Below are 144,179 nucleotides of genomic sequence, written 5' to 3'. Positions count from 1 at the left end.
CGCAATTATTTTGGGAGTATCATAACTAAAACCTTAATATATGAAATAAAAAATAATATCTTTTTAACTTGTATTTAATGTTTAAAATGCAAATCCAATTAGATTCACTTTATTTAGTAAACAAAGCATGTCTCTCATATAATATCTCTACTAAAAGACAGAAAATATTACTGTACCAACTGCATTGTATATAAATCAAATGAACATTTCCATATTAGACAATAATATTACTGTAATTAATTTAAAAACAGAATAAATATAGATTTACACGCATTTACTCAAGTAAATAAACAGAATTAATGATGGGCTAAAAATCTGCGGAATTCTACACGTGCAGATTCAGTGTGGCCCTAATAATAACTTATATTCAATTGTGACTTTAACTTAACTTGATTGTGATACAATAATGTGCACCTTTCAAAAGCTGCTTTGAAACAATAATTACTGTAAATCTATTATGACTTAATAATCCAAAGGTTGCAGGTTCGATTCCCAGAACTGGTAGGAATAGAAAGTGGAGGGACTGAATGAACAGTGCTCTCTCTCCCACCTTCAATACCCAACTGAACCCCCTAATTGCTTCGTGTGTGTGCTCACAGATTGGTGTTTATGCGCTCTCACTTATAACAAGTCTGCACACCAAGCATGGGACGATAACTGGTTTCAGGATTTACTGCGATTTGGAAAAGTCAAGGTTTTAAAACCGGTATAATTCTGTTCTGCTGTTCCTATGATATATGAATATGACTATTTTATTTAGTTGTTTAGAGCTTTCTTTATATCCAAAGAAAAGATATCCAAAAAATCTGACACGAGTCAATGATTAATTTTAATTATTTAGCCTGACGAGTTTACTGTTCCAATGTACTTTAAAGGTTTCTTAAAATAAAACAAAATTGTTCCCCCATTGAACACAATATGTTGTTTTTTTACCCAGGTATTTAAGAACAAATTTTAGAACAAATTTTAGAGCAGTAATCACAATAGCATAATATTTTTATCCAAGGTTATCATACCGTCAGAATCTTATACTGGCCCATGCCTGTATAATAATCTGCCAATGGGCTAAGCAAAATAGTCAAGTTTTTCCTTTTGACATAAGATTACTTTGCTCACCCCATTGGCAGATTATTTTGCTTGTTTTAAGGAAAAACTAAATTTTGGCATATTATTTCTTAAAACAAGACAATATGTTTTGCTTGCCTTGAAAATTCTTTTTGATTTAACAATGTTTAGATATTTGGACTAGAAACAATGTAAAAAAATTCTTTAGTAAGAAAAGCATTTTTTGCAGTGTAGAAGAAAGCTAAAAACATGTAACCATTGACATCCCTAGCAAGAAAAACAAATACTTTGGCAATCAATGGTTACAGGTTTTCAACTTTCTTCAGTATATCTTCTTTTGTGTTCAACAGGAGAAAGAAAGTCAAAAAGGTTTGGAACAAGTAAAGAATGAGTAAACGATGACAGAACTTTCATTTTTGGGTGAACTATTCCTTTAAGAAATAGCAAAAAACAAATCTAAGTCGTCGCACTGGTGCCACTACCAACTTGCCAAACTAGACTAGGCTACTTTTTACTATGGGATGGTTGTTGTACTTGCAGTTATTTATGACCTAAGAGAAGGCAGTTTTCTACAGATGGTACCGTTTTTCTTAATGAAAATAAATTTACATCTGGATCCTAATTCAAGCTCCTGTTACTCTCACAAATTTCTAAAAACCAAAACTTGTAATAAAACATCTGCTGTGCTACGAATGCAGATGCTGGTGCCACCATCTGTAGAACCCGACATGTCGGGAAGACATGGTTTTCTGAAATCCAAAAGCAAATGCACTTTGTATGCATTTGAAGTATGAGAACTGAGACTCATATGTATCTATCTCAAACTTTACAATTGATGAGAAAGTCGTTGGAACTTAAATTCAGATTAAGTGCTTGGTTTCAGATATACATGTAAGTGGTTGACCAATCAAAACTGACATAGCGGTGTAGGCTTTTATAAGAAGTTTAGAGAAAGCAGATCCTCAAATGAACAATTTCAGACTCTGTTGAGTAAAGACAGGGTTTCTGCAGTTTTCTTCAAGACTTTGTATAAATATAAGACTTTGAAAGACCATTATGAAATACATTTTAGACTTATACATGGCTTAACACAAAGGATTTTTATAATAGTCTGGTTACTTGTGTTAATAGTTTTTGTATTAATAAAAGATCATGTAAAGGGATGTGTTGCTTTAATTTTTTTTCCGATTAAGCGATTTAATTTAGAGAATTTGCTGTGACAATGTCTAACAGCTGTTGCAAGTTGTATCTCTTTGCAATAAGGAACTTAAATTTTTGTGTTGTCACTTGTCACTTTATGTACACTGGAAGCTTCTGTAGCCAAAACAAATTCCTTGTGTGTGTGAAGCACACTTGGCAATAAAACCGATTCTGATTCTGATTGTAAATATTTAAAAAAGTTCTGAGATGGATTATTGGTGATTGAGTGTCGGGCCGATTTGATAGCTTTACTTGGAAATCGAAAAATGAAGACCTGTTTAAAATGATTTAAGACCAACAACACATTATGTCAGTGACTTTTTAAGGCTTAAAATTTAGTTTTTTGGTTTAAGACCTTTTAAAGACCACCCCGGACACATTGAAAGAGCTGATGCTGCAGTGTATATTATGAATTGGATTCCTGCAAACCTATTCAAGTATGCTTTTAATTATATATAATTAAGTGCCCACTGTCGTATTAGTGCATATATTTAGCATGAATCCTACACTCACCCTCGTCTACCACCCCTGGGTCCACCGTCTCGGCGTGCAGGTGGATAGTCATCTCGATCTCTGTAACCATGGCCAATATCGTCCAAGTTCTCCATGGATCGAGCGCGTCCTCGACTGTCAGCTCCCCGCCTGGGCTCGTCCCGTCGCATGTGCTGAGAGACACTGCTGATGGTGCTCATGTTTTCATCCACATCATCGTACACTGTTGTAAGCTGAGGAGGTCTGGCTCGACCACGATTTCGAGAGTCTAGACCATCATGAAGTGAGCTTACCTCACTCATACCATCCACTGAAAGATATATAAAGGCACACAGAATAAGACTGGACAGTAAAATAAATCTAAATCCTCCTCCAATCTTAAAAACCAAAAATCAACAGAGAATCTACAGGAAACACCATTGAGGCTAAGCTTGTTCCCTTTAGATTGCCTGTGGACTTTACACACCCAAGGAGGACACGATTGTGAATCTAAAACCTTGTCACTCACTACGTTTACATGGACACCAATACTTCGATTTTAATATGATTGAGACAATATTGTGATTAAGAGTCTACCATGTAAACCAGGGGTCTCAAACTTAAATTGGCAGGGGGCCATTTCAGTGACTGACAATTCATAGGTGGGCCGTTTTAAAAGTTTAGAACAAGAAAAAAAAGTGACATAATTGATGCATCTTAGACAACAGACCTGATGTTTACATTTCAAGCATTGCCTGTCACTAGTGAGAATGCGAATCAGCACGTTTATTGCTTCACACAACTGCTGAAATATATCTGTGGATGATCAAATTAGCATTTTTGCATTTAAATAGTCACAAAAATGATAATAATAATCATTATTATTCTGTCCCAACCAATTGTTGCTTAACAAAAATTTAACAGATACCGAAAGCAGAAACAATTTGGATAACTTTACTGAGTTTACTGGCAACTGTTCATCTTAGTATCTTTCTTTTAAGTAAAACTACAAAAAAGAGAGGAAAAGCAAGTATATATTCACATTTACTTTAACTTTTTCAGTTCAACCAGGAGTAAACTGTACATAGTGTTCATAGAAATCTCAATACGCATTTGAGGAAAATCTATTAAATGAGACCATTTTAATCGAATATTAGCAAATTGATCATATTTGTTACAAAACAAAAAAAATCACAAGTGGCTATATGCGACAGCACAATGACTAAGAGATTCAAAAACACATGTTTTGGGGGGGGTTGGGGGCGTTATATTTTTGACAGTTGCGGGCCGGAAAGAGGTAGAGAGCAGGCCGTAAATGGCCCACAGCCTGGGAGTTTGAGATCCGACTAAATCCGACTAAAGTCATAATCAAACTAAATAGAAATCTAATTAAGGCATGTTGGTGTATTTCCATTTAGGATACATTCTACCTGCGAGGCTTTGTGCTCAAATCAGATTTTTTCTCAGATCTGATCTTATCTTTTGCATAGCTGTTCACATTGTTGTTTTAAATGTTATCAATATCAGATTTGCAGTGTGAACAGATCATGGTCCTAAACTGATCCACAGGCGAAAAAGTACAGTTACAGACAGCACAAAATGTCTCACTATGCACACAATGTGTGTACTGTATGAAGTAAGAACGGTGTCAGATTATGCTTAAAATGATTATTGCGTTTTTCACAGACAACCATGTTGCATTTTATGAAGTGTAAAGGGTTGTTCTACTACTAGTTGTGCTACTACTAATATGTATTATGCCATTTGAAACCTAAAATAAGTCTCTTGTGATTGAAAACACTCATATGTGATTTATAACAACTGTGGTGTACATCTTTCTGACCAACCCTTTTTTCCTCTCTGAGAGAAAGTTCCCCCTTAAAACGAAAGTGCCCACTGATTTGCACACGAATCCCCTATTCGCCAAACCCCTAGACGCTCTTCAGCCTTCTTTGTGCCCCAATCGTTACCCAGTTTTACAATTACGCTTTACGTTAAACGATTTGTGCCGCAATCGTTAACGAGAACCAGTTTTTCCTTCACAGAATGACGACGCATGTTACTCAAAGATTATGTAAGGCTGCGTTCACACTGCCAGGCTTAGTGCTCAAATCTGATTTGTTCTCAGATCAGATTTTTTGCATGGCTGTTCACACTGCAAATCTGATATTGGCCACATTTATAATGGCAGTGTGAACAGCCATGCAAAAAATCTGTCAAAAATGGTCATGATAAACTGACCCGCATGCGCAAAAGTACAGTCACGGACAGCACAAAATGTCTAATTATGCACACGTGATACTGTATGAAGTAAACACGTTGTCAGATCATGTTTATATGATTATTGTCATTTTCACAGACAACCGAGGTGTATTTTAAGAACTGTAAATGATTGTTCTGCTACTACTACTACTGTGTATTACTGTGTATTTCGGCATTTGAAATCTAAAATAAGTCACTTGTGATTGAAAACACTGATTATTTGTGATTTATGACAACCGCAGTGCGCCGTTTGTTTGACCACCGGTGAACTTGAAGGGTTAATGGAGCAGGCGCAGACTGAACTGTGAAGGCGGAGTTGTTTTATCTCCGTTTGCATTTAATTTTACTTCGTTATAAACAACAGACACGTACAGAAGGGGGGTATAGGTGCTCGAGCACCTGCCCTTTTTTCTCTTTGAGAGCAAGTTCTCCCTCCTTTGCACACGGATCCCCTATCCGCAACATGCACGACGCTCTTCAGTTTCGTGATTAACCCGTGCCCCAATCGTTAACAAGCACCAGTTTTGCCTTCAAAATCTTTTTCAAAATGATTAACCAACTTTCTGTGGTAAAGTAATCACTATGTGTGCCATTCTACTGTGATGCTGAGGAGTAGATGATGTTTGCAGCACAGAATGATGACGCATGTTGCTCAAATATTATGTAAGTCACATGAAATCCAACATAACCGTTTACACTGCAGTTGCATTGCAAAACATCAGATCTGTGTCTGATTTAAGACTACATATGAAAGTGGCACAGATCTGACCTGAAAAGATCAGATTCCATGCGGTTTGGGCTGTTCACACTGTCATCACCTGAGTCACATGTGGGCAAAAAATCAGATTCGGGCCACATTTGGCTGCAGTGTGAACGTAGCCTAAGTCACATGAAATCCAACATAAATGTTCACACTGCGGTCGCACTGCAAAACATCAGATCTATGTCTGATTTAATACTACATATGAAAGTGGCACAAATCTGAATTAAAAATATCAGATTCCATGCGGTTTGGGCTGTTCACACTATCAAAACAAAAACAGATAAGAGTCACATGTGGGCAAAAAAAAAAATCAGATTCGGGCCACATTTGCCTGCAGTGTGAGCATAGCCTTAGTCGCATTATTGAAGTGCAGTACAGACAGGTAAACACTTTAATCCAGGGCTCATACACATTTTTACTACTAAAATACCATGATTTTTCCATGACTTTTACAGGACATTCACATAAATTTTCATGACCTAATGTTTAATGTAATGTCTATGTATAATAGCATATCATAAAACACACAACAATCCATTTAGTTTAAATGTATTTTTTAGATTATTTTATGTAAGATTTATTTAGATAATGCTTACACATAGCGGTTATTTCCTGCTGTGCCACCTCTGAAATTGAAACTAAGCCGAAGGAAAATGAATGAATGAATGCTTACACAGCATTTATAATGTAGGACCATGTTTTTGGCCCAAGACAGAAAAAAAGACAACTAACCTATATTCAAGTTTACAGATATTTGTTAAACTAATTTCCAAAACTTTGTAGGTTTTTCTGTTTGCCCAAATCTTTTCCAGGCCTGGAAAATGCCATGTCAAAATTCAATTACTTTTCCAGGTTTTCCATAACTGTATGAACCCTGTTAATCAAACTATTATCGTTTTGTAGTACTTTTCGCAACATTTTGTGACAGGACGCACACACTGTTAGCAGTTTTCAGGTATTTGACGACAAACAAATGAGAATGACTTCAAGCAAGAGAGCACATTTTTGGTGCGGGTGGGAAACAATGACTATGCTCTCATTCAGTACTTCCAAGTTTGTCGGGGGAATGAATGAAAAGTTAGAGAATGAAATGGCAGAGGTGGCCTGTTGCTTGAGAATTTGTATTCTGTTTGCATGCATCGTGTGAGAAATTAACTGCAGATGAACACGATGCAAAATTACAAACAAAACGCCCAAAATCACATCTGGTGAACACGAAATGCTGTTGCGTAAAACGCCAGAGGTAATTGCTGATTTAAGAATATTAATTGAACTATATAGTAGAACATGCAAAATGGGAACATGAAAAAACATTCAAAAAGCAACTCATGTTAACATCTTAATCATACTATTGTCTTATTCAGATTAAGGCAAATAATTCGATTACTGATGTTCATGTAAACGTAGCCACCATTGTTGATTTGAACATTAGCGTAGGATCTACTGAAGTCCCATTAAGCACCACTGTATTCAAAACCCAACCCTTAGAGTGAAAGACAGCGCCCGTCTCCAGAACTCACGACGACTGTATTTGCCTGGAGCGATCCCTGGGCGACTGGGGTCGAGATTGGCAACCTCTCGCTCCATGTAATAAAGCACACGTGTTGGGTTTCCATCTTGGTCAGCCTGGACACGGTATCCACTACGGTCTGAAGACAAAATACTAATGTTACACATGTAACCGGAATATCAGAATAATTTAAATTCAATTAAAAACACTATAAACTGATCAAGAAGACAAAAAAAAATGTAATATAATATAATATAATATAATGTATGAATGAAACACACTTCCTCCTGCATCATGTTCTTGCAACAACGGCACTTGAGATCCTTGGCCAACTGTAGTGGGAAGAACACATTAACAGCAAATACCATTTATTAGTGTAAACATTATGTTACGTAAACTGCAATATGTAAAGCAATGAGATGTTAAGTGTACTTGAGCTGGCTCCATCGTAGTCTCTGCCATAGCCATTCGATGGAGGACCACCAACGGCCATTTGCATAGGCATCATGGGAATGCCCGGCATGGCTGCACCAACTCCATAAGCAGGCTGGCCGTACATGCTTTGTGCATAGGCAGTGGCTGCATACTGACTGGGGATGCCAGATTTCACCATTTTACCAGCCTCATATACTGAGAGAAAAATCATTTATAGTGTCAATTTTAAGCAAGTCAAAAGTGCAATAATATTGTTATCATGCATATTATTCATGCACACATTTTTTATTTAACTTATTTAATTTACTCATTAGACAGCCCGAACAAAAACTAATGATACTTTTCATAGACTGTAATTATCTTTAAAAAAATGTAATTATTAAATAAAATAATATATATATATATATATATATATATATATATATATATATATATATATATATATATATATATATATATATATATATATATATAAAAATGAAATACACAAAGCACTTTCTGCTTTACTAACTTTGCAAATAAAGTTCAGTATGTTTCTAATGCACTGGTTGCGTTTGACATCTCTCTTTTTTTGCTAAACAGTTTACCACATCAATGATCAGTAATCAGTTTACAGTAATCGTTTTTGTTTTAAAACAGCATTTTAGAATGAAAACGATCCACGTCCACACTGGCATTTCATCTAGCGTTTCTGAAAAGCTTTCTCTTCACACTACACTGCTGAAAACGCACATCACATGGCCGCAGAGACACTCTGGCATTCTCTGCAGCTTATGAGCACATCTAAGCTCCAGCCAGTCAACCGGGGGCTTTGAACACACCTCCCCAGGTGAGAGCAGCGCATGTCGGACAGTTCATCAAGAATATACCGCTGGATTTCATCTCACAACAGTTGTTAAACATGATATTTACTTCATCTTGCCTATATCTAACGACTCTTCAGTCTTTTGAATCTATTACTTTTTCTGAGCGTAGTTAATATATTCATTTATGTAACCACGTAAACTGATTCTGTATATTTGACTGATTGCTTGCCTTCATTTCCTATATTGAATAAACTTATTTTATTATTGGTTGCCATTATTGATTATTAAAACTGATATTCAGCAGCCAGGGTGATGTAAATGACGTTATAAATTACACTGTTGTCTTTAAAGAGGACTCGGTGTCCTCGGGAGTTTGTTTTCCATATCAAACTTGTGAAGTCTGAACTTAGAAGGAAAGGACGCAAGACTGAACTTTGTGTTGGCCTACTTAATATTGGGAAAAAACCCAATTAGAAAAGCGAATGTCTACAGCCGTGCCTCCATTTTCAGATGTCTTCGCTTTCCCCCATCCACACTGACATGAAGCAGCAGCGCTTTAAAATGGAAACACTTCGTTTTCGGGGCTCAAAAACTCCGGGGTAGTGTGGACAAAAGGCGTAACCGTAGCAAGGGACTAAAAGCCTTTTTTTGTTAAAGCTAAAATATATCAATACTGTACAAATAAAAAAATATACAAATATAAATTAGTTGTTTAATTATTAAGTGGAATTTCTAAAAACTTATATAAAAAACACATAAATGAAATATTTAATATTAAATCAAATAATATCTAGATATTAAAAACCAAGAAATCAAATATATAAAGCTTATAAAAGTCCAACCAATTTATTAAATAAAGCAAATAATAATGAAACCTGTAAGTTAATAATCTTGCTTTTGCTATGTTGATTGTAAAAAATATTAAAGCTGAAATGAAATAAAACATTAGCTGGAATTAAAATTAGATGAAATAAGAATTCATTAATCCTAAATATTATTATATTTAAAAAAAAGACAAATTCACATAATAAAATGATTCAAAATGAAAACCCTAAAATGAGAACTGAAAAGATGAGTATTTGTGTATGTTTAAGTGGTGCTGGTGTGGACTGACGTGCGCGGGGACAGCAGCAGCGCTCCGGGCAGCAGGGGCATCTGACGTAACAGCAGCAGGTGTGAGGGCAACACTGGCACCAGCAGATCCCAATCAGTAGCAACAGCAAGAGGAAACCCAGGACCACCAACACCACTAACAACCAGTCTGGAGAAGAACAAACAACACTGAAACAATGAGGGAAACAGACAAACCTCTTGCATCAGATAATATACAGAAGACTCAGGGCAATAAACAGAAAAAACTGGGGGGGGAAAAACAGAATCTTGTACAAATGCAATGCTGATTTCATAGTATAACTGCACAAATGTCTTTACATAATTAGAATTGGACTTAAAGAGGACTTAATTATGCCCCTTTTTACAAGATGTAAAATAAGGCCCAATCCCAATTCTACCCCTCAGCACTTCCCCTGTACTTTAACTTAAAGGCATAAGACTAAGGGGAAGGGCAAGATAGCCCTTGAAATGGAGATTTTCCAAGACCCCACTCGAAACCAAGGGGTACAAAAATTTCACCAAATATATCAGCTACAATGGCAACAACCCTGCACAAATTAGTATTTTTTGGCATTATTAAGAATTTTCACAACAAAAAAGCATGCTTTATTACATTTATAATGTCATCATTATAACATTTATTACATTTATAATGGCGTCATTATAAATCATGCTTTTTAGAAAAATTAATTTAAAAACATCTTTAATCTATAACAATGGCTCCTGTACAATAGATGTGCAACATACTTTCACATCTGTCACTCGATGACACTCGAATGCCCTGTCAGAAAAGTCTAGGTTTAAGGTTTAAAAAGGTTTAAGGTTTAACAACTTTATTAATCCCACCAGGGGCAATTAGATAAGGGTAATAGCATTTCATGATACAACGAACACATAAAGAGACAAATCACTTACAAACAGTGTTAAAAAAACAATCCAGCATGCTTCATGTATAACTTCATAAATAGTAAAAAAAAAAAAAAACCTTGGAAAAACACATGTATTAGAAATGTAAATTTAAAACTTGCTAAACTGTAATGTTGTAAAGCCTTATTGCCTCTGGAACAAAGGTACATTTATATCTGTTGGAAGAGCATTTAATGCTTCTTAACCTTCTTCCAGAGGGCAACAGAACAAAAAAAGGCTTCAGAGGATGGGAGTCATCTCTTATCACACTTTGAGTTTTCCTTAATAGTGGCTAGGAATTACCTTTTTATAGTGTCTGGTATAGCGTCGCATTAATGTTGTTTTGTCCACGGTGTAAATGCACAGTACAGTTACGATCTTTTTGTCACATTATATCATTATGATAACATAATATTGTTGCCTTCAGTGATTTCCTGAAGATAAATACCAAAAACGAATGCGACTGGAATAACTACAGCAGTCGCCACCTTCGATCTTATATGAGGTAAGAGATCGCAACGCCATGACGTGTACTGGTGGTGTAGTGGTGTCCCACTTCTTATGGGTAAATTTTGATGCCCTACCCCTTTACACTTAGTTTCAAGGGCCAAGGGCTGGGGGTAAAGAAAATAGAATTGGGATTGGGCCTAAGTCTCTGATGCCCCTTGTCTGTGTACATAAAATTTTAGCTCAAAATATTTATTTTATAACTCTTTGAATCTACCCCTTTTAGGTTTTGATCCTAATTGTGCTGTTTTGGTGACTCACTTTAAATTCAAATGAGATTGTGCCCTTTTTCAGAGGAGGGTGAAGCTACAATTGCCTGTGTGTCAGCATAGTGGCAGATTCAGACTATTGTATTGTTTTTTACTAAGTGGCGGCTCAGAAAAAGGCAGTCTGAAGAGACTACGGTGTTCATATTTGCATCCTAATACTCCAAATTTATAATGCCTCTTAGTTGCTGACATTATTTTTTGCTTCTCACTCAGGGCTGTCTATGCTATTGAGGGAGAGATCTGCTGACATGTACAAAAGAAGAATGTCAACCAATGTGTTTCTGCAGACTGTTTTTATGAGGTGGGTTTATAAAAAAAAGAATTCAATTATTTTTACCATTAGATGCTGGCTATATTTATTTATATATTCACTTGTAAAAGGGATTTTTGAATAATATGTCTACTTTAATAGTTGAATGAAGATACTTTTCAAATGAAACAAAAAACTGAAGTAAACACTTGCTGTTAATGTTCTCTTTATACATAATAGCATTTTTGTAATATACTTAAATAATTAGATGCAGACACCAAATGGGACATGCTGTCTTTGGTTATACACATACAGTGCATAAGCATAAAATATTAGTATACATTCATGCAATGGATGCACTCCTCTTCATGTGTCCACACGTCTGTCAGTTGTTGTTGCTGCAGGCAAGAAAAAATTAGCCTCCCAACCCCCCCCTCCAAAAAAAAAAAAAAAAAAAAAAAAAAAAAAAACTGTATTTGACGCACATAAAGAGAAACCAGCCGGACAGGTTTGGCCTCACGATAGTCTGCCAAGGCTCAATTCCAGCATGCAGCATAACAACATCCTACATGCACAGACACAAATCATGAGTCATGTGCACATGCAGATATGAGACACTTCTCCACAATCAGCCAGTAAATGCAATCATTGTCTTAAGTAAGAATTTGTCCAGTAATAATACCCAATTTTGTTCATATTTATACAGCAAGTATATCTATAGCATCCCAACAGAATTACGCATTTATAAATAGGTCAAATTAAGCAGTCAGCTAAGAGTTTAGGGGATATTTCATCCAAAAATCTCCCTTATTTACTCTCGCTCAAGTGTTTTACACTCTAATGAGACTTCTGTCAAAAGAAGATATTTTGAAGAATGTTGGAAACCAGCATCCATAGTTGGAAAAAACAATTATGTAAGTGAATCGCGCCTTTCACACAGTAATACTGGCAAATATCCAGAAAATTTCCAGAAACATTTTACAAGTAGATTAAAAAAAAAAAGCGTTGTTCATACAGGCAACAACGTTCCGAAATGTTTCCAGAAAAGACGGCTCACACATCTGTTTCAAAGTTCTGGTAAATTCGGACATCATTAACCAGAAATGGCCTCTAAACAGCTGCGCTTGTATTTGTAAACATGACCAGGGTTTAGTTGATTGTTTTACTTTTATTTAATGCATTAGCATTCATGTAGCTGCTTTTGTCCCAGAGGCATTCAAAGGCAGAAGCGTGAACTGCAGTACTGCAGTTAGTAGTGCAATTATTTTTTTTTTGTTTTTGTGCTACCAAAATACAGCGTTGCGTGCAATAAATTCACATTCAGTTAATCGAAGTAAAGATCTCATTGCCTAGGACGTCAATCAAATTAATCAAGCTTTAGCCACAAATAAAATAAGGCTATTTTATTATTCTAAGATTTTAGACGATGGGTTAGTAATTATATTATAGATGGTTAATTGTATTCAATTCAATGAAATAATAACTTTAATAAATAAAATATGTTCGTAAGAATGTGGTGGGTTAGTGAAAATCAAAAAGGTGGCTAATTTGTCATTTGTTTTGATATTAATAGCAAAACATGCTTAGACTATTTAAGCTTAACGGCTATACGCTGCCAATAGGCCATTAATAAATATTATTATTTGTACTGGATTATAATGTATATGCTACAATAAAAACTAAATATAGCATGTCTCACAAAAAACATGTAATTCATAACACATCAGAACTGTAGACCTGCAGTGTGTAAACTGTTTACAGGGGGGGGTTGGTCAATAGATTTAAAAAATAAAAGACACTTTAAAAAAAGAACAACACGCAAATCGACAACAAATAAAACTGGTCGCGTGTTTCAGCACTTGCTGCTTGATACCAAGGAGTGGGGCTGTGTGTGTAGCGTCTTAAAGCAGCGTGTGTCAACTGCTGCTGGTGAGTATAGATAGAGTACAGCCGGTATAGATATAATCAAAAGCAAGTTCATATTATAAATAATTCTCTAATGATACTTATCGAAAATTCATTTAATTTTACCCCTCGAATAGAATTTTTAGTTGCACCATTAAAAAAAATCAAGGCACTCTAGAGCCCTTTTTGCAATAAAATAACGTTCTTAACTGTTTTTTGCCTTCTAGAAAACTGTTGTCGGAATATTTTGTTTAATAAGGAACGCAAAAACAGAAATTTTAAAATATCAATTCTGCTCGGAGTGAACAGATTGGATTTTTTTTTGTTTGTTTTTAATCCCTGTTTGTGATGCAGTCCAGAGTCCAAAGACGGTTGTGTACACTATGATTTTATATAAAATTCATTTTTTTAATGTGTGATATGATTAAAAAGTGGCTATAAATGAATATTGAATATAAATGAGCAGCAGCTTGGACCCGGAAACAGTATTCTTGAAATAAGTACATTTTGATTATTATTGTTTCTCTGTAAAATGTTAATTTTATAAAATACTCATAACGCATCTTTAAAATTTTTATAAGCATATTATCAGTTCAAGCATTAATATTATTTGTAGAAAAAAATAAGAGGTCAATTTAAAATATTAATTCTGAAGACACATTATCAGTTAAAACAGATGGGGAAAAATACAAATTAGCATTTTACTCAAATTACATGCCCTTTCTATACAAATCCAGAGAACCAATAATATTAAGCGGATACGTAAATGCACTCTTTTCGGCAATCTTCCTTTTGCTTTCACACAGAGCAATATTCTAGCAAATTACCGGTAATGTTACAACAACTCTTTCTAGAAAGAATTACTGGAACGAATTTACCTGTGATTTCAAAAAGGGCCCGTTCACACATGAAAAATGTCAGGTCTGTATGTGTGAAAGGGGCTAATGTCAGCTGGTTTACAATATTCTTCAAAATATCTTATCAACAGAACAAGAAAAAAAACAGACAAAAATCATCATTTTTGAGTGAATTCTCTCTCTAACTACCATAGGCTGTTTACCAAATAATGGACCTTTAATATTGTTTTGAGTTGATGGGTGCTGATTTATTACAAGGCTTAAAATTGGTGCATATTAATTAGCATCTAACCAACATACTTAATATTTCACACAAATAAAAACAAGTCTGCCAGACACTGATAGAGTTCATTCAATATGCCGTTCTCATTTCAGTGCTTTATCTGTTGGACATTTAACATTCAAGGACACAACATACAGTACTGGCATATTGAACACACAGTCCCTCAAAAGTGCATTTGCTTTTCTAGCCTAGTGCGCAAGTGAATAAGACCTGACTGTGGCTGGTGAAGGATTCAAGTACAACTCAGAGCTCTAGAGAGAAGCACTTATTCTACCTTCCATGATCAGTAAATCAATGCCAGGCAGCAGGTCTGTAGTATTTGACTTTCTCTCTGTGAAAGAAAGACAAAGCCATAATTACTGAAAAAGGCCTTATGGCATTGACCTTTTAATAAAAAAAATATATTAATACTATTGCTACTAATTACTACTGCTAATAAATAATATTAGGATTTGTCAATACATTGTTGTTTTCTATAGCATCTATAGGATGAGGGATAGTTCACCCCTGCAAAAAAAAATCTGCTTTAATTTCCTCACCATTTACTCATTCAAATCCTATTTGAGTTTCTTTCTTCTGCTGAACATATGTTGAAAAACGCTGGTAGCTGGCACCCATTGACTTTAATAGTTTTTTTTCTACTACAGAAGTGGATGGGTGCCAGCAAGCAGCATTTTTCAAAATATCTTCTTTTGTGTTTAACAGAAGAAACAATATAGAATAAATGAAGTAATTTTCATTTTTGGGTGAACTATCCCTTTAATTCATAAGTCTTGAATCCTTCACAAGCAAACATAAATCTTACTGGTGAAAAATAAATAAATATGAACACACGCACAGACACACAGATAAAGATTTAATAGTAATACTAATACAACAAATACTAATTATTAATAACTAAACTACTAACTACAAGGCCATTACTCCACACATCTGCAAAGATCTGTCATCACAACTCAATCTGACCAAGCGATTAAGGTGTGTGATCGCATCTGACATGATGACATGTTTAAGTGTCTATCGATTTGAGTTTGTTTATAATAAGATAAACACTTACCAAGCACAATGAGCTCTGTGTAACACTCTCCATTTCCCGAAAGGTCCTGAGCGGAGGCAGCAGAACAGACGTACACCCCGCTGTCACCCCATGCAGTTTGAACAATGCTAAGGTCTGCATCTTTATATGACAAAAAAAAATACATTAAAACGATATGAGGTTATGTAGATCAGAATCAGTTTTATTGCCAAGTGTGCTTCACACACACAAGGAATTTGTTTTGGCTACAGAAGCTTCCAGTGTACATAAAGTGACAAATGACAACACAAAACAAATATGAACAAAATAAATATGAATGCCAAGATACATAATAATAATAATAATAATAATAATAATATTACATTCATAACTAATCACAAAAATAATCTTATAATATATAATCTTATATAATATTGCAGATAGATTTAATGACAACCTGCCCATTTACAGTATTAAAAATACAAACAAATAATGAACAAACTAAATAATAATAAAAAAAACACACAACTTATAATCATTTCATTAAATCTAATAGTATGCCCTCCTTAATATTTCCTGTTAACTATAACTTTTTCACTTACAAAAATTATTGGGTGTACCAATGTTTGCATGGACATTATTTTGATAGAATTCTTCCAATTTTACCTTGATGAATCTCATTGTAGAGGATCCCACATATGCAGATCCAATACTCAGATAGGATATTAGCTTCAATATTGCATTTTTTGACTATGAACTGCTTGTCATGCAGACAGTAACTGAAATTAAAGAAAACTCTCAATGATCTGTTTGACAGATCTACAACATATTGAAATCTTCCTGTTTTTTAAGGTTTATAAAGCAGCAGCAGATACTGGAGAGCCTCACCATGACTCAAATGATGTTTCAAGTGCTTCAGTTATACACTGGTTTATACTTGTATATAATATTAATTTTTTTTTCAAATGTATATTTAATTATAACAATACAAAAGACGATGTCTAACATCTGACAAGATTTTGTAATACACTTAATCACTTAGTTTGTTCACCACTAAATACGTTTAGAATCACTTTTATTGAACACTCATAGCTTTTACTGCTGAAATATCCAATAACTTCATCTTTAATGGTATTTTTGACACATATGGATATATTTTTCATAGTAGTTGTTTTTCTTTATAATGTAATAGCCTGTATTATGAGGGCTGTATTGAATACAAGTGATATTATTTGGGTTTCTACTTCAGATTATCAGAATTATTGTAATCTTGTTTTTAAAAAAAACGCACTAGCAATTAAGTATCCAATTTAGGGCTGCACGACATTGGAAAAAGCTGACATGACAATATTTTGTTTCTTGCGATGTAAAAAAAAAAAAAAAGATGACTATTTGACTAGAATTCATAATTTGACATTAATTGGGATGATTTTTTAGGGGAGTGAGCATCTACATAAAATGTGCAACATTCGATTAAAAATGTATATTACATTGATTTTAATTAATAATATATACAAAATAAATGTAATTAAATCACAGATGAAAACAATAGAACAAAAATAAAACTATGTCTGTACAATATATCGTTTTAGCATCGATATCACAACGTGTTAATCAGCAATGTCAAGTTGGGATTATAGTTGATCAGCATCACAGTTGAATTGAATCACAGAACGTCATTTGTGGGGGTATCGCAGAAGTTTAACCTTACAAAAGAGTGGGTTATAAAGGAATGTAAACCAAAATTAATTGTATTTCATTATTTATACAACGAAAACTATACACTATACAGTGCTATTTTATTTAAATAATATTATTGAATTTCTGTACCTCAATACTGTTTAGATTCCACAGAAACCAATCAAATTAAATTATATTGTATTTTATGCAGATACTTGTCTACAAAATACTCCCAATCAATGTAAAATGATGAACTCATTCAAAATAGAGTTACAAGTCATCTTGTGAAACTATATTTATATTGCGATATATACTGCAGACAAGCTAAATATTACGATGCCAACTTTTGTCCAATATCGTGCAGCCCTAGATACAATAATAAATAAAAACAGCGTTTCATGTGTTTCAGTGGAGTCTAAATTTGCATTCACACCAGATGCGGAACGCGCATCAAGCGCAAGTGATTTACATGTTAAGTCAATGCAAACGCGCAAATAGACATCCTGTGGCGCAATACATGCGAATGGCGCGGTGCGAATGGCGTAGCGCAAATGGCGCGGCGCGAATTGAGCGTTTTGCATCGCGTTAACCAATCAGGAGCTTGCTCTTGTGGGGGTGTGATTGTGACTAATAGCCTGTTGTTGGTGTCCCGGGGGAAATCCTCTAGCCGACACAGACAACAGTTCATCAAACTGGGCTAGGCTCAGTCAGAAGCACCGCTGAAAGCCTCCGTCATCCAGGTTAAGTTTCTGGAGGAGTTTATGAGCTCACAGAACTGGATGCACCTCTGAAAGGAGTGGACTCAGACACGGCCCTAAACGCATCGCCGCTGTTTTTCAGCCTTCATAAAGCACATAAACACTGTTATTTTCTCAATAAAATCCATGTTAGCCATTTAGCAACGAAGCTACAGTCACCGGGCAGACAGAAGCCATGGCCATGACGCGAATCTGTGTCTGTTCTGAAGTGAATTTGACGTGCAAATAAATCGTATTTTCACGCGCGAATGAAGCAGATTTTCACGCGCGAATGAGGCGAGTAAACTCAAATGTTCCCGTTTCTATTTATGCACAATGAAGTGAATTTTCACGTGCGAATGAAGCGAGTAAACTCAAATGTTTACGTGTCTATTTATGCGTGAATAGCAAGATTTATACGTGCGTGCCGCGTCTGGTGTGAACACAGCATAACAGTACTAATGTGGAGAAATTCAATAATCAAATGTAAAACAGCACTTTCTACAGTCTTCACTGCATAAATGAACATAATTAATCTTTGTTAAAGTGGAAACTTTATAATTTTTTGTTTTCAAATGGTTTAAATTTACTTGACTTCCTGCAATGTGATTATTGCAGATCCGCACATTGCGATATAAATGCAGAAAATATATATTGTGAAGCCCTAATCGGATTGGTTAAAAAAATATATTTTGGTGCATCTTAATACAAAGAATTGCTTTAAAAGTGAAATGCATCTTTTTTACTTACTATTTGTGATGCTGATCTGACGACCCTGATACTCTTTCCCAAGTGTGACGGCTGTTTGTTTGGAAGCGACTATGCGAACGGTCCTGGCGCTGTCTGCACACTCTATGTTGGGATTGTAGTTTGGGTTGGACTGAGCGATGGCATTGTCAGCACTGCTGGGGTTTAACGCAGCCTGGATCGGGTCTCTACAGTAGGACTTGTATTTCCAGGTGATCAGTGGAGGGGTTGTAGACGTGGTGGTGAAATCACAACGCAGCGTCACTGGCTGGAACATTATGACCACATAACGTGGATAAGTACAGATCACATTGATGCCTGTGGTGACACCTGAGGGAGAGGAAACACATGTAAATATATCAACATCAATAAATTCATGAAACACAGGAAGATTTAGTACATTTGCTTCAACCTTTATAAGTACAAAGACATAAACTGAAGATCCAATAGCATCTGAAATGGCTTTCAGGAAACAACAAAGAGTCAATTCAAGCCACAAACAAGCACAATGCATTAGAGGGTATTTCCTATGAAAAGTCTTCACTGAGACTTTCTGTAAAGAAATATTTCTTTAGAAAAACCACACTTGTAAAAGACTATGTAAGCCAATTGAACCGTATGAAAACGTAACGTAATTTTGGTCTGGTCTCTTCAAATAATAAGAGGCTTCTCTAGGCTTACAGTAGGTCTATTTAACATGTCTTGAATGCACAGGAAGCAAGTACAGCAGTCTTCTTGAAAAGGACCTTTCAATGTCATAACTTGTAATAAATGTTTTACCTGTAAATCATGGCATTAGCTGTTTTGATCATTATTTTCAAGCAGATAGGTTGGTTTAACTAATGTTTCAGTATTTTTCAACTAAATACATGGGATAAAACTATGTAAACATTGTCTGACATCTTGAAAAAAGTACATTTTGATTATTATTGTTTCTCTGTAAAATGTTAATTTTATAAAATACTCATAACGCATCTTTAAAATTTTTATAAGCATATTATCAGTTCAAGCATTAATATTATTTGTAGAAAAAAATAAGAGGTCAATTTAAAATATTAATTCTGAAGACACATTATCAGTTAAAACAGATGGGGAAAAATACAAATTAGCATTTTACTCAAATTACATGCCCTTTCTATACAAATCCAGAGAACCAATAATATTATGCATTTATGTATGCACACGTATGTATACGTTTTGTGGTATATATTCATTTAAACCAGAGATGCCCAAACTAGGGCCCATGGGTCAAAGTTGGCCCATGGTAACCTTTGATTTGGCCCGCCAACCAATCAGATGAGGACAAATGATGGGAAAGGTTAGGGCGAATCCCTCAAACAGAGATCATCATTTTTATACAAACAAAAAATATTTGAATTATAAAAATACAGAACACTCAAACTAACATGGCTAAAACAGTCTAAGATCGTACTTTACTGTTGCATGTCACTGGCAATGCTTTCAGTTGACTTTTTAGCAAGACACTCATCACTCAATCATGCATTTGCTCTGGGTAGGAGAAATTAAATAATGCAATTATATTTCATATCGCAGCCCCTCACGATTAGCTAATCACAACATTTCAAATCACGATTCGATATCGATTAAATCGCACAGCCCGACCTCTGATTTAAACTTTTTAAATTATTTAGATACTTTAGCCACATTTTGGAAAGACAATTATTCCATCATTATGCTTGATGGGGGTTATGAGGGTTAAGGTAACTCAAAAAAATACATTTGCTGCTTGTTGTAACTACTTCTTTAAAATGAACTGAAACAACATAATTCTTGAGTTTGAGGAACAACTTAATTGTTTTATGCTCAATTCACTTAAATTTGTAAAAACTAATAAATTAACTTAAATTCTTCATGTTCCCAGCATTTTTAATTGAGGTAAAGTTGGTTTTATACTCGCACATTCATTCAGTGATAAATTGTGACATGCTCCCTATATGGTTTACCATGGTACTTTGAATATTGGGTCTGAAATCACATGTAAGAATGACTTAAAACAACATAACACTATTTATATGACTGTAAACGATGTTGTACTCTGATAGTCAATGGCTGCTAATATGATTTCACTATTTAGTATTTGCAAAAAATACGCTTCTGAAATTATATTAAGAAGAAAGTCTGAATGTATGAATATAAAAACCAACGTCACCTCAATCATTTTTACAGTGATGTAGGAAACAAACAGTACATTTGTATACACAACATAGGAAGCAAACATACAATGTCACATTTCATGCCTAAATAACCTGTATATTCCCTTTGTTAAGAAAACCACTCACAAACTGTTCAATGAACAATTGCCTTTCACAAAAGCTGTAATGCAAAACAGTTTAATGACACCTTGAAAACAAACACAGCGACCTTTCATCCCAGAAAGACCCCAACAGGCCATTTGAGCACTGACTGGGATTATTAAAAATGGGGTTTACAAACTTTTCCAACAATTGACAGAACATATTGAGATAAAGTTGGTTTTATATTCAGACATTCGATCAGTTACAACTTGTGACATGATCCCTATATTGTTTACAATGGTGCTTTCAATATTCAGTGTGAGATGAAAAGAAAGACTTGACTGTGAACAATGTTGTACTTTGATGGTCATTGGCTGTTAATATGATTTCCCTATTTAGAGTTTGTAAAGAATACTTTTTGAAACTATATTATTAAGGAGAAAGACTAACGTTAAATGTGTGAATATGAAACCAACTTTACCTCAATACAGAACATTATGGCATCAGTCTGTAGGACAGTGTCGTTTATGGTGGTTCATGATAGAGGATGTGAGTCATCTGTCCGACCGATACCATTTTGCGGTAAATGGGACATGACCACCTCCCACACAATCCACATTTACCCTCCACTGAACAACAAGCAAATCCAAATAAGACAAACTGAAACCATTGCACAATGTGTAAAATACCTGTGGTATATTTCAAAATGGAAGCCTACTTGTTCTCATATCTGCCATTTATGGTGATTTCCACTAGTAATGGTGGGATTAAAAGTTGTGTAAACGACCATTCGACCATGCTTAATGATTATTACGTTAGAACTATTGGACTGCTGCTGTTGTAAATTAATAAACACGCCATACATAAAGTTTGTACATGTATAACGTTAAATAAAGTAAAATGTGATTAGCGTAATCCTTTCGTATGCAAATGTGACTGATAAAGAAGGCATAACAGTAAAATCATGCTAACGTTAATCACGCCTTAGCTTAGAAAAAGAAGAAATGCTCATACCTGTGAACAAAAGGAGGGTAAATATTACACCCAGCGACATATTTTCTTGATATCTATTAAAACATAAGAGCTTTAAAAGCGTCCAGCGTACAATCCGTCAAAAGTACGTGGAGAAAGTTCGTGTAAATGTCGATAAAACAGTTGTGTTTTCTCAGGCAGGTGCGTCCTCCATTTCCTACCGCAGTGAAACCCGAAACTCAGGTGAGATCAACAGGCCGCTGCAAACACAATACGCGTAAAATTACAGGGGACTGAATGAGAACTATAGTTTGCAATTTAAAAATGCGGAGTGTTACAAATCTGTCTTGCTTTCTGAATAATAACATATTATTTAAAGGAGAGTTTTCCGCCACTGCGCATCCAGTTTGAAGAGAATAACGAAAAACTTTTAGCAATACAACGCCCTGTAATCCACCTTTTGTAGCAGAAATGGTTTAGTCCACTGCCAATCTAGGAAGGCCGAGTTTATGATTGACACGATTAGAGGTTTTGGTTTGGTTTTAACCTAGAACAACTCATATCTTCTCAAAGGAGGCATGTTAAATTCTCAAAGACCTACATTATTAATTGGTAAAACTAAAACAAAATATTATTTCTTATTTTGTTTGTGTGTGCGTGTGTGTGTATATATAATGACTAAATATGTACTCTCTAACTTTATTATATGGTCAAAAATACTATATGTATTTACAATAAATTAACATACTAGTATTTCTTCAAATATATACATATTTTTCTCTAATATATGCAACATTTGTTAAATGTATATTATTATGTATATTGTTTGTGTATTAAAATGAATCAATATACTAAAATAGTTTTTTTGCCATGTTTTAAAAACAACAACAAAAAACATAGTATGCTGTATGATATCCTCAAGCAAATGATATGTTGTTACTTTTTTATTAAGGTTGACTCTCTCTGCAGATCTTGAAACAGCGGAAATCATTTTGAGATGTTAACCACATGCCTACTTGAAAGCAGGACACTTTTTTATGTGCCAGAAGTTATTTACAAATAATTAATTTATAGTTTTAATTTGTATAAGAAATGGATCTATGCAATGTTTCTTCATACATTTTTATTGCAATAACAACAGGCACTTACAACAGATAGAAATACAAACAGATGGAAGTATAGTACAAATAATACAAAATATATTTTTTTCAACGAGAAAAGTGACAATTTTATAGAAATATAATTAAGGTACAGCAAAAGAAAGACAATGAGAAAGAAAAAGAAGAAACAAAGAAATAAAAAAGAGAGGGCACATGACAAAATAATACAAATTAATGCAGGATATTAAATAAAGCACTAAAGTGTTTTATAATGTTTTAACTGCTTTCTTGTTATAAGAGTCTGTAATGGTTTTCAAGTACAGTTCTGTTTATTTAAACATGTTCGACCAATTCTCTAATTCTTTATTTCCTGTCCCAGCATATGTGTGTGTGATCACATATGTGGCACAATCTATATGGGAAACTAACTAAAGGCAATTTTTTATTACTTATTTCTATTATTTTATGTTTCTCTATTGATTTAAATTGAAAGGTTTATTATTGAAGTACATTAACATACACCATTAGATTAAAAATATGGAAATGCTACAACTAACAACTAACTAGCAATTTTTATTTTTCTACTAGTCCCAACATATTTAATGAAACCATTATCAGTCATTATGCTTGTGAAAATAAATCACCAGATACAAATGTAATATTTCTGTTACAAATATTTCTGCTCAAATGGGAAAGTATTCTTAGTTGTAGTTGTTGATTTGGTGTGTTATTCCTTATACTTTTTTTACTTTCATTTGTAGAATATTTAATACTATCATTTAACAGTCGTTTCATAAGTGTACACCTAATAAGGAAAATAAAAGCCAAAGCAAAACACATGTACACGCCTTTGAGACTTGCCCTGCACTATCAAGCGAGGAGCGTGGCTTAGATATGGCCGTCTGACAAATCCCGCCTTTTTCAATATGATTGGCTTTAAACGTTGACGTACATAGCCATCGCCCAATCACACGACGACTACAGTATCGCATATTAAATTAGAAGGCGGGGCTTGTTGGAAAAATACAACACGCCACGATTGGGAGTAACGACATTGTAGCGACTGTATTATTATACGAACACAAGAGAGGAATTTTCAAAACAAGGTAAAACACATTTACTTAAATTCCATTCACCTTATTTTCACATTAATCCTAACAACCTTATAACAGCACTGTCGTATGGTACTTGACCAGTTTTTAGGCCTGTTACATCACAATCACCATGTACATCGCGTGCGTGTTAGTAATGCTCTTTATGTAGCTAATTATAAATGCGTCGATGAAGCTAAATTAATGTACATTCAGGTTAATGTGTTTATATATATATATATCATCAGTGTTGTGTTGTATCTGATCAAACGTGCTAGAATGTCGGCCGGAGATTGTGTAGATCATTTGTTTCTCTGTTTACCATTAAACATTAACAGGTTTACCATGTCCACGAGTAGTGAAATAATACTGTTAAGTTGAGAAAAGACTAAATAATTTAATGTGTTAAAAGACAATAAGTCATTGAATTTACTGTATACTTTATTTAGGCTAAATACATTATAAAACAGCAGATTATAGCTCATGTCACATGTATAATGTGTTCAAGTTCATGAAAACATGTAGCTACATCTACAGATTGAGGTAAAGACAAGTTGATTTTATATTCGCACATTCGTTCAGTATCAATTTGTGACATGCTTCCTATATGGTACTTTGAATATTCGGTCTGAAATCTCATGCAAGTTTGACTTGGAATTAACATTAGCACTATTTAATTGACTGAACTAAGTTGTACATTGACAGTCATTGGCTGCTAACTTGATTTCCCTAATTACACTGTTAAAACTGCAGTGTTCCACACAATTCATTTATGTTGTCCCAACATATATTGATTAAGTTAACTTAACATTTTGACAAATTTATGTGAATTGAACATAAAAAAGTTAAGTTGTCTCAATGAAATCTCAAGAATTGTGCTGTTTCAGCTTATTTTAAATAAGTAGTTTGAACACAAAAAATATATATTTTTTGAGTGTAGAATATGCAAAGAATACTTGTCTGTAATTAAATTATTAAGGAGAATGTTCGAATGTCCCAACTTTACCTCAATCATCTACATAACACATAGATGATCTTTTATGACTTGCACTGCAATGCAGTTTTATGGATGATTTCATTTTTCAATGCAGGCCCAAACATGGGAAAGTCTCTGTTTTCCTTGCCAAAGCAAAAAGAGGACGAGAAAAACCTGACCGAAGACTCAAAGTCTGAAACCGAGGGTGATAAAGAAGATGTTTCACAGTTTCCATATGTCGAATTCACAGGAAGAGACAGCATCACCTGTCCTACCTGTCAAGGGACAGGAAGGATACCAAGAAGTAAGACCAGTATTGTCTACCATCATTCATTACTTCATACCACTAATTGCAATATACAATATACAATTGTGGTCTAAAGTGTAAAACAATTAAGATTTGTACATTTTTTGTGAAAGTTTATACTGTATCAACACATTTCTAAACATAACAGTTTTAATAACTAATTTCTAATAACTGATTTATTTTATCTTTGCCATGATGACATGGGTTCCGTGGGTTTCGTGGGTTGCTCCAGTTTCTAAAGACAAGCACTAAAGATTAATTGGATTAACTAAATTGGCCTCTAGTGTATGAGTGTTTGTGTGAATGTATGGATGTTTCCCAGTACTGGGTTATGACTGGATGGGCACCCGCTGTGTGAAACATGCTGGAATAGTTTGCTGTTCATTTAGCTGTGGCGATCCCTGATAAATAAGGGACTAAGCCCAAGGAAAATGAATGAATGAATAATTACTATTCTGAATTTATTTTTCACAGATCAAGAAAACCAACTAGTTGCTTTAATTCCATACAGCGACCAGAGGCTCAAGCCAAGACGAACGTAAGTTTATTTAAATATCTAATACACAGCACCATAGAATACATAATATATATTGGATAACAGACTGTTTTTTTTCTTCTTCTTTTTTTGTACCATCCTAGGACATTGTACGTGTCCATATCAGTCTTTCTGTGTCTGCTACTTTCTGGTCTGGCTGTGTTTTTCCTGTTCCCACGGACTATCGACGTCTCTTATGTTGGAGTGAAGTCATCCTACGTCACATATGATCATAACCTACATAAAGTATATCTAAACATCACGGTATGTTAGTAAATACATTAACTAATGGAACCTTATTGTGAAGTCTAACCATTTTCGTCTTATTATTAAACATCTGTATTTCTTTTTCTCTTTCTCAGAGTACCCTGAATATCACCAACAATAATTACTATCCAATACAGCTGGCCAACATCACAGCACAGGTGCAGTTATACAACACTGTCATTGGAAAATCTGTCGTTAATAATGTCACCACCATCATCCCTCTGGATATGCGACAGGTATGTATTCAACCGCATTCTTTTAGATTCACTACAGTGACTTCATTATCATTTGAGTCCCATTTTGGTGCCTACATGCAGTTACATATACAAAAGTGACATTAAATATTTTTTATATATAAAAAGGATAATAAGTGTCTGCTTTGTTGTTAAAAAAACTACTTTAGTGAGAATAAAATGTTTAGATGTTTTAAAATAATGTTTATTCAGCATAACATATTTACTTTGCTCTGTGCTTAAGGATGTAGAAAATAGTGTGTTATCACAATATGTTATATTTTAAATGAATTTTTTTAAGTTCGTGCAGACATGGGTACAACGTAGGTATTTGAAGGAAAGTATGAAGCAAAATAACATTGAATTAGTATTTTGAGGCTGCACTGTCATCCCTAAAATTATTTGAACATTTCATCAAATGATTCTTGTTCTTAATGTTCCAGACAGGAATTTGTGGAAATTTTGTTATAGTTTACTGGGATAAATGGGGTAAATCAGGGTAATACATTGTTATAAATTAGAAAGAAACTGTAATTTATATATATATATATATATATATATATATATATATATATATATATATATATATATATATATATATATATATATATATATATATATATATATATACATATATTTGGTGGGCATATATTAATTTTTCTTATCTAGATTAAAATGGCTCATTTGAATTCTGCCGAAGGCATTCAGAATATGTGCTACCCAAATAATACATCTTTGAAAATGGGTTTCTCAAGCCAGGTGGCGCATTAGACCAGGGGCTCATTTCCTGTTTACAAAATGCATCACAAACTGCTTGAGAAACTGTTCTACTATGATAATTGGTGATGAAAATAAATAATGTTCAATAAGATGGACTTGTGTTTACTAACTGTTTATTCAGTTAAACATGAATATTAAGCTGTAGGCATACATAAGCTCCAAACAGCGATTTCATACTTGCTTTTGATGTACGTACATACAGAAAATGCTGCTTCTCAATGCCAAGTTCATAGAGCCCTGACACGGTGTGTCAGACATTAAGTATGTTTACATGGGCAACAATACTTTAATACGATTTTAATATGAATACTCTGAATAAGAGTCTACCATGTAAACAGATTTTTGATTACCTAATGCGACTAAAGTCATAACTGAACTGAAAAGAAATGGAATTAAGACATGTGGAGTATGCATATAGGCCTATTAGTGGCATTACTGAAGTAGACACCGCAATCAAACTACTACCATCATGTAGGACTTTTCCCCATATTTTCCGACAAGATCCACACAGGCTGCTGTCAGTAAAGGACAGCACACACACACACACATCACGAAATACGAAAAGTTTTTTTTCTTTCCGTTTGGCGAGCGTTATTACATTCTATAACACTCTCACCAGTCCTTGGTCCTTATTTGCGTCTAATACCCCAGTTTGTCACGAAGGCATGAAATGTGTGAATGAAATGCTCATAAGTTAAATTGAAACTGCAGCTAAAGTCAGGCATCCTGCTGATTTGATTCAGAAGGGCACCTTTTTGTCAGGCAGCTCACCGGTCAGGTAGATATCCATGCTAAAATATCAAGGTGAAAGTCATCAAAGCTTGCGTAGAATAGACCTAGCTCCCAACCCAACTTTGAGAATAGATTAACGGCAATATATATTTTTATCGTGCAATAAAAGTCGCGTTAACGCAGCACGTTAATGCTGACAACGGCCCATCACTAATATATAAATATATTATTAGAATTATTAGCCTAGTTTTAATAGTTGTAATAACTCATTTCTAATAACTGATTTATTTTATCTTTGCCATGATGACAGTAAATAATATTTTACTAGATATGTTTCAAGACACTTCTATACAACTTAAAGTGACATTTAAAGGCCTAACTAAGTTAATTAGGGTAACTGCTAGGTAACTAGGTACTGCAAATGTCACATCCATAACGCTGGAATTGCTCATATATATATATATATATATATATATATATATATATATATATATATATATATATATATATATATATATATAGTGCATAACTAGAAATAAAATTAAATACAATTATGTATTTATTCTTTTGGCTTTATATAGAACACTTTTATGCTCTTCAATGTTATATTTATTAAAATACAGCAAGAACAATGTAATATATTTAACATTATATTGTGTATAATAACAATTCAAAAGAACTATCTGCGTATGAGCTTTTTTATTCAATTACAATTTTGTGTTCAACTATTTAGATTCTTTTATTGTTTTATTAGAAGACTTATCTCATGCTCTGAAAAGCTTCATTTATTGTATTCATAAAAAATTAAAAACTCTGTAATATATATGAAATATATAGTTTAAATATATTACAATTATGAACATAAGACAGTAATTAAATACAGTATTACAATGTATAGAGTGAATAATACAAATATTACAGTCTGTTATTTTTATAAACTTTCATAGTGAGAAAAATATTACACATAAAGTGTTAGGCATCCTCCCAGTAAGTTAGTGTTAGTCACATGACTCTGTATCTGACTCCATCTCTATGTGAGAAAATTAAATATTAGATAACAAGTTATTAACCATGCCACTGTTTCATTTTTAGATTGATTACACCGTTCCCACCATCATAGCCAATGAGATTAACTACATATAGTAAGTATTTGCCAATATAGCATTACATTAGTAAAACTTTCATAAAGAAGGTTGATTATGCAGTGCACTAAAATGTGTGATTGTGTTTTTTTTTTTTTTTACAGTGAAGTCTGTACCATGCAGGCAATTAAAGTGCACAACATAGTTGTTATGATGCGGTAAGTATTTTTTATGGGAAAATCTGATTTAGTTTAGTGAAATAAACAGTTTATGCAAATAAACAGAATTAAAAGAAAACATTTCAATAGACCAGATGCTGATCGTGTTTATTTTTTAATGTTCAAGTGTAATAAAGGATAGTTCATTTTAAGTTAATGATTCAAAAATACAAAAAAAAAGGTGTGCACATCCACAAACACAGTGCAGAACAAAAACAAAACCAAAACAGCATGTTCTTATACTGATAAAATACTCCAAAGTTATATCTGATTTGTGTTGAAAATTCATAAATATTTCCTCTGATTGCTCCTCGTCATTCGTGGAGGCAGCAAAAACAATAGAAGACAGAAGAAACTTGTGCTGTCAACTACTCTGCATTGTGTTTACATATTTATTTATTTAACTTTTGGTTATTTTCATATTGATTTGCAGTAATTCAAATTCTTATGTTTTTATTTTTTTCAAAGGTTTTGATATTTATTTGGTACTTAAAAAAACAAATATTTGTCTTTTTATTTATTTTGATGGTTTGGGTATTGATGTATTTATTTGTATTTATTTAAGTTCCAATTAATGTTTTTTGTTTGTTTTTGGAAGGTCAGACATTGATTTTGTATTTCTTTAAAATTGTACAGAAGTTATTTATTTTTATTTGTTTATTTTTCCCTTTGAGGTTTTGGGTACAGATTTGCATTTATTATGTTCTATTTTTATTCAATTTTATTTATTGTTGGTATTGATATGACCTTGTATGTGTTTTTCTATAAGTAAAACAGTTTTACAGCAGTTTATCAGTGTGTAAACATTTTGTGTTTGCTTTGTTTGTTTTAGAATATCTTTGTTTTTGAAAAGTTCAGATTTTTTTGTTTTGTTTTTTGTTTTGCTTTGTGTTTTCCTTTCTTTTCCTCTATGTTTGCTTTGTTTTATAATATATTAATCAACCACAAATCAGTCTCACCAGGAGTTCTGAAGTTAAATGGTTCTTGTGATCAAAAAGAGAACTTTTTTTAAAAGAATGATATTTGTATATTTTTACAGAAAAAACAAGGATTGAAGCACATAAACCCATACTTTTTGAGAAAAGCCGTGACAAATTCAGTCATTTTAGGCCACACATATAACAAAAATGTCCCTGCAAATCATTTAGTAGAATTTAGGGGTTTGTTTACTCATCCTAGATACACAACAATATATAACATAGCATATATATATATCAGTTTGGCTAAAAAATGGTCTGTGTTTCTGCAGGATGACTGTCACTGCTGTGTATTTTGGCCACGCTGAGCAGGTGTCTCAGGAAAAGTACCTGTATGTGGACTGCGGCGCAAACACCTCCTCTTTACATCAACACTCGAGTGTCATACAGTGATGCCCCTGCCCTCCGCATGACCCACAAACCCTAATGTTCCTCGTGTGCTGTTTAAAAACCACCTGTCCTGAGTATTTTAAAAGTCAGAAGATGAAACCAGTACTGTAGGCTGGCAGCGTCAGGAACGATCAGCGAGATTCAGTCAGAGAGTTGAGGCTTTTCTACCACATCATTATTGTTGTTGTTTTTTCCCCGCAGTGTGCTGGAGGTTTTGCTTGCATAGACAGAAGCACTTTAGTATATTTTGGGAGAAGGGATGATGACAGCTGCAGAAAACTCAACGCTGAGCTGCAAACACTCAAAACAGTTTCACTTCACTCCGTTATTTTACTCTGCTAATCTTTCAGTGTTTGTGATTTTAAGTGTTGTGCTGCAACTTCAATTCAAATCCTTCTGTTGTTTAGCTCTTTGTAGAGCAGATAGGCTTTCTGGAGTGTGTTATAACATATCAACACTAATCTTTCCGTTTTTATCTGTCTGATGCTTCTTTCAGAAAATCAGTTAATGTGAATTTTGTAAATCTATACTGTGGATTTTTAAATCTCTTGGACTGCAATGATTATGTCATTTATTTCACTGTTTCCGTTGTGGTGAAATGCTTAGAATGATTTCTAAACTACCTTCATATTTCAGAAAAGTTTGAATAAAAAATCAAATTGGAGATGGGAACATCAGGTGTCACAATAAAATATATACATTTCCACAGCAGTAGTAAGAAAAAGGGAATGAAGAAGTACGAATGAAGAAGTAATTAAATTAAGAAATGGCCTTCTGTTCATTCATATTAGTATATTTTTTAATTGAATATTGAAAATTGTTATTTAAATTGGTGGTGATGTCGATCATTGATTACTTTAGTGTTTCTTGTTCATTTCAATATTTCAGCTTTTTTGGAATGGCACTTTTACATCAGTTTGTTTCTGGATGCTATTTAAATAAAATGATGAATTTATCAAAAATAAAATTTATTTGATGACATTTGTGTGAAATTATTTCAAGAATTGACAATAAAAATGTTGTAACTTACTGTTCAACCAATTTACTCTTTAAAATAATATTTTAAATTACATATATTTTAAATATCTAAAAAAAAAAAAAAAAACGTTTTGTACATTTTTGAAAATAACTTTTTCCTTTTAAATTTGCTAATTTAATATGCACTCTTAATAAGCCTAAGAAAAAAGTTTAACTTGGATATTTGTACTATTCCAGCATCTGGTGTATTTACGGTGCATCTCAATACATTTTATAATCTTGTTGCCAAGGAAAATTCTTATAGAATTTTCAAGGTATTCTTATGAATGACCCTGGATCTTATGTTGCATGGCTAAATTTTTGGGAGTAGCCAACATGTTGCAATATCCCTACTGAAAAAAACAGCTTAAACCAGACTAGGCTGGTTGGCTGGTTTTAGTTGGTTGACCAGCCTGGTTTTAGAGGGGTTTTGGCCATTTCCAGGCTGGTTTCCAGCCATTTCCAGCCTGGTCTTAGCTGGTCAGGCTGGAAAATGACCAGCTTTAACCAGCTTGACCACCTTGCCAGGCTGGAAGCCTAGCCAAAACCAGCTATGTCCAGCTTAAACCAGGCTGGTCAAGCTGGTTTTAGCTGGATTTAGCTGGTCATTTTCCAGCCTGACCAGCTAAGACCAGGCTGGAAATGGCTGGAAACCAGCCTGGAAATGGCCAAAACCCCTCTAAAAACAGGCTGGTCAACCAGCGAAAACAAGCCAACCAGCCTAGGCTGGTTTAAGCTGGATTTTTCAGCAGGGATACATTAATGTATTAAAATTATTGATATCTTTTATTCCATAAATCAAGAATATTAAGTAAAAAACATCTTTCAGAAAGTAATTTGGTAGATTTGAATCAAAATGTATTAGTAATACGCATTTGAATTGAACGCCCAAATTCCAGATTTTCAAATAGAATATTTGGTTAATATACTATATTTTTACAAAAAAAATAAATGCTTTTTTCCTGGTTTGTGGCACATCTATTTTTATATAGGCCTAATAATTATTTCGTAACACGAGTATGAGTTGACTGACTATGCTAACGTTAATACAAGTAGCACAAGTTGAAATGAAAAGTAGGCTCGGCCTATTTATATGTAATTACACAGTGTATTGGCGTAAATAGAACACATAATCTTAATATTTCATTTATATTAAAAGTCAATATTTATTAATTAACGTCAAACTGAATTAAATCAACATCTGTTTGTCTGTTGTGACTGCAGCGATATTCCACAAGATGGCGCACGCAAGATACCATCATGGGCTACTTCAACATGTGTAAGTGAGGTAAAATACTTTTAGGAGTTTAAAAAACGCTCAAATACGACAAGTGTTGTAACCACTACAACATGCTGTGATTCAATTGTTCAATTACATTTTTAATGAACACTAATATGGATAAACTTTACTTTTACGCCTCATATAATGTGGGTAAGTAGGCTAGGCTAGCTTTCATGAAAATGGTTTAAGGGTTACCTTCTTATAAGCTGAAATGTTGAGGCACAAATGGTCTCCGTATGTATGTTCTCAATGAGCTGTGGGTATGTTCACATTTTCCTGTGAAGAAAGATGTGTTTTCTGCACATATGTTCATGTCATTAAAGTTCCTCCCCACTTCCTCTCTTGACTGAACAGCAGCTTCTGGTTCCACTTTAATGGGGCCCTGAAAAAAAAAAGGGTCTAATGTTTCGTCATGCCGTGATTTACCATGAATGAACCACCAATTTTAGGCAGATAGTGTTACAATAATATGCCCATTCCCTTACAAAACAACCTGCAAATTTAACATCTGTCATGCTGGAGTTAGTGTGCCAACAAAACGTTTAATAAATCCAAAATCTTCCGTTTTTAGATAATACACGCAGAGGGAAATATATTAGCTGGCAACTTTCAATGAGGAGCAGGGAAATTCTCAAGACATCTGCAGAAGCCATTTTCTCGCATTTCCTGGGATCTGCAGTGAATGTAATACGTACGAGGACGATTCAAAACATAGACATAAGACATGGTTTGGACTTCATTAAGTCTATATACTCACTAGTTGCTATTTTGCTTCGGATTAATGTTCATTTACACATAACAGGGATTTCTGAGTTCATATAGTGCCCCCAGAATATTTTTGAGCATTTGTTTGAAGTAGAAAAATGTTGTGAAAACACTTAATGTGCTTTAAATGTACATAAAATAATTTTTTGTAAATTTCATTTAATGCAGACTGCAAACTTGGATGTCTTGACCCATATAGACTGCAATTCAAATTCAAACATTTATTAAAATTAATTATTATTAATAAAAGTCCATTACATTCATCAAACATGACAGTAATGTATTAGAAAATATTTTATTTTAAATAACTTTTGTTATATAATGGCTCCTGATAATTCAGTTTCTTAATTTAAAATGCATTAAAATAGGATTTAAATTTGTTTATGAATATTTAATATGATTTATTTCAACTAATGTACCATTGTGCATCAGGATCTATATTGATCATACTTGATCTATATCATGTGTACCGTAACAAGACTTTTCTGAAAGCTGTACTTTTATCATTAAAATTGTATTTATAAATTTTTAAACTGTTTTACCTTAAGGCGACGCCAAAGAGCTTAGAAACACAAGAGGCGACTAAGCAGCACCAAGCAACAACCCTGCGATTCCGCCATTTTGGAGTGAAAGCGATCGGCCGTCCATTGGATCTTATTGCTGTCACGATGGCAATCACCTTTTGGTGATTCTATGCTCTTTGGAGACGCGGTGGAGCAGTGGGTAGCGCTCTCGCCGCACAGCAAGAAGGTCGCTGGTTCGAGCCTCGGCTGGGTCAGTTGGCATTTCTGTGTGGAGTTTGCATGTTCTCTCCGTGTTCGCGTAGATTTCCTCCGGGTACTCCGGTTTCCCCCACAGTCCAAAGACATGCGGTACAGGTGAATTGGGTAGGCTAAATTGTCCATAGTCTATGAGTGTGAATGAGATTGTATGGGTGTTTCCCAGTCATGGGTTGCAGCTGGAAGAGCATCCGCTGCGTAATAAAACATGCTGGTTAAGTTGATGGTTCATTCCGCTGTGGCGACCTTTGATTAAGGGACTATTCCTCTTTAAATACTAAAAAACTATGGAAATCTATAGTACTATAGAAAAACTACAGTATCTTTAAATACTAAAAAACATATATTTTAGTCACTATTGTGATAAAATAACCTTTTGGGACCGTTTGTTGAAGGGAGTTTCATATCCAAACCTAAAAAACTAAAATACAGGATTTCTTTGCACATTTCAAGCAAGCACTCAAACACCTAATATGATTCTGACTTATAAATATGTGACGAAAAGAGTAAAACCAACTCAATACTTCATCTCTTGTGCAGATTCATATGCAGATATTGTTTTATAAGTGTTTCATGCTCTCAGAGCAGAGTGTAAAACACAGAAAACCTCTGAGCACACACCCTGACCTTGTCTGTCTTACATTCCTCTATAAAAGTTAGTACTTTTCCAGCTGTGTGTGCCTGTAATGCTGTGTGAGTCCAGTAGGGGACCACTGTGAACCAAACCCACTTTCTCCAACACTCTCAGTCCTCCTGGTTTCTTGTAAGTGTGCGGATTTGAAAATGGCAGGGCTTTGCTGTATGTCTATGCAGCTCTTGCTGTTGGCACTGGCCGCTGTGGTTGGCATCAGTCTGGGAGGGTCTGATGGGCCCCGTGGGGTGGCTCTTCCTTTTGTTTTTGACCCCAAAGCGACGTGCGACCCGCATTGCAAACATGCTGGGATTTGCATCCGAAACAACACCTGCTTCTGTTCCAGAGGATATGAGGGAGAAACCTGCCAATTTGGTGAGTTGTTCTGCATTGTTTCAAAATTAAAAAAAATCTTACTACCTATATTTTTTTGTTGAATCAACTAAACATTACTAGTCATCTCAACTTGCGTAAGTCAGACTGACAAAAAAACAAAGTTAAGTTTGTATAACTTAAAAAAATTTAGTTGAAACCAAACTGATTTGTTTATTGTTGTTGTTTGTTTTTCATTTGTTGTCTTGACTTTTTTGTAATATCTTTAGTGTATTAGGAAAAATAACACTAAAATAAGAAACTATCTGACTGTTTTCGGCTTTTCTGGATTTATTGTATTTATCAGGTGTATGTTTAATTAAAATATGAATGTTTTATTCTGCCATTTTTTTTCTTCCAAATTTCAATTAAAATTGTTCTCAGTTAGATCTTTTTTGTTCAGAGAATAACTGGATCAGAATAACAAATGACTCAAGTTAAAGTTGAAATTTTTAAGGCAACAAACTTCAGGACATTTTTGAGTTTACTCAACTTTCAACCAAATTATTTCACTTGACTCAATTTAGGTTGAGTGAACTCAAAAATGTCCTGACGTTTGTTGCCTTAAAAATTTAAGTTAAGTCAACTTTTTTTCTTTAGTTTAATTTGTTGTGTCTGAAAATCAGGATTATTTTCCATCAAATAGTCTTCTTAAATTGATATTGTGTTGTCTAAAAATTCATTTAAGCATGTCTGAAAAAACCTTTTCGTTATTTTATGGGAAACAAACTCTAAATAGGAACCATTTTATTTTGAATTTGGTATGAGCAGTAGTTTCAAAATATTGCTATATTGGTCATTTACACACACACACACATATATACATATATATATATATATATATATATATATATATATATATATATATATATATATATATATATATATATATATATATATATATATATATATATATACACACACACATACATATATATAGTCAAATCCGAAATTATTCATATCCCAGAGGTTGGAATAATTTCTGGCTTGGTTGTATATATATATTTGTAATTCCAATGGTTTTTGCAGTATTTGTTGCATATATTACATATATTTTCTATATGTGAAATCCAAATATGAACTTGTATGTCGTATATATAATTTGCAAATATCAGATTTCTATATGTCTATAAATCAAGAGAAACTGAGAAATGTCAAGTTTTTCATTTTTTCAATAGCTGTATATGTACAGTGGCAAAACTCTAATGAATTGCATGTTGATTTCAGCAAACTGTTTTCCGAAGTGCAAAAATGGTGGAGAGTGTCTTCGACCGGGAAAATGCAGATGCCCTTCAGGATTTGGAGGAAAATTCTGTGACAGAGGTAACTTTGTGATAACATACATCATGTTTTTAACAATTGCAAAATTCAAAACTAAAATAATAATTTTTGAAAAAAATATTTTTTTTGAACCTATGTGTGTGCGTGTGTGTGTTTGTCAGTGGTGTGTGACGCTGGCTGTTGGAATGGTGGTGAGTGTACTGCTGTGAATGGAAAAGCCAAATGCATCTGTCCATCCAGCTGGACCGGCTCCAGATGTCAAGATGGTTTGTTGATCCGATGTTTATATTTCACAAATAATGTCAGATAATGTATTGAGACAAACAGACAGGGGAAGAGTCAAAAACGAGGAACACATTATACATTTAACAGATGAAGAATATAAAGAATAGATTGAGAATAAGAAGAATAGACAGTATTTTATTATGCATAACTTACACAAAACAAATTTGGAAAAAAGAGAGAATTTTCAGTTTTTCTGGGTTTATGAGTTACAGTATAGTAGAGTAAATGTCATTTTATCTGTATTCAGTAAACTACTGATGACATTTCTTTCAATTAAAAAAAAAATGTTGCCATTTTGATCATTTTTCACAAATATGGAATAAAGACAGTTGATTTTGGGGTTTATGAGTTACAGTAGTTACATAATTGTATGTTTGAGTAAAATGTAATTTTAGCTAAACTCAAACTAAACTACTAATGACATTTCCTCCAATTTTAAAATGAAAAGGTTTCCATTTTAAACACTTTTCATAAATATATTGAAAAAAGAGATCATTGTTTTTCTGGGTTTTATGAGTTACAGTATAGTTGTATGTTTGAGTAAAAATTCCAATTTTAAAATTAAAAATGTTGCCATTTTGAGCTATTTTTTAAATCCCTCCAGATCAAAAAAAGAAGTTTACAAGATATGTTCTGTATAATATAGTAAATATGTATTATAATAATAATATTATTATTGATGCAAATAAAGCATCAAGTTTCATAAAAAAAACATTGAAAAATCATCACATTTTAGGCCACAATTATATAAAAAAAGTCCCTGGAGGGATTGTTTTTTATGCAGTAAATAAAAACGATGCTATCACAGATACAAAAATTAATTCATTGGATTTACTCATATCTTTTAAGGTAATTGGCTGCAAACAATTTATTTGGGCTGAATTTAGACAAACAAATTAATTCATTTTCCTTCGGCTTAGTCGCTTTACTTATCATGTACCGCCAGCTTATCCAGCATATGTTTTATACAGCAGATACCCTTCCAGCTGCAACCCAGTACTGGGAAACACCCATACACTCTTACATTCACACAAATACAATACAGCTAATTTTAGCTTAATTAATTTACCTATAGAACGTTTTTGGACTATGCAGGGAGAATATGCAAACTCCACACAAAAACGCCAGCTGACCCAGCTGGGGCTTGAACCAGTGACCTTCTTGCTGTGAGGTGACAGTCCCAACCACTGACCAACCGCACCGCCCTTTGATTGCAACTACTTACCTTAAAAAAATTTAGTAAATCCAATGAATATTTTTTTCAGAGTAGTTTTATCTTTGCATTAAGTTTTAGATATCACAATTGCATCAATTTTAATATTTTAAATCTTCAGAAGAGTTAAACCTATCTATATTAGGTGGTGCATTGCTGATTTTCAAAAAATGACAACACATTGTTCTGACCAGACCTAAAAAAGCTCTAAATGACAGTAGTTTTATTAGAAAGTTTGAAGAAATGTTATCAAGTGTTTATAGTGAGGGACACTCATTAATGCATCCAGTAAGAATGTGTCCTTTTAATGTATTAATCAACCGTATACATGTACATGCTCTTGGACTGTTGTGTCTAGATGTTAGTGCAGTGTCCGGTTCACATGTGGATCATTTTTCTGTGTTTTGGCAGCGATCTGTCCTCAGGGATGCAAGAACGGAGGCATCTGTGTGGCTCCTGGGATCTGCAGCTGTCCAGATGGGTGGATAGGTGGAGCCTGCCACACAGGTGGATGCTCATGCAAACATCCATGCACAATCATTCTTAAAGGGATAGCTCACATAAAATTGATATACTTGCTCCAAACCTGTTTGAGTTTCTTTCTTCTGTTAAAGAATGTTGGGAAATAGCCATTGACTTCTGTAGTATTTTTTTCCAACATTCTTTTCCAATATCTTGTTTTGTCTTCAACAGAAGAAATAAGTTCATAAAAGTTTAGAAGCACTTAAGAGTGAAACAGTGAGGATATTTTCATTTTAGGGTGAACTGTGCCTTTAAATGCCTACAGATTGTTATTGTGCAGATTCATACAGTGCCTATGCAGCATAAATTAAAATTAATATCCATTTTTTTCTTTAATAAATATGAACAATTTATATATTGTCACATTTCTTAAATTTATTATATTTAATATTTAATATTGTCACTTAACATCCTTAGGATAATAAAAATAATAAATTCATGTTCAAAATGTGTAAAAAATAAATAAATATACTGTGTGTGTAAATAAAAATATAACCTACAAAAAAAAAAAAAAACGCTATTAAATTTAATAATAAGATTTTTCTAGATTTGACCTGTTTATTAAAATATGATTTTATAGATTAACATATTCATTGGGGTATATTTTGCATGTATTTTTGGGTATATTGGTATGTTATTTTTGCATGGTGATGATAAATTTGTGATTAGTTCTGACTTTTTTTTACTTTGGTAATGACTAACTGAATATCTCTCTGTGAGCTGTGAAAAGCGATTAGTTGACTTTATTTTAAAAAAAAGAGTAATACCACGATCACACTAGCAAAATTCTGTCTTACAGCGCTGCGAAAAGGGGCAGGATTAAACAAGATGATTATACATTTAAAAAAGCGAGCGATTGGTTCATATTTTACATTTCTGTACAAAGAGGTCATGTTTTGATCTTTGATTAGTCTCACGCAATTACGTGATGTGATTTCTCAAACTGCAAAACTTGTCTCACAAGCTTGCGTTTCTCGTCTGTCACATTCACGTGTGTATGAATGGAAGTCTATGGGGCGAAAAGTCCAGTGTGACCAACTAATGTGCATATTCATAAAGATTAAAGGTGCAGTAGGTGATCTGCCAAAATGCTATTAGCTTAGCATAAAATATTTGGACGGTGGGGAGGGACTGTGATTCAAAGTCACGCCTCGTGAAATCGCGAATGCGCGCACAGAGAAATGAGTCACACGACAGCAGACAACCCACTAGAATGTTTAATTGGATGAACATTTTTTAGTTTTATGCCTACCCAGAATATAAAAATACATATAAACACATTTAGATCATTTACTTTATTCATTTCAATTGGACTGTGAAGAGACTTTCAACCAGCACAACAAAAAATGTTTCTGAAGAAAATCACCTACTGCATCTTTAAGTCAACGAGTTTACTCACTTTAAGTAAAGGCAACGGGTTTACACACTTCTTTAAAATAAAATAACTATTTGTTTTTTTACAGTGTATATCATCCCATAGAGCAGTGTTTCTAAACCATGTTCCTGGGGGACCACCAGTTCTGCACATTTTCCATGTCTCCTTACACAAACATGCCTGATTCAGATCATCAGCTCATAATCAGAGACTGACAGGCCTGTAATGCCTGTGAAAGACAAAAGAGACATCCAAAACATGCAGTGCTGGTGGTCCTCCAGGAACGTGGTTGAGAAACACTGCCATAGAATATATATTTAAAGTGAGATATTTGGCTTTTCTGAAAAAAAAATCTGTTATAGTTGCCTTTGTAAACCACTTTAAACAAGTAATGCTTTCCATCTTTCTGCAGCTGTTTGTAAAAAGCCATGTGTGAATGGAGGGAAGTGTGTGTCTCCAAACACCTGTCGCTGTCGAGCTCCGTTCACCGGCCCGCAGTGTGAAGAGAGAAGGAAGCTCTTCTGATGTCAGAATAGTCTGATCTCACAACATCCCTCAAATCGGTGCTAAAGTTACTTGTTTGTTTGTCTGAACCCTAGCATGTGTGTGTGTGTGTGATGCTTTTTCTACATTATCATTGTACATGAACAACTTGTGTATTAAGTAGTGTTTACAATAACAGTTGGAATTCCTACGAAACAGTAAGAATGATTAAATAAAGTTAAAATCAATAATTGTGTGTGTGCAACTTCATTTCACTCACTCATTCACTTTCCTTCAGCTTAGTCCCTTATATATCAGGGGTCACCACAGCAGAATGAACCGCCGATTACTCTGGTGTATGTTTTATGTTGCAGCAACTTGTTCTAGAAAAGATTTATTTTAGTTTTTGTGGTCAAACACTTTTCTTTTTATTGAGAAAAGGCACTCTAAACAAACAAACAAAAAAGCATTCATTTTCAGAGCTATGTGACCTTTAAAAACCAACATACATATTCATTACTCATGAAATACTGTAATCTAAGGTACAAAACCTAAAAATAAGCTTTCCATCACTTTTAGGGTGCTAATACTTTCACACACAACAGCATTTACTCATAAACAGCATTTCAATTTCTTATATATATATCTCTTCAATGTCACGTCTTCATCACCTGGTCTGTAAATAATATAAAAAAGTACAATCAGTTCATCTTTATGGACAAAAATAAACTCTAAACATTATATATGGATCTTAGACAAGAGGTCTCAGTTTGATATTTGCACCAAATAATTGTTATTTTTTTAAATATATTATTTTTGCATACACTAGAAGCATATTAAATGCAAACGTATGCTTTCATACTTTAAAATTAAACAATAAATACTCATTATGACCTGTACTTATAAAATAAAAATATAAAAATAACTGATCCTTTAACATTTGATTTTTATTCAATTTGATCATGTTGACGAATGGGTAAAACCTAGAAGTTTAAAGGATATTGGCAAAGTACAGTTGAAGTCAGAATTTTTAGCCTCCTGTTTATTTTTTCCCCAATTTCTGTTTAACAGAGAGAAGATTTTTTCAACACATTTCTAAACATAATAGTTTTAATAACTCATTTCTAATAACTGATTTATTTTATCTTTGCCATGATGACAGTAAATAATATTTGGCTAGATATTTTTCAAGACACTTCAATACAGCTTAAAGTGACATTTAAAGGCTTAACTAGGTTAATTAGGTTAACTAGGCAGGTTAGGGTAATTAGGCAAGTTATTGTATAATGATGGTTTGTTATGTAGACTATTGAAAAAATATATAGCTTAAAGGGTCTAATAATTATGACCTTAAAATGGTGTTTAAAAATGTGTAACTGCTTTTATTCTAGCCAAAATAAAACAAATAAGACTTTCTACAGAAGAAAAAATATCAAACATACTGTGAAAATTTTTACTGTGAAAAAAGAAAAAAAAACTCAGAGGGGGGCTAATAATTCTGACTTCAACTGTATAAAAATTTAAAATGACAATTAATGACTTGTCTTTTATAAATAATAATCAAAGAATGGTCATTACATGTTATGCAGAAAAATAAATTAATTTAACAGCACACAAAACTAAATTTAAAGCTGTATTTCCCCAATATTGTATATAAAACTCATTATCTTTGACCTTTCTGCAACAACAAATCATTTAGAAGTTGAAATCTTTGGCTGTGTGTTTCTGAAATACTCACTTTAGTACCACAGGAAGGTCCAGTGTAACCTTGACGGCAATGGCAGAAATTGGGGAACACACATCTGCCTCCATTCAGGCATGTTTGCTTACAGATCGCTGTTAGGGAAAGAAATTAAAGTGTAAAAATATATATACTATATTCAATACAATAAGCATTTTGGATTCGTAAGTACTTACGAGTTTGGCACTGCAAACCCTCCCATCCAGCAGGACAGTGGCAGGTGTTCGGCCCCACACACTCTCCACCATTTCTGCATTTCTGTAAACACACCGCTGCACACACACAGACAACACTCTGTGTTATGATGTATGTATTTGAGATTTCAAGACAAAGCTTTAGTTAATGTTAAAATTGGAATATTTGTTGAGGATATATACTGCTGTTAAAGGTTTCTGTCGCTCAAAAAAAGGTATCGTCCACAGAAATATTAATTATCAGAACTTTTATTTCTTTAACAGAAAACCTTTCCATCAAGGAATAAAAGGATAATTATAAACTTTAGACTCATAATTCTGAATTCATATGTCATTGTTCCAAGTTTATATCTCGCAAATATTTGTTTCCACAGAACTATGAGATATACTGTAAAGTTAACTAAAAATTGCAAGATATAGAGTCACAATTTTGAGGGGAAAAAAATCTAAATTAGCAAACTTTAAACAAAGTTTTGGAAAGTCAACATTTGTTGTTATTATTTTTTATTCCAACACTAATCAAACACACCTGAACACCCTAATTAGTGTCTTCAAGACCACTAGAAAGCTACAAGCAGGTGTGTTTGATTAGGGTTGCTGCAAAACTATGCAGGGACACCGGCCCTCCAGGATCGAGTTTGCCCATCCCTGGTCCAGACACTAGTCCTGTCTTGTCTTGTATGTTGTGCTTGACTCAAGTTTTCTCGGGTCTAGCACTCTTATCCTGTTCTGGTCTGTGTCCTTCTTTCGGATCGTGCGCGATCCCTATTGATGTGGATGCGCGGAGTCCGGGCGTGCTTGGGATGTGCACTTTTGTCCTGGTGTGTGTTTTGTCCGCAGTATGGTGTTTTCAATCTCAGAGCTCTGGTTTTGGTTGCCACTGGGATCGGAAACATGCATGCTGCATGTAAGTTCACGGTGTTTTTTATTTATCGTGTACTCGTGTCTCGTCCTGGTGTTATATAGAGCACGTGGCTCCAAGTTTACATGTTGGTAGCCTGCTTTACAGTTGTGTCTCATGTAAAAACGCAGTTGGCTGTGTGTTCCAGACCCATTTTACGTGAGCACATGATTTGTGTTGTTTCTTTGTGTTATGTGTTCTTCCGTCTATTGTCAAGTCCCACCCTCCTTGTTAACCCATTGATTGTTCACCTGTTAGTTTGCCAATTATTTCTCCTTTATAGTCTCCTCATGTCTGCTGTCCTGTGCCAGTTCATCGTCTCTCATTGGCTGCGTTTTCTAGTCGAGTTTTACGTGAACACATGATTTGTGTTGTTTCTTTGTGTCATGTGCTCTTCTGTCTATTGTCAAGTCCCACCCTCCTAGTTAACCCATTTAATATGTTCACCTGTTTGTTTGCCAGTTATTTCTCCTTTATAGTCTCCTCATGTCTGCTGTCCTGTGCCAGTTCGTCATCGTTCATAGTCTCTCTTCTTCGTCTCTCATTGGCTGCATGTTCTAGACCCGTTTTACATGAGCACATGGCATGTGTTGTTTCTTTATGTCATGTGCTCTCCTGTCTGTTTAGTCCCACCCTCCTCGTTAACCCATTTATTATGTTCACTTGTTTGTTTGCCAATTATTTCTCCTTTAAAGTTTCCTTATGTCTGCTGTCCTGTTACAGTTCATCATCATACATATGTCGTTTCCAGTCTTGCCTCGTCATGTCTTGCCCTGTCCAGCCATGATCCCTGCCAGCCCTGCCCTGCCCAGTCAAGTTTGTAGTTATGTTTTCCCCTTTGAGATTGCATTTTGTTTTATTTTACAATTAATAAACCTATTTTTTAGTCTGCATTTGAGTCCTCGGTCATTTCCCCACCCACTGATCGTGACAGTGTTATTATTTAAAGTCTAAAGTAATGATGAAAATGAGAATTCAGCTTTGCTAGGACAGAAATCCAATACAATATATACAATTTAATATATACAATATATTGTTTATCAAACAGAACGCATTTATCTTCGTTTTTATCTGTATTTTTAATATAATAAATGCACCATTGGTGAGCAAAAGACTATTTTCCAAACATTAGAAAAATCATATCAATCCCCCCAAAAATTTGAATGGTAGTTAATATCTAGTCAGTTTCTATCTCTTACGAATGTTGCAAATCCCTCCTCTCCATCCAGATGGACAGGAACAGGTGTTTGGACCAACACACTTCCCGTTGTTCAAGCACATGGGGTCACACACACCTGAAAAACATTGCACACATCCAAACCACATAATATGCTAGTACTTGCGGTGGATATAAAAACAAAATCACAACAACAGAAATAAAAGAGAAAAACAGCACCAATCCCTTACTTTTCTGGCATCTCTTTCCAGTGTATCCTTCAGGACAGGAGCACACGTTGTTTCTCATACACTGGCCTCTGTTTTTACATGGTGGATTGCATAGAGCTACAACAATCACATAATTAATGCCATTTAGTTACTATGCAGCATTATTTATAGTATATGAATTTAAAATTTGCTATGAAGTGGTTGTACCTATCTGGCATTGTGAACCATAGAAGCCACTGGGACAAACACAGACGTTTGGTTTGATACATGTCCCTCCGTTTAAACACACTGGCTTACAGTCGGCTGAGCATGAAATAAAAAACGTTTTTATTTTAGATTACATCATGCTTATTAAGGATAATCTACAAAAAAATCTATCCTTGTTTACACGCCTTTATGTTACTCTGATTCTAACATCATATTGTCATAATTTTCACGAATTCATCATAGTATTGATGTTTTTTCCCTCATAATTAATCATCATTTCTACTTTTTATAATGGAGTATAATAAGAAGTAAGAATTTTAGACACAATTTTAGATAGAAAACATAAGGAATTTTGGGATACAATGATTTTGGGAGTTTTGTAACTAAAAACTTAATGTATGAAATACAAATAATACCCTTTAAAATGTTCTTTTATGCTTACTATGCAAATCCATTTAGATCCACTTAATTGGTAAACAAAGCAAGTCTCTCATATAACGTATCTACTAAAAGACAGAAAATATTACTTTACAAACTGTAAATAAATTATATGAACATTTATATATTAGTCAATTATAGTATTGAAATTATTTTAAAAACCGAATAAATAGAAATTTACACACATTTACACAAATAAATAGACAAAAATAAATAGACTCGATGATGGGCTAAAAATATGCAGATTTCTGTGCGCGCAGATTCCGTGTGGGCCTAGCTATAGCTATAGGAAATAAGATCAAATATTAAATAATTAAAACTTTAGCTATAGAAAATAGAACAAATTATAAAAATATCCTAGCTATACAAACAAACGTAGAAAACATAGAAGTGTTTCTAATGAAGTGCCTAGTGCATAAAAAGGAAAGAGTGTATCCAACAGGTGGTTTGGCAAGCCCACTCACCTGCATGCGGAGCACACAATATATGACCAGGGAGTTTGTAAATGTGCATAAAATATTGTTTGACAATATTCTAAAATGGCATAAAAATGACTTTGATCTCAAAAATTTAATTATGATAGTTTGTATAACATTGTTTATTCAGCTTAACATAAAAGATGATGTTTGTTGTTTTGGTTCCAATTGACTTTGATTCATTCATTCTTTTTCAGCTTTCAGCATTCATTTTCAAGCCTTTAGCTTAGTCTCTATTTCAGAGGTCGCCACAGCAGAATGAACCACCATCTATTCCAGGAAAAAAAATTTCCGCAGCAGATGTCCTTCAAGGCCACAACCCACCACTGGAAAACACCCATACACTATTGCACACACACACACACACACACACACACACACACACACACACACACACACACACAAACACACACACACACTATATGGCCAATTTACTTTATTCAATTCACCTATAGGAGTTATACAAAATCCACACAGAAATGTCAACTGACCCAGCCGGGACTCGAACCAGCAACCTTCTTGCTCTGAGCTGACAGTGTTAACCACTGAGCCACTGTGCCAACTTGACTTTCAATGACTTTCATTGTATGAACAAAAATAAATAAATACAATGGAAGACAACACACACGCAAGGGAATTCTCACAACAGATGCAAATGCAGAAGTACACTGCAAATAATGCAGACCACAACGGAAATATGTTGAGAGACCCCAAAAATCGACGAACCTGTTTGTTTCTTTGCTTAAAGTCAGCAGATCATTCAACATTAATTGTGCAAAATATATATTTTTAAATCAATCAATAAATAAATGATTCTTCTTCTTCTTATTATTATTATTTCTATCAGTGTCAATGGAAACCAAATTTATTTGAAACCTTTGGAGCAACATGATGCTGTATAATTATCACACAATTTATTATTTATTTGAGTGGAATATCTTTTCAAATAAATTTTTCTGTCAAAATTTAAGGACGAAGTAGCATACCCGAATTGCATGTTGGTCCATACCAGCCAGGTTTACACTTGCAGACATCAGGAGACACACACTGTCCACCATTTTCACAATGTCTGTTGCACACCACTGAAAACAGCAACAGCACACAATCACTATGAACATATTTCTTAACATTTTGAAATTAATTTTGAAGAGTCTGCTCACTAGTTTCACATCTTGGTCCCACGTAGCCATATGGACAAGTGCAGTGATTTCTGGACAAACATCGGCCACCATGTTGACAAGGCGGATCACAGATGGCTGAGAAGAAAGATTAAAAAAGTGTTACAATTTGGATAATGTCAGCTGAAACACTGTCAAAATGCATATTAAGTCTTCATGAACCAAACCAAATAGCTATGAGGCTAATCACATTACAAATATTGATTAATCGAAGAATCAGATGAAAAGATACAAGTCTGTGTCCAAAATGGCTTTAATGAGGATAAGAAGTACAATCCCATAATGCATTGCAAATTTGAAACTACTGCAAAATATAAAGACGATCAATTTGTGAAGTTGATTGATTATTAAGTAAGCTGTTTGCTCGTATCTATAGAAAAAATGGAACGGGCAAAGTTAAAAATCTCTTTTGGTGCACTCTGATTGATGGAATATTTGTAAAGAATCATGGGTAATGTAGTTTTTCCTACAGAAATCCTACTATCGAATTCTTATGAGGATTTAAAGTCTTCATTAACCAAACCAAACAGCTACGTGGCTAATCAAATTGCAAACATTGATTAAGCAAAGAATCAGATGAAAAGGTACAAGTCTGTGTACAAAATGGCTTTATTGAGGAAAAGAACTACAATCCCATGATGCATTACAAATTTAAAACCAATGCAAAATATAAAGACAATGAATTTGTGAAGTTGATTGATTATTAATTAGGTTGTTTGAGCATATCTATAGAAAAAATTGACTGGGCGGAGTTAAAGATCTCTTTTGGTGCACTCTGATTGGTGGAATTTTTGTAAAGCATCATGGGTAATTTAGTTTTTCTTGAGAAATCCTACTATCGAATTGAATTCTCATGAGGATTTAAAATCTTCATTAACCAAACCAAACAGCTACGAGGCTAATCACATTACAAACATTGATTAAGCAAAGAATCAGATGAAAAGGTACAAGTCTGTGTAAAAAACGGCTTTAATGAGAAAAAGAACTACAATCCCATAATGCATTGCAAATTTAAAACCAATGCAAAATATAACTACAATGAATTTGGGAAGTTGATTGATTATTAATTAAGTTGTTTGAGCATATCTATAGAAAAAATGGACTGGGCAGAGTTAAAGATCTCTTTTGGTGCATTCTGATTGGTGGAATTTTTGTAGAGCATAACATAGGTTTGTAGAGGTAATGTAGTTTTTCTTTAAAAATCCTACTATCGAATTGAATTCTCATGAGGATTTAAAGTCTTCATGAACCAAACCAAACAGCTACGAGGCTAATCACATTACAAACATTAATTAAGCTAAAAATCAGATGAAAAGGTACAAGTATGTATAGAAAATAGCTGTATTGAGTTAAAGAACTACAAATTTAAAACCAATGCAAAATATGAACAAACAATTAACATGTTAAGCTGATTTATTATTAATTAAGTTGTTTGAGCGTATCTATAAAAAAATGGAATTGGCAGAGCTAAATATCTCTTTTGGTGCACTCTGATTGGTGGAATTTTTGTAAAGCATCATGAGTAATGTAGTTTTTCCTGAAGAAATCCTACTATCGAATTGAATTCATTAAAAAAATACTTTAATGCAAACGGATGAGTTCAACAAAAACATACTCAATTCATTAGAAACCTCAAAGCTCATAACAGGTCTGTTTTTAAAGAGCCCATATTATACATGAAATAGGGTCATATTTAGGTTGTAAGGGTCTCCAACAACAGTCTAATATGCATGCAAGGTCAAAAAACACTTTGATGGTCTTATAATCTGCATTTATTTTTACCTAATTATCCCAGCGACTCCCATATGAATCGTTCAGCGATTCATTTGTTCCCAAACCCCTCCTCAGCGCGAAGCTAATCTGCGCTGATTGGACCGATGACAGCCTGCTGCGATTGGTCGACACGGACAAGGCTTCAGCGTGAGACAGAGTGAAATGCCCAGCTGCTAATCTACAATATAAAAGTAGTCACAGTGCACACACACTTTATAGTGGATTTTGGCTGCCAGTGGGTGAATGTAAATACAGACGATGTACTAGAAAATACTGACGACTAACTATTTTATCAAGCAAAAGTCCAAGAACTGGCGAGGTCACAGTCTTCTTGCTCTTTTCACACACACACACGCACACACACATGCACACACAGGGCCTGCGCGTCCATAGAGGACCGGCTGAATAGAGAAGGCGCGGCGCTCAGTTATATCCACGAATACCCGTGCGTTACACACACGAGGAGACACACACACACACACACACACACACACACACAGAGGGCCGGCGCATCCATAGAGGAGCGGCGCTCAGTTATATCCGCGAATACCCGTGCGTTACACACACGAGGAGACACAGACACAGACACACACACACACACACACACACAGGGCCGGCGCGTCCATAGAGGAGCGGCGCTCAGTTATATCCGCGAATATCCGTGCGTTACACACAAGAGGAGACACAGACACACACACACACACAGGGCCGGCGCGTCCATAGAGGAGCGGCGCTCAGTTATATCCGCGAATATCCGTGCGTTACACACACGAGGAGACACAGACACACACACACACAGGGCCGGCGCGTCCATAGAGGAGCGGCGCTCAGTTATATCCGCGAATATCCGTGCGTTACACACACGAGGAGACACAGACACACACACACACACAGGGCCGGCGCGTCCATAGAGGAGCGGCGCTCAGTTATATCTGCGAATACCCGTGCGTTACACACACGAGGAGACACAGACACACACAGGGCCGGAGCGGCGCTCAGTTATATCCGCGAATACCCGTGCGTTACACACACGAGGAGACAATAATATTGAGCTGAAATATTTTGAAACTTGACCATTGCATGTGTGTAAACAGCTGACGATCCGTAATCAAAGCGGCACGCGCCGCGTTTTCAACGTGGCTTTACACGCGATATGAGAATATAAAGAGTTAACCTGATACAGTACACGCAGTTACAAGTAACAAAACACAACTAAATACAGAATTTGCAAGATAGAGTAAACGAGGCAATCATTTTAATCGCACTTACTTACACTTGTGAAATGGGGGTAGAAACTGATCCATGATGCACTGATCCATCAGTCTATACTGATCCTTCCTTTAACAAACTGAAGAAGTCTTCTTTGAAAGCATATAGTTTTCAGAAGCACTCAGAACTGCTCAAGGCTGGGCTATATTGCTGATGTTTCATCTTTGATTAGACTGTCCATAATATCCATCTGCACAGCGTGACTTCATTCGACCGGTGTCTGTTTGTGTCTCTGTGTGTGTGTGAGACTTGTGTTTCGTAGCTGCGTCATCGCGAAACACCTAATGACTCGTTATCAAGACGACTCGTTTGAAGCACTATGAGTCGACTCTTTTATAGATGAATCAACAGTTTTAAACACTGTACACTTACAGATTTAAGCCTTAGCTGGATATTTCACTTCACTTAGAGCTGTGTTACACACTACATGGAAGGGCATTTTCAAAAACCCATAATATGGGCTCTTTAAAGGTTAATCAGTTTCCTTTACATTCTCTTATGGAGAAAATGAATGAGTATTTACTTCCAGAACTCCATTTTGTGTGCTGAAAATATGTATGATTTGGTAAATGTTATATGATAAAGGTGATTTGCTAAAGATAAATTTTACCTTCCTCACAGGTTTGTCCGCTGTATCCTGAAGGACATTCACATACCTTGGGCTTCACACACTTCCCTTTGTTTTTGCAGTCTGGTCGACACACGGCTGATGGAGGAAGATACAGTACTAGAGTGAGTTGGAAATGAGTCATAATAATGTATCATACTTAAAAATGTGTAATCAAATCTTTTATTACTGACCGATATGGCAGTTGTATCCAGTGTAACCCTCTTTACAGGTACACGTGTTTGGCTGTGAGCACTCCATATTCTGACCGCAAGGATAACGGCATGTTGCTAGACACACAGAGAGAATTTTTTTTAAGACGTTATTAAAAATCTATTTAATAATCGTTCAATCCATAAAATTTTGAATATTGACCCTTCGCTAAGCCCCGCCTTCCTTAGTTATTGTTGCTACGCCTGTCAAGCTTTCGTGCAAGGCTTGGCTTTTACAGGCAATGTCTGCGCTAGTGTCAGACATTGCCGGGGATATAATGTCATTTTTGGCGAACAGGTGAGATATTCGAGAAAGCCAGACAAAAAAGGACTGCAGTATGCATTACAGGGGTATATTCACGCCATAATAGGCAACCGATTAGAGAATAATTCAATCAAAATTGAAGCTAGCTTAGCCTAGCCGCCTCATTCGCTAACCATTTAACAGCTTAGCTTATGCTCAGCAGGAGAGGTGAAATTTAAAAATAATCTAATAATAACAAATTAAACCGTAATTTCTCTATTTTTAGCCAAAAAGCCTGATAGATTAATTGTTGTGCAATGAAATATAGCGTTACTAACCGACAAGGAAACACGCATTGACAGTGCTTTTACGTAGTTCATTCATAGAAAGAGCAGCCAGAAAGGGGAAATTGATGGATTTGTGCTGAATACTAGCATCATTGACCCATGACAATGTACAGTAAGTTACCTATTACTGTCAGTATGTTTGTGTGCTCTTTATAAATTAATGAAAAACAGCTGCTGGTAAAGTATATTGATCACAAGTGCTCAGTATTGATCACAAGTGCTCAGTCTGATCACAGACAGATTTTGTTCTGTTGATTTGTAATTTCAAACATTCGTAGCTTGAAAAAATGGAAATATGATGTTCAGTAAAGTTAGCAACAGATTCGCACATCTGTATTTTCCGGATCAATAACTGATCTTGACCTATTCGCTATTAGTATGACCAAGTTACTATAGCGAAGGCTTAAACGCAGCATTACTTATAATATTGAGCGAAAAAAAAGAAAAAGACTGTTAAAGCTGTTAAACAGAACCTGCTTTGTATTTTTGTAAGAAACAGTTTAGATCTGTTTAGGGTAAGAGGTGTGTCAGTTATTGCCGTCTATCACTGAATGTGTCAGGAATATCAAAACAAAACCAACTTAACTCTGCTCCTTTAGCGCTCCTCACACAGCTTGATCAATGCTGGCATTTCTCCTCTTGGGTTTTAGGTTTTGAAAAGGGAAAAAACTCCACCACCCTGTCCAAACTTTAAGGACACCGGGTATCAGATTTGCACAATCCATATGCACAACGCTTCGGCCTGTTTCCCTCGCTCGAAAGCTTGACAGATCCCCTGCGCGTAGCTACGGTTGCTAAGCCACGATTGGTGGATGGCGGTTTTTGGGTGTGGCTTAGCGAAGGGTCAATTAAGGATTTTGCTAAATTAAGCTAAATTCTGCAAACATTCAAACATCTGTAATTACGGCAGTTTGGAAAAAGTGTATTCTGAAAAAAAGTGACAAATAATTGTCCTTTTATTTCATGGTGTAGACATAATTTTGGGCGGCACAGTAGTGCAGTGGTTAGCACAGCAAGAAACCCGCTGGCTTGAGTCCCAGCTTGGTCAGTTGGCATTTCTGTGTGGAGTTTGCATGTTCTCCCTGTGTTGGCGTGGCTTTCCTCCGGGTGCTCCGGTTTCCCCCACAGTCCAAAGACATGAGTTAGATGAATTGGGTAAGCTAAAATTGTCCGTAGTGTATGTATGTATGTCTTGGTCCTCCAGGTTGGGGGTTAGGAGCGTTTTAAAGCTGAGATTAATCAGCGGATCGTTCGTATGTCAGCTTATAGACAAATCAGCTGATCGACGTGACTTTAAAACGCTCCAGTTGAATCTGTATCTGTGGTTACACTCAGTAAACAGCGGTGAGTTCGGTGAACTGACGACTTTCACGGCCAATCACAGTCATTTCTGTTGAGCACCTGAACACAACAGCAAATCAGTATAGAACACTGCGCTCAAATGTTAGCAGGAAATTATCGTTTTTAAAATTTCAGTATCGATTGAAAAAGCGAATTCCAGTATCGTGACAACACTAGTTTTATTGTATGTACATTTTCTTTTCCTTCAATTAAAAAAACTAAAATCTCAAAATTAAGACTTTTTCAAATCATAATTGTTTTTTACATTTCTGTGGGAAAGTGTTGTGGTGGAAATTCATTTTATTCATCTTATTTTCATTTTATATACTCATTTATATACATTATAAAGGTCTGTTCTTTTACTCTTCCATGAATGTACTGTGTAAGTTAGACCAAGAGAGACCACTTTAACATCTGTTTATCCCCAGACAAGATCTGGATAAGTACATGGTGATTTTACAAGCTACATGTTCAAATGGGAGGTAAATGTAAATAGCCTGAGATGGTCAAAAATGAAGTTTGAGCTCTGATGTAACTGTGATTCATCCTGGATGTTACTGATGAACTTGTGGGTATTACAAACAAGATAAAAAGAGAATGCACTCTGTTTCTGCGTCTCACTCTCTGCAGAAACTGTCGTTGATGTATGATCGTGTGACCTTCTTTAGAATAAAACTTCTCTAAAGAATAAAACTTTAAAAGACACTTTGGGTAAGAATTTGTCTTCTTGACCACTGAGAGAGCCTCCTTAAAGAAAATTGCCACTACAGTGTATACAGAAGAAACATCACCATAATATTTATATAACATAATATATAAAAACTGTCTCACTTAAAATATCAAGCCATACATATTTACAGTGCATAGAGCAAAATCAACCAATGTAGGCTTCATTTTAAATTAAGCACATTATAAAGCATATAAAGCAAATGTTAAGTGTTTTATTTGAGTGAATATATAACCCAAACATATTTATATAATTTTTCAAGAATGTCAGCTCTTATAATGATCAACATTTAATTTTTTATGCAACCTAATTTTTCATTTATTAGTATAAATGACTCACGTTTGCAGGTTATTCCGTTTCCTTCATATCCATTTGGACAGTCTCCACATCTGAAGGAGCCAGAGGAAGTGTCTTCACACGCTACACCAGAGAAACAGGGTGAATCCACACACGTTCGGTTGTCTTTAGGGTTTAACTCCTCTTCGTATGACTGTTTTCTGGTTGAACTCTCTTTAGCTTTTGTGGTGCTCCGGTCTAAGATTGTGATGGTCCTTCTATCAACAGGTGAGCTCCACCTGCTGCTGGCAGAAGATCTGTCCACTTCAACAGGAAATTCAGCTGACTTTCTGGTGGAAGAAGGCGTGGCCAAAGAGGAAGTAACATCAGAGAGCTTGCTGTCCTCCTTTAATGGTGTCTGCCCTGCAATATACTAAAGGTTAGAAGGCCGGGAATGAAAAGGAAACTAAAAGAGTGTACGATGATTAACAATTAGTTAATCATCAGTTTCGATGTAGTCACATAATAAATAGGACTGGTCTGGACAACAACAACAAATAACAATATTTTAAAAAGTATTTTGAGGCGACACAGTGGCCCAGTGGTTAGCACTGACACCTCACAGCAAGAAGGTGGGCCAGTTGGCATTTCTGTGTGGAGTTTGCATGTTCTCCTCGTGCTGGCGTAGGTTTCCTCCAAGTGGCTCTGGTTTCCCCCACAGTCCAACAACATGCGCTAAAGGTAAATTGACTAAACTGAATTGGCTGTTATTTGCAGTGTGTTTCTGTATTTGCATGTGTTGTGATTTGCTTGCATGTGTTGTCAAACAAGAATTTGTAGATGTTTTTCTACTTGAATGTGTTTTCTTAACTTGCAGATTCTTTGAACTCTCACAGCCACAGTAATATTCTATATTTCATGTCTTTTTTAATGAACCATAGTGACAACAGCCAATCACATACACTATAAACACCATAGACATTAAAGGTTCAAATCACCCTGGAGTACTTTTTGAAGGTATAACCGATTTGTGTGTGTTAAGCATCAGTTAAGACAACGATAGTACCTATCAGCTTTAATTGTCGGGAAAACTGGATAATTTTGAGCTTTTGTTAGCTAATTTCATCTTTCGGGTTTAATATAATTTTTTAGGGTGGGATCAAAATCGATGACGTAACATGAATCTGCTGGTGGAGTGATGATGCGTCGGTTTTTCATTTTTATTCATAGCAGAGTTTGCTTTTTCTATGAGAAGAGCCTGCTTCTTAAATATTCATGAGAGCACGTGCTCTCCGCAGGCAAAGCAGACCTGCCAAGCTGTGAGACCCAATGACTGGGTGAGACCGTGCATGGCACGGGTCGTATGTGTTTGTTTCCATGATCCACGGGGTTTGTTGCATGTTTTTCCCCGCAATTCTGTCAGGGCAGATACAGCAAAGCTGTTGGTTTGCTAAAGCATTTTTGTCTGGAGAGCTGTACGAGATTTGGAGAATGGCGGACTTTGTCTTTTATCAGTTGAGTTCGTTACCATTCAGACACATCGCCTATATCTGTGGTGCTGTGTTCGCATATGTTTAAAATCCTTCAGATTACCGGCAGGGCTAATGGTTAGAATAGACAGGGCAAGAGACCTGCTGCTTTGCCATCCACTGTGTCTGCATTCAGACCCAGGGATTGGGGAGAGAAGTCCTTCTCATTTATAGTGTTTATATAAACACGATTATTGTTATAATGATATAACAAATTGTGGTTATGTGTATATGAAATTACGAATAACATATGTAATATGTAAAATAATATATTAAGCTGTAACTGTTAAATTAACTGTTAACAATTTGTTAAACAGTTTATTTCTTTGCATTTTAAGTTTGTAAACTATAAAATCATGCATCTCCTCACGGTTTGTGTCTCATTTTGTGAGCCAACTGACACCAGTTGATCGCTCCCCTCGTTTTCCCCTGCTCTGCTGGCCACGCCCACTCCCACAGAGCTCCACGCCCATCTTGGAGCATTTTTTTTATTCTGAGATAGATTTGAACTGATAGAGGGGTGTTTCATGGCCCTTTAAATGCCTTTGCCACCTCCTTCCAGGCTTGATCCCTCTGGTAGGAGTCCCAACATTTATGTATATAAAGATTGATCATAAAGAACTGGGTGATTAATAAGCTTTTCCTCTATTTTGACAAACCGATGTTCTTGGGTGTTGCACAAATGTGATTGGCTAACATCTGCTCTAGTATATTTGCGAGATAATCTGATTGGCTGACGCCTACGTTGTTGTTTGAAAGATTGAACATTTTTCAACTTCTGCTGCACGCAAAGGACCCAAAACAACTTGATGGAACCACAATTCAATTCGGCAACTTTTGATGTCACTAAATTTAAAGTAAATGACAAATGTAAAGGAAAATTATCCAAACTCCTTTTTTTAAAGCAAGATGCTAATGGTCTTATCCAGTTCAATTATTTATGCTTAGCTAAGCTAACAGCGCTCCCATTAGACTCGAAGATTGGCTGATTGTGTTCAAAAATGGTAAAACACAACAATTTAACTGTTGAGGAGTTGTAAAATGAGCCTATTTCCAAAAACAGTGTGTTCCTTAACGGCAATGCTCCATGTGTAGAACACCAGGGATGTCAAGGAAATATATATATTATCAATTGACAAGAGATTTTTCTATATACAGTAGTGTATCTGTAAACATATCCGTACAAGCAGTGCAGTACTGTTTATAAATAACAGAGCAGCAAATAAACCTGGATGAACTGAAAAAAGAGTGGCACATGTTTGATATGTGCATTGATTTTGAAGCATATGGTGTCAGAATTGCCTAGTATTGATGTAAACCAGGGGTGCCCAAACTCGCTCCTGGAGGGCCGGTGTCCTGCAAAGTTTAGTTCCAACCCCAATCAGACACACCTGGGCTAGCTAATCAAGCTCTTACTTTGCTTTCTAGAAACATCTTTGCAGGTGTGTTGAGGCAAGTTGGAGCTAAAATCTGCAGGACACTGGACCTCCAGGACAGTTTAGACACCCCTGATGTAAACTGTCAGTCAAATCTAAAGTGAAAGCAATTTCTATACATTATTCGTGGCTTAAAGTGACAGATACCTAATAATACTCGCATTATATTAACAGCATAATGTTTATGCTGTTAATATAAATTAAAATTAAAAAAAATTAAAAAATTATAAATTAAAATAACATCAACAGTTAAAACAATAAGTTCTCTTAACTAATTATCCTAATTATCTCTTAACTAATATATTAATATGCTTGTAGAATTAATATGATCTATGAGAATCTATGTATATCTATACTGTAAGTGTGTGTGTGTGTGTGTGTGTGTGTGTGTGTGTGTGTGTGTGGTTATGTATATATAATATGGTAGACTTCACTGTCTTTTACTTTTAAAACCCACTGCTATTTTTTCTATATTATTACTACTTATTCCATACTTCTGAAAAAGTAACAGAGAGATTGGCTCTGTTTTAATGTACCTATGTATCTGAAGTGTAGAGTTCACTGATCATTTCTAGAAGTACAAAATCTATATTCACTGAATTGAATTAAGAATCAAATTAAATCAGGACATCTAGATCAATACCTATTCCTAATAACGACAATGTTTTGTATCAATAATAAAAGCAACTGACTGTTTGCTGTCCTTGACATGCATGTTTGTCCATTGCCGTTGAGTCCAGGTGGACACGGACCACAAATGTATCCAGCAGAGGTGTATGTGCTCTCGAAACACTGGACTCCAGGGTAACAGGGCCGACTGGTACATGGGCTCTGGCCTTCAGAAGGTGTGTAGATGTTTACAGTTATTACAATCAAGCAAATGAACAGTGAATGCATTGCTGAGGTTTAGTTGGCTATTATTCTTACCTGGTATAAGCTTGGGTTTGAAGGAACCAAGTTTAACCACACTTTCTAAGGTGATTTCATGTGTGCCTTCATTAATTTTGTCCACTGTCTTTTCTGTAAAAAACAAACAAACAAATTGTATATTTATTTCATAATGTATTTTTAGGGGGTTTTCACCTTTTAATTGCGATAGGACAGTGGAGGTTACATACAGCAAAGTATTGGGAGCAGAGAGAGTGGAAGGGTTGGCAAAGGAGCTCAAGCTGGGAATTGAACTCGGGTCGCTGTGAGCACGATGGTGGTATATGTTGGCGCACTTAACCACTGGGCTATTATGCCGAATATAATGTACTTTTTAGCTCATAACTGTAACGTTGCTTGTAATTACAACTTCTGATTTAATTTATAAACTTTTCATGTCATAATAATATGTTTTATCTCATAATTATGCTTTATGCATGACATAATCATAAATTTTTATCTCATAATATAAACCTTTTATGTCATCATCATTATTCCATTATTTTGACATTGCACATAATTATGACTTTTTATCTCTTATTGTAGACTTATGTTAATCTTTTACCTCATAAAAATTTAACTGTTTATCTTTTATGGCCAACTTTGACTTTGGTCATAATGCACTTTTTATCTCATAATTTAGATTTAATGTAGACTTTTTTAGTCCAAATTGTACTCTTGATTTTGACTTTTGATGCAGACTTAATAGTGAAAGAAGATTGTGTGAGATTTATTTATTTATGAGATAAGTTTTTTGTCATAATATTTATTTATCTCATAGTTTTTACTTTGGTCATAATTCATTTTTTATTTCATTATTTAATTATGACTTTTTATGTCATAATGTAGACTTTTTGAGTCCTAATTGTTATCTCATAATGCAGACTTTATGTCAGAATATTTATTTATCTCATATTTATACATATTTATCTTTCACTTCTGTCATAATGCAGACTTTATCTCATAATGTAAACTTTATGTCATGATTCATTTTTTATTTCATTATTTACACTTTATACTTATTATATTTATGACTTTTTATGTCATAATGCTGATTTTTTTGAGTCCCAATTGTTATCTCATAATTTAGACTTTTGATGCAGACTTTATAATGAAAGAAAAAATGTATAAGATCAATTTATGAGATACATTTTTAATTTATTATTATGTCATATTGTAGACTTTTTATGTCATAATATTTATTTACCTCATCATTTTCACTTTGGTCATAATGCAGACTTTTTACCTCATAACATAGATTTTTTTGTCATGACAATTTATTATCTTATAATTTAGACTTTGTTCATAATAAAGACCTTTTATATCATTATAATGTTTTTTTACTTTATCATCGTCATAATATTTTGTTATCTCATACTTATGACTTTGGTCATAATGTAGACTTTTTATCTCATATTGACTTTGTCACAATAAATGTCATTCCTTTAACTTCATGATTATTGTAATTTTGATATTTATCTTATATTGTGGACTTTTTTGTGTCCTATAAATTTGCCTTTTAATTCTTTAAAAGAAAAAATGTATGAGATGAATTTATGAGATGAATTTTAATTTGAGTTTTTATGTCATAATATTTTTTATCTCATAATTTTCACTTTGGTCATAATGCAGACCTTTTTATCTTATAATGCAAGCTTTATGTCATGATACATTTTTTATTTCATTATTTAAACTTTATTATTATAATTATGGCTTTTTAAGTCATAATATAGATTTTTTAAAATCCTAGTTGTTATCTCATCATTTTGACTTATGATGCAGACTTTATAATGAAAGAAAAAATGTAAGAGATTAATTTATGAGATACATTTTTATTATTTTTTTATCTCATAATGTAGACTTTTTATGTCATGAGATTTCTTTATCTCATAGTTTGGACTTTAGTCATAATGTAGACTTTTATCTCATAATGCAACTTTTTGTCATGATCCATTTTTATTTCGTTATTTACACTTTATACTTATTAAAATTATAGACTTTTTAATGCAATGATGCAGTCTTTCTGTATGGTATTTATCTCATAATTATGACGTTGGTTAGAAACATCTATAATGTGATGTATCTGTAATGTTGTCATATTGTGTCAATCGCTGGTTACCATAATTTCCCTCTGTAACAAAATTAGAAAGAGTAAAATTCTAAATGTACACATTTTACTTCCTTGCATTGACCCTATATTCTGAAATGAAGATATGTGCATACGTTTGCAGGTCATCCCGTCTCCAATGAGTTGGTCAGGACAGGGTCCACACACAAACGAGCCCACCGTGTTTCTGCAGGAAACCCCAGAGTAACATGGAGCTGATAAACATTCATCAACATCCTCATCGCAGATCACACCTGTAAGACACAAGCAGCAGGTGAAGAGTACAGCTACACCAATGTTTAAACCCATTTTTACTTGATTCTTTTAGGGTAGGTGACTGATTTTTTTATTTTTTTGGGGGTAGGAATAGACCTGTAAAGCCCTCTGGACACTGGCAGGTGAAGGAGTTTAATGCGTCCACACACGTTCCTGAGAGACATGGGTTTGACCTGCAGTCATCCACATCAGCTTCACACCTGAGCCCCTCCAGACCAGCAGGACAAACACACAGGTATTCACCAGACCCCGGGGGGAAGTTCATGTTGGTCACACAGGACGCTCCATTCTGACAGTCACATGGGTCAACTGACACCTAAATATAAGATGAAACAATTAATATGTTTATATAAATTATATATATAAAAGAGCGAAAGAAAATTTTGTATAAAATCGATAAAAAGATGCCATGTTGTCAGGTAAAATATTGGTATTGTGTTGTCTAAAAATGAATAAAGCAGTAAAAACATCTTCTGTAGCAGTAAACAAGCAATATTTGGTGGAATAATAATAATTCTAATATTTAAGAGTTTGCATATGTTTTTGGAAGCCATTTGGCACCCCCTTGTGAACAGAAATGGAGACATACCTTTTCTTCCAACAGACATCATACAGAACTCCTAAATGTTTGGGTGCAAAATATTTCTGAAATCTACATTTAGCAGATGGTCTCCAGATCATCTCACCTTCACTGCTGCTTGTGTCACAGCATTACAATCATCAGTTACAGCCAGGTCGAAGGTCACCGGTGTGCTGGACAGAGCTTTCCAGATGAGCAGACCAGCTGGAGAGAGAAGCGCATCTCTGGGCCCTGAGCGGAGCGTGAAGAAAACCGCAGAACCCTCCGGATCAGTGGCTGAAAACTGATAGACGAAATCCTCTCCGGAGAAAGCCTTCAGAGTGGACTGACCCGGGTGAAACACAGGTGGCTCGTTCTCTACAATCACACATCAAACATTAGGAAGAGATTGTAACCAAGTTATGTACATTTGAATGAAAAACACACTATGTACTAATCACTACTGTAATACATACAGTAGACACACACCAGTTTGGTAATTCAAAGACCATTTTGGTTTCAAAGTCTGTTCTTAAAGGGATAGTTCATCTAAAAATGAAAGTTTTGTTGATTTTGCCATTTCTTAAGACTGCTGTACCTCCTCTGTGAACATGGAATATTATCAATGTGCTGTTAAGATCTGCTTTTCTACAACAACACAATTATAATGACCAAACATACAAAACAAAATAATCTGCAGTGGTCAAACTCTACAAGTTGCATCTCTCTCACTATGTCTGAAATAACACACGATACACTACATAGTGCACAACACACTAGGTGTCTACCATTCCGCAGTAGTGTCCTACATTCCCTATTCCTTCACTTTTTAGACACAATCCACTGTGGCCAAGTGCACATCCAATATACTTTTGCTGAAGTACCATTTCCTGAAATACAATGTGAGACAATGTAAGAATAAAATAAAGTCAAAAACTTTCATCATAATTTCTTCAAGGATTACTTCTGAAGTCACCTCGAGTACATTACCAACGAAAGATTATTTTTAACTAAAGTATGTTCTTACATTTGTGTAGGGTTTTGTTTTTAAAGAGTAATATATGTTATATCTTACAGTGATTTTTACAGGTTTTTATCACTGCATATGTTACGATTCGCTTGAAAGAACAAATATCAAGATCTTGTAAAAAGTTTTTTTTAAGATTGATAAATGTTCTGTTATATCAAACGGCGGGGTTTTATATACGTATATACGTTAATATATGCATATATTATTTTTTTTAAAATCTGCCTAAATAGTCATGTGTTTGGGACACATTGAAAAAAATTCTCTTCTCACCTTCACTATTCAATGACTGAAACAAAATGTTTCCCAGCAGGACATCAAATGTTAGTCAATTACTGATAAGGAAGCTGAAACATCATTTTAAATTCACTAACTTTAGACATCAATGAAGTTGGTAAATAACTGAAAAGGGGAACATTTTATGGTAGCAAGATCTTTGGCATTGACATCGAATCAACTCCATGTCGAGATTTTGATGTCAGTTTGATTGGCATATTTTAATAACTTAGTTCAGGCAAGAATAAAAATGACAAAGTTAATTAATAGTACTTGGAAACATTGATCAGTTGGCATTTCTGTGTGGAGTTTGCATGTTCTCCCAGTGTTCGCGTGGGTTTCCTCCGGGTGCTCCGGTTTCCCCCACAGTCCAAAGACATATGGTACAGGTGAATTGGGTAAGCTAAATTGGCCGTAGTGTATGTGTGTGATTGATATGGCACAATAACCATTTTATCTAGATTGTAGTTTTTTCATAATCGTTGTGGAGGCCAAAATCGAAACTTTTTTCATTAATTGCCCATCCATGTTTACTTTAATGGTGGACTTGTATAAAACTTGACTTCAAGTGGCTGACACTTTTCTTTAAAATATAGCTGCTTATGTCCATGTCTCACCTCTTGTCCATGTCTTGCACAGTAAGCCTGACTGAAAAATTTCGACAAAGCATTATTTTATTTTAGAGGCTATTAAATTATTGGTGGGGACATTTTAATAATCTGTGGATATTGGTGAGGACACGTCCCCTCCGTCCATGCTAATTCTACACCCTTGGCTATACTGCATCTGCTTCAGCACTGTAAACCCCAATGTTGTCTTTACTTAAATAATCAAGTAAAGTTGACTGAACATTACTTAAAATTTAGCATTTTGGTCCTGTCACCTAAAGAAATTAGTTAATTTAACTTATTTACAATGGAAATGCATAAACTTAAGATTTCAAGTATAGCAAGCTCAAAACCACAATTAATCCTTTGAAAAAAAAAATAGATTGTTTTTAATGTAGTCTTGACTGTAAAATTCTAATATGTGCATCCTTTTACTGAAGGTCTTTTTTTTATTAGAAAACAAGGCTTCATGTATAATTATTCACCATAATGGAAATAAATGGCTACTTATTTTTCTTTTAAACATTTTTTTCATAAGATATAATTACATACAGACACAGAACTGAACAATTTAAGTATAAACCGGCAAGTTAAATAAACTTAAATATGCAAGTTTTGGGAGACTCTGTTACTCAATTAAATTGAGGCAACGAATTTACTCAATTTCGTTCAGTCAACTTATTAGGGTTTTCAGTGTGCAGCTCAGCCGTTCCTAAACTTGGTTGCGCGAGAGAATGTTTGTAACGGCGGAAAATTGTATCTTTTATTATCTTTATGTATTTATCATGGGTAAACTTCACGTTATATTTTTTGAGAGAAAGGAAATCCACTGAGAGAGACAAAAAAAGCCACATTGCAAATTGTAAATTGGAATTTACAACCTATGCATCAATGACTGTGAAAAATATATGGAGAGAGATTAGACTCAATAATAATTCACGCAAAAGACACGATGTACACATGCGTAGCCAAATTCACGTACGTAAAATATTTATTTATACTTACAAAAACAATTCACATGCACAAAATAAAAATACATTTTCATAAAATACGTTTCACAAATGCAAAACACCATTTGCAAATATTTAAGAGTGTACAAAAAGTTTTGAATGTTTAAAATTCACGAGTTTATCCTGAATGAGAATGTGCAAATCCTCTCTCAAGTACGACTCACCCTGAATACGAGTGTGTGCATTTTGAGACTTTCCTGTCAGCACACACCTCCCACGTGAGTCACTCGTGCCCTGTAGCCAATAAGATGCAAGCTTACTGTTCAACCAATCACAACTCCCTGAGAACGCGGGAATGACCGAAGCGCTTCACTGTGCGCACCATTTGCGCAGTCTGACTTAATTAAAGGAGATGATCAGAATCAAATTAGTTCATCCCTAACATAATTTAAACAACAAGGTTTGTTCAAATTACAACATGGCGGCTAATACAAGATGCTTTGCACATTTATTACTATGCACTTAAATTAGCATAGACTTAACACAAGCACTTTTCTATTGAGTTACTGCTACTGAGTATCCGCCATGTTGGTTAGAGGAACAGACTGCGCAAAAGGAGCGCAAAGTGGTTGACATCGAGTACAGCTCTCATCTGATTGGCTGAGAGGTACGAGTTGCCTGTTTCTGGCAGGAAAGTCTCAAAATGCACACACTCGTATTCAGGGTGAGTCGTACGTGAGAGAGGATTTGCACATTCTCATTCAGGATGAACTCGTGAATTTTAAACATTCAAAACTTTTTGTACACTCTTAAATATTTGCAAATGGTGTTTTGCATTTGTGAAACGTATTTTATGAAAATGTATTTTTATTTTGTGCATGTGAATTGTTTTTGTAGGTATAAATAAATATTTTACGTACGTGAATTTGGCTACGCATGTGTACATCGTGTCTTTTGCGTGAATTATTATTGAGTCTAATCTCTCTCCATAAAAATACCTTATGCATACTCACTCATCTCGCGGTTTCCCGTGATAGCCCCATTTCACATTAGGCGCTATAGTACATTCGTAATTTTTTTCGCTTACTATATTAATCAAATTGGACATCTAGTTAAAAACTGGCATTTTAAAGAAGTCACTGACAGTAGGGATGAACCATCTACATCCAAGGCCTCTTCTATGGAGACGTGCAGCGGCATTGAATGAGGATTACGAACGAGGGAGGTGAAGAGGCGCATGCGGGAACAGAGAAATCCAGCAGTATTGATGAAGAGATTTAGACCTACGCTAGAGAGTGAGAAAATGTCAAGGAAGAAACACAAATATATTGATATAGTTATCATCTGATGGGAGACTTTTTAAAAATAAGTCACTCGTGGATTTCTGGGATTCAGCAATTGAGTAACTTATGCAGGATTGCCAAAGCAGGCACCGAGAGTGTCGGTGGCAACCACACATACGAATGTAAAGCAGACTTTTCTGCACTGACATCGTTGAAAACCAAACATCGACAAAGATTAGATGCTGAGATTGATTTAAGAGTAAAACTGTCATCCATTGGACCAAATTTTGATGATCTGTGTGCAAAAATGCAGGCCCATTCATCTTACTAAAAAGGTAGGAAGCAATTTTGATACTGATATGCTGATATATAACATACAGAAAATATGTGTATTTAGTTATTGTAGTTAAAAATGTGGCGTTTAATACTACTGCCATCTAGCGGACACTGTTAATGAAAAGTTTGTTTATTCTTACAAAAACGAGTATAAAATATCATAATAATTATATTATAAAATAAAATAATATATATTAATTAATTACAGTTAGTCTGCATAAACATGAAAATCTTCATTTTTTGTAGTACTGTACTATCTTTATTGAGCTTTTAGAACGTGGGAATGTGTCTTAAACATGCAATGGAGCCTGATATATATTGCTCACTATTGATTTATTGTATCATATATAGGCTACACTGATCATAATAAACTATACAGCGTTCAAATAATGAAAAGAAATCATATATGGAAAGTTTTCTCGTGTTAGCTCGTCAATGCTCCGTCAGTTACGGATACACTTGTTCGTTTATTTGATCCGCCCCCTCTGCACCTGTGCACGGCCTCTCCAGCTACACTGCTGGAGACAGAACATATTTTCAGCTTCTCAGACACACAACGAGCCTTTATAAGGACAGATACACCACAGTCTATTTTATTCTGAGTGTTTGCGAGATGTTGCAAAAAAGTGTACTATAAAATTGTCGTTTTATTTTTCCCTGTTGTGATTTTCATTGTTTTGCATCGTGCGCTCCTGCGTTGGACTACAAACATGGCCGACCATAACACGCGTTGACGTGGTTCTATTAGAATAGACGTTCCATACACGTCACAAATAGAACAGGCAGGAACACTGGCGCTCTCTCCACTGCACTTCACTTCACAACTTCACTTAACATTGAAGAGGGCGTTGCTATTCCCAAAGTAATTTAGGTTATTTAATTTTAGTTTTTTTTTTTAGCTTAAATGTAGTTTAAACTTTCTAGCATTTGCTGTGTATATGACAGGCCTTTTTTGTAACTAGTGGTTGTAGACATCGAAAACATATGGAGAACCGGAAAACAATAACAGGTAAGTTATTTAAGTGAGGTAAGTGGCCGCTTAGGGCTCTAGGAAATCTAGGGGCCTCCAATAAATATCTAAAAGTATAAATGATACCTACAGTATATATAACTATATATAACATCGATTTCTATCATATTTTGTAATGTGAAAGTAAAAAAAAAAATACAATTTTAACGTAATTTAATATTTTTTAGTATACAATCAAATGTAAGGTAATAATGATATAACAAAATAAAATATCCATCATGGAGCAGTCAAACGTATAAAAATATATGTATTTTTAGTTGTAAATTCATTTTACAATTTAAAAAAATTATAATTTAAAATGTAGAAAAGAAGATTGAGTGATATAACAAACAGCAATGTTAATAAAAATTAAATAAGAGTAGAAAGGGTGAATTTTAGGATTTGCTTACGGCCCCAAAATCACTAAATCCACCCCTGAGTGGGAGTCAGGTGTTTCTGTTGCAGGTAATGTGACACAGCAAGGGGATCGCTGGGAATATACTTTAAGAACCGGAGAGGAGCTTCGGAACGACTAGAGATCAACAATCAGGTACAGAGTTGTACCAATCAAAATTTGGGGTCAGTTTTTCAAAAGAAAATTATTCTGTTCATCGAGGCATTTATTAAATGTAAAATAAATGTTAAATTGTTAAATATTTATAAAAATGTTAAATAACTGCTTTCTTATTGTGTGTAGGTTCAAATGAAATAAATACTCCAGTCATTAATGCTATTTTACTATTACCATTAATAAGAATAATATTAATAATAATATTTAGTATTAGAGTGATTTCTGAAAGATCATGTGACTCTGAAGACTGGAGTAATGAAGCTGAAAATTCATCTTTAAATCTCTGCAATAAATTATTAAATTAAACTATAAACTGCTTTTGAACAGTTATTTATAGTGCAATAACATTTCACACTTTTACAATGTGTACTGTATTTTGATTAAATAAAAGCAGCTTTGGTGAGTAGGATAAGATTATTTTAAAACATTTAAAATCCTACTGACCCCAACTTTGACCTGTAGTGTAGGATGGAAAAAAAAAGATGTCCTTCCAAAAAAAAAAGAAAAATGAGGAAGGGGTGGTGGTGGGAATATAGGAAGGAAAAAAAAAAAAAAAGATGTCCTTCCAAAAAAAAAAAAAAAAGAAAAAAAGAAAAAAAATGTCCTTCCAAAAAAAAAAAAGGAAAAAAAAGAGGAAGGGGTGGTGGTGGGAATATAGGAAGGAAAAAAAGAAAAGGAAAGATGATTTCCCTAGCAAAAAGGGAAAAAGTCTTTCCAAGAGGAATGGGTGTGGTGGGAACTTACACAGGAAAAAAAGAAAAGATGTCCTTCCAAAAAAAGAAAAAAAGAGGAAGGGGTGGTGGTGGGAATATAGGAAGGAAAAAAAGAAAAAAAGATGTCCTTCCAAAAAAAAAAAAAAAAAAAAAAAAAAGAGGAAGGGGTGGTGGTGGGAATATAGGAAGGAAAAAAAAAAGAAAAAAAAAGATGTCCTTCCAGAAAAAAAAGAAAAAAAAAGATGTCCTTCCAGAAAAAAAAAAGAAAAAAAAGATGTCCTTCCAGAAAAAAAAAAGATGTCCTTTCAGAAAAAAAAAGAAAAATAAGATGTCCTTCCAAAAAAAAAAAAAGAAAAAAAGAGGAAGGGGTGGTGGTGGGAATGTAGGAAGGAAAAAAAAGAAAAAAAAGATGTCCTTCCAAAAAAAAAAAAAAAATAGGAAGGGGTGGTGGTGGGAATATAGGAAGGAAAAAAAAAAAAAAAAAATGTCCTTCCAAAAAAAAAAAAAAGAGGAAGGGGTGGTGGTGGGAATATAGGAAGGAAAAAAAGAAAAGGAAAGATGATTTCCCTAGCAAATAGGGAAAAAGTCTTTCCAAGAGGAATGGGTGTGGTGGGAACTTACACAGGAAAAAAAAAAAGATGTCCCTTCCAAAAAAAGAAAAAAAAGAGGAAGGGTGGTGGTGGGAATATAGGAAGGAAAAAAAGAAAAAAAGATGTCCTTCCAAAAAAAAAAAAAAAAAAAAAAAAGAGGAAGGGGTGGTGGTGGGAATATAGGAAGGAAAAAAAAAGAAAAAAAAAAGATGTCCTTCCAGAAAAAAAAAAAGAAAAAAAAAGATGTCCTTCTAGAAAAAAAAGAAAAAAAAAAGATGTCCTTCCAGAAAAAAAAGAAAAAAAAAGATGTCCTTCCAGAAAAAAAAGATGTCCTTTCAGAAAAAAAAAGAAAAAAAAGATATCCTTCCAAAAAAAAAAAAAAGAAAAAAAGAGGAAGGGGTGGTGGTGGGAATGTAGGAAGGAAAAAAAGAAAAAAAAGATGTCCTTCCAAAAAAAAAAAGAAAAAAAAGAGGAAGGGGTGGTGGTGGGAATATAGGAAGGAAAAAAAGAAAAAAAAAATGTCCTTCCAAAAAAAAAAAAAGAGGAAGGGGTGGTGGTGGGAATATAGGAAGGAAAAAAAGAAAAGGAAAGATGATTTCCCTAGCAAAAAGGGAAAAAGTCTTTCCAAGAGGAATGGGTGTGGTGGGAACTTACACAGGAAAAAAAAAAAGATGTCCTTCCAAAAAAAGAAAAAAAAGAGGAAGGGGTGGTGGTGGGAATATAGGAAGGAAAAAAAGAAAAAAAGATGTCCTTCCAAAAAAAAAAAAAAAAAAAAGAGGAAGGGGTGGTGGTGGGAATATAGGAAGGAAAAAAAAAGAAAAAAAAAAGATGTCCTTCCAGAAAAAAAAAAGAAAAAAAAAAGATGTCCTTCCAGAAAAAAAAAGAAAAAAAAAGATGTCCTTCCAGAAAAAAAAAAGAAAAAAAAAAGATGTCCTTCCAGAAAAAAAAGAAAAAAAAAGATGTCCTTCCAAAAAAAAAAAAAGAAAAAAAGAGGAAGGGGTGGTGGTGGGAATGTAGGAAGGAAAAAAAAGAAAAAAAAAGATGTCCTTCCAAAAAAAAAAAAAAAAAAATAGGAAGGGGTGGTGGTGGGAATATAGGAAGGAAAAAAAAAAAAAAGATGTCCTTCCAAAAAAAAAAAAAGAAAAAAAGAGGAAGGGGTGGTGGTGGGAATATAGGAAGGAAAAAAAGAAAAAAAAATGTCCTTCCAAAAAAAAAAAAGAGGAAGGGGTGGTGGTGGGAATATAGGAAGGAAAAAAGAGAAAAAAAGATGTCCTTCCAAAAAAAAAAAAAAAAGAAAAAAAAGAGGAAGGGGTGGTGGTGGGAATATAGGAAGGAAAAAAAGAAAAGGAAAAATGATTTCCCTAGCAAAAAGGGAAAAAGTCTTTCCAAGAGGAATGGGTGTGGTGGGAACTTACACAGGAAAAAAAGAAAAGATGTCCTTCCAAAAAAAGAAAAAAAGAGGAAGGGGTGGTGGTGGGAATATAGGAAGGAAAAAAAAGAAAAAAAGATGTCCTTCCAAAAAAAAAAAAAAAAAAAATAGGAAGGGGTGGTGGTGGGAATATAGGAAGAAAAAAAAAAAAAAGATGTCCTTCCAAAAAAAAAAAGAAAAATGAGGAAGGGGTGGTGGTGGGAATATAGGAAGGAAAAAAAAAAAAAAAAAAAAGATGTCCTTCCAAAAAAAAAAAAGAAAAAAAAAAAAAAAAATGTCCTTCCAAAAAAAAGGAAAAAAAAGAGGAAGGGGTGGTGGTGGGAATATAGGAAGGAAAAAAAGAAAAGGAAAGATGATTTCCCTAGCAAAAAGGGAAAAAGTCTTTCCAAGAGGAATGGGTGTGGTGGGAACTTACACAGGAAAAAAAAGAAAAGATGTCCTTCCAAAAAAACAGAAAAAGAAAAAAAGATGTCCTTCCAAAAAAAAAAAGAAAAAAAGAGGAAGGGGTGGTGGTGGGAATATAGGAAGGAAAAAAGAGAAAAAAAGATGTCCTTCCAAAAAAAAAAGAAAAAAAGAGGAAGGGGTGGTGGTGAGAATATAGGAAGGAAAAAAGAAAGGGAAAGATGATTTCCCTACAAAAAGGGGAAAAGTCTTTTATTATAGATAGGAAAAAAAGACAGAAAAAAAGATGTCTTTCCAAGCGAAAGGGGTGGTGGTGGGAATACAGGAAGCAAAAAAGAAGAGATGTCCTTCCAAAAGGAAGGGGTGGTGTTGGGAATAGGTTGTTTTCAATCACGTGGTTCTGATGACGCGCGGAATTCAGATGGAGGGCAGGAAGTGAAAAACTGAATGGGAGACAGAGGAAAGTCTGTAGTTTTGCGGTTTATACCATATTTCAAAAGGGTTATAAATAGAAAATAAGCACATATGTTGGAAATGATCCTTATATCATGAAGAGGGCCGATTTTTCTACTGAACTATAAATATTTGTCATTGAGGCGCTATATACTGTATAAGCTATTACGTTACATGAAAAAATACTATAGTAAATACTATAGTGTTTGGAAGCATACTATAGATAATAACTTGAATTAAACTGTCGTAGTAATTATATTGTTGCAGTGGTACAGCACAACTGTAGTAATAAACAAATTATTCAATAGGCTTCAGTTCTGTATGCTTTATTTATACACCAGCACAATGTACCAGAGTTTATATTAATGTTACAATATTTATTACAGTTTACCAGTTTACTACAGTGTTCTGTTGCAATCATTAACAAAGTGTTGTACACATTATACACTTTTCAAAAACGTGTTTATTATAAATTACTATAGTTTTGTCCCCATGTGGATATCTTCCAGACATACAAAAGTGTACAAAAGCGTGGACGCATAGCCTACATTCTTTTTGATTTATTTTTGTAAGGGGGGAAAGTACTCCACAATACGCTAGTAAGCATCTAGTTTTGTCACAAGAGTAGCATTTCTTTTTTCGCTTGGTTGATGAACTTACCATCAACAAACGTTCGCCACTGCTGCGCATATAAACATTATAGTTACGGTTGTTTATTCTGCCGAAACGTCAGTAAAGACATGGATTACTGCAAAACAAGACAAAGATTTTATTACAGCGATTACATGCAGGGTACATTATTTATATTCTCCTGTATTTTGTATGAGTATGGAGGTGTTTGTGTATGATTTTTATGACACATTAACATATAATGCACAAAGCTAGGCCTGTAATCTTTATTAGTGCTGTCAAACGAATTTTCACGTTCAAAAAAAAGTTTGTGCACATGGATGTATTTATAGCGATTCCTATATAGAAGAATCTCTTCCTGCCCCCCATCTGAATTTGGTGCATCATCAATGACGTCATGTGAAAACAACATATAGAAAGAAAAAAAAAGACAAGATGTCCTTCCCAACAAAGAGGAAGGGGTGGTGGTGGGAAAATGGCAATACAATTAATTTGTTAATTTATGGGTGTATTTGAAGATGTATTTCATGTGATGTGTTCTGCTTGGACAAATGACTTTCCCTCTGGAATTAATAAAGTGAGATGAATCAATCAAAGTCTGTGTTTTTTCATCACTGTTTTGGTTCTACATTTGGTTTCTTTAGTTTGCCTGCAGTAAATTCATGACACTGTCAACTTAGTCCTGTAGTCACAACTACAGGCTACTCTGTATTTTTATTTAGAGTGATGAAAATAAGTGTTGAACATGTCACCATTTTTCTCAGAAAACATATTTCTAAAGTTGCTGTTGACTTGAAATGTTCACCAGATGTTGGTAACAAGCCAAGAAATTCATATAAAAAAAGAGTAACACTTTAAAATAATGATCCATTAGTTTATATATTTACTAACATTAACAAACCATTAGTAATACATTTATTACAGTATTTATTCATCTTTGTTAACATTAGTTATTTAAGTTTAAAAATATTAGTTCATGTTAACTCACTGTGCATTAACTAACGTTGACAAGCACAACTTTCAATTTGAATAATGCTTTAGTTAATGTTGAACTATAATTAATAAATGCTTTACAAGATTATTGATACTTAGGTAATGTAGCTACCAAAAAATGTATTGCCTATTATCAGATACTAGCACTTGATGGAAATGCACCTACAGTAATTCGGATTTTGAACTTTGAACTTAGAAAGATTTGCTTGACGTTAGGATGGAAACTCTTATACTGATTGCTAAATCACTACTTTGGGATCCATAGAGGTCTTATGAAATGATCACTTTGTGCAAGAAACCGACCTATTAAATTAGCTACACTTCAGACTGACTGTCAACATACTGTCCCATAATATTGAGCATGGTTTGGAGGTCCATAAATACAGTGGTCGAGAGAGCTTAAAGCGCTGCAATTACAAAATTCATCAGTTTGAAAACAAACGTATTGCAAATTATAACCACACAAACACATGAAGAAAACACGCTGCAATTTCTCACAACACATGCAAATAGCATGAAACACAATAAAAATGTTTCAAGGGGACCCAAAAACATGACGGACCTGGCTATTTAGGTTATGGGCTGCTTCCGAAATCACATACTTGTATACTATATAGTATGCTAAAAACAGTATGTGAGCCGAACAGTATGTCTGAATTCATAGAATTAGAAAAACAGTATGCAAAAAGTAGCTGGATGACCTACTACTTCTGGCGAGATTCTGAAAAGCCACCACGAGAGAATTCATGAATGGGAATGAAGCGAAACAACTGACACGGGTAGGTCACATGATAATGACAAAATGGCGTATGTATTACATACGAGTTCCATTCATACTGCTCACATTCATACTGTATAGAACATACTATATAATGGTCAGGTAGTACAATTAAATTCAAATCCAGTACCTACTAAGTAGTAGGCGATTTCGGACACAGCCATGGTTATTCAGGCTAAAATTATACAAAAGACAAGAAAAATACTCACCTTTCACAACTTCAATAAGCAATAGTCACAGCAAAATAAGCAAATCCCAGCCGCGTCCGTCCCGTTTTTGGGTCCCTTAGAAACATTTTCATTGTTTTTTTGTGTTATTTGTATGTGTTGTGGAAATTAGCAGAGTGTTTTCTTAATCTGTTTGTCTTGTGAGAAATTAATGTGTTTGCATTGTGACTTATGCTGTCAAACATGTAAATCTTTTCTTAATTTGCTGGTGTTTTTATAATTGCATGTGCTTGTTTTCCTAAATTGCAGCACATTAAGCTCTCTTGGCCACCGTACAGTGAATTGAGCAGCACATTTTGGATGAACTATCCACATTAATGGAAAAATGACCAAACAAAAAAAGTCAGAACCAAAATGGAAGGAAAACACCCCTGTAAAATGCATTACCGCTCTAAAACCTAAACTGATTCAAAAATAAGACAAAACTGAACATACTCTCAGCGATGGACCAGCTGTATTTGGAAAGATCCGGTCTGCACGTCAAACACGGGCTGTTTGGACTGTGATCCCCCTCTCCAAAACACGCTCCGTCAATACTACACGTTCTGTTCTGAGGAGAGATTTAGAAAAAAGTTAAATAATGTGCAACAGAATATCATCAGCAATTTTGTGGCTGCTTAAACGGTCACTTTTAAACTTGTTCTTGCTAGATTTAACTGTAAAGTGTGAAACTGAACAATGCAAGCTTTGTTCGACTGGTTTTGACCTGGAATTATTTTGCTGTACATAATTACAAGGCTGAATGCTAAATTGTTTCCTGTATTTAAAAAAGGCTAAGCACACATAATGATAAACGATGAACAGCACATGCAAACATTTCAAGATAAAAGAGTCTCAACGTGTGTTTATCTGCTGATGAAGTGTAAAGAAACACAGTTTAAACCAATGACAAACAGATGATGGTGAACATCTGTTTTATTTCCTCATGCTCATCAAGGATGTATTTATTTGATCAAAAATACAGTAGAAATGTAATATTGTAAAATATTTATTTGATATTTTTTAAATATGATCAAATATTTCTATAAATATAGTTACAAAAATTTCTTTAGTTTATTTTAATTTATTTTAATATTTCATGAAGCTAAATTTTCAGCATCATTACTTACTCATTAATCTTCAGAAATCCCAATATGCTGATTCGTTTGTGATTTTTGTCATTATTGTTATTATTAGTACAGTAGTAGTATACTGTCTATTGCTAGTTGAGTCTTAGTTGTTGACATTATTAATGCTGAAAAAAAGATGTGCTCTTTTTTTAAGGAAATCAGTAAATTGTTATACATAATTGTACATAATATATACAGTTGAAACCAGAAGTTTACATACACTCTAAAAAAAGGAACACAACCATTTTTAAAAAAATGTCTAATGGTAAATCATACTAAACGTTTACTATTTTAGGTCTGTTAGGATTGCCTAAATGATTTACATTTGCTAAATGCCAGAATAATAAGAGAATTTTTGTTTTTGAGAATTTTAAATGAATTTTTAGACAGACAAAAGTTTACATGCATTTCCTTGGTTTTTTAGCTTTGCTTTTAAACTATATAACTTTGGTCAAATGTTTTGGGTATCCTTTCATAAGCTTCTCACAATAGTTTGCAGGAATTTTGGCCCATTCCTCCTGACAGAATTGGTGTAACTGAGTCAGATTTGTAGGCTGTCTAGCTCGCACAAGCTTTTTCAACTCTCGCACAAGCTTTTTCAAGCCTTTTTCAAAAGGCCATACATTTTCTATAGGATTGAGAACATGGTTTTGTGATGGCCACTCCAAAACATTCACTCTGTTGGCCTTTGAACTAATTTGAACTAATTTGGCAGTATGCTTAGGGTCATGGTCTGTTTGAAAGACCCATTTGTGACCAAGTTTTAATTTTACTGGCTGATGTCTTGAGATGTTGCTTCAGTATTTCTACATAATGTTCTTTCTTCATGATGCCATCTATGCTGTAAAGTGGACCAGTCCCTTCTGCAGCAAAACAGCCCCACAACATAATGCTGCCGCCCCCATACTTTACAGTTGGGTTTGTGTGTTGGGCAGTGTTCCTAGGCTTGTAAGCTTTCCCCTTTGTCCTCCAAATATAACACTGGTCATTATGGCCAAACAGTTCAATCTTAGGTCTCCAAAAATTACTCTTTTTCCCAGTGTAATTTAGCAAATTGTAATCTGGCTTTTTTGTAGATTCTGGCTTGTTGATTTTCCCATGTTGTCAACAAGGAAGCAGTGTGTTTGAGGTTTACCTTAAATACTATTCTACAGTTGTGCCTCCAATTAACTCAAATGTTGTCAATTAGCCAATCAAAAACTTCCAAAACCTTGACACCATCATCTGAGCTTTTTCAAAGGCATAATAATCTTACTGTATGTAAACTTGACTTTCAAGAAAACTTATAACAATTTCTCAAAAAATATCTCTTTCATTATTCTGCTATTAAGCATGACAGAAACAAATTTGATAATCCAAACTTACCTAAAAGAGAAACGTTTAGTCACATTAACATCTGACTTTTTTAAAATGGTTATGTGCCTTTTTATACAATGCATGTAAACTTCCGGTTTCAACTGTAATTTAGATTATCTGATAAATAGACAGTTCAAAATAATATATTTACTGATTGTTATAAATGTCTTTACCGTCATTTTGATCAATTTCATGTATTAATGTGTCTGTTTTGTTTAAAAAATCTTCTCCAAACTTCCGAATGGTATGTACAGGAGATATATTTATTTGTAGATTTATATTTATCAACTTTCCTGGACCTATAGTTGCACTTTATTCTTTTGCAATAACAGTGTACTTCCCCAATAAAGTACTTTATTATATAACTATTAATATTATTAACATTATATTATATTAACATGTTGATCAGCTGGTTTGTCTATAAGCTGACATACGAGCAATCCGCTGATGAATCATGGCTTTAAAACACTCCAGTGTCCCTGTATCTGGGGTTACACTCAGTAAACAGCTGTGAGCTTAGTGAACTGATGACCTTCATGGCCAATCACAGTCATTTCTGTTGAAATGTGAACACAATGGCAAATCAGCGCTGTTTAAGAACATGCTCAACAGCGCTAAAATGTTACCGGTAAGTGGATGTTTTTTAAATTTCAGTACTGATTGATATCGAATTTCAGTATCGTGACAACACAGTACATACTGCAGTGTTTCTTAACCATGTTCCTGGAGGACCACCAGCACTGAATGTTTTGGATGTCTCCTTTGTCTGTCACACCCATTACAGGTCCTTCGATCTCTGCTAATGAGCAGATGATCTGGTGTGTTTGTTTAAGGAGACATGAACAAATGTGCAGAGCTTGTGGTCCTCCAGGAACATGGTTGAGAATATACTGATCTACTGTATATAAGCATGTACACTTGAAACAGAACTGTGACATACAGTGCTACTGACATCTCTAATATACTTTTACTATAGTAGCCTGTTAAAAGTATAAAGGGTTAGTATACTTTTTAAACAAAATAACACTGATGCATTCAAAACAAAACAAACTCAGAACTGATAGCACAGACCTTTAGAGTGCAGATAACCAAGGAGCTGACTGTGCAAATCTGACACGTCCCATCAAAAAGAGTCAAAATCTTTGCATTGCTGAAGCTGTGTCCATCATTAGACACCTAGAAGGTAGATAAACAAACAAATGAAGGCCATATTCAGTCCGTTTTAAAGGCACAATGAGCAGAATTATTTATTCATTTATAAAGTATATTTGCCACGGTCATTAGTGATCTAGCAGTTGCAGATCGCTGGAGAACTACAAATCTCCCACTGATATGAACTACAACTCCCATCATGAACATCACACACACTAGTTCCAGTTCTCTCCCTGATTGCACACACACAACTGGAAGCTCATCATAGACTGATTACATGGACTTCTCTCATTCTCACATGCTGAGCCTTGTTTACCTGTAACTTTACAAAGCATTTCCTAGTCCAGTCTTGCCGTGTTTACTGACCCTTGTTTTGTTTATTGTTAATCCTGTTCACCGCTTGCATCGATCTCCTAGTCTGTGACCACAACGACTCTATGGAATACCCTCATTAATAGGGGTGTCAAAATTAATTGTTTCTTCAGTGCACCGCGATGCAGATGCGGAAAATTCGATATCGGTTCAGTAATAATCATAACCGGTTATTATGTATTGACGTCATTTATCTCATATGTGCTATGTCGCCACAGCTTACTATGGCGAGGGAGGCGAGCGCAAGTATTTACAACACTCCAACTACTAAAAAAACTCAGAAGCTGTGCACAATTTCACTGTGTGTGTGTTGGCTGGTGAGTCTTTCACTGACACTTACAGCAGAAGCTCCTATTTCATGAACGTAAACTCCGTTTCTCTCTCTCTCACTGTGGCCCATTTGACCTGCTGGCATGACTTTTTCTCTCCTCTCGGCTGTTACAGCGATACTTCTGAATAGATGTCCGCGGGACCCGACCAGATTTCTTGTGCCGCGGGAATAAATTTCCGAATAAAGCGATGGAGGGGTCGGTAAATCTGGTGTAATTTGAATGCATCTGTATGTGTGTGAATGAGAGACAGCGTGATGCTGTGTGTCACTTGCTTGGTGCTGTGTGTGTGTGTTTATACAGACAGCTTGTTATAGCTCGTTTTACGAACCTCTTAGTGTCACAGGCCTCAAAAACACAAGCAAATGATAAATTTTAATTCAGTCTCAACATTGCAGATCCTGTGATGTGACTATTGCGAATGATCACATTGTAGTATTGATGCTGAAATTATATATTGTGCAACCATAAATCAATAATACATTTTGATATAATTATGGTGGTAAAATGTATTCATGGAACATGATATTTTACTTAATATTCAAAAGACATTTGGTACCATATAAGAGAAAAATCAATCATTTTGACTGACTGTAGGTCATGTGATAATGAAATCTACCCATTCAACATGGTTTTAAAGTCCAGGGTCACATATGTCAGAGAGATATTTAATTTCTTGGTTTTAAATAACAATTTAGAGCTCAGTCGTAAACAAAAAAAATCACCTTGATTTGCCAGCGTAGGACTGGTTGGTGTGCAGCGGTGGAGGGATCTGCAGGGATCTGGCACTCTAATGCTGATGAACTCTGGAAAGAGGCTGGCACTAGTCGGGCATCATCTAAAGACCATTCGCCATCTATTATCTATGCGAACAGAACAAATACATTTACATTTATTCATTTAGCAGATGCTTCTTTCAGTAGATGACATACTGTACAAATGAAATAGAGACAATTAAGGTGTTTCAATTCACCAGAAAAGCAACAATACTGTCAACATTGTGTAATTTTTTTCTTTATACAGATGAAAAACAAACATATATAAAGAAGGGTGGAAAGTTTAAATGTTGACAAAACTGTTGTTCTCAGCCATATATTAAAAAATTATAATCATTTATTTTCATCCCATTCAGTACTTGAGTGAGAATGTGCTGTTTGTCACCTTTTCCTTCACAACTTCACACTTGAGCTTGTAGGTCTTTTTAAATCCTTGACCAAAAACTTTAACAGATGAACAGACTCCGTATTGGACATCACAAAGTCCTCCATTCTCCAATTCGGTAATCTCTGGAGTCTCATCTAAATCGGGAAGACAGATTTACTTGACAAATGTTAAATGAAAATGAATTTTACTCATGCAAAAAAAAGAATCATCTTTACTACTATCAGTTTTACTCTCTAGAATTCAATGTGCAAAATGATTTTTTGTGTGTGTGGGTGTGTGTGTGTGTATGCAGTTGAAGTCAGAATTATTAGCCCCCCTTTGAACTTTTTTTCTTTTTCAAATAATTCCCAAATGATGTTTACCAGAGGAAATTTTCACAGTATGTCTGATAATATTTTTTCTTCTGGAGAAATTAACTTATTTGTTTTATTACTATTATTACTATTTTATTAATTTTTTTAAATCCATTTTAAGGTCAAAATTATTAGCCCCGTTAAGCTATATTTTCTCAGTAGTCTACAGAACAAACCATCGTTATACAATAACTTGCCTAATTACCCTAACCTGCCTAGTTAACCTAATTAACCCAGTTAAGCCTTTAAATGTCACTTTAAGCTGTATAGAAGTGTCTTGAAAAATATCTAGTCAAATATTATGTACTGTCATCATGTCAAAGATAAAAGAAATCAGTTATTAGAAATTAGTTATTAAAACTATTATGTTTAGAAATGTGTTGAAAAAAACTTCTCTCTGAAAAATAAACAGGGTAATAATATATTATTATTTATTTTTTTATATTTATTTTTGGTCTTTTTGCCTTAATTAGATAAGACAGTAATCAGGCAGGTAATGGGAGAGAAAGGGGGTAGGGTCAGGAAATAACCTCAAGCCAGGATTCAAACTCAGGACGCCCTGAAGTGCTACCGCACCTTATGTCAGCATGCTAACCACTAGGATATTGCGCCAACGAAATGTATGTATGTTTTAAAAATAATAAAAATGTTCTCTTTGAATATAAATAAAATAATAGTAACATCACTTAATCTGAAATAAAATATATTCAAACTGAAATAAATACAGCTAAAGATGGCAATTGTTTTGCCCAAAAATTTATTATTGGATTTGAATATATAATAAAATCAATATAATGCTTGTGCTTTAAAATATGAACAAATAATTTAATAATATAATCATTATAACAATACGATAAATAAAACTCAAATGCCACTTTTTATGGTTTTTAAAAAATTCAAAACACACAAAACAAATCTATTGGCAACTAAAATTAAATGTTTTAAATAAATTTAATAATCAAAATAAATAAGAGACAAAATGATTTTAAAATATAAACAAAACATTGATTAATTAATAGTAAATATTAAAATGTATTAACTAAGAGCTGACAAGACACTAACAAAGCAAACAAAGTAGTTTTCCACAACCTGAAATATTTGTTCTTTTTGTTCTCTTTTCTTTGTCTTATTTTCAAGCACGAAATTGTCAAACAGAATTGTCTCATATAAAGTAACTGAAATATACTGTTAAAAACACTGATATACAGATACACACACAAACACACACTCACCAGACATTTGGCTGCAATCAAAAGATCCAAACCCAGGGAAGCATGAGCATCCCCAATCTGTGCACTGTCCATTCCCGCTACACAGACTGGGACACTTCAGTGAAACCAGAACATCCCGGTTCTCTTTCCTCCAGTCGACCTCCTCCAGCAGCCTCCTCTCGCATTCATTCTCCAGCAGCGCTACAGTGGCTCCAACCCAGCCCTGGTCGTCTTTAAGCTGCAGGTCGACCACACACATCTCCACCGCCGGCTCCATCACCTCACCCAGCAGATGCCAGCAGCCAGAACCAACCGTGGAGTTCTTCAAAGTGCCCTCGCAGAGCCTCCGAGCCTCACGTTCAGTCAGACCTTGTAAGTAAAGTTTGTAGGTAAAGTTTATTTATAAAGCACATTTACCTCAACCAATACAACACATTTTAAACATAGAATAAAAATAACAACAATACAAATAAAAGAGGAAAAGCTTTTCTTACTTAGAGTTTTTGTTTTGCTTCTAAACCAAATATCAAATAATTCTTAAATAATTTTCTAGACAAGTAAAAAAATATTCTCTTGTTTTCAGAAATAAGTCAAAATGAATGATCTTTTTTCCTTAAAAAAGCAAAATAATCTGCCAATAGGGTAAACAAAATAACCTTGTTCCTGCTTTCAAATAAGATTTTTTTGCTTACCCCATTGGCAGATTATTTTGCTTGTTTTTAAGTGGACCTATTATGCAAAAATCCCTTTTATAAGGGGTTTAAACACGACAGTGAGGCAACAGTCTGTGAATATAACCAGCTTCTAAAGGTAAAAATGTATTAATTACATTTTTTATTATTCAATTTCATAAAACAAGTCTCTAGAAAAAATTTTATTGACATTCTCCATATGTACATATCATTAGAGGGGAAATCACTGCTCATTAGTGATGATCTCGCCCCCATTTTCATAGGACATTAGTCTTTTTTATTTGCTACGATGCTGACACATAGGCATTTGTAGCTTGGCCCTCTTTTAAAAAGAGGGCTGGGAGCACAATCTCATTTGAATTTAAAGCGACAGTGACCAAAATGCCATAATTAGAACCAAAGCATAAAAGGGGCAGTTTCAAAGAGTTCTAAAACATTATTTCTGGGGTATTTTGAGCTGAAACTTTGAGCACATACACATTCTAGAAACATCAGAGATGTATTTTGCATCTTGTAAAAGGGGCATAATAGATCCCCTTTAGGGAAAATCTCACTCAATTTTGACATTAATACTGAAAAAAGGGAATATTTTTATTTGACTAGAAATAATTTCTTGGTTTAGTAATTTTTAGATATTTAGACTAGAAGCCAGATAAAAGCTCTGAGTAAGAAAAGCATTTTTATAGTGTAGAATTAAAAAAAAATGTCTTAAAGGCATAGTTCACTCAAAAATATTATGCCATCATTTACTCACCCTTTACTTGTTAAAAACCTGTTTGAGTTTATTTCCTCTGTTAAACACGGAAGAAGTTAGCATGAAGAAAGCTGAAAACCTGTAACTGTTGACATAGTATTTGTTTTTCCTACAATGGAAGTCAATGGCTTTCTTCAAAATACTTTCTTTTGTTTTTAAAAGAATAAAGAAACATAAAAGTTTAAAACCACTTGAGGGTTGAGTAAATATTGCATACATTTTCATTTTTGGGCGAATTATTACCCCTTTTTGTCCAAATGAATAAGTTCAGAAATATAAGAAAGGGGCTTGCCCATTCACATCTTTGTGAAGTTTCACAAACTAATTTTGAGAGGAGCACGTGATATGAATGATCGCAGCTGGTCTCTCATCTGTAATCATTAGTAAGCCAATCAGATCATTCCAAACTCACTATAAATAGCCCAACTAGCATTACTCCCTCATCTTCATTTTTTGAAGAATCCCCCCCATCCACCCCATCTCCTTCTTCCCTCCTTTACCAGAGGGAGCTCTCGAGAACTTCCTGATCTTATACCCCCTCACATGCTCATTAACCAGGCGGGAGCCGTGGGCTCAATTAACTTCGAGCTCAGGGTTCTCTCCCGGGACAGCATGCCAAACCTGCTATTATTATCAAGCAATATCTAAGTGTGAACTCTTGTAAAAAACAATGAGTAAAATCTTGAACGAAATTTCAAAATTAACCGGAAGCCAACAAAGAGATGCTAAAATTGGTGAAACGTGAGCAGGTTTGCACCTGATTCAGTAGGCCAGGAAAACACCAGCACATCAGGAGAAACCCACGAAGAATGGTCTTCTGGGAAATTATATGCAGACTCCAGGAGGTTTGAAGAAGATCTAGAGTGAAACCGATGGCTCTGGCGTTTCTGACGTCTTTGAGATCTGTTTGGGTTTACGACACGTCTTTGATTGTGGGGTCTTTGGGGATTTGTGATGCGTCTGTGGATTTGGTATCTGCTTCCCTGGGACGGACGGTGTTGGACGGGCCTGCTGTGAGTAGTTCTGATGTATTGGGATGTGACATCCATTGTAGGGATGATGGAGGAAGAGCGGATGCGGGTGAATAATGAACACTTTGAGGAAGAGTTGGATGTTTGGTGTTTCTCTTGTTGACATTGGCAGTAATTATAGAGACTGGAGTTGCTTTCATTGATCGGGATTTTGTCAAACAAGCTCGTTCTGGGGGCCAACCTGCATTTAGGGAGGAATGATAATTAATACTAAAAGGAAATTTCTTACAAAAAAAATTAAAATTCTTGAATTTTATCTTGAGTTTATTAATCAATAAATTGGGATTATTTGTGAAGAATCATGTGACACTGATGATTCAGCTTAGTCGTTAAAAGATTAAAATAGTAAGTAGATTGTAAAAAAGATATTTGATTCATTTTTTTAGCAGGAAAAGCATCCTTGATGAGCTTTAAAAAATTATTAAAAACATTAAAAAAATGACAATATTTAATTAAAATGAAAACTGATAGCTTTAGGAGTCCAGAATAAAAATAATAAAATGGCACCTTTAATATTTATTTACAATTTTTGTAATAAGAAAAAGTTACACTTCAAATAAAGCTTATATTTTGATACAATAATATCTTAATTTGACTAAATATATTTGAATAAAAATTATACTGTAAACTATAAATTCTCCTTGGGGCATTAAAAATTATTAATATAATCTTTTTATTACACAAGTTATTATGAACCATTCGATGAATATCAAAACCATAGCATCACGATTATTACTATCCACTATCATTTTTACACTTAAAAATGATTTTTGTTGTTCATTCAAACTACTTATTTAAAATGAGTTGAATTAACACAATTCTTGCGGTTTTTTGGGGGACAACTTAATTGTTTTATGTTTAATCCACTTTTAAAAAAATTAAGTTAACTTAATCGATTTGTGTTGGGACAACATGAAGGAATTGTGTGGAACCCAGCATTTGTGTTATTGATGTGTATATTGAGGCATTCCTATAATCATCTATCTCTACAAATATTTCTCATAATTCTAGTATTAGGTATTAAATACCCAGCAGGCACACAACTTTATATGACATTAATCTTTAGATATATTTTGGCTGCAACGTCAGGTGACGAAAACTTAATGTTAATTTGCTGTCTGATACCAACGTCAGTGGACATCTAATACCAATGTCATCTGCCATTGATATTTGGTTGGTTTTAGGCTGTGGCATTAACTAACTAAAATCCAACATCATTTTAACGTCATGATATGACATCCATACAACGTCAAAGTCTAAAATCAGCAGATGTTTATCTTTGGTCAATTTTATGTTGTGTAATTACTTAACCAAAATTCAGCATCACTTTAATGTCATTATGTGAAGTCCATACAATGTAAAAAGCTAACATCATTAGCTGTTGATCTTTGGTTGATTTTATGTTGTGTAGTGAACTAACTGCAATTCATCTTAACGTTAAAGTCTGACCTTAAACTGACGTTGGGTTCTGACGTCAACCTGATTTTCATATACAACAACAAAATCAACAAAAAAAAAATCAAAGTTAGTCTGACATTGGAGTCCAACATCAATTTTACGACTGAGTGCCTGCTGGGTATGATCAATATTCGCGATGTTAAACCTTGAATATAGCCCTAATTTGACAGGTTGAGTCTCACCTCCATGCATTAATAAAAGATCTGCTGTCCTCCACAGTCTCTCCACCCTTTGTATGGTAGTCATTCATCGGCTGTCCATCAAAGGTTCCACACAGTCCTTTAGTGTGTCCTCTATCAGAGCCCGGAGCCCGTACAGTCACACTCATTCCCCAGTCAGCCACATCCGCACGCACAAAAGCCCCAGACAAGAACGTAACCTGAACAGAAAAAGGACTACACACTGTAAAAAAAGAATCTTGCTTTGTGATTACATTTTTTTTACAGGGCACTGTAGGTGCAGTGTAGATACTGTGTCCGTTGTAGTTATTATGCATTCTTAAACTTTAAGAGGTAGTTCACCTAAAAATGACAAAGCTGCCATCTTTTACTCATCCTCCAATTCTGTTGAACACAAAGGAATATTTATTAAAGAATGATTGCAAAAACAGCCATTGACTTCAATGGTTTTTTATTGTTCCTACTATGGATCTCAATGGTTGCTTTTATCCATCATTCTTCAGAATATCCTCTACGGTGTTGAGCAAATTTTCGTGAACTGTCCTTTTAGGATTAAAGCCAAGACACTAGGGTAAATAGTAGGAGTTAATCTGTAGTTTACACCATACTTCTCCAGTTGACTGATTGCATAACAAATGACAAGCATATTTTGTATTACAAGTTTTGTTTTTGTTATGTTTAAATATGCAAATACAGGTATTATTTAATTAAATACGCAATAATTTGCATACATTACTAGCACAAAATTCAGAACATTAAATGAAATCAAATTCAAAATTCAAAAAGTTTTTTGGATGAATTGTGAAAAGTTAAACGTTTTTACAGAGGGATTTTGGTAATTTCTTTTTGTCGCTCCATAACTCAAAAAGTAGTGCAAACAGCCAGAATTTTTAAAATATGTGTTAACAATTAAATTATTAATTAAAAATATGGCAAATTACATATGAACAAATCAGATTCAGATTATAGATACAATCAGATCCTCAAATTATAGATGTGAATAAAACTATAGTTTTGTAAAAGCTGCTGAAGTGGAGATTTTCAGCTCAGTGGCACAGAAAAAAATATTTTGGGAAAACTGCCCTTAAAAACATGTATAGTCATTGAAATCTACAAGCACAAATTGATAAAATGCAATAAAAGAAATAAATAAAAGCAATTCATTGGATGTTTTCTTTACATTACACTAAAAACGATAAAAAGCTCCAAATCCTTGCATGAAAACAGTGTTTTTGCATGTAGCGCCAGACTTTAAAGGGATAGTTTACCCCAAAAATGTTACATTTCTTACTATTTACACAACCTCAAGTGATTTCAATCTTTTATGAGTTTTCTTCATCTGTTGAACACAAAAGAAGATATTTTGAAGAATGCTGATAACCACTGACCTCCATAGATGGAAAACAAACACTATGGAAATCAATGGTTACCTTTCTTCAAAATATCTTCTTTTGTGTTCAACAGATGAAAGAAAGTCAAACAGGTTTGTAAGGCTGTTTGTAAGGAGTTTTGGGTGAACTATACCTTTAAGTGAGATAATACAGGCCAAAACACATTTTCATGCAGCTTTCAATGTCCAGATTTGGTACTTTTTGGCTTTTTTCAGTGTTATGTATAAGGATGATTTATGTATCTGTGCCAGATCATACATGCACTCACAGTGATTTTGCGGCCCTGGTAGGACTCAGAGACACGGATGCCACTTTCTTCCAGGTCTCCGTTCTTCACTGAGAATCGTGGTTTTGTTTCTCCTGCCAGTCCGTTACACATGTCATACGTGATGACATGTGGTCCATCTCTGACAGCCAAGCCACAGACGCATGAGGTGGGATGAGCAGTCATGCCCGCACATTCCCACTGCCGAACATGCACCTCAAATGGCCGAGCGGTGCTTCGGTACAGCACAAATGTGCCGATCTGATAGTTATCATACCTCCTGTGAACAAAGACACTATTATGATTGACATACATTTGCATTGAAAAGTATTCCACATTAGCAAGTGCATTTAAATACATTAAATGTACATTTCAGAGAATGGTAGAGCTTCTACCTGCCGTCAAATGTGATGATATGAGGATCCGTAAAAGTGTAACAGTGAGCAGATGGGACGTCCTGCACAAGAATCTGAGAGGAAAAGCAATTTATTTATTATAAACATTTACAGTATATTGATAGATTGTGTACTGGCAGAAAGTATTATTTCACATAAAGAGGGATAAATATTTGAAGATGAATATTACAAGTTGAGTAATTGAGTATGTTTAAAATGAGAAAAGAGAAAGCTTTATTCTAATTATTAAAATTATTTTTAGATGAAAAAAGGTAAAAAGGGTAAATCTCACAGAGATACATTTGAAGACAAAATTATTCTTTTTTTTTCAACACATTTTTAAACAATAGTTTTAGTAACTAATTCATAATCCCTAACTTCTTTTGTCTTTGTCATGACGACAGTACATACGATTTTATTAATTATTTTTCAACACACATTGGACAACAATGGTTTGTTCTGTAGCCAGTTGGAGAAACATAATAACTTCTTAAGGGAGCTAATAACAATGAAATGGGCAGTTTTACATTTTTTATTCCAGGGAAACTTTAAAAAAGAAAATGTTCTCTATAAATTATTGAATAGAAAATACTGTAAAACACAAAAACATTATAATAATTTTGTCTTAAACCGTTTAATTCAAAATCATTAGCAAGTCTACAAGATTGTTGCTGTGTCCCAATACACATCACCCTAAAAGTATGTACTTTTTTGTAAAGGAAAAGTGTATACTTTTGAGTGTGTAACGGCTGAGTGTGCAAGCATTGGGACATACTACTTCCTCCTTAACAGATCGTTATGTTGCTTAGTTACGTCACCTGTCAATCATCTCGACACATCATCCACAGTTCTGTCATATTTAATTACCTACTATTGGAGAAGCAGCAGAAGCAGCATGTTAATCTGCCATTTGCGAGTCTTTCCGGCCGAGAAATCTGCTCAGCTCTTTGGGTAATTATGCATTTAGAAGTTATTGTCCAAATATATCCTGATATAGTTCACATTGTTGTTGCAGATGAAATATAACGCTGAAAATCCAATTTAAATATATTCCAGTTGGCTAGATATTGATTAACAGTCATTCAAACAAAGCCTCTTTACTTGACGGTTGGTCTCGCGTGTCCGCCATGTTTGTAGTTTATACACACTTTTTACCCGAGTTTGTAGTTCGAATCAAATTCACGTCCAACATGCAATGTATTCTGGGCAATATCAGCAGTTAGAGTATGGACGCTTTTACGCTTCAAATTTTTAACCGAAATAGTAAACCATCCGGGAACCTTTGGCATACTATTTTAAACATACTATTGTTTGGGACATACTAATTCTATTTTCGAATACTATTTAGAATGGATAGTATGTGAATTGGGATGCAGCATGTGTATGCTTGCTTGCATACTACATATGACCATGTATGTAAACTGTATAACCACAACTATATTCTATATTCAACTATATTTAGCTGTATATGCTTAACTGTTGTCTTTTAAATCTAAGCTGGCCCACCTGCACACTTTGAGGAGTGTATCCATTCCACAGGAAGTTGGTGCTGATTATGGGTTTGATGTGTATTTCAGTGCTTCTGTTTCCATCCCTCCATATATCTGTCACTGCGCTGTAGAGCACAGATGCTCGGCTACACACTCCTTCATTACATGGGATTTGAGAAAGCTCGACTTCACAGGAGGACAGAGCTAAATCAACACCCAGCTCTTTCTCACCTGCAAGTGGAGATGAATCAGATGGACAATATAAACATTGAATGACTATATCTGTCATATTGAACATATGCATTATCAACCGCATATTTAAGCACATACAGTTGACGTCTGAATTATTAGCCCTCCTGTATATTTTTTCCCAAATTCAGAAGATTTGTTCAACACACTTAACATTAAAACATAATAGTTTTATTAAGTAATTTATAATAACTGATTTCTTTTGTCTTTGCCAGCACATAATTTTTTACTAGACACTTTTCAAGATACTAGTATTCAGCTCAAAGTGCAATTTAAAAGCTTAACTAGGTTAATTAGGCAAGTTAGGGTTATTAGGCAGATCATTGTATAAAGATGGTTTGTTCTGTACAGAATTGAAAAAATATATATTGCAAAGGGGGCTAATAATATTGACCTTTAAATGGCGTAATCAAAAACAGATGAATGGTCAGGACAGGCAGCAAAACAACATAAAACAATAAACAAAGCAAAAGTCAGAACCACGGCTAGGCAATACAAGTAGGGATGGCTGATGGCTAGATCGCTGGTGATCATGACAGTAGGTTATATATTCATATAGGTTTTTATTGTGCACTATAATACATATTCATGATGAAATGGGTTTTATATCCTATAACTTGTTTTTATTTCACCTATCTACATTCAATTTAGATCTGCAATTAGCAATATTAACAATATATTTATTTATGAAAAAAATTCAGCTTCAGTCCACATTTGCTGGCATTTAGATTTTACAGTAACAATACTTACACTGTAATTATAACATTTACACTTTAGGTTTTCTATTGTATCTGCTGGAAACTAATTGAGGCACACAACCTGGTGTGGCAGTTCTTACAGATATTAAGACTTATTATATCATTATAGCCATTCTTTTTGTTATAGAATTATTTTAGTTCTTGTGTTGATATTATAAAATGTCTAATTTTCTTTATTTAAACATTATCATATTTAATTTTAAACTCTACCTTGACTACTTGTAGTAAGATGCAAAGGTAAAACACATCTCTCCGAGGAGCATGGTAAAGGCACAGTGCTCTCCACCATCAGTTTATACTCTCTTCCATCTTCCGAAATAAAGACGGATTGTGGCTTCATCTGGAAAACATGCATGCAGATGTTAAGTCTAATACGTTCTCATAGAATTATGTAGCTGTATAAGAACTGAAAAGTACCTGAATTCCTGCATAAAACTCGTCACTCTCCACTGGAAGGCTCTGTATATCGGGAGACTCCAGAATAAAGCTAATGCAACTACAATGGATCTGAGACACATAGAAACCCAGGTTAAGAATCATAGATGTGAAACTGAATCGATTTGAATGATGAACATAAAAAAGGTACTCTGTCTCCCAGTCGCAGGTTGATGCCATCCAGCTCAATGAAAGCGAAGGTTTCTATTGTAGTGTCTTTCCTGAGCTCTTCTCTGTTGTCCTCGGGAGAGAGTCGCCACCAAGTCACAATATATCCCATAGAGCTGGTTGCATTAGTGTCAGCAAATGTACACTTCAGGTACACACTGCTGCCCAAAAGCTCAGATACTATTAATGGTACAGCAGCAGATGGGGGCTCCAGATCTGAGAGATAAATAACAATATATTTAGAGACCATTTGGTGTTTTAATAAATTGAACACCAGCCTTAAAGGCACAATATGTAAGATTATTTCAGTAAAATATATAAAAACCACTAGTGTTATATATTTTGCTGACTTGTGTACTGAAATGATCCCAAATGTTCAGAAGAATGTTCAAATCCAGAGAAATTGTATAGCCGTGCTAATCACGTCACACACCATTGATTTATGGTTTGATATCATAGAAAACAGGAAAACACCAAAGACACTTTAGTATGCTCATCTTGTGTGTTTTATTCGACTGATTTTAACAGAACACTAAAATATATTTAGTATGACAAAACAGCGCTGCTTCTTCAAACAACTATGAAAGTCAAACAATACAGTATACTTCAGATATCTAAATATGCACTGACAGCCCATTTACTTCAATTAGGTACACTTGTTCAACTGATCTTAAAGTGACAGTTCACCCCAAAATTTGTATTCCGTCATTATTTACTCAATCTTTACTAGTTGCAAACCAGTTTAACTTTCTTTCTTTCGCATTAGCTAATCATGATCTCCCATTCATATGATTCCTAAGTTACTATAAATAACCACAGTCTTCATTCAACATTTATCTTCGTCTGGAAGAAACCCCCCTTCCTCCCCTTCTCCATCTTTTTTCTCATAGATCAGACGGCACGGCGGCCCAGTGGTTAGCACTGTTAGCCCCACAGCAAAACACTGCCAGCCCTGGTCCTCGCCGGGCTGTTGGGTGTTTCTGTGTAGAGTTTGTATGTTCTCCCTGTGTCCTTGTGGGTTTCCCCGGGTTCTCCAGTTTCCTCCCACCATCCAAAGATATGCATAATACATAACAGACTAAGCAAAACAGGCACTTTGTCTAGCTACCTTCCCTCCCAAAGTGGTTTACCATAGCCACTTCAGCCTTAGCCACTTCTCAGTTAGATTTTGAGATCTAACTGAGCTCAAGCTCCCCTCTCCCTCTGCGAACAGGAGGAAGCCCTGGGCTCGAGGATCCCTTGAACTCAGGGCTCTCTCCCGGGACAGCATGCCAAACAAGCTTATGATAAATCATCAGTTAAGTGTGAACTCTTGAAATGCAAAAGAAGATCATTTGAAGAAAGCTGGAAACCTGTAACTATTGACTTAGTATAGTATAGTATAGTATAGTATAGTATAGTATAGTATTTGTTTTACTTTGGAAGTCAATGGTTGCAGGTTTCCAGCTTTCATCAGAATATCTTCTTTTGTGTTCAACAGTATAAAGAAAGTCAAAGGTCTGAATCCACTTGAGGTGAGTGAGTAAAAAGTAAGTACATTTTCATTTTAAGGTGAACTATCCCTTTACCCAAAAATTAACATTACCTCATCATTTACTTCCCACATGTGTTGTAAGCCTTTATAGGTTTATTTAAGTTCATTAGTTAAACACAAAATGAAGATATTTTGAAGAATGCTGGTTGCTGAAACCCATTAACTTCCATGATAGGAAAAACATTACTATAGGAGTCAATAGCCGGATTTCCACTATCGGGCCAGTGCGAGCCAGGGCTTTAATCGGGCCAGGCCGGGCCAATAGCCCGGGAGGTTGAGAAATGAGGCCGAAATCATGTCCCGTTTCCACTGTCGGGCTAGTTGCTCGCAGTGCGTCACGCAAACACCGCCCCCAGAACGTCCCCCGAATCAAACGTCACACAACCCGTCACACAACCCGCCCACTGCAGCGGGAACAAAAAACTCAAATTATAACCACAAACACAACCTGGCATCACTACGAGAGCTGAAAGATGGAGAACACCGAAGCGATTGCTTTTTTACTGTTTGTGGTCTGTTGGTGTAAGGCCAGACAGCGATCCCTGGATAAGGACATTCGAGTTCGGCGGCATTTACTTCGAACACAGATTTTTCTAAGTGAGTTGATCAAGCGCGATAGCGAAACAAATGTAAGGGAAGAAAGCATCTTGTCTCCTCTTTACCTGACAGGAAAACTCCGCCTTTGTACGTAACCCCGCCCCGAAGCCCCAGTTGGCCCTCCTTGGCCCAAGGTATTCGGCGGGCCGAAAAAGGCCGGACGCTTGCCCCAAGGAAGCCCCGCTTTGGCCCGATTACGCCCCGGAAGTGATAGTGGAAACGCTACTGGCCTTGGCTCGCCCTGGCTCGCTCGCTTTAGGCGCGATAGTGGAAACGCGGCTAATAGGTGCCAGCTACCAGCATCTTTCAAAATATCTTCTTTTGTACTTAACAGAAGAAAGAAAATCAAACAGGTTTTTTTTTAACAAGTGAAGGGCGAGTAAATGATGGCAGAATTTAAATTTTCGGGTGATTTGTCCCTTTGTGAAGTTTATTTATAAACTAATTTCAAGAGGATCATGTTCTTATGATTGCTTGCGGCTGGTACCGCATTTTCCAATTTATGATTCACCATTCAGATTATCTCTAAGCCACTATAAATGCCCTAAATTCCATATCACAGCCATCTTCGTATGGAAGAATCCCCCTTCCACCCCTACTCCTCCTCCTTAACTAGATGGGTGGCATGGTGGCCCAGTGGTTAGCACTGTTGCCTCACAGCAAGTACGTCACTGATTCTAGTCCTTTACCAAGCCAGCCGACGTTTCTGTGCAGAGTGTGCGCATTCTCCCCCGTGCTCGCGTGGGTTTCCCCCGCGTTCCCCAGTTTCCTCGGACCGTCCAAAAACATGCAATTTAAGTTAATTGACTTATACAAATTGGCACCATAGACATGCACCTAGTAAGCAGTTATCTCCTAAGAGCAATCACTATCTGTTCATTAGCTACTACAGCTGGGGAGTTCTCGAGATCTACCTGAGCTCAAACTCCCCTCTCGCCTTGCAAACAGGAGGGAGCCCCGGGCTCGAGGATCTTATGAACTCAGGGCTCTCGCCCGGAACAGCATGCCAAACAAGCTTTACAATAAAACATCAGCTAAGTGTGAACTCTTGAAAAATAACTAATTTTAAATACCTAATTAAAACCCATTAACTTCAATGGTTAAAAAAATGATGTTTACTTTAGGAGTAAATGGGTGCCAGCTAACAGCATTTTTCAAAATATCTTCTTTTGTGTTTAACAGAGGAAAGGAATTCAAACAGGTTTATTTGAACCTTTTTTAAGTGACGGGCGAGTAAATGATGGCAGATTTTTCATTTTTGGTAAACTGTCCCTTTAAATAACTAATTAGTCAATGACGAGGCAGAAACACAATGCCTTTAGACATGTATTTGATCTTGGTTCAACTGAGCAACAGAATGGGGGCAGAACTGGGATTTTACGTGACTTTAAACATGGTATGGTTGTTGGTGCCAGATGGGCTAGTATAAATATTTGAGAAAATGCTGATCTACTGGGATTGACTGTACTTTCACACGCTTGAGTTTATATCCTGTGAAAAGCAGTTCTGTGGGTGAAAATGGAGCCAGAGGTAACAGGAGAATTGCAAGACTGGCTAAAACTGATAGAAAAGCAACACTAACTCAAATTATGATAAATATACAGCTCTGACAGGCGTCACGGTAGTGCAGTGATCACCTCACAGCAAGAAGGTTGCTGGTTCGAGCCTCAGCTGGGTCAGAGGGCATTTCTGTGGGGAGTTTGCATGTTCTCCCTGTGTTCGTGAGGGTTTCCTCCAGGTGCTCCGGTTTCCCCCACAAGTCCAAAGACACGTGGTATAGGTGAATTAGGTAAGCTACATTGTCCATAGTGTATGTGTGTGAATGAGTGTGTATGGATGTTTCCCAGTGATGGGTTGCAGCTGGAAAGATGCTGCGTGAAACATATGCTGGACAGGTTGGCGGTTCATTCCGCTGTGGTGGCCCCAGATTAATAAAGGGACTAAGCCGAAAAGAAAATTAATGAATGAATACAGCTCTGACACAAATTAAGACACTCCCTCTTGAGGATTTATTAAGTTTGGATTTGAGTAAAATATGAATACTTTCTTTACTGTAAATAAAAACATTGTCATTTACAGCATTTTTGTCCGGAAAATTAGAATTGATTTCTTATCACTTCTGGAGTTAAAACATTGGTATCGTGTTGTCTAAAAAATGTATAAACATCCAATGCTGCCTACTGATTCTGACACTGATATGTATTTTTTTAAGTTCAGAGCAAAATTATTTTCGATTTATGAAAAAAAGAGTTTCACAAATCTAAATTCTCTTCGGGTTTTTGTTTGCTGTATGCCTTGTAGCAAATTATAGAAGCCCAGAATAATGTACATATATAAAACACAGAAGATTAGACATTATTACAGTTAAATAGGAGAATATATAGTACAAGCTATTTTGAGAGAAATAGAGAGGGATATAAATTACTGTACCTTTTAGATTTGTACAGAATTTATCCATGTAGTCTGCATCAGACAACAAGGCAAAATGCCATTCTGTCTGAATCGGATAAATATCTGGTGCTGCTTCAACTTTAAAACAACAAACCCACAAGAAAAAAAGGACCCAAGATCTAGATTTCAAACCAAACACCTAATGATTTTTATTTAACTTAATCATACCTATTTAATTTATATTTCACCATCAAAATATGCTTCAGTGTATGTCTGCTGAAGGCCATACAGATAAAGTGGGTGTTCGGAAGGGCTTCATTAAAAAGAAAGTGTCACACTTGAACATTTGGGGAAGAATCCCCAAAATGTCAATATTGCAACAGAAACCAAACTGTTAAACATATACTTGTGGAATGCCCTATTTTTAATATTATCCGACAACGTTTTTTTTATCTGGAGAGACTTTAAATGAAATATTTTTAAATATTAAAATTGTAAAAAAAATTATCAAAAGTAAAAAACTGTTTTAGATTTTTATCTTATATAATATTATTATTATTATTATTTATGTGTTTTACCTTGTGTATTATTTATTGATGTTGATGAATTTTAATTGTTAGAATATTTTTATAATTATAGAAAACTGGTATGTATAAAATGTGATAAACTTGATCTGTTTTTTTGCAATGACATAGCCAGAGAAGCTGATATGGCAATAAACTCAAAATTCTCTCTCTCTCTCTCTCTCTCTCTCTCTCTGTCTCTCTCTCTCTCTCTCTCACCCTCTCTCATTAAAAAGAAAACCAGGTAAGAGTCTCTGTTGAAGAGCAGGAAAAGGACCACTTGTGTTCGGCTGCGATGGTAATGATCAATCCACAGCAGAAACACAAAAACACATAAACTTCTGGAAGATTCATTAGCAGAACAGAACACATGGGGGCAGGAACATTCCATTTGATTGCTAAATTGTTTTGTTGCCTGTGAGACGAAGCACTCTGGAGATCATTTCAGATACAGATTTCAACTGTGCAGTAGTTCAGCTAAAGGGATTGTTTACTTGCCATTCAAGATGTTGCCAACTTTTTACTTTGATAGAACCTTCGTTTTCCTTCAGCTAAGTCTCTTTATTCATCAGGGATCACCAGAGCAGAATGAACCACCAACTTATCCAGCATATGTTTTACGCAGCAGATGCCAGCTGCAACCCAGTACTGGGAAACATCCATATACACATTCATACACATACACTACGGACAATTCAGTTTATTCAATTCACCTATAGCGCATGTCTTTGGACTGTGGGGGAAACTGGAGCACCCGGAGGAAACCCAAACAAACATGGGGAGAACATGCAAACTCCACACAAAAATGCCAACTGACCCAGCTGGGACTTAAACCAGCGACCTTCTTGCTGTGGGGTGACAGTGCAAACCACCAAGCCAGGGTGTTGCCCTGACAGAACAGTAAGGAAGATTTATCTAAGACTGTGGTCCTTGGTGATTCATAAAATGCAAATCAAAGGCTAAAGAGTGGAAAACACATACATTATAGACCTATAAGCAAAACAAAAGTAATACCCGGTCTTATATGGGTATTACAAGAAACTCCAGACTCTTATGAACACACTAGAGTTCGAAGTGCCTTATGTTATATGAACCATCAAGTTCCACAGTTTCAGCAACAAAAAAAATCTGTTCAACTGAAGACAAAAAGTATATTTTGCACAGATTGAGCATAATAAAAAAAAACTCATTATTATGGTCAATCACATAGGTCTCAAACTCAATTACTGGAGGGCCGCAGCTCTGAACAGTTTTGCTCCAACCCTAATCAAACAGCGCTGATCCAACTAATCAAGGCGTTCAAGACTACTAGTGACTATTAAGCGGGTGTGAGTTGGAGGTGTTTGGAGCTAAACTGTGCAGAGATGCGGCCCTCCAGGAATTGAGTTTGAGACCACTTGTCTATCACATTAATAACGCAACCTCTGTTGGAAAAATGTATAATTCAAAATGAATGCATTACATGTATTAACTACTTCATTTGTTTACATTATGCAAAATGCAGTTTTATGATATTGTACTTACCACTGCAGGTTCCATCACTATTCCTTTGTTTGCCATCACAGTCAGTTTGACTGGCATCTGATATCTCTGCAAAATGTATAAAAGTTCAAGATAAGTCTCTTTTTTAATTCTCCGTTGCTTTTTAAAATTACCATACACTAAAAACAAGGGTTTCTTATTTAAAGGAACACTTCACACTCTTTTGTAAATAGGCTCATTTAATAACTCCGCTAAAGATAAACGGTTGAGTTTTATCATTTCTTAATCCATTCAGCTGATATCCGGGTCTGGCGGGAGCACTTTTAGCTTAGCTTAGCATAGATCATTAAATCGGATTAGACCATTAGCATCTCACTCAAAATGATTAGAGTTTCGATAATACACTGTAAAAAAATTGCATGACATAATGTCATGACAGCAAATGTTTTTAAGTTATCAGTTTTCAACTAAAATTTTTTAATTAAATTTTTTTTATATTTTAGTCAGTTTAATTGGTGTAAGTTGAGGTGACTAGGAAAGTTCATTTGGGTCAACAAAAAACAACAGCAAGATTTTTATTACACTGTATTCCTATTTATTGTAAAGATTGTCCTTTCTGAACTTACATTGTGTAATAAGACCAACGAAAAAAAGAAAATCTGCTATTTTCTCGGTCAATATGGATAAGAACTACCCTCACATTCTGGCACAATAATATAAAAAAATGTTGCTGCTGTACCATAGCTGCAGCATGCACGATGATATTACGCAGTGCATGAAAATTGTCTAACTTCCGTCAATATAACCAACGTGATCACCTGCTTGCACAGAAAGTGTGTCTAGCAACCATGGAGACATTTGTGAATTCAGAACTATTTTCAGGCACTGCGTAATATAATTTCAGGCTTTATTTGTGATTTTAACATGTGAAGATAATGTGGTTTTGCTGTAAGGGATATTTCACATCCTTTAGTATGCATAATGCACAATACAAACACTAAGAAAGAGAATCTCACAATTTTCAATACTCAAAAATGTACACCGACTTGCCTTCAGCACAATATCCCATGCATCCTTGTGTTGGTTGGAGCAAGTACACATAGAAGTTCCCACAGTTGCGTACGGTGACAGGCAAGCGAAAAAGGCAACAGTCTTTATTGCCGCTTCCCAGAAACTGCCAGGTTGCACAGGCCGTCATCTGCTTCACCTCTAGAGGGCCTGGCAGAGACTCTCCATCGGCCAGAGAAAGCCACACTGGGGCTTGTGTTCCACATTGATTCACCTGTAGGATTTACCATTGTATAAAAATATTACTACTACTACTGTACATTTCATTGTCCCTTTTGGGGCTGTTTTTTCCTGCAGCATAATAGATTTAGATATAATAGATTTTACAGTCGAAATATCTTAAAATAAAGAAGCATTTTCTCACGGGTTATTAAGTCATAACATAACAGAGGCTTTGTTCAGCAGGCAGGACCGTACTGTACCTCCACACATTTGGTGGGCATACGGGCCGGCTTATCAAAGATCTGGAACTGATACCATCCGGGAGAGAGTGAATGATCACAAATGAGCTCCTGCAGGGCAGACTGGAGCAGCTGCTGTGAGCCGAAGCTGGTGCTCCTGTACGGGCTCTGAAGAACAGTATGGCCTCCTCGACTGCATTCAGGGGGGTCCGCTATAAAAAAACAATTAATTTTACTCAGTAATACACAGAATATACTGATAAAATAAGTGGTGGAAAGAGTACTAAAAAATCATACTCAAGTAAAAGTACTATTACTTGCCCAAAAAATTTAGTGCAAGTAGAGTAAAATTATATGTTACTACTTAATTATATGTTACTACTTAAAATATTACTTAAAGTATGAGTAAAAAGTAGCCCTTTTAAAAGTACTCAAGAGTAGTGAGTTGTGAGTACTACACTGTGAAAAGTTGAAGCGTTTACATGCAATTTGTGAGTGTGTGTGTGAAAACGTAACATTCTGTAGTGCATTTAGTGATTGTTTAAGGCCATTTGGTAATTTCAATCATACAGTAAACATTCGTCATCTTATCATGAGTGAAATAAAGTCTAAACAGTCTCTGGGTCATAGTGTGTAACGATTTTGTCTTGATGTTGTTCTGTATAATGCGATTTGATTGGATGGGAATCACAGAACTGATTATTCTACTTTAGCCAGTCACCACAGACAAGACTACATAGTGCCTACAGGTTGAATAAAAATAGTGTAAAAAAAATACCCATACAGCAGTAAACATGTACTCAAGTGAAAGTAAAAGTACTTACAGTAGTAGAGTACAATTCCTGAGAAAAACTACTCAATTAAAGTAATTTGAGTATTTGTTAGGGCTGTGCAAATTCGCAACTTGAAAGGCTGCAATACAAAATATTTATGTATATATGTAAACAAAAATAACGAATAACATCTTCAAAACCAGTCTGCTATGCTTCAGAAAATTAAACATGCTAGACTTTCTGCGATGGTGTCGTGAGGCATCGCAGACATGGTATCGATTGTCGTGAACTATGCCACATTACACGAGAAGAAACGATTGAATCTTGTGTCACGACGTCCATTTGTCACAATAAAAAAACTCACAATAAAAAAACAAACAAACAACAAAGACAAAAAAACAAACGGGAATCCGCTGACAAGTGGGATGAAAGCGTCTGCTGCTTCAGAAGCATTAGTAGACAAATTAATATCAAAGAAAAACAGCATTTGTAATAGGGGAATGTTTTGGTTTCAAAGTCACAGACACTGAACAAAAACAGGTCATTTTTAAGAGCTGTCGCAGAATCGTTGACACAGCTTAAAGATTATTAAGACGAAGCTTGAATTAAATTACAATCAGTTTGAGGCTTGAATTAAATCGAAAATCAAATCTCAATATCTGTCAAAAAAAATCACAATTAGATATTTTACCCAAATCGCACAACCCTAGTATTTGTAATTTGTCACTTCACACCACTCGATAAAATACCATAGTACTGAGACGACAAGGACAACAACTTACTGGGAAAAATCTGATTGTCATTCTGAGTTAATGGCGCGGATTTTCTGATAAATGTCTGCTCCAGGAGGGAGCAAAACATATCCTTTCTTATGTCTTTATGATTATTAATAGAGCTGAACGTTTATATTATATGATTATATGATAACCTTAGTGTCATCCTGCTTCAGATTAAACTGCAATAATGTGTGTGTGTGTGTGTGTGTGTGTGTGTGTGTGTGTGTGTGTGTGTGTGTGTGCGTGTGTGTGTGCGTGCATGTGTGTGTGTGTGTTCTATTTATTTTTGCATCATTTGGATCAACTCTGAAGTGGTTGTCTGACGTTTGCATGCTTGAGATATTAAGATATTTTATACACGCACATGGAAGTCTATCTGTGTTTTAACCAATCAGGTTAAAACACCTATATGTATGATGCAGATAATGACGTTATGTAAGAATATAATTGGTGATGTTTTGAGATTGTAAGCAGAGCGGCCTACGAACTCATTGCAAGTGTTGAAGCTGGCTTCTGCCAAACTATCTTCAGTAAACTTTCTTTCATTGAATCTCTGACTCCGGCTCTTCTTTATCTGACAGACTGGTCATTTTTGGGTTCAAACTGTAAATTATCCCTACAGAATGCATTTACACTTTTAGGTTACCCATTTAAATTAAACATAAAAAAAAAATTATGAATAAATGTTTTTACAACTCAAAATAGCTATGGCTATCCTGAAATATCATCACCAAGCCCTTTCTGGCAGAGAGTTCACAGACGACACAAGCCAAACTCAGTGGCAAACACAACAAGCTCCTCAAATATCCACGCTAAACTATTTTCATGTTAGCTAGTCCATGCTTTTATGACTTCTAGGCTGGACTACTGTAATGCACTGTTTGCTGGCTGCCCAGCATCCTCTATTAACAAACTTCAATTAGTACAAAATGCAGCTGCCAGAGTTCTAACCAGGTCTAGAAAATTTGATCACATCACCCCAATTTTATCCTCCTTACACTGGCTGCCTGTTAAGTTTCGTATTGAATTTAAAATATTGCTTCTTACATATAAAGCTCTAAATAATCTAGCTCCTGCTTATCTAACCAATCTTCTGTCTCGCTACAATCCAACTCGCTCTTTAAGATCTCAAAACTCAGGACTTCTGGTAGTACCTAGAATAGCAAAGTCGAGTAAAGGAGGTCGAGCCTTCGCATTTATAGCTCCTAAACTCTGGAATAGCCTTCCTGATAACGTCCGAGGCTCAGACACACTCTCCCAATTCAAAACTAGATTAAAGACCTATCTGTTCAGTAAAGCATACACTTAGTGCACCACTTAGGGGGCTTCCACACAGGTTATGCATCTTGCTGATATACACTGTGAACATCAGCTACGCTAATTATTTTCTTTATTCTCCATTTCCACCTGGGGATACTCTTCCCGAGGCCCTCAGACTATGCAGAGTCACTGATTCGATCCAAGACCAACGACGAGATGATCCCAAGGTTTCCATATCCTGGACCTGGCCGAATCCTGAACAACTACTGCGATGGTCATGGAAGAGTGGAGAACATGAGACTGTTTCCTATGACGCTCCAGAGACAGACGAGTCTTCGCTGAGGCCAGCTTCCAGCCTCCGCCACTGAGACTGCAGCTCTGCACAAGACGTTTGGCCAGCGGAGAAATTAAAATGGTCGTGCCCAACTGAGCCTGGTTTCTCTCAAGGTTTTTTTTCTTCACTTTCGCCTTTAGTGAAGTTTTTTTTCCCTCTCCGCTGTCGCCACTGGCTTGCATGGTTCAGGATCTGTAGAGCTGCGCATCGTTGGATTTGCTCTTCAATATTTGGACTCTCAGTAGTGATTATTAAACCACACTGAACTGAGCTAAACTGAACTGAACTTAAACACTACAAACTTAACTACACTGTTCCTATTTACTGTGACCTTTTATGTGAAGCTGCTTTGACACAATCTACATTGTATAAGCGCTATACAAATAAAGGTGAATTGAATTGAATTGAACTATATTCACAATGTAATATATAGAGTGAGTAAAATTACAAAAAGGGCATGAAGATTCAAGTTTTAGCCCAAATGTTATTAACACTTATCAGGAAACATCTGGCAGGATTGAACAATCAACTTATGACTTTGGAAAGTGGACACTTGTCAAAAACCACTACAGAAACATACTGTACATACAGTATGCACTGAGTGACGCTGCAGGTCATGTGATGTCAACAAGACATCTTTGGATCTGTGTGGAGAAACCCACTCGATGTAGAATAAACTGTTTCCCCCCCTAGAAAACAGATATGACTTCAATATTCATCTTGAAGATATACGTGTTTTCATTATATTACACAATACTGCCATTCATTTCTGTATGTGTGGAACTTTCTCAAGCAAAAAACCATGAGGGCATAATCACACAAAATAATAAGATGTTTATTATTTAATTTATTAATAACAAGCTCAATAAGGGTATTTAAATAACTAAAAATTAATGTAGCATATCTCTCTCAGGAAAAGCCAAAAGTGGCATATCATTTCGTCCAAAGTAAAATCGATCGACTTACCTTTCTGACAGCTGACAGCTTTTACAACAATAAATATAATAGCGAGGTAATACTCCACATTCACGTTTAGATGCATTTCCTTCTCTAAATGCCTTCAGGAAAACTTTCATGGGGTGTCCGAAGCGATGATACGGTCCAAAATAAGTTAAACCGCGAACAGAAAGCTGGCAAAGGAATATTTGATATGTCTTCAGTGGTTTTTGAGGCGAACAGCGAGTGTTTCATGGGCTGCTGTCCAGACCACACACACCTCCTCCCGCTGGAGCATCTCGAGCTGACTGTTCCGTTCTCCGCTGCTCGCTTTATATCACACACACAAATGTTTTAACCTAAACTTTTAAAAATAAATCTAATAAAATGTGTAATTGACTACAAGAATCATTTGACGCATTTGTGAGTTAATTCTGGCGTAATTTCCGTCACTTTTTTGGCGCCAATAGTTTTGTTAACATAAGTTTGATTAGCCTACCTTTGATTAGCCTAACCTATGTGTGCTTGCTGCTGAATATTTTTTAGATATTTATTCTGTGTTGGGAAAATGAGCACAATGTGTAGGCCTACTAGAAACCCTCACTGAATTTGTAATGGGTTTAATGGTTTTAATGGAAACCTAATGACCCCTTTAGGCTTCTACTGTTTTTGTTTATGTCTTCTGTTGGTGGTAAACATGGATTGTTTTTAATAATTAAAAGTGGATAATGTTTAAATTTGTTCAATAGTACTTGTAGTAGAAATTAAGAACTTCTGTGATTTTTATTAATATAAAAGTTATAATTTTATGCAACACAAAAAACTGGCCTGTAGACAAATAGAACATTTATCAAATGTAAATTATTGTATGTTTGTATAAACATTTCACAACAAAATGTGAATTTTATTAGTTATTACAGAAAAAAAACTACTCTAGCTTGAGTGTAAAAACTGAGCTTATATAAAATTTGTCTAGAATTGACCACAGATGAAGAAACTCCCAATAAGAATTATTTTTATTGTCCTGTGATATCCAAAATGTATCTTCCTTCCAGTCTGAATGGAAAACCAGAGGGTAATATTGTCTGTAGAGAGAAAATGTGTTTTTGCTCTCTGCCTTTTATTTTTAATATATAGCGTAATAAAAGAGGTCCATTATGCACCTACAGTAATCGTAATAGCAAATCAGCTGCAGCCCTCAAAATTAAGCATACACTAAATATTTTGGCACTCTTTCCAAATTCACAAGATATGCTGCTTATGTTGAGCAACAGCTGTCTAATTAAAAACTACTGTGTATTAAAAATAATCGTTCTTCACCGACTGTCCATAGCTGGGCTGCTTATATCAACATGAGGGTAATCAGCAAAGTTCTGCTCTGAGAAAGTTAAACACAATCTGCTGTGAGATGCCTGCGAGACTTTGAGAAGGAATCACATAACCAGAGGCCATCTGGTAAACTGTTTTTATCAAGGGCGTGCCACTTCTTCTCAAAGAAGATGTGAATAACATTCACGGGATGAAGATTGAGCTCTGGTATAACACCATCTGTTTCTCAACGAAGGGTTTTGACACTCTGTATGAAATAATTAAGCTCTTCCACCGCACTGTATATTTGTACTGAATGATGCTCATTAGACAGAACGAAACCACAACATATTCCTTGTGTTTTTACTCTGATTCGGTTAAACGGGGTTAATGCAGCATAACAACTGTGACGCTTAATGAGAAAAGCAGATTGTAAAACAATCATCAGTGGCAAAACTTTTCCATGCTCTAAAGGTGTGATCAGCAATCAAAATAACACAAATATCTCAAATGAATAAAAGAGAACTAAAGTGTTGTTAACTTGAAGTGTAAAGCTTTAAGAAGACACCATGACACTATGTTGTTTTCAACTTTTATGCTGTTAATTTTTTGGTTTACGCTTCGTTTTGAAGGTCGCAAATAGATATTCTGTTGACACACATTCACAACTTACTGTCATGAAAGTTTTAAGAGAGTAGCAGACTGCTTAGACCGTCAAAATAAAGTTTTAAAGACCGTAAACAGCCATTTTATAATACTGTTCTTAATCATTTTGTAGATCAGATCACTTAATTGAAAACGTATTATATGAGCAATATCACACTCGTAGCAGTGCGATGTGGCTGTATTGGCACTGGTGGGAGGTATGCAGCCACATCGCACTGCTACTTGTGTGTTATTGTGAAATTTATACAATAATTCAACGGCAAAATCGTTTAAAAAAAGAAAATCAAACATGGAAAGTCTAAAAACCCTTTTGTAAGAGGAACTACTTTCTTCCTCCATTCCTTCACATCTGCATCTGACGTCAGAACAGCAGAAACTATTGCTCATTCACTAACTTTACTTTAGAGCTAGTATTTAAATGATTCTCTAGCACAATGTCTAATATATGATATACTGAAATGCCACCAGTCTACAGAGATATCTCCCAGTATTTCTCTGTTGCAGTTTGAAGATCACAACATTACTATGGTATAAAAACAGCACAACAGCATACAAAAGAGAGAGATCAACTTAGAAAGTCATTTACCTGTTTAATAATGATTTGATCAGCTGTGGTTTGAAATTATGCTGCATTTCTCTTAGGGCTTATTATGGGTCTCTGCCGCTATCTTGTGAATGAATATCATCAACCCTCTTTGCTCAAAGACACTCTAAAGGCCGCTGATGCACCCTCTCTCAGAAATCATAAATTCTTTTAAGCAGGGGCTATTCTTATAAATAAACTGCTTAGTTGCAATTTTAACAACTACATTCTCGACTAAAAAAAGCCACAAAAGTACATAATGTTGTCCAACAGCAGGAATATTTGTTAAACTGTAGAGTGTCCTCTGATTGTTGCTGTATGTGGGCGGAGTAAAACACAAGGGTGAGAGGTGGAGAGGCAGTACAAGTGCTGTTACTGGCAGAGTATCGCACGGCTATCAGCCAATCAGATTCAAGAACAAGACAGAACTGTTGTATATATATAAATACCACTTTTTTGAAAGTACACTATAACTACAGGTTAACTATGAATGGACAACTGTATTGTCCACCATATACTCAATACCTTAACTCTTTCTGATTTTGATTGTATTGTAATAATGTGCACATTTTGTAAAGGTGCTTTGGAATGATAATTGTTGTAAAAATAACTATACAAATAAACTTAAAAGTCTCTCATTATATAATTAAAAGTCACCTTTTTTTCCACAGAAAAACTAAAAGGCACAATCAAAAAGTGTCTGTTTCATTCCTGAAAAAGGTAAGATTTTAATAGTCCCTGACAATCCAACTGTGAGTGATGATCTAAAAAATAAACAAAAATACCCCAGAAATCATGGAATATAACAAGCAATATGCCATATAGAAGTCATACTACTTTTAGGATACATTTATGTTTTATTTTTCTATTCTGTATAGTGAATAGCTGAATTTGACAGTTTTTAAGTTTGGGTGAACTTTTCCTTTAAGATCACATATAAATTGATGGTTCGTTTTTTTTAAGTTATCTATTTTTCTCAAGTTCAGTCCCAGACTGGTACCTAAATGTTGAATTAGGCTACATTAAAAATCATGTAACATTTCTAAATACACTTCAAAGAGGATGATCATTTCTGTAATAACTCTACATAGTGTATAAAGAGTATAGATCAAAATCAAACCAATATCAGAAAGTGTAATCAACTGCTTTCATATTTCACCCACGTTCCTTTAAATAATGATTTGCACATCTTTTTGTGTGGGTGACAGAACTTGTCAATGGTGAATGTGTAAATGGTACATTTATGTGAACTTTTACAAACTCCTTTGCTCAACATTCTAAGACACAAATTTTTTAGTAAGCACAATTTTTTTGGCATTGCTTTATTTTGATGGTCTCTTTAACACATTTTGTTGAATTTAAGTTACATTGCATCTACATGCCATCTAATTCTCATTAGATTATAAGTAGACTGCTAAATTGGGGTTAGGGTTAATGTAAATTGACATGACTTGCAAAGTTTCTTATAATCAGTTAAAAGTCTGTTGAAGGAGCAGTATCAACAGATATTAAGCAGACCGTCTACTACTGTAAAACTCAAATGAGAAGTAATTGGCATGTAGTTGCAATGTAACTTTTAGTCAACACAATGAGCAATAGGGACCATGAAGTCTTACCAAAAAAATTTTAAAGTGCATATTAAGATTACGGTCAACCTGGTTATCTTACCACGAGGACGTGTGACTTGTAATGGGCAATTTGTGTTAAGAGCATTTGCTCTTTTAAAACTGGCTCTCATAAAACCCAGGTGTGACCTCTTTTAGCTCTCTCCTTCTGGCCTGCATAATCTTTCATTTTTATAGACTATAGTATATATATATATATATATATATATATATATATATATATATATATATATATATATATATATATATATATATATATATATATATATATATATATATATATAGTCATTGTCAAGCTAATCATTAGTTTACTGAGCAGTATCAAACATGAGTAGGCCTACTTAAAGGGGTAATTAGTTTACTCAAAATTGAAAATTCTGTCATCATTTACCCTACTCAATGTTCTTATCACAAACCTGACTTTCTGCCATTCATTCATTAATTTTCTTTTCGGCTTAGTCCCTTTATTAATCTGGGGTCGTCACAGCGGAATGAACCGCCAACTTATCTAGTATATGTTTTATGCAGCAGATGCCCTTTCAGCTGCAACCCATCACTGGGAAACACCCATACACTCTTACATTCACACACATACACTACAGACAATTTACCCAAATTCCCGTATAGTGCATGTCTTTGGACTGTGAGGGAAACCGGAGCACCCGGAGGAAACCCATACGAACATGGGGAGAACAAGCAAACTCCACACAGAAATGCCAACTCATTTTACAACAAACATCATTTTATTAATTTTATCATTAATTTGGTGTCAGTCTCATAAATTTGACTATATTGTAATTTGAAAATTCCTTGAACATTCTTTAACACAAAATTTTGAGTTTGGTCATAATATATATATTTTAATTTATAAATATATATATATTTTTTTTTTAATCAAAAATGCATTACTTTATATTAGAATTACTTTATAATAATAAAATATACATTCTGAACCTGAAAAGGGATACAACAAACACTTGGTTAGTGTTAATACCCAAACACAAACTTTATTATTCCCTTCAGTCTCCTTACCTGCTCCTTAAATTTGAGATGCAGGGTCCAGAGCTTATATTAAACTATGATTGATTCAATTAGGACATAACTGTTATAAACATGTCTCAGAAAAAATATTACTCGTGTGCAAAATATGTCAGTAAAAGACACTTCAGTACTATTGCATTTCAGTAAAATGCATTTTAAACTAAAAAACGGGTCTGTAAAACCAGGAAAAAATATTTCTTTTAAGTAGATGACGTTTATTAATCTGTAATTGCCTATTTTGGGTAAATATGCTATCAGATTATGTTTTTAACATCATCATTATCACTTAAAAGTGATGCTAAAAATAATTATGTGCTTGTCTCTTCTCGTCTTCATTTTTCCACCTGAATAATAAAGTTAGTTTCGTTTCATTTTCGCGGTCCAACTTCCGAAATAAATCAGGTATATAAATGGGACAGGCAATGAAGCAAAGGCCATAGCTATGTCTGTGCCTCGCAGGTTACCTTGGAAGAACAAACTCAAACAGTGAAAACACAGAACGCATATGAGAAATAAGATGCTGCCAGCTTCCTATTGATGCATGATCTTCACACGAAAACAATTTCAACTTAAATAAAATTGTTATTTTTTACATTTCTTTTCAATGAAAATTTATCAATATTTAAATACTAAAGCACTGTCAAAGAAGATAATTTATAAGGCAAATAAAAACGATATCAGCAAGGAAACGGTTCGCACCACCAGTGGATTGTGGGCCCCCCTACTGGCGGCAGGTCTCTATGCAGTCGCTTAGTTTGCTTATGGCTCGTTTCCTGAGTGGTATGGTACGGTTCGGTTCGGTACGCTTTTATGGCCGTTTCCACTGTCAAAGGGTACCAAAAAACGAACCATACCATACCATACCATACCACATTTTAAAGAGTATCAAAAGGTGGAGCTAGACGCGCAGAGATGTCAATCGCTCGTGGACAAGCAGAAGAATGAAAACAAAGGAATCGCCATTTTTAAAAACACAGCTGAGACATTACACCTTAATAATATACATATAACAAGCCATGGTCGACCCGAGCTCAAACAAACCTTGTCGTCGTGTTCATGAACAGCCACAAAGTCAAGAAGAACACAATCTGCGGTGTCCTGTTGTTGCTTTACGAGCCCGTCTAAAAGTCCAAGCGGTTTCACTTTCTCCAGAGAGCCCACTGCGCTTCTATTTTTGAAATATCGAACTTCTTGAGCTGATGATAATCAGATGATAATCAGATGTTACAGTAGGCTCTTTCGCACTGTCATTGATCTGCAGCTATAATGAAATTACGTTTATAAAAAGTTAGTAATGACCATTTATACACAAGTATTTATGTGTATAAAGCATCTGTTTTGTGAGAAGTGTTTCTCTTAAGATATATGAACGACCCGCACAGCTTCGCTTTGACATTTTTTCGGTAAACAATGAAAATAAAAATTCCTATAAACTATTTATGGCCCCTGTAATTTTCAGCTCTTACTTATTCGTGAAATGTTAAATGCTCTTAATTTATTTACAACATACACCCTTCTCTGTTTTCTTTCTATAATATCCCTCTTCCTATCCCCAAACCCTGTAATGAAAATGGCCAAATAATGTATATCCTACTATAAAAAGACAGAAAATCGAAAGGCTACAACATGCTTTATCTCGAGCTGTTATTGCTTTACACTATAGTTTCATTAAATATGTTTAAGAGAATTGATCTTTGATAAACGAGCGAGCGAGAGAGAGAGAGAGAGAGAGAGAGAGAGAGAGAGAGAGAGAGAGAAAGAGAGAAAGAGAATTTAAATTAGTTATTTGCTGACCTCTGCTGGTGTTGAATAGAAATTACAACTTGAACTTTTGTATGAACTGGTTGCAAATTAGGTGCAGAACGCAACGTCAACTTGAAAAACATCATAATACCAGCTGAATAAGAGTAATTTAAGCCAGAAATCAAGCTGAATATGAATGTAAAACAAATGCTTTACATTTGTTGCAACAACTGCTATAAGCATATGCTAATAAACAGCAAATAAACCTGCAGATTATTATTGTCAGATTTATTTGTTTTAAATAATGTAATAACTGATGATATAACTCATAGGTGTTCCTTGGAATAAAATGTTTCTCAGTGTCTTCCATGCTTAAATGGACTTTAATTCATAGTTAGATGGTTGCTGAGGCGTCTCTTTGTTTCCTCAACAATGTCTCCACTGTGCTCCGTCCACACGCAGAGTCTCTGAATGAGAACTTGAAACTCTGGCTGCCTGGCAACCTCTTTTTGTTGTACCAAATGCTGCATGCTGAGCTGGCTTAATTTTTTGACCAAACACAACAATTTGAACTCTTCGCCATCTACTTAGTCATCATGGCTAAATGACAGCCACTCTGCAGTGAAAAAGGTAAGGCTTTGAAATGTCAGGTTGATAAAAATAGTTCTTTCTCCAAGTAATTTCTTTCTTTCTTTCTTTCTTTCTTTCTTTCTTTCTTTCTTTCTTTCTTTCTTTCTTTCTTTCTTTCTTTCTTTCTTTCTTTCTTTCTTTCTTTCTTGCTTTCTTGCTTTCTTTCTTTTTATGTAGTTTTACAATAAGGTTTAAATGATTCTTTATTTTAAAATGTTAATACATTGTAAAACCCAACAGTCAGCTTTATCAAATGAAATGAGTGTAGTCAACTCAATTTACTGAAAGTTAATTCTACTCATTTAAAAAGAATTTTGAATTCAGTGTTGAAGGTAATGAGTTAATTAAATACCTCATTACTTCAACTTAAATACAGTACGTTCACAGTACTCATATAGACCAGTTTTTAACTTAAATTGTGTGTAGCAATCGGTTTCCTCAAATGGTTTGAGTTGCCTTAACTTATTGGGTTTTACAGTACTCAGTTGGTTTGAGTTTTCTTCATTTATTGGGTTTTATTGTGCTCAAATTGTTTTGTTTATTAAAATGGATTAAGTTCACAGTACTCATAGTTTTTTAACTTAAATGGTCTGTTGCAATCTGTTTTGCATTTTTATGGTTAAAAAAGCTGGTTTACTTTAATTTCTTTGAAATGTCAGGTTAATAGAAATATAGAAATAGAAATAGAACACTTGACTCTTCATGTCTTCTTTCTTAATAGTTTTTGTCTTTCTTTTAGTGTTTTTTGTTCTATTGAAAAACAGTTCTTGCTGTTATTCAGTTGTCATTGGTTTATTATTTTGCTTGTTCATTTAGTTATTAATTAATTCAATTATTATTGTATTATTACCATTAAAGTGATATATATATATATACTTTCTTTCTTAATTTGTTTCTTTCTTTCTAGCAGTTTTACTGTAAGGTTTACATTGATTTAATGATCCTTTATATTGAAATGAAAGGAGATCATGGTAATTATTGCGGTTTAAAAAAGCTGGTTAACCTTAATTTCTTTGCAATGTCAGTTTGAAAAAAAGTCTTGTTTCATTTAAAAATGTATTTCCATTTTCTTTTTCTTTTTTTAGTTAGCTAACAGTTCTTAATAGTCCTGTTATTATATATTAATTTTTTTTATTATATATTTTAGTATATTTTATGTAATTACATTTAAATTATTTGCCATTTTTATTTAGCATACATGCAAAAAGTGATTAGTTTAATAAATGAGTGAACTCATTGCCTTCGAATTATTAAGTAAATAAACTATGTGCATAATTATAAAAATGAATTTAAGAGAACTTAACAGTTCTAAGTTACAACAGAAATACTTAACAAACATTTTTTCTTGTCATTTTTAAGGGAATGGGTTTACTTACTTTTTGAAGTGATCATTTAATTTTATTTATCTAACTAACATTATGATGAATTGTTGGTGGTCTAAAAACATTTTTATGGATTATTCATACAGTATACTGTACATACTGTACATATCCACAATGAATCTTCCTGAGCCTTTGGGCGGTACATCTGTTGACCTTAGAAGAAAGCTGCTTTTTTCTGTGAGTCAAAACCTGATCTCAAGCCGGAGTTGTGGACCCATCCCACCACATCCAGCAGTTCCCCTTGATCCATGGAGCATCAAAGCCCCTGACTTCACCCCAAAACTCTACACATCCGTGTGCTTGCCACGAATCAAGACCAAAAACATCCATCTGGTTAAAGCAAATGAGAGCGTGGATGAAAAATCCTTTATTCTGGAAAAGAGGAATGATGTATTACCAGGACTTGAGAAAAGGAGACATAAAGTACGACCGTTTATCACATTCTACAAACCACCAGACTCACTACAGTCAAAACTGCTGTTTGTAAGAGGAGGGACGTATCCCGTGGGACCTTACAAAAATCCCAAACCTCACAACTTCAGACCTGTACGTTTCTAAAACGATCATTTTTTTATATTATATGCATTGCACTATATCAACACTAGATGACAGGCTTTATAAGAAATTAAACACTCCATTTGATTGCAGTGTGAAGAGGGAATGCCAGAAATGGTGACTTCTTTAGAAAAGGATCCAGGCTGCTTGAAGTCCCAGTGCTTAAAACCAGGTAACATTATTTTCATTTAGACATCATAAATTAAAGCAGAGATAAATGTTGAACATTAAACAAGGGGTAGGTATAAATGGTTATGCATATTATGTCATCCATGTAATGACATTTTTTTTTAAATGTATTATCTGATCTGCTTGTTCAATTGTGATGTATTGAATAGTCTATGTATTGGTTCTGAGAGAAACTCTCAACAGTCGATTATGACAATTGTTTAGTCATATATCACACAATAAAGCCAATGTTTGTTTTTTTATCATCAAGACAACAATATTTTAACCATTTGTAAAAGGTGAATTACTGTCTGAGTATCTGAGATTAGGCATGAATATAAACATCTCAATCATAAATTTTAGTATTGCACTAGACTTTGTGTGTATATTATAATTATTTGTTTGTTTTAGCATCTGACAAAGCATTAAGACTTGAAGGCTGACTTGTGAAGTCAGACTTAAAGGGATAGTTCACTCAAATATTAACATTTCCTCATGGGATCTTAAACTTTTTTGAATTTCTTTCTTCTGTTGAGCACAAATAAAGATATTTTGAAGAATGTTGGAAGCCAACAGCCATTGATATGCGTAGTAGAGAAAAAAAAATACTTTGGAAATCAATCCAATCATGTAGGAGACACACTCTTTTCCTCTCCATATGCACCAGACACTTTCTTACGAACACTCCATGTTTCTGGGAAATCATTGTGCAATTCTGAGTGTGCTCGAATGTGTACAGTATGCGTATAAGTGTATGTGTGTGTGTGTGTATATATATATATATATATATATATATATATATATATATATATATATATATATATATATATATATATATATATATATATATATATATATATATATATATATATATACAGTTGAAGTCAGTATTATTAGCCCTCCTGTTTATTTTTTTCCCCCAATTTCTGTTTAATGGAGAGAAGATTTTTTCAACACATTTCTGAACATAATAGTTTTAATAACTCATTTCTAATAACTGATTTATTTTATCTTTGGCATGATGACAGTAAATAATATTTGACTAGATATTTTTCAAGACACTTCTATACAGCTTAAAATGACATTTAAAGACTTAACTAGGTTAATAAGGCAGGTTAGGATAATTAGGCAAGTTATTGTATAATGATGGTTTGTTCTGTAGATTATCGAAAAACTATATAGCTTAAATGGGCTAATAACTTTGACCTCAAAATGGTTCTTAAAAAATTTAAAACTGCTTTTATTCTAGATGAAATAAAACAAATAAGACTTTCTCCAGAAGAAAAAAATATTATCAGACATACTGTGAAAATGTCCTTGCTCTGTTCAACATTTGGGAAATATTTAAAAATTTTTAAAAAATTCAAAGGTGGGCTAACAATCCTGACTTCAACTGTATGTATATATGTATGTATGTATGTGATTTTTCAGGTTTTTTATTTTTTATAAATTTGCAACAATTTCAAAAAATATTTTTTCACATGTTCGTTATGGGGTATTGTGTGTAGAATTTTAAGGAAATAAATTATTTTAATCCATTTTAGAATAAGGTCTTAACATAAAAAAATGTGGAAAAAGTTAAGTGCTATGAATACTTTCCAGATGCACTGTATATATGTATAGTATGTGTGTATGCATAAAAACTGCTAAATTTTAACTTAAACTTGTCATGGTATCTTTATATTGTTACTCTCAGGTGTTTTAAATAGCTTGTTTATCCTCATTTGTAAGTCTCTTTGGATAAAAGCATCTGCTAAATCAATAAATGTAAATATAACATGGAGCCAATGTTTTCAAATTTGTAAAAAATAGTAATCCCAAATGTGAATTAGATGTGTTTCTATCAAGTTGTTGGAACAGCTGACTGCTGTATTGGTAACCTAGTTACAAGACAAGAATAATGTACATACACAGTTGTCAAAAATAATTTTTTCTATCTTAAATCTGTTACCAAGTTGAAGTCTGTCCTCTCTTTCAGTGTCTTGGAGAAGGTTATTCATGCCTTCATCTCTTCTCGTCTGGATTATTGCAATTATCTGGGTGAGAGTCAGGCCTCTCTCTCTTGTCTGCAGCTGCCAGGCTTTTAACTGGAACACAAAAAAGAGAGCACATCACACCTTTACTGGTTTCCCTATACTGGTTACCACAGTTTAGAAATCAGTACAAAATACGGATGTATGTTTTGTAAATCCCTCCATGGCCTGGCACCTGAATATATTTCTGAGCTAATTAATATACATCAGCCCGTGAGATCTTTTCTCTCTAAGAGTCTACTCTATTTGACAGCTCTGCTATCACAATTGAAATGTCGAAGTGATGGAGCTTTTTTTCAGTAGTAGCTCCAAGACTTTGGATCAATCTTTCTCCCTTCTTAAGAACATCTCCTACTTTGGAGTCATTTCAAAGGTCACTGAAAACACACTTATTTTCTTTAGCTTTTAATCATGTGTTGTGAGTTTATGTATGTTTGCATGTATCATGTGTTTTTTATGTACAGTACTTTGGTACCCATTGTGTAGGTTGAAATTGCTCTAGAAATAAATTAAGTTGAGTTAAGTACATAGACAGATGATTAGTCTTAGCTGATAATGTTTGTTATCCAGCAAAAGTGTTTACATCTCCCAATATTAATGTCCTTTTTCCATATCCATATTAACCATCCTTTATACCAAGCCCAAAGCCACATCAAGCTTAATGTTTGATCTATTTTTTGCAAATTAAGGGATTTTCCTATAGATTTGCTACTTTTATCACTTGTTTCTCTTCATGCATTCTTCATTCTTCAAATGCATGCTTCAAAATGCGTGTACACCGGGTCATGTACACCCAGTGGCTGCTTAATTTCAGCATTCTTTGATATATCTTACTTAGTGTTAAACAGAAGAAAAACTTTTTTGAAAAGCAGATTTTGAACATGTGGAGGCTAAATAAATATAATTTGTATTTTTGGGTGAACTATCCCTTTAATACATGGATAGTCATAAAATCCATTATAGAACAAAGGTCAAACACTGTGCCTTATGTAAGTAAACCTCACCCACTTATTTATTTCATTGATTACAGTCATTGACAGCCATCCGGACCTGAACTATTCATGTGGAGACACGGCCAGCAAAATAGACACTTTCAAACCGGCAGAGCTTAAATGGGACCCAAGACTCATATTGCCAAAGTCACCATGGCCTCCAAAATCTGCATCTTACACAGTAAGCAAATACACAACATTTATATTAGTCTTCAGCTACTGAACTGAGGATTTACCTTTGTGGAAACTTTTGAATTGTATTACAGAGACATCGACGCAGAAGAGGAGTGTACAGTGCTTTAATGGACCGAGTTGAAGAAAAGTTCACAAACTCTTGGAGGAAATGAATCCATTTAGGACAAAAGAAAGAATGTAGTGCTGTGTCATTCAGACAAAGCAAGTTTAAACTAATGTTGAAGTTTTAGTATGGAGAAAACAGAAGTACTGTAAAGATATTTGCTACACTCTTTAGTTTCTGAGCTTGTCTTTTAATACATGTACAAACAAGCAAACAGCAAAATAATACAAAACAAATTGTGAGCACAAACAGAAATACAGAAACATCTTATTAACAACATGGCAGTTAATTTTATTTTAATTAAATATATTGAATTCAATTTAAAATGCCCTGGTATTAAAATATTAAAAGTTAATACACATATTTTAGCATAAGAAATAAACAGACAGACAACAGATGCACTCTTAATTTATTTATTTATTTATTTAATCTTTATTAATTCCTTTATTTTTTCATTATTTATTTATTTATTTATTCCTTCCTTCCTTCCTTCCTTCATTCATTTTATTTATTTATTTATTCAATAATTAATTTATTTATATATTTATTTATTCATTCATTCATTTATTTTTTTATTCATTTATTTTTTATTCATTTATTTTTTTATTCATTTTTTAAAATTAAATATTCATTTATTTATTTAATTATTTCTTTTCTTTATTTATTTACTCATTTATCTATTCATTCATTTATTAATTAATAAAAATAGTTTTTCATTCATTCATTCATTCATTCATTTATTTGTTAATTAATTTATTTATTCATTCATTCATTCATTCATTCATAATTAATGTATTTATTTATTTATATATATATATTTATTTACTTATTCATTCATTCATTCATTCATTATTTATTTATTCATTCATTCATTATTTATTTATTTATTTATTTATTCATTCGTTCATTTTTTTGTTTATTTATTCAGTCATTAATTTATTCATTCATGTAATTATTCCTTTATTTGTTTGTTTATTTATTAAATTACACATTTTTGTTTTGTTTATTTAAATATTTAAAATAATGTAGCATGCAAAACAAATAATCTTTTTTTAAGTGTAGTGTGATGTTTTATTTTATGTTTATTAGAGAATATACAGTATTTGCCATAAAAGTAAAAAATCCAATTACAGATTATTATAACCCTTTATAAATAAGAAAGTTTGAGTCACAGGAGTAAAAAAGTGAGGAATTATGAAGTAGCCTGCATAAAAATGCAGCAATTACTCATGCGCGTCTCTCTTTGTGTTCATTATGCGCGCATAACCTCCGCTGACCAATCATTTTAAAGGTAAACAAATGAGCTGCGGCGTGTGCGTGCGTGCAAGCCCGCTCTCGTCGGTCAGTCTGCGAGCACAGCAGCAGCACGCAGAGCAATGAATGACGATTTCTAACAGAGCATGACGTCTGAACGGTAAGTTGAATTGGCAACTGACTGTAACGAGAGTTTGGTTTTAAACCTTTTAACTAGTGATTGGGAATGTTGACTTCTCTTTATTTTTTGCCAAAGCAAGTTTTGTCACCGCGTCATAAATAATTAATTCCTTTTACTCGCCCGAGGCTGCGGTTCATGCGGTCAAAACTCACAATTCAGACGTTTTTTTTCTCGAGATGTGCTGTCATATCGATTAGTTTTTGTTTTTAAATTTATTTTGATCATTAAAGGGTATAGTAACTGTTTCGTTTTCGATAAAAGCAATGTCTAGCTGAACTTTGGGCTTATTCAGAAAAGTTTCGATTCGACAGGTGGACGCGAGTGATTTCCAGAGAAGCTGCGTCAGCACAACTCTTATCACGTTCACTTTCATTGTTAGACCACCCTATTTATCTCTTCTCAGGAAATATTGCACCACTAAGATATGCTGACTTTTTCAGAGCTTTTATTCTTGTGGCTCTAACAGACTCCTCGAAATATCGTATTTGTATTTCTGATATGCTCTCCTTTTGGAGCTCAGTGGATTATCTGAAAGTATTTCTGCTTTTCAATACAAATATATGAAGAGTTTAGATGCTAAAACCTCTAAATGCCATCTGAAATTTTCTTCTAAAATGAGCATTTTTGCCAGGCTCCTGGTGTGTATGTTCAGTAATATCACTTTTATGGCAAAGAATAAGTCCTGTTCTTTAAAGTGAAATATCTCAACATACACAAAGGAGGTTGAGATAAATGTTAATTTTCTATGGAAATTTGAGATGGCACTTAGAGGTTTTCGCATCTGAACTCTACATATAAACATCCAAAAAACAAGGATACTTTTTAACTAAATGGCAAAATTAAGAAATTATGTCTTTAAGAGTTAAGCTTATGGTTCAATGAACAAATATATCTGTTGTGTGTGAATTTAGTTTTTATTAGGTTGTATTCTACAACTACCTTAATTTTTTTTATCACTTTCACAGAAGAAGAAAAAACTAAAATTCATTTTTAATTAAATGTATTTTTATATAAGAATCATTAGACATTTTCACTTGAAATTAAGCAAGACAATGATACTGTAAAAACAACAACATCACAATCACACTATACATTTCAAAGATTTTTCAATATTCTTGTGTTCAAGAGCTGTTATCTTTATCTTTTTTTAAAGTGATAGTTGACCCAAAAATGAAAATTCTCCCACCATTATTTACTCACCCTCCTCTCGCTTAAAACCTGTTTGTCTTTGTTTTGTTGGCATTTTGAAGAGTTTTGTAAACCGGTATCCATTAACTTCCTCAGTATTTTAGATATTATAGATGTCAATGGCTTGTAATTTACAGGACTTTTCACAATATCATCTTTAGTGTTGAGCAGAATTTTTTTTTTTGGTGAATTATGTCTTTAAAAATAATGGATATTGGGTTACAATTCAATCTTTTTACTCTAAAATGTGCTAATACTTCATTGTGTTCCTCCTATACATATAGAGATCATATTAAGGTTTGTGTTCCCTTTAAGTAATTAATTAAACTTAATTATTAGCTTATAATGTCTTGTGAAAAAATCTGCAGAAACCTTTCTAGTTAGGATAAGTTTACATGACAACTAAAGCTAAACCAATCTTTTCAACTATAAAACAAAATGAAAAGCTTTCTGTTCCTTATTGCCTGTTCATTTGCTTAACATCATCTTTTCATAAATTTGTGAAATTTTTTTTAGATATTCAGGTATAAGGCATGTGCAAACAATTTGTAAGTAAAACATCTATGTCAGAAATGTCTGGGTGATCAATTGAAGATGATTTTTTCATGCACATTTGGTCAGTAAAGCTGGATCTGTAAACAGTAGTAAACCTCCAAGATGGGATTTCAGATGGAGCAGCATTTACTACACAGAGTCAATGTTCACTGACAAGTTACGCAAAACAGAATTCACAATCGCAGATGATTTAATCTTTTGATAGTGAAATCAATGTCATTCTGCAATAGTGACAACTGTTTGTGCAGCTACTCGGTGAACTACAGCTCTGTGTAGTACTAGTGTTGTCAAAATAATCGACTTCGGTACTGATCGATACTGAAATTTTAAATGTGCATGACATTTGCAGCTTTTGCTAAATTTTCATTTTGATTTTTCACCAAGCCCTAATGTCAGACTAGGGCCTAATACATTTTTTTTACCCCTACTTCTTCCCCTTGGCCCTTGAAACAGAGTGTGAAGGGGAAGTTCTTCAAATTTACCCCTAAGAAACAGGACACACTACAACATCCGCACACACGTCATCATATATCATCACGATCTCTTTCTTCATATGAGACTGCCGATGGCAACTGGTGTATTTCAGTTGCATTATTTTTTTGGTGTTTATGTTCAGGAAATCACTAAAGGCAACAATATCATGGTATCATAATAATATAATGTGGCAATAAGCTCATAACTGTACTGTGCATTTACATCGTGGTCATTTATCTATGTAAACACAAGATATACATATCAGCTGTTTACTCAGAGGATGACAAGCTGACAAAACATTGTTTGTAATAAATAAAAGCGGTGCACCTCCATTGGAAATGACAAACTTGCACGAAGTTACGCGATAGCCATTTGCTATCTCCAGAAGTTGATCTTCTGGCACAGACATGGTGGATTTACTTGATTTGTAGACAAATTGGTTGCGGATCCATTCCTTGGCAGTTCGCAGGTCTTTCACTTGGGCTTTCCTCCTTAGCAAAGAAACTTTCCAAAGACATCTGTTTCTTACTCATTTTGCTGCTTGTGGGTTAAATTTGGGCACTCAAATGGCCGAAATGTAAGTTAGAGTATGGTCATTTTTCAAAATAAAAGATTTTTAAAAGATTTTTTTCGGACTCAGATATATATTTAAAAAAATTTGAAATAATTAATGATTTCTTGTGCGGACCGATACCGGTCGCAGCCCGGTGGTTGAGGATCACTGTTACAGATGGTGAAATTTAACGGGTTTTTTTTAAATCGTTTTTTTTTAAGCACTGTAAAACACGAAATAATAAAACATATAAAAATTTGTTGTAAAAATTCGTAATAAAATTAATAAAAATTCCTGAGACGTGCGTGTGTGCGCGCAGCCATGTTGCCATTGTAGATTGTGTATTCTGAGAAATTTTCATACCTCTTTACCCAAGTAGGGGAAGGGCAAGGAGTGTATTTTTACAGATGTTTCTTCACAATCAGACATTGCCAACTACTGGCAAGCACGTACAGTTGTTTTAAAATGCTGTATATATCCATTGTATGATATCAGGGTATCCGCAGGGTCTTAAAATGTCTATAATCTCAAAAGCTAAATTTTAGGCCTTAAAAAGTTTTAAATCTACTAAAATGTTATGTTGTAGGTCTTAAATCTTTTTTAACAGCTCTTAATTTTCTTTCGTTCATGTATAGCTACCCAATCTGGCCAATAACACCCATACAATCACCAACAATCCATCTCAATAAAACTTAACTTTTTATTTAAAAATAGCATTTAATTACTGCTGAAGATACTGACCTGACCAATATTTTTTATTATTAAATTATTATTATTGTAGACTGACGTCATTGACAGCAATGTTTTGTTCTTTTCTTGGTTAGGGTTAAAGGGTTTGTGAATGGATATATTTGAAAATTAATTAAAAATATTCAAACAAAATTATTATTATTGTATTAAATTTTGATCATTTTTTGATAGGGCTAGTGAAAATCTTTTCTAACTGGGCTATTCTGAAAAGAATCCTTAACATTTAGCCCTGTATAAGTCTAACATTTTATTCATAATGGTCTTAAATGTCTTAAAGTCTTTAACTTAATTAGCAGAAACCCTGGATATGCTATTTCATAATGGCTTTTAACAATATGACAATTAATTATCATAATTTATCAAAAGTATTTATAAGTAACCCACTTTACCTGAAAGTCTCATTTTATTTGTCACATAATATATTACACAAATATTTCTGCTTTTAGAGCCATGCAATTATTAAGTCATTCAATTCTCATTTAAAACTCACCATATGCCCATGTATGAACTTTTAGGCAAGCTTCGGATGCGAAGTTGGGGTTTTGGACTTATGGAGCATCATCCTAAACTTCTGATGTTCTCACACTCCTGAAGGAAATGGGGAACGGGATATCAGATCAACCCAACTTTCTATCCAGTCTTCCCTTCTGTAATTCTCTTCACATTGCTATATTGGGTCTGGACTCTGCAGGCAAGACGACGGTGTTGTACCGTCTGCAGTTCAATGAGTTCGTCAACACCGTCCCAACCAGGGGCTTCAATGCTGAGAAAGTCCGAATACCAGTTGGGGACTCACGGACGGTGACGTTTCACTTTTGGGACGTTGGCGGCCAGGAGAAACTGCGCCCTCTTTGGAAGTCCTATACACGATGTACAGATGGGATTGTATTTGTTGTGGACTCTCTGGACGCCGAGAGGATGGAAGAGGCTAAAACTGAGCTTTATAAAATCGCCCGCTCCACTGAAAATCAAGGAGTGCCTGTGCTGATTATTGCCAACAAGCAGGACATGAGACAGGCTCTGCCACTGTCACAAATAGAGACCATGCTGGCACTCAATGATCTGGGACCCTCTACACCGTGGCACTTGCAGCCCACTTGCGCCATCATTGGCGACGGCCTAAAAGAGGGACTGGAAAGACTCCATGACATGATTGTAAAACGAAGAAAGATGCTCAAGCAGCAAAAAAAGAAAAAATAGACCCAAATAGACCATAGATGTATTATGTAAATGAGGAAGAAGAACAGTTGGATAGTTGTGAATTGTCATTGTGAATGTGCCTAGAGTTGGTTATAGAGCCAGCAAGCACTTTAGCTGTTTACTTTCATATTGTTTACTCTTCTGGATGTTTACTGTCAGCTAGAATTATATAAACTTAATATAATTTTTATATACATATATCACTGATGGATGGTTTCTGTTGGTGTTTTATTTCGAATGTTTGTTTATTTGCAATAAAAAGGTTTTCTGTCTTTATTCTGAATTGCATGGGATGTTTTACACAGTCTCTTTTGGAGTCAGGGGTACTGCAGCTGGAACATAAAACTCTGTAAAAACTATTATCTGTTGGTTCCCTTGCAATTTTCTTATTGTCCTGTGGGATTTTATAACTTCACAAATAGTAAGGTAGTTTGTTGTACATTAACCTGTATGTATTGTTAAAATTGACTACCCTTTCATTATGTTAATGGCTGTTTTTGCCTCATTGACTTCCATTATAACAAATGTTTTAATTGTAAAGCCATAACATGGAGTTTTATATGAGTAAAACGGCAAATTATAGTGTGCGTGAATTAATACTGATTACTATATCCTCAAAGCTGAGCTTCTTGTTTTAATTTTATGATTATGAGGTGTCATGGCTTTGCAATCAAACAAATGTTGTTAAAATGGAAGTTAATGAGGCAAAAACAGCCACAAACATAATGAAAGGGTTAATTTGCTCAGTCTACTGTTGATTTTTGAAACTTTTTGAAACATTTTCCCAAAATATGTGTCAAAAAAAAAAAAAAAGATTTGTCACCAAAAATTAGTTAATTTGCTGAAACGCAGAGAAAGTTGTGGCCAAATTAAGACACAAAATCAGCTTTGAGGTAGATTAAAACATCCCCAACAGCACACAAGGCTTAACTACCCACACCCCAACGAGATCTATTTAGTTACTTGTTTAGAAACCTGTATTTTGACTGATTTGTGTAATTCACTGAGTACTGCAGAATGTCAAATTTATATTTAGAATTGACTTTATTTTACTTGTGATTTTTAAAAAAAGTTATGAAAATCCATAGGAAAATCTCTAGACAACCGTCAGCAAACAAGTCTTCTGGCATTTGTGTAATAGCTGCACGCTCTATTACTTTAATTTTTATTTTTACAGTATTGTTATTTAATTTAATTGTCCATTTTTCTTTAATTCTCTTTAATTCAGTTAGATTCATTTTTGGATTTATATAATTTAATTAGTTTTTTATTTTGAGAAGAAATTAAGTATTTTTATATTTAACAATTAGCATTATTGGGCAAGACCAAAATAATGAATATACACAAGCTATTGGTCTAAAGTTTGGCAAAAGTACTATATATTCTTCTTCTTCTTCATATTATTATTATTAGAAGTCTCTTCTGCTTACCAAAGCTGCATTTATTTGATCCAACATACAGAATTTTTTGTTGGAATGTTTTTATTTAAATCTTTTTTTAAATATCTTTACTAGTTAAAAGTTTTGTTTACTATATGACTATATTTTAAAATTAAATGTATTCCTTTGATTTCTTAGCTGAATTATTTGCATTTATACTCCAGACATGATTCTTTGTAAGTCCTTATAATATGGGCTATATTGGTATAGTTATGGACCAGAACTTAAATAATGGTACATTCCCTAGTATTTCAGTAGGTCTTAATACTTGTCTTAAAAGTATTAGTTTTCCCTTAGAAGTCATTAAAAAGGTTTAAAATCAGAGCAGAGGGTCTTAAAATTCCTCAAATTAATTCTTCGGTCATTTCATTGTAATTAGTATGGTCCTCATATTAATTTACATTGCTTATCTGGAACCACATGGATAAGTAAATTTCATTTTTTGGATTTTTATCTCTTCTAGATCTTTTTTGACCCTTTTTTTAAAAGCATAAACACTTGGAGCCTGGCACCACCACGTTCTTTCTTTGCTTGAGTAGGTGTGAATAGAAAGCAAATGGCTCTGTGTCATATATAACAAGACCTCAGACCTTTTTATCAGTTGTTATCAGATTAGAAAAACAACCCTGTATATCTGTGATGGATCCACTTTTGCAGGCATCAGAATCCCTGAAAGAGCCCAACTGAAGGGGATTTGTGGGATTTGGCTGCTGTGTATCACACGCTCCCCTAAATTCCAGTCCTGCCTCATAAATCCAGAGTGACTGGGACTCTTTCCCTCTAGTTCCATTGAAGTCAGTAATGCTGGGCTGGGACGGTGACAGACTGGAAAAAATCTGCACTGCCGTTTCCTTTCCCACACTTTCACTAGACTGATACTGAACAGCAGGTCACTTTCACACCTGAATGTGTTGGAATCCTGTTGATTGTTTAGTAGAATGACCACAAAAACTTTTCATATACTTTAATCATACTTAAAATCTATGGATTTTACTGAAGTAGTTAACACACCAAACCAACTAGCTTCTGCAAAACTTTTAGTATAAAAACAGTTTTCTATTAGAAACAGGTATTTTGTCAGGGGTTGGGATTTCTTCAACGAAGCATAACAAAAACATAATGGAGGAAAACAGAGTCATACCCTGCCTTGCGCGTAGTTGTGCATTTTTACTTCTGCGTGCTGTTTGTGTTGCTCTTATAGGAGCCTACACTGTAAAAAAATACTGTGTATGTTTTACTTAAAAAATTAGCCAACTATTTGCATCAGCCTTTTGAGTATTTCAAACTCATTTTATTTTAGTTTGTCCTATTAGACTTAGACTTTGACTTTCTCAACTTTCTCAACTTACACTTTCAAGTAACATCAACTCAATTGTATCAATTTTCAACTTGTAGTTAAGTTCGTCAAACCTTTTTTTAAAACTGAAATGTACTAATTCTAATAATCCACAGGGTGTTTAAGTTACTATTATTCAGTGAAACTTGTGCTTTTAAGTAATGCTTACATAATTGTAATACTTTTCTACCTATATTACGTTTGTTAAATTCTTAAAAACCACATTTATAATTTTGTACAAACATTAATCTTTATTTTTTTACAAGTATCAAACAATAAACACAAAAACAGTCAAATGCACACTGTTTTTACAGTATTACAGAATTAATTTAACAATACTTTTCTTATTAATATGCTATGAAAAGTTCTAAGAATGTTAAAGGTTCTTCTTGAAATCATCAAATCCCAAAAAAGCTTTTTAAGAGTGACCTGGCTCTCCATGCAGGCTCCCCCATCTGTATCAGATGACAGTGTGTTGGCAGACTGCTTTTGTTCAGCTCCTCTCTCATCTCATTCCAGCTTGAAGGATGAGCTGGGGGTTTGTGGGGGTCTAGTTAGTAGCTGTTTCTGCCTGTGCTTTTGTCCGCAAAAATAAATTCTCAGTGGGTTCAAGTGTGTGTTGCACTCCTATAAACCCTGTCAAGTGTTCATTCTGACAGATGTCATGAGATTAAGAGTCTAAATAGGTAATGTTGTGGTCTTTTAGAAGTGAGTAAACATTGTGTTCTGTAACCGCAGAATCCGGGTTGTGTATCAGTGTACGGCCACAGATAATGTGATCGCCAGAAAGATCTTAATCGTGTTCAGTGTGGTAAATACTGATTGTGGGTAATCCGCGTGGCTTTTGTTGTCATAAGGACTGTATTCATAGTGAAGCTTGTTGGTCCAGCCATGTCTGATCCAGTCTCGGCTATAAATTACTGCATTGAGTACTAGCTGGTGCTTGTCTCAAAGAAACACTGGTATTTGGGTTCCCACGGTCAAGAGAATTTATATAGCAATTAATATGTTTTAAAGTTTGAGGTTAGTAAGTCATTGTTTTCTTTCGCAAACCATTGTTGTATTTATAGTAAAAATTGCAATACAGTGGATTTGTACATATTTTATAAAAGAATTATTGTGGTTACATATTGGTTATTTTCACTATTGGTTATTTAACTGGTTATTTTCAGCATTATTTCTCCAGTGTTCAGGTACATATATTTTTGAGAACAAATCAAGGGATAGTTCACCCCAAAATTATTATTTACTCACTACTTACTCTCCTTCAAGTGGATCCAAACTTTTGTTGAACACTAAAGAAGATATTTTGAAAAAAATTTAAAACCCGAAACCATTAATTTTCATGAAAAACAATTAATATAGAAGTCAATGGTTACAGATTGAAACTTTCTTCAAAATAATTTCCTCTCCGTTCAACAAAGGAAACTATGACATAATATTCCTTTTTGGGAGAACTGTACCTTTAATATTGTGGCGGTAATACATGTTTTGATTAATTGCAAGTTTTTATTTTATTTATCTTTTGTAAATGAACGCAAAAGTCTTTATTACCACTTTTGACCTATTTAATGCACCCATTCTCAAAAAAACAAAACATAAAAAATCCTACCGACTCCCTACTTTTGAACAGTGATATACAGTATATGTTTGTAAAATGAAGACTTCAGGAAATGATGTCTTAAATCTGTTGCATGAATTCTTCAGTGTTCAGGTACCTAAAAAAATAAAGAAGTATAAAGAAGATATTTAAAAAAAATGAAAACCTGAAACCATTAATTTACAATAAGAAAAACAAATAATATAGAAGTCAATGGTTACAGGTTAAAACTTTCTTCAAAATATTTTCTTCTGCATTCAACAAAGTAAATGATGACAGAATTTTCATTTTTGGGAGAACTATCCCTTTAATATTTTGGTTGTAATACATTTTTCTTTTTTCTATCTTTTGTATAGTCTTTACTACCACTTTTGATCTATTTAATGCATCCATTAAAAAATATCCTACTGACTCCAAACTTTTGAGAGATATACAGTGTATATTTGTAAAATGATTGTAAAATGAAGACTTCAGAAAATGATGTCTTAAATCTGTCGCATGGATTCTCCAGTGTTCAGGTACCTGAAAAAAATTAAATAAGATATTTTTATTTTTGAAAACAGATTAAGGGATAGTTAATGACCCCAAAATGATTATTTACTCACTGTTTACTCTCCCTCAAGTGTTTCCAAGCTTTTGTTGAACACTAAAGAAGATATTTAGAAAAAAATGTAAACCCGAAACCATTAATTTACAGTATAAGAAAAACAAATAATCTAGAAGTCAATGGTTAAAGGTTGGAACTTACTTCAAAATAATTTCTTCTGCATTCAACAAAGTAAATGATGACAGAATTTTCATTTCTATTTCTTTTCCTTTAATATTTTGGCAGCAAGTTCAGTTTCTTTTGTAAATCAATACAAAAGTCTTTACTGCCACTTTTGATCTATAATGCATCCATTCTCAAAAAATAAATAAATAAATAAATAAATAATTCTTCTGACTCTACAACTGAATCCTACAACTTTTGAACAGTGGGATACAGTGTATGTTTGTAAAATTATTGTAAAATGAAGACTTCAAGAAATGATGTCTTAAATCTGTTACATGGATTGATAAAATATAGCATACAGTGTTTAACTTTTTAAAAATGATTAATGTTTTAATTTTTTTTTTTGTTTGGCCCCTTTCACTTAAACGAAATGAAACAAAAGAACTATATAATCAACATTTAACATGAAATATAACTACTCTAAAGTTTCTCACTCACTATGTTGTAATAGTACTAGAACTGATGAAACATTTCCAATGAAATGCTGTCTTTGTGCAGAAAGTGTTTGTAAAATATAATAGATGGTTCTCAAATAACTTTTGATTAATTGCAAGTTCAGTTTTTTTATTTATCTTTTGTAAAACAAGGCAAAAGTATCTACTACCACTTTTGATCTACAATGCATCCATTCTTAAAAAAACAACAAATAACTACTGACTCCAAACTTTTGGACAGTGATATACAGTGTATGTTTTTAAAATCATTGTAAAATAAAGACTTCAGGAAATGATGTCTTAAATCTGTTGCATTAATTGATAAAACAGCATACAGCATTTAACTTTTTAAAAATGATCAATTTATTATTATAATTTTTTTTAGCTTGCCCCCTTTCACTTAAATTAAATGAAACTAAAACATTATACACTGTAAAAATATGTAACAAAAAGTCATGACAACAAATGCTTTGATGTTACTTTAACTTAATTTAACAAGTTAATAAAGTTTCAACTAATTTTATTTTACTTTATTTACATATTAAGTTTAATGTAATGTTTTAGTCTGATTGACTGATTTAAATTGAGGTTGCTAGAAAAGTTCATTTGATTCAACCAAAAAAATTAAGGCAAGATGATTTTTTTTACATTGTAGCATAAACATTTGAAATTAAATATCACTACTCTAAATTTTCTATAGTACTAGAAGTGGGGAAATGGTTACAATGAAATGTCTTTGTGCAGAACGTGTTTCTAAACAATAATAGATGGTTCTTGAGTTCTTAATCTGTCGTGCTGCATAATTGCTGAAAAGCATTTACATGATGAAGTGAAGCTGTAGTATGAGGAACGTATTAGAGCACGACAAGGAAAAATAGCAGAGCAAACAGAACCTAATGTGTAAAAAAACAGCTCGTCAGGTCAGACTAGTTTTTCTCTTCAGAAGAATGTGTTTTTCTGTGGTGTGAATCTCCCCCATTTTCCTCCTCACTGTTTATGCAGAATTCTTTGCTAAAATTAGTTTCACTGATAAGTGAACTGCTCTTTTTTTTTCTTTTATTTTGTATTTTTCGAACACAAAAAAACATGCCGTAGACAATCCGCATAGAGCAAAGTGCGTAGATATACATATAAACCCATATACAAGTTGTTAAGTATTAATAATAGTGCCAGCAATAACAACAATATTGTCAGTAAAAAGGAAAAACTGAGGAGTAATGACAAGGACATACTAAAGCAATTATAAATGATAAGATAAAATACATTTATATATAAATTTAGACATTATAGACATTATCTGTCTGTGTTTGGACAGACAGGTAAACATGCGATTTAATCACATTCATGACATTCCTGCGATCATTATCTGAGACGGGTGTTCAAAACCCTTTAATGAATATACCTGTAGACTGTTTTTAGCCCCATGTTGTGTGAAAAACCATTTTGTTGCCTTAGAAGAAATTGCATGCTTCTACATGTACACTGACTCATTCATAAAGTCAATTTCTCCTGAAATATATTGTTCAATACTGGATATTGTTCAATATTTCCAAGATCTGTGGAGACCTATATATATATATATATATATATATATATACACACATACACACACACACTCACACATATATTTATATATATATAAACATATACACATACATACACTTACAACATACATACATACACATATACATACATACATACATACATACATACATACACACGCACATATACACATACACATGCACACATAAATACATACACATAAAGCCAAATCTGTATTTAGGGTTAAGTAAGGTTAAACTTAAGCCAATTAAAAATAAATAAACAGAGGAATGGTGATAGACACATAGAGATAGGTATTTAAAGCTGTGCTGAAAAAGGTCTACGACAATGAAAGTTATTAGAAATAAGTGAACTGCTCTTAAAATATGGACATATATAGTCAAATGTTTAGTTAAAAAATGGGTTATTAGAGGTTTTTTTTTGGGATTCAGATATATAATTATGCAAGTTTAAAGAGGAATAAGTAGATGTCGTTTCCTGTTAACTAATAAAATGGTAGACAGGTCTCCACAGATCTTGGAAATATCAGTATTGAACAATATATTTCAGGAGAAATTGACTTTATGAATGAGTCAGTGTACATGTAGAAGCATGCAATCAGTTCTTAGACAACAAAATGTTTTTTCACACAACATGGGGCTAAAAACAGTCTACAGGTATATGCATTAAAGGGTTTTGAACACCCGTCTCAGATAATGATCGCAGGAATGTCATGAATGAGATTAAATCGCATGTATACCTGTCTGTCCAAACACAGACAGATAATGGTGTTTATAGTTAAAGAGGTCTATTACTCCTGAGGCCTGTTGCACAAAATGAGTTGAACAAACTGCAGGTTGTAGAGCAAGTTTTGTGTTGACAAATGCAAAGAGATGCCAATTGGTTAAGATCAGGTTAATTGTTTCACAGTAAACATTATCTGTTGATCAGGCTTTAACCCAGGGTTGATTATTAACACTAGAGTGGGCGTAGATGAAAGTGTGCCACGTCCAGCAAACACACGACACATTTGAGAGAGTGTGTTTGAATCAGAGTCAGCGCAACTCACTTCTCTGTTGAAGATTAAGACATTTATTATCAGAATAAGTAAGAATGGATTGAACACATATGCAAAGCTGAAATAAACACTATTGATGCAGCAAAAGTTTAAGAAGGCCATTTAAAATATTTTTATATCAATGCAAATCAATCAACTGTATCAATCAATCTTGTAGGTTCACAGAGAGCTCAAGAGGCAGTGAGCCTTCTTATATAAAACAAATTTAAATGCTATTATTAATATTATTTGACACTTCAGAACTTATTAAATATATAATATACAGTAAATAATTATTTTTCAGATATTATAAATAATCATTGGGAACAAATGTCATTTATTCATTCATTCATTCATTCATTTTCTTTTTTTATCTGGTGTCGCCACAGCAGAATGAACCGCCAACTTATCCAGCCTATGTTTTACACAGTGGATGCCCTTCCAGCTGCAACCAATCACTGGAAACATCCATACACACTCATTCACACTCATACACTATGGCCAATTTAGCTTACCCAATTCACTTATAGCGCATGTCTTTGGACTGTGGGGGAAACCGGAGCACTCGGAGGAAACCCACGCAAACATGGGGAGAACATGCAAACTGAGCCACTGAGCCACCTTGACACCAACAAATTACATTTTTGTTTTAAAAAATAGGTTTGAGTGTAAAGGTGTTTGGAGCAAAAAGAGCACAGGGTCTGGGAGTGGCATTATTGCATCAGATATGTCACTTTACTCTGATTGGTCTGTTTGTGTCCGCAATCTCTGACCCAGAATAGGAACAGGTTAGCCCTGTAGTGTAAGTTACCGTGGTGATGAAACCTGATCAAAATCAACCCACCTTTTTAGTTTTCTCAAAATAAACATGAAGTTATAAGTAAAAAAATATTTATTTAAAAAAAAAAAAGAAGTTTTGTACTCATCAAGAAAGCATTTACTGTATTTGATGGTGATAAAAATATTATTGTTAAATAGTATTAAAATTTGTATTATATTTCTTTCTGTTTTAATACATTTAAAAATTTATTTTTTTCCTGTGATGGCAAATTTTCAGCAAATCATCATATACTGCTTTAGGGCTCTAGAAACGTTTCTTATTAATGTTGACAATATTTGTACTGCTAAATGTTTTCTTTTGCAGGTTTTCTTGAGGAATTTATGTCTAGAATAGACATATGCTGATATTTAATAATTCAGTATATCCTGATAACGAGCATGCAAAATATTGATGTTGTGGGCACTTCAAAATAATTATTTATTGATGAAACTTTTAAGAATAGTGGCTTATTTTTTGATAGTTGATTTTGAGAGTGCAGCACCAAATGCTTGAAGACTTTATTTTCAAACATGAACATTTACACACATTAATCTGACCTACAACATTTAAAAAACATTCTGTGACTATTTAGTGGCCTTTTCTTCATTAACGCTGTACAGTAAGGCTCAATTTGACTAATTAAATAATATCAATTTAATGACAACAACAAAAGCATTTATTAATCTTAGCTGATGTTAATTTCTTAAGGTCTAATACTGCATTAAAACCAAAAGTCATAATCTTTCTTATGAAATTCAGTTACCAATTATTAATAACTACACTGTTAATGATTTTTGTAAATTACACGGTATTTTACTGTAATATGAACTGCAATTAACTGTTGGACAGTTATGCAGTATGTTACTGTATTTAAAGTTGCGATGTGTAAAATGACTGTATATTTCACAGATATACAATACTGAAAATACATATACGGCAAGATAAATGGTGCTGTAAATGTAAATACCGTATTTTTGCTGTAACTGATTTACAGTAAGTTACTGGCGAACTGCTGCCAGTAAGTTACTGTAGATTCTGCAGAAAATTGTTAACAGTGTAATACAATTGAGTTGTATTAGTTGTATTCAGTTGCATAAGTGGATTTAATAGAAGAATTTGGATGTCTTGTAGGTGAGTAAATAAATGTTTGTCTCGCACTTTCATAAAAGTAGACAATTTACATGGCAAAAATAAAAAGCCCTCCAAGCCAAAAGTGTAGCGTATGGTTTCCGCTCTTAATGCTATTCTCGAAGAACACGTCACGTTTACCTACTAACTAGACCACAGTGTTTTCTCTGTCACTTTCTGAAGCGCAGCTGTTTGCTGTTCTCACCTCTGCAGTTGTGAGCTACTTGAGCTCGTTCGCCTGTGCAAACACAATCCAGCAGTCCTTTGGGGGACTCGGTGACAGGGGCAATATTTTCTGTGTGCTAAGGCAAAAGCTTCTTTCCACAGGGTACAGGTGCTTCCTTCTGAGGAAACCAGAGGTGTCCTGAAGAACAACACTGTGTTATCAGCAACTCTCTCTGTGAAGGATAAACAACAACCAACCACATGGAGAGCAGGAATGCACACGTTCCTCAAAAGCTGTTTTAAAGGGTGGTAGTTCACCCAAAGTGTCATCATTTACTGACGCTCCACTTGTTACAAACATTTTGAGTTTCTTCTGTTGAGCAAAAATGAAGATATTTTGAAGGGTGTTGAAATTTCGTATTGACTTACTATGGATGTAAATTGAAACATTTACATGGAAATCAGTATTCGTATTATTTAACTTATCTTGAATAAGATTTACATTTCGTTTACATTTAGAATATTCCTTTTGTGTCATTTTGTCTGTTTTATATGTGACTCCAATTGCGGGAACATTCATTTTCCTTTAGCTTAGTCTCTATTTTAGAGGTCACCAAAGCCGAATAAACCACAAAACTACACCAGCATGTTTTATGCAGCACTTCCATGCCCTTCCAGCCACAACCCAGTACTGAGAAACACCCATCCACACTCATTCACACACATACTCTATATACGGACAATTTAGTTTATTCAATTCACCTATACCACATGACTTTGGACTGTGGAGGAAACCCACACCAACATGGGGAAAACATGCACACAGAAATGCCAATTGGCCCAGCTGGAACTCGAACCAGCGACTTTCTTGCTGTGAGGTGACAATTCTAACCACTGTGCAGCCCATTGCGAGAACATTTTAAAGATAAACGCTTTGCAAATGTTCTACTTGTTTCTAACATTCTTCCAAAAATCTTCTTTTGCATACACTGAAAAAGAAACACAGGAAGGTTTGGAGCAACTTGTGTTGGGGAACTACATTTGAAGTGTACAAAAAAAGTTGTCCTAAGAAAAGGATGGGTATTGTTGATTAGTTTTAGGACAACTTTGATGAAAGGCTTTGAACCACTTCATATGTTGACTGCTGTCAGTCCACGTGGATTTAAAGTTTCAGTGTTATACGAGAATGTTCTCACTGTTTTTGAGCAGCTTTTCTGCCTTGTTGAAGGGAGGAAATCCTGTGCATTGCAATTTGGTCACATTGGCTGTGTAAATAAAGTCTCCATGTTGGCATTTCATTTGTAAAAGAACTAGCTTGTAAATAATCTTCATGACCGCAAGACTTCCAGTTCACATTCTCATCTTTTATCAGATAACACTGGAGGAAGTGGATATTTGGCTTCAGAATGTCTCACGAGAGAGGTTTTGTTTATCAAAGGACTATATATTCTTGAGTAAGAGCAGATTAGATCTGTATTTTTCTTCCATTGATGTCAAAATGTGACAGTTCACACTCATATATGTTTATTAGTCTAATAAAACTGGTTAAAATTCTACTAAACTCCAAATCATTCTCTGACAAAACTGTTTAATTGTGTTCTTTGATTTATGTTATATGAATGTACATTTATTTTAAGTAATTCACAGTATTCATTAATTTTCCTTTGGCTTAGTCTTTGGCTTTCAGAGGTCGCCACAGAGGAATAAACTGCCAACTACTCCGGTATATGTTTTATGCATGTCTTTATGTATATTAATTTAATAGAAATTGCAACAATTGCTTCCTTTATTTAATGAAACTGTAAATTTCTAATTTCTTTTAAAGGGGCAGTATAAGTTTGGCAACCAGTGGTTGAACTAGGTATTGCATCACTAGATTAAAACAAATGCAACCACATGGTTGCCTGATTGAGGACCAACAGGAGTGAAGATCGAGCATTAAGGCTGATTTCTAACCAGTTCTAACCAATACCTCGAATTGATTTATTAGAGACGGTTTCTAACAGACAACGATCCCCTCAGGTACACCTCATGTGCTTTATTCAGTGTTAAATGCTGATAATGTAAGTTTGAATGCCATTTTAGTAGACATTTTTTGCCATACTACTGAAAGCAGCAGCAGATAGTTCACCTCAGATGTTGAAAATAAAATAAATAGTTTGAAATTGAACTTCAGAACTGTGACTCAAAACCAACACATACAGTATCAGTGATTTAGCATGTACATTTAATAATGTTAAAGATGTTTAAAATGTATTAATTAGATTATAAACCTTACCATTTCGTGAGTGAGTGCATATTCCTTGCTTCAGAATAGCTGTATTTAAATGTCTGCCGTGTTTCGTCAGGTGTAAATAGCCAAATTGCTTATCGCTGCAAATCTCGTCATGTAGTGTGTTGTTTGGACAAGCGGTTACAATGTAACCTGCTCACCTAATGTTTACGTTCATATTATTTACATAATTTGCTAATTAATAAACTCATGTGGAACTCTGAATCTGACTCTCATTTCAGAGTCTGCTATTGTACACTGGAGGTCGCATTTTGGCCACAGGCGCATGCTTTGAGAGCCTTTCTGAATGAATTAATAAATGAATGAATGGTTTCCCATCAAGGCAACCCCGGGGCTGAAATATAATTGACTAAACTGGCAGTAGGCGGGTTAAAAGAACCAAAACAAAGACAGCCGTTTCACATAACAGACATTTTCAAAGCAGAATATCTGACTTCAGCATTGTTTTTAAGATAAACAAGAATGTTTACTTAGCATGTTTCATAAATATACCTGCAAACATATTATGGTATTTTTATGCTTTAGAAAAGTCAAAAGCTTACATACAGCACCTTTAAAATGATAATGTCCCCTGTCTGTGAAAGCCTGGTTTGAATATCTAATGTCACTTAAGGTGTACGATGAACAGGTTTATACTTATTGAGAACCTATTTTAACTTTTTTTTTTTTTTTTATCTGAAAGAATTACCCAGATGTTAAATTATCTGTATATACCTTTGTATCCCATCCATGGTGTTTAATTTGGTGTTTTGTCATTAATGTAGTTTGTCCTGAATAATTTTATTTCCTCTTTTATTTGTAATTATTATTATTATTATTATTTTAATCATCATCACTGTTATGCTATGACTAAATAACTCTAGACTGTCGTTATTGTATTTGACCCTAATTATTTTGTTAAGCTGCCTTGGGATGTTCAGGTTTTCATTTCCTTCAATAAAAACAACCAAACAAAAACCAATAATGTGATGAAGATGGATATAATTAAGTTTTAGAAATGCCATGTGGTTCGAAGTAAAGCCCAAAATGTTGTAAAATGTCTAGTGTCTTAAAACACTCAGCTAGTGTTTTAAAATAGCTTAACAATAAGTTGTACAACAATTTGTAAAAGAGTCAAATGTTCCTTACACTGTAAAAAAAGTTGACTTAACTTAAAATTTTAAGGCAGCAAACTTCAGGACATTTTTTTACTAATTCTTCAGGACATTTTTGAGTTTACTCAACTTAAATCGAGTCAAATGCAGCATTGAAAGTTATCTCAAAAATGTCCTGAAGCTTGTCTTAAAATTTTAAGTTGAGTCAACTTATTTAAATTTTTTTTACAGTGTATTACATTTAAGCATTTTGCATGCTTAACGAAGTCAGTTTACTGCAAATTATATATGTTGTGTTAAAAGGTAAGGTGACGCAGTGCCGCAGTATAGGTAGTGCTGTCGCCTCACAGCAAGAAGATCACTGGTTCGAGCCTCGGCTGGGTCAGTTGGCATTTCTGTGTGAAATTTGCATGTTCTCCCTGCATTCGCATGGGTTTCCTCCGGGCGCTCCGGCTTCCCCTACAGTCCAAAGACATGTGGTACATGAATTGGGTACGCTAAATTGTCTGTTGTGTATGAGTGTGAATGAGTGTGTGTGTGGATGTTTTCCAGAAATGGGTTGCAACTGGAAGGGCATCCGCTGCGTAAAACATATACTGGATAAGTTGGCGGTTCATTCCGCTGTGGCGACCCCAGATTAAAATAGACTAAGCCGAAAAGAAAATGAATGAATGAATGTGTTATAAGTTGTTTTAGATAAATTAGCCCTCCTGTGAATTTTTTTCTTTTTCAAATATTTACCAAATGATGTTTAACAGAGCAAGGATTTTTTCACAGTATTTCCTACAATATTTTTTTTTCTGGAGAAAGTCTTATTTGTTTTATTTCAGCTAGAATGAAAGCACTTTTAAATTTTTTAAAAACCATTTTAAGGTCAATGTTGTTAGCCCCCTTAAGCAATATATTTTTCCGATTGTCTATTGAACAAACTATCGCCTGATTTGCCTAATTACTCTTGAAAAATATCTAGTAAAGTATTAGATACTGTCATCATGGCAATGATAAAAGAAATCAGTTAATACAAATTAGATATTACAACTATTCTGTTTAGAAATGTGTTAAAAAATCTTCTTTCCGTAAAACAGAAATTGGGGGAAAATATATAGGGGCGCTAATAAATCAGGAGAAGAATAATTGTCAAAAAGTAATCAAATTATGCACCATAATGCATTTATAAATATATATAAGCAACATACTATATATACAAGCACATATTTCCTACAGCCTGACACATGAACATCAGCAGAGACCACAAACATCTGCAGCCATAACACAATTTGCGGAGCCATTTTCTAAATGACAAACAAAAAGGGGGGAAACATCCCTATCAGTCAGTTTTACGTAATGGCTCTGATCCTCGGTTTCTGCAACATCCTGCCATGTTAACAGGTCTTCATTACCAGTGACTCATTTCCTTTGAGGATGTTACACGTGGTGAACATGACTTGATTAGCGCCGCACACATGCACACACTCGCACTCACTGATACAATTAAGGGAAAGAGATTTTCTGACATGATGTTCTGTCAGACTCCCCACAGCGAACACACTGCACTTACTGGAGAGGATGCAGCTGCAGCATGGCAAAAATACAGTTCACTCCAGTTTAACCTCAAAACATCCAGACAGAATATCTGTTTCGTTTTTCGTAAGTTTGCTTTATGTAAGACCACAGATACACTGTACAAAATATCCGATAATTAGCAGGTTCAGTATTTTGTGATTCACACGTGTTTTCTGTATATTTACGGTTGTGACTTGAAATTTGGGAGCTTTATCTCTGCTCTGTTGACTTTTGATGTTGAAAATTCTAAATTTGATGTTGAAAATTTCTGTAAATTTTAACAGAGTGACTTTTGTTGACATTTTAGTAGTTTTAGACAATATCTTTTTAAATAAATAATTTATAGAGCACTAAGTTTGTAACACAACAAAAATGTACCGGCAGCTTATTACCAGGTTTTTGTACTGTAATTTACAACACCAACCCAAACAATATGTTACTTTAAACTATTGAAAATGTCAAAAAAGTGAATTTTTCAACTTTTCAACATCAAAAGCTTTTGGGTGAAAGATCGAGATCCCATAATGCAATTAAAAAGTCTATTCATTCATTAATTTTCTTTTCAGCTTAGTCTCTTTATTAATGGGGTCACCACAGCGGAATGAACCGCCATCATCCAGCATATGTTTTACGCAGCAGATGCCCATCCAGCTGCAACCCATAACTGGGAAACATCCATACACTCATTCACGCACATACACTACGGACGATTTAGTTTACCCAATTCACCTATAGCGCATGTCTTTGGACTTGTGGGGGAAACCGGAGCACCTGGAGCAAACATGGGGAGAACACACAAACTCCACACAGAAATGCCAACTGACCCAGCCGAGGCTTGAACCAGTGACTTTCTTGCTGTGAGGTGTTTGTGCTACCCACTGCGCCACCGTGCTGCCTTAACAATTCTAAATAAGTGGAAAAAAACCCTGAATCACAAAAAAAATACAGATTTTTTTTTACAGTGTACTGTAAATCTTGACAAAACTGTTTACACTGTTTTCATGCAACGTGGGTTATAAATGAGAAGCAAACATTTGTGCAATTTGTATTCAATCATACTGACAAAACATCTGTTCATTGAAAGTGATTTAAGTGAAATATCTGCATGACTGTATATTTGAAGAGAGATTGTCTGAATAGCTCATGATTTACAGAAGTTTTTCAGTTTGATTATGCTTTCTGATTGCATTATATAGGACCGTGCTCTCTGTTCTGAAAACGTTTGATGTTGAAAATAAAACAAAATAATAAGAAGTGACTTTTAGTGGAATTTTTATTTGTAAATGTTATATAAGCTGCATAGAGGACAGTACTTTTTCTGTTATTTTCTGGATTACTTTATTGGAGTGTATACACTTTAACCCCTGTCACAGTCCGGTGTTCAGAATGTTTATCAGTACATTTAAAACATACATTACGTTTTTTTCTAAATCTACACCCCCAATGTGAATGGGTTAAAAAAGTCTGGGTTGTGTAACTCAATGATGGCTCAAATCGACAGTACATACTCAACAGTTAATGTTTAAAAAATAATTTGAACTGAATTCTTAAAAAAAAACACACCAGTTTTGTACATATTTGACCCAGTTTTCAGTTCAAACAACCCAGCATTTTTTTATGAATAAAGATTTGTCTTGGGGGAACCAATATCATTCAAGAATTTAGATAGATATGTAAAAATGTGCTTTGTTTAGCACTCAATAACAATGCTAGTGGTGGGAAGCAGTTAATAATAGCAATTTGGAAGTTTGCAAGAGCTCAAGGGTTATTTGTGTTTTTCAATTAGACTTTTTATTTTCAAATCCAACACTAGGTGGAAGAAATTTTCAGATTGTATAATCAAATAATAAAAAAAATTAGGCATCATGCCATCGTCACTGTTATATATTCTTACCTGGCAAACTACAGGCAATATGTATTAACTTGTCAGAATGTCCAGTCATGATCTGACTCATCGACCACATTAATAACAATAACAATAACAACAATTTCTGTATTAACAAAAAACAAAACATAACAGAAAAGTTGAAAGGGAAGTTCATCCAGAAAAAATCTAATTGTCAAATTATCATCATTTACTTACACTTTACTAGTTTGTAATCTATTTGTGTTTCTTTGTTCTGTTAAAAGCAAATGAAGATATTTTGAAGAATGCTGGTTGATCCATTGACTTTCATAGATAGGGCAAAAAGTTACTGTGGAAGTCAATGGGTGCCAACTACCAGTTTTCTTCAAAATATCTTCTTTTATATCTTATTTTTTGTGTTCAACATACGAAAAAAATTCACCAAGGTTTAAAACCACATAAGCAAAAGTAAATGATTAGGTAATTTTTATTTCTGCATGAACATTTAAAACATTGCCCAGTCAAAAAAACAAACAAAAAATTTGCTATTTGTATTTTAGTGAGCATATTGTCTTTAATTGGCACTTGATTGTTTTTGGCATGTTAGTATGTTTGCCAACAGTTTATTTAACCATACCTGGTGCAGTGCATCACTTTTTTATTTCTTAAACAACCATGCAGGAAGAAGTATCCAAGTATCCATATTCCAGGATGACAATTAGCTCAAACTAAAAGAAGGCTCCATTTGACCCCCAGCTGACCTGAACTGCACTGAATATCTTTAAAATGTGCTGCAGTTTAGTGGTTCTCCACATGGTCGGATCGTCAGCATGTTTAGGATCATATTATGCTTAAATAATGGTGTGCATTTGTGTCCTTGAAGAAGAAAGAGAAATAAAAAGCTATACTCCATAATTTTTAAAGAACAGTTTAAAATGACATCACACATTTTGCTCAACTTTGCTTGAGATATAAGAGCAGTTACTTGATTTAAACTTGCAAAAACTACCAGTACGTTCACAATTCCTCATGCTTAAAAGAACGTGTAGTCTTTCTGAAAAGTTGCAATTAGGTTTGCACAGGAAAATATATAGTCATGTGATGACGATCAGGTCTGTTTTCCTCATATCTCTAAGCCCATAACTCCTAAGCCGCTTATGTATCATATGGCATAATTGCATGACACAAGAATTCCATGTATTTTTTAAGTGGGAGCTCTTCTGCCTAAACGTTCCCACAGTAGCCTATGAGGGGAACGTTATCATTCATCTCACTAGCAGAACATACACACTGAAACATCTCTGAGAAATCCCAGCGTTATGGATGTGACATTTGGAGTAAAATCTCAAAACATAAATTCACAGAGAAAGTATCTGTTAACATTATACTGAAACATCTGTTTATATTTTCTAAAACAACTAACCAGACTTTAAAAATATTAACCTGTAAAACAATTTTATATTTTAAATAAGGTAAATAAACATGTGTTATGGATGTGACCAAAAAAGTTTGCGAGTTTACAGTATAGCCTACAAAATACTTGATTCTGTGAATTAAACTGCACAACCCAAAAGAAACTATGCTAATCAAAAGGATAAGAGTTGTCCCACAGAACAACAACGATTGACTTTATTTTATATTACATTTTTTTTGCATTTATGAGGAAAAAGCTTTATTATGGATGTGACAGATGTGAAACTGGCACTTGGGTCACTGGTAAATCAAAAATATAATTGTTTGAAAACATTCCCACATGGAAATAACCTATATGCGGATATATGCACATAAATGAAACATATATGCAGTATATATGCTCATATAATATGATAATACTCTGCATATACAGTATGTGTATTTATGCTACATGTAGGCAAAACTGAGGTGCATATATGTGCATATACAGGCCATATAGGTTGCTTCTTTATATCCACATATAAGCCCTATATGTACATACAAGATATGTCTCCTATATAGCTCATATCTCATATTAGCAACTGTCATACATATTTTCTATTATGAAGGCAATAACTAAGAACAAAAAAAGCTAAACATTTATGTATGTGCGAACACTTGAAATTGATATCACATATTGTAATTTGCATGTAATTGCTAAATTTAACTATGGCAAATAGGTGAGAGTTTATATATATATTGATACATATAATATATGAACACGGCCAATATATGTCACATATATTAAAAACCTATATCAAAAGGTTTACATAGGTTCTTTCCGTGACAGAAACTATTTTTAGTATTTTTACAGTACTGTAAAATACAAGCACGCACACACACACACACACACGCACACACACACGCACACACACACACACACACACACACACACACTTAGAAAGGGTTTCGCCATTTTTGTGAAAACTTTGTCTAATTTTCATGGCAAGGTTAACATTTGCATGGAATTGTTCATTAGCATGTAGCTTTGTAGCATACCTCAAATAAAAATTTAATTTAAGAATGAAATAGCCAACATGTTTTCGTTTTGCGTTTTTCAGATTTTCTCCAGACAGTAAGCATCATTCCGGGATCCAGACATAACCTCGCTTCCTCATGTCTGATAAAGACCCCCCGAAGACCAGAGTCTCCTGTTTACAGTGAGCGGTTTGGGTGTAATAAATGTTGATTTTGTTCAGGACGTAATTAGTGCTGTGAGCTTTGAGAGCTCGAGCGTGGGCAAACATTTTCACCAGTCTCAACAGAGCGCTGTGACGTTCCTCCAGGGAATAAAGTTACTGCAGAGTCCCTACAGCACAGCAATTATGCTATATGCTAATAATGATTACATATCTCCGCTTCTTTTGCCTCTTAATTTGGCTGATTAGACTGTCAGCGTCACTGGCGCGGTAAAGTGAAACCTGCATTTACAGCCTCCTCAGAACTGGTTTAGTCTTTTAACTTTTGCCTTTTAACACACTCTTTACTGTGAATAAGACACTCTTTTAGTATTAATTTTATAGGGCTCTTCTTGATTACACATTTAAGTATTCCTTTGTAATCTGTTATGAATAAGAGATCTGAATTTAATTGAATCTAAGAGACACGTGCTGTTATGAAAGTTGAGAATTCTGTTAATAAAACACATAGGGTCAAATTTGCTGGAAAGCTGCATTGCCCTCTACTGGTGATATGGTTTCATTACTTCAAATTGCTGTAAACCTTTTGCAAATTTATTGAAGAAACCGTTTAATGCAACAGATGATGTATAGAAAATACATTCATTTAAAATTATTAGGTAAAAAGAAAGAAAATTTAACAACAAACATCAAAGAAAACAAATCACTGTTATGGAAGGACTGCTTATGTACTTTGTCCAGTTTTACTTTTAGCAGCAATTTTAAACAAACTTTATAGAACAGGGGTGTCCAAATTCGGTCCTGGAGGGCCTGTTGTTCTGCATATTTTGGTTCCAACCCCAATTAAACACACCTGAACCACCTAATCACGCTCTTTCTAGGTATACTACACTATAAAACCTAAAAAGTTAAGATAACTCAAACCGTTTGAGAAAACCGACTGCAATCATTTAAGTTCAAAAACCAATCCAAATGAGTACTGTGAACTTAATCCATTTGCTTAAGCAAAGCAATTTGAGCACAGTAAAACCCAATAAGTGAAGAAAACTCAAAACAACTGAGTACTGTAAAATCCTAATAAGTTAAGGCAACTCAAACCGTTTGAGGAAACCGACTGCACAAATCATTTGAGTTAAAAAAAAACTAATCTATATGAGTACTGTGAACTTACTCCATTTAAGTTGAAGTAAAGAGGTATTTAATTAACTCATTACCTTAACCTAACTCTTTTCAACTGAGTAGAATTAACTTGCAGTAAATTTTGAGTTAACTACACTCATTTCATTTGATAAAGTTGACTGTTGGGTTTTACAGTGTAGAAACTTCCAGGGAGGTGTGTTGAAGAAAGTTGGAGCTATGCAGGACACTGGCCATCCAGGACTGAGTTTGGACACCCCTGTTTTAGAAAATCCATCTGTCCACCAAACCATTTATGTCAATAGAACATTCATCCAAATATCCTGCCTTAAATCCATATTGAACATTCATCTAAAGTGCTGTGCTGTCTCTAGTGCTGTCGCCTCACAGCTAGAAGGTCGCTGGTTCGAGCCTCGGCTGGGCCAGCCTATGCAATCAGCCTATGCAAATCAATCCTAAAAGATGTGTAGCTTGACTAGTGTGTTCAGCATCGAACTCCATTGTGTTCTCAACGGAATTGTTGGCGTTTCTGTGTGGAGTTTACGTGTTCTCCCCATGATGGCGTGGGTTTCCACCGGGTGCTCCGGTTTCCCCGACAAGTCCAAAGACATGCGCTATAAGTGAATTGGGTAAGCTAAATTGGCCATAGTGTATGTGAGTGAATGAGTGTGTATGGATGTTTCCCAGTGATGGGTTGCAGCTGGAAGTGCATCCGCTGTGTAAACATATGCTGGAGAAGTTTGCGGTTCATTCTGCTGTGGCAGCCCCTGATGAATAAAAGGACTAAGCCGAAGAAAAATGAATGAAATTAGAAAAATACCCATGGTGACTATATGTAATACAGTTTGTTATATTTAACTTCAGTTTACAGCCCTCAATCATCAGGTTTAGTCTTTGGCCCTTTATAAGAAAAAGTGTGGGCACCCCTGATCTAATCATTTCTATAGTGTAAATCCATCCATATCATACTGAAAACTGTTTCATCCATATACATATCAAATTTACATCCATCCTAATTGTAATCACAATTGTCTCTTCACCCTTTCATTCATTCATTCATTCATTCATTCATTCATTCATTCATTCATTTACTTTCCGGCTAAGTCCCTTTATTATTCAGGGGTCGCCACAGCGGAATCAAGTTCAAGTTCAAATTTTAAACACATTTTAGCACATTTTAAAACACTCACAAGACTGGCCAAAGTGCTGTACATAAGACAAAGTAAAAATAAAAAGACAGAATATAAAACATAGAAATAAGACGAGAGAATCATCTGGAAAAATGTAGCAGTAGAAAGGACTAATAAAATAATATTAAAAAACCAAGCTAAAAGGGGACGTTTTAAGAAGTGATTTAAAAATAGATAATGATGGAGCCATTGTAATCTCAAGGGGCAAGGTGATCCACAACTGAGGACCGCAACAGAGAAAGCTCTGTCCCCTCTATGTTTCAGTCTGGACTGGGAAACTAAAAGAAGATTTTGATTATTTGATCTAAGAGATCTCACGGGAGTGTAAAAATGAAACAGCTCTGAGAGATAGGATGGGACTAGATTATGAAGGGATTTATATACCAGTAAAAGCACTTTAAAATCAATTCTGAATTGATTCGGAATGAACCGCCAACTTATCCAGCATATGTTTTATGCAGCGGATGCCCTTGCAGCTGCAACCCGTCACAGGGAAACGCCCATACACTCTCGTTCACACACATACACTACGGAATATTTAGCTTACCCAATTCACCTATAGCGCATGTCTTTAGGCTTGTGGGGGAAACCGGAGCACCCGGAGGAAACCCATGCGAACACGCAGAGAACATGCAAACTCCAAACAAATCACCAACTGACCCAGCCGAGGCTCGAACCAGCGACCTTCTTGCTGTGGGCGACATCACTACCCACTGCGCCACCGTTCCACCCCTCACCCTTTCAATATCTATCAAATATTTATCCATAATTCCTTCTATCCATCCATTCATCCATTTCTATTCAACACCTATCCATCCATTGCCAATAAATCTTATGGAATATCCATCCATCCGTCCGTACGTCTGTCTGTCTGTCTATCTATCCGTCTGTCTGTCTGTCTGTCTATCCGTCTATCTATCCGTCTGTCTGTCTGTCTGTCTGTCTGTCTATCCGTATGTCTGTCTGTCTGTCTGTCTGTCTGTCTGTCTATCTATCCGTCTATCTATCCGTCTGTCTGTCTGTCTGTCTGTCTGTCTGTCTGTCTATTAATCTATCTATCTATTAATCCATTCTTCTGCAGCTGATTTTATGGTTTGATCTTCATAACAGCTGCATCATCCCCCAACCTCCCCAAATTTCCACTGCTGTCATTAGATCATGATATTTATTCTGCAGACATGATTTGAGCTCATGAATCGGTGGGTCTTAAAATGAACACCCAGGTGTACCTTGTTAACATCTTCAGTGTGACTTCCCATTATAATTGATTTCCTCACCCAATTTAGGTTGCTAAAACACAGCAGGGTGAATACTTATCAATTAAACCACTTTCCCTCCCAGTAATATCTGTAAGACCATTAGTTATTTTTCTTTAAAAAAAAAAATATTAACAGCAGGAGAAAATAACATTTAAAGACACTTTAATTTGTCTGCAGCGGA

The 144,179-nt window shown here is 34.5% G+C and overlaps 6 protein-coding genes across 10 annotated transcripts in view; 4 read left to right on the top strand and 2 right to left on the bottom strand.

Moving 5' to 3' along the window:
- The window catches only part of lsr (lipolysis stimulated lipoprotein receptor), a 25,814-nt gene extending 3,562 nt beyond the window's left edge, over positions 1–22,252 (bottom strand). Inside the window, exons 1-9 of one of the 4 annotated variants that reach the window (XM_056473489.1) lie at positions 22,051–22,252; positions 18,785–19,111; positions 15,660–15,779; positions 14,877–14,933; positions 9,627–9,773; positions 7,704–7,901; positions 7,553–7,603; positions 7,282–7,410; positions 2,779–3,067 (exon numbers count right to left, since the gene is read on the bottom strand). In XM_056473489.1, the coding sequence (XP_056329464.1) occupies positions 2,779–3,067; positions 7,282–7,410; positions 7,553–7,603; positions 7,704–7,901; positions 9,627–9,773; positions 14,877–14,933; positions 15,660–15,779; positions 18,785–19,111; positions 22,051–22,090 (1,358 nt within the window). In that variant the 5' untranslated portion in view covers positions 22,091–22,252. The remainder of the gene's footprint in view (positions 1–2,778; positions 3,068–7,281; positions 7,411–7,552; positions 7,604–7,703; positions 7,902–9,626; positions 9,774–14,876; positions 14,934–15,659; positions 15,780–18,784; positions 19,112–22,050) is intronic. The other 3 variants (XM_056473490.1, XM_056473491.1, XM_056473492.1) reach the window with 3 other exon arrangements.
- A 1,868-nt stretch (positions 22,253–24,120) lies between these two features.
- On the top strand, positions 24,121–31,677 carry tmem106ba (transmembrane protein 106Ba). Its single transcript, XM_056474282.1, has 8 exons — positions 24,121–24,214; positions 25,291–25,479; positions 25,957–26,020; positions 26,122–26,281; positions 26,380–26,520; positions 29,122–29,171; positions 29,276–29,329; positions 30,579–31,677. Exons 2-8 carry the CDS (start codon positions 25,299–25,301, stop codon positions 30,697–30,699), a joined length of 771 nt encoding a protein of 256 aa, XP_056330257.1. The 5' UTR covers positions 24,121–24,214; positions 25,291–25,298; the 3' UTR covers positions 30,700–31,677.
- Positions 31,678–35,259: 3,582 nt separating this feature from the next.
- On the top strand, positions 35,260–40,952 carry seraf (Schwann cell-specific EGF-like repeat autocrine factor). The gene is made up of 5 exons (XM_056473356.1): positions 35,260–35,545; positions 36,770–36,865; positions 36,985–37,089; positions 38,733–38,828; positions 40,631–40,952. Exons 1-5 carry the CDS (start codon positions 35,323–35,325, stop codon positions 40,741–40,743), a joined length of 633 nt encoding a protein of 210 aa, XP_056329331.1. The 5' UTR covers positions 35,260–35,322; the 3' UTR covers positions 40,744–40,952.
- An 11-nt stretch (positions 40,953–40,963) lies between these two features.
- On the bottom strand, positions 40,964–101,849 carry vwde (von Willebrand factor D and EGF domains). Of its 2 annotated transcripts, none has more exons than XM_056473354.1 (33): positions 101,584–101,849; positions 97,496–97,686; positions 97,056–97,287; positions 96,048–96,113; positions 89,422–89,654; positions 89,253–89,342; positions 89,046–89,175; positions 87,845–88,059; positions 86,339–86,412; positions 85,947–86,223; positions 84,291–84,487; positions 82,377–82,831; positions 80,195–80,542; positions 78,607–78,743; positions 78,171–78,308; positions 76,664–76,768; positions 73,563–73,677; positions 60,980–61,230; positions 60,390–60,609; positions 60,134–60,271; positions 57,911–58,003; positions 57,676–57,819; positions 54,082–54,441; positions 51,066–51,161; positions 50,875–50,970; positions 47,205–47,300; positions 47,031–47,126; positions 45,131–45,226; positions 44,945–45,040; positions 44,737–44,832; positions 42,619–42,714; positions 42,440–42,537; positions 40,964–41,084 (listed from the first exon to the last, which is right to left on the bottom strand). In XM_056473354.1, exons 1-33 carry the CDS (start codon positions 101,657–101,659, stop codon positions 41,016–41,018), a joined length of 5,220 nt encoding a protein of 1,739 aa, XP_056329329.1. In that variant the 5' UTR covers positions 101,660–101,849; the 3' UTR covers positions 40,964–41,015. The 2 variants fall into 2 exon arrangements, with proteins under 2 accessions (XP_056329329.1, XP_056329330.1); XM_056473355.1 differs by lacking the exon at positions 40,964–41,084 and adding an exon at positions 41,135–41,377.
- Positions 101,850–109,079: 7,230 nt separating this feature from the next.
- si:dkey-30e9.6 (uncharacterized protein LOC564083 homolog) lies at positions 109,080–114,814 on the top strand. The gene is made up of 5 exons (XM_056474280.1): positions 109,080–109,149; positions 110,618–111,077; positions 111,180–111,258; positions 114,318–114,460; positions 114,546–114,814. Exons 2-5 carry the CDS (start codon positions 110,646–110,648, stop codon positions 114,624–114,626), a joined length of 735 nt encoding a protein of 244 aa, XP_056330255.1. The 5' UTR covers positions 109,080–109,149; positions 110,618–110,645; the 3' UTR covers positions 114,627–114,814.
- A 1,078-nt stretch (positions 114,815–115,892) lies between these two features.
- arl4aa (ADP-ribosylation factor-like 4aa) lies at positions 115,893–120,996 on the top strand. Its single transcript, XM_056474517.1, has 2 exons — positions 115,893–115,991; positions 120,048–120,996. The coding sequence occupies exon 2, from the start codon at positions 120,130–120,132 to the stop codon at positions 120,730–120,732; it is 603 nt and encodes a 200-aa protein (XP_056330492.1). The 5' UTR covers positions 115,893–115,991; positions 120,048–120,129; the 3' UTR covers positions 120,733–120,996.
- Positions 120,997–144,179: the final 23,183 nt, after the last annotated feature.

Source organism: Danio aesculapii, chromosome 15 (assembly GCF_903798145.1).
Source record: "Danio aesculapii chromosome 15, fDanAes4.1, whole genome shotgun sequence".
Taxonomy (NCBI): domain Eukaryota; kingdom Metazoa; phylum Chordata; class Actinopteri; order Cypriniformes; family Danionidae; genus Danio; species Danio aesculapii.
This window is presented reverse-complemented; position numbering and strand designations above follow the sequence as displayed.

Bases quoted from the DNA above. Each gene is read 5' to 3' on its own strand.
- tmem106ba (XM_056474282.1), top strand. From the start codon at position 25,299: ATGGGAAAGTCTCTGTTTTCCTTGCCAAAGCAAAAAGAGGACGAGAAA. The intron at 26,282-26,379 runs GTATGTTAGTAA...TCTCTTTCTCAG, and splicing joins AAGTATATCTAAACATCACG to AGTACCCTGAATATCACCAA. The intron at 29,330-30,578 runs GTAAGTATTTTT...GTGTTTCTGCAG, and splicing joins AACATAGTTGTTATGATGCG to GATGACTGTCACTGCTGTGT.
- seraf (XM_056473356.1), top strand. From the start codon at position 35,323: ATGGCAGGGCTTTGCTGTATGTCTATGCAGCTCTTGCTGTTGGCACTG. The intron at 35,546-36,769 runs GTGAGTTGTTCT...TGTTGATTTCAG, and splicing joins GGGAGAAACCTGCCAATTTG to CAAACTGTTTTCCGAAGTGC. The intron at 37,090-38,732 runs GTTTGTTGATCC...GTGTTTTGGCAG, and splicing joins CGGCTCCAGATGTCAAGATG to CGATCTGTCCTCAGGGATGC.
- si:dkey-30e9.6 (XM_056474280.1), top strand. From the start codon at position 110,646: ATGAATCTTCCTGAGCCTTTGGGCGGTACATCTGTTGACCTTAGAAGA. The intron at 111,078-111,179 runs GTACGTTTCTAA...ATTTGATTGCAG, and splicing joins AACCTCACAACTTCAGACCT to TGTGAAGAGGGAATGCCAGA. The intron at 111,259-114,317 runs GTAACATTATTT...CATTGATTACAG, and splicing joins GTCCCAGTGCTTAAAACCAG to TCATTGACAGCCATCCGGAC.
- arl4aa (XM_056474517.1), top strand. From the start codon at position 120,130: ATGGGGAACGGGATATCAGATCAACCCAACTTTCTATCCAGTCTTCCC.
- vwde (XM_056473354.1), bottom strand. From the start codon at position 101,659: ATGCATCTAAACGTGAATGTGGAGTATTACCTCGCTATTATATTTATT. The intron at 78,309-78,606 runs GTGACAAACAGC...CTGTTCGCATAG, and splicing joins GTGAAGTTGTGAAGGAAAAG to ATAATAGATGGCGAATGGTC. The intron at 47,127-47,204 runs GTGAGCAGACTC...TGCTGTTTTCAG, and splicing joins GGGACCAAGATGTGAAACTA to TGGTGTGCAACAGACATTGT.